The sequence below is a fragment of the Maylandia zebra genome, linkage group LG13, assembly GCF_041146795.1.
Source record: "Maylandia zebra isolate NMK-2024a linkage group LG13, Mzebra_GT3a, whole genome shotgun sequence".
In the NCBI taxonomy this organism is placed as follows: Eukaryota; Metazoa; Chordata; class Actinopteri; order Cichliformes; family Cichlidae; genus Maylandia; species Maylandia zebra.
This window is the reverse complement of record NC_135179.1, coordinates 17,403,846-17,544,271: the sequence shown is the minus strand read 5'-3', so window position 1 is coordinate 17,544,271 and position 140,426 is coordinate 17,403,846. Positions and strand designations below refer to the sequence as shown.

General features: G+C 40.3%; 8 protein-coding genes and 2 long non-coding RNA genes across 27 annotated transcripts; 5 read left to right on the top strand and 5 right to left on the bottom strand.

Moving 5' to 3' along the window:
• Positions 1 to 3,195: 3,195 nt before the first annotated feature.
• On the top strand, positions 3,196 to 39,466 carry mark1 (MAP/microtubule affinity-regulating kinase 1). Of its 4 annotated transcripts, none has more exons than XM_004551707.5 (19): positions 3,196 to 3,589; positions 6,129 to 6,329; positions 14,189 to 14,242; positions 24,398 to 24,446; positions 25,418 to 25,483; positions 25,748 to 25,818; positions 27,161 to 27,217; positions 27,324 to 27,560; positions 28,802 to 28,921; positions 30,895 to 30,994; positions 31,084 to 31,196; positions 31,282 to 31,489; positions 32,159 to 32,340; positions 32,487 to 32,578; positions 33,556 to 33,696; positions 35,136 to 35,387; positions 36,906 to 36,932; positions 37,578 to 37,622; positions 37,726 to 39,466. In XM_004551707.5, exons 1-19 carry the CDS (start codon positions 3,539 to 3,541, stop codon positions 38,069 to 38,071), a joined length of 2,412 nt encoding a protein of 803 aa, XP_004551764.1. In that variant the 5' UTR covers positions 3,196 to 3,538; the 3' UTR covers positions 38,072 to 39,466. The 4 variants fall into 4 exon arrangements, with proteins under 4 accessions (XP_004551764.1, XP_004551765.1, XP_004551766.1 ...); XM_004551709.5 differs by having other exon boundaries at positions 3,199 to 3,589; positions 31,282 to 31,435; XM_004551708.5 differs by lacking the exon at positions 36,906 to 36,932 and having other exon boundaries at positions 3,198 to 3,589.
• An 815-nt stretch (positions 39,467 to 40,281) lies between these two features.
• On the bottom strand, positions 40,282 to 45,684 carry LOC101473814 (leucine-rich glioma-inactivated protein 1). Its single transcript, XM_004551710.4, has 8 exons — positions 44,942 to 45,684; positions 44,659 to 44,730; positions 44,037 to 44,108; positions 43,835 to 43,906; positions 43,007 to 43,078; positions 42,402 to 42,571; positions 42,144 to 42,308; positions 40,282 to 42,012 (listed from the first exon to the last, which is right to left on the bottom strand). The coding sequence occupies exons 1-8, from the start codon at positions 45,136 to 45,138 to the stop codon at positions 41,195 to 41,197; spliced, it is 1,638 nt and encodes a 545-aa protein (XP_004551767.1). The 5' UTR covers positions 45,139 to 45,684; the 3' UTR covers positions 40,282 to 41,194.
• A 5,594-nt stretch (positions 45,685 to 51,278) lies between these two features.
• Positions 51,279 to 53,050, bottom strand: LOC101468877 (free fatty acid receptor 4). The gene is made up of 3 exons (XM_012919202.2): positions 52,511 to 53,050; positions 52,306 to 52,437; positions 51,279 to 51,675 (listed from the first exon to the last, which is right to left on the bottom strand). The coding sequence occupies exons 1-3, from the start codon at positions 53,048 to 53,050 to the stop codon at positions 51,313 to 51,315; spliced, it is 1,035 nt and encodes a 344-aa protein (XP_012774656.2). The 3' UTR covers positions 51,279 to 51,312.
• A 585-nt stretch (positions 53,051 to 53,635) lies between these two features.
• Positions 53,636 to 59,898, bottom strand: LOC101470910 (centrosomal protein of 55 kDa). Of its 10 annotated transcripts, XM_076891656.1 has the most exons (11): positions 59,844 to 59,898; positions 59,576 to 59,641; positions 58,699 to 58,860; positions 58,370 to 58,597; positions 56,934 to 57,005; positions 56,565 to 56,715; positions 56,203 to 56,329; positions 55,614 to 55,800; positions 55,459 to 55,533; positions 55,069 to 55,191; positions 53,636 to 54,349 (listed from the first exon to the last, which is right to left on the bottom strand). In XM_076891656.1, the coding sequence occupies exons 3-11, from the start codon at positions 58,849 to 58,851 to the stop codon at positions 54,158 to 54,160; spliced, it is 1,308 nt and encodes a 435-aa protein (XP_076747771.1). In that variant the 5' UTR covers positions 58,852 to 58,860; positions 59,576 to 59,641; positions 59,844 to 59,898; the 3' UTR covers positions 53,636 to 54,157. The 10 variants fall into 10 exon arrangements, with proteins under 10 accessions (XP_076747771.1, XP_076747774.1, XP_076747772.1 ...); XM_076891659.1 differs by lacking the exon at positions 59,844 to 59,898 and having other exon boundaries at positions 55,459 to 55,518; positions 59,576 to 59,741; XM_076891657.1 differs by lacking the exon at positions 59,844 to 59,898 and having other exon boundaries at positions 59,515 to 59,739.
• A 76-nt stretch (positions 59,899 to 59,974) lies between these two features.
• myofl (myoferlin like) lies at positions 59,975 to 82,043 on the top strand. Its single transcript, XM_012919231.5, has 54 exons — positions 59,975 to 60,167; positions 60,603 to 60,658; positions 60,773 to 60,864; positions 63,711 to 63,819; positions 63,941 to 64,037; positions 65,612 to 65,775; positions 66,093 to 66,221; positions 66,645 to 66,707; positions 66,847 to 66,897; positions 66,993 to 67,023; positions 67,121 to 67,236; positions 67,337 to 67,463; positions 67,553 to 67,656; positions 67,740 to 67,808; positions 67,896 to 67,939; positions 68,018 to 68,100; positions 68,201 to 68,236; positions 68,383 to 68,498; positions 68,591 to 68,704; positions 68,927 to 69,104; positions 69,345 to 69,469; positions 69,555 to 69,664; positions 69,818 to 70,010; positions 70,135 to 70,290; positions 70,382 to 70,513; positions 70,639 to 70,802; positions 72,447 to 72,561; positions 73,044 to 73,146; positions 73,993 to 74,132; positions 74,222 to 74,386; positions 74,569 to 74,656; positions 74,845 to 74,922; positions 75,045 to 75,226; positions 75,363 to 75,521; positions 75,610 to 75,711; positions 75,805 to 75,966; positions 76,065 to 76,230; positions 76,382 to 76,452; positions 76,544 to 76,558; positions 76,654 to 76,752; positions 77,007 to 77,135; positions 78,634 to 78,789; positions 78,913 to 79,004; positions 79,104 to 79,274; positions 79,410 to 79,558; positions 79,705 to 79,847; positions 79,934 to 80,022; positions 80,103 to 80,198; positions 80,301 to 80,442; positions 80,547 to 80,646; positions 80,757 to 80,932; positions 81,031 to 81,140; positions 81,233 to 81,380; positions 81,523 to 82,043. Exons 1-54 carry the CDS (start codon positions 60,080 to 60,082, stop codon positions 81,559 to 81,561), a joined length of 6,132 nt encoding a protein of 2,043 aa, XP_012774685.1. The 5' UTR covers positions 59,975 to 60,079; the 3' UTR covers positions 81,562 to 82,043.
• Positions 82,044 to 83,288: 1,245 nt separating this feature from the next.
• On the top strand, positions 83,289 to 111,583 carry parga (poly (ADP-ribose) glycohydrolase a). Of its 2 annotated transcripts, none has more exons than XM_004551695.6 (18): positions 83,289 to 83,436; positions 84,581 to 84,643; positions 84,786 to 85,454; positions 85,584 to 85,716; positions 87,997 to 88,119; positions 88,244 to 88,324; positions 88,695 to 88,769; positions 93,056 to 93,148; positions 94,380 to 94,534; positions 99,884 to 99,963; positions 100,057 to 100,117; positions 100,579 to 100,654; positions 103,717 to 103,864; positions 107,616 to 107,694; positions 107,787 to 107,895; positions 108,438 to 108,543; positions 109,642 to 109,770; positions 110,368 to 111,583. In XM_004551695.6, the coding sequence occupies exons 2-18, from the start codon at positions 84,627 to 84,629 to the stop codon at positions 110,547 to 110,549; spliced, it is 2,316 nt and encodes a 771-aa protein (XP_004551752.2). In that variant the 5' UTR covers positions 83,289 to 83,436; positions 84,581 to 84,626; the 3' UTR covers positions 110,550 to 111,583. The 2 variants fall into 2 exon arrangements, with proteins under 2 accessions (XP_004551752.2, XP_004551751.2); XM_004551694.6 differs by having other exon boundaries at positions 84,783 to 85,454.
• Positions 111,584 to 113,404: 1,821 nt separating this feature from the next.
• On the top strand, positions 113,405 to 129,625 carry ogdhl (oxoglutarate dehydrogenase L). Of its 3 annotated transcripts, none has more exons than XM_004551692.4 (23): positions 113,405 to 113,539; positions 114,138 to 114,350; positions 114,729 to 114,899; positions 115,733 to 115,835; positions 118,610 to 118,725; positions 118,820 to 118,974; positions 119,518 to 119,664; positions 119,750 to 119,840; positions 119,924 to 120,103; positions 120,433 to 120,561; positions 120,715 to 120,894; positions 120,978 to 121,130; positions 121,742 to 121,844; positions 121,979 to 122,107; positions 122,983 to 123,133; positions 126,644 to 126,771; positions 126,848 to 127,026; positions 127,123 to 127,194; positions 127,772 to 127,897; positions 128,711 to 128,783; positions 128,881 to 129,044; positions 129,134 to 129,288; positions 129,386 to 129,625. In XM_004551692.4, exons 2-23 carry the CDS (start codon positions 114,138 to 114,140, stop codon positions 129,498 to 129,500), a joined length of 3,033 nt encoding a protein of 1,010 aa, XP_004551749.2. In that variant the 5' UTR covers positions 113,405 to 113,539; the 3' UTR covers positions 129,501 to 129,625. The 3 variants fall into 3 exon arrangements, with proteins under 3 accessions (XP_004551749.2, XP_012774736.2, XP_004551750.2); XM_004551693.3 differs by lacking the exon at positions 113,405 to 113,539 and adding an exon at positions 113,649 to 113,768; XM_012919282.3 differs by lacking the exon at positions 127,772 to 127,897.
• Positions 129,626 to 131,053: 1,428 nt separating this feature from the next.
• lg13h10orf53 (linkage group 13 C10orf53 homolog) lies at positions 131,054 to 132,278 on the bottom strand. The gene is made up of 4 exons (XM_004551689.6): positions 132,096 to 132,278; positions 131,827 to 131,981; positions 131,593 to 131,712; positions 131,054 to 131,462 (listed from the first exon to the last, which is right to left on the bottom strand). Exons 2-4 carry the CDS (start codon positions 131,918 to 131,920, stop codon positions 131,398 to 131,400), a joined length of 279 nt encoding a protein of 92 aa, XP_004551746.1. The 5' UTR covers positions 131,921 to 131,981; positions 132,096 to 132,278; the 3' UTR covers positions 131,054 to 131,397.
• Positions 132,279 to 132,653: 375 nt separating this feature from the next.
• Positions 132,654 to 136,656, top strand: LOC112435773 (uncharacterized). Of its 3 annotated transcripts, XR_013101367.1 has the most exons (5): positions 132,654 to 132,745; positions 133,772 to 133,856; positions 134,583 to 134,740; positions 135,167 to 135,224; positions 136,176 to 136,656. It is a non-coding gene; the product is annotated as an uncharacterized LOC112435773 (long non-coding RNA). The 3 variants fall into 3 exon arrangements; XR_013101366.1 differs by lacking the exon at positions 132,654 to 132,745 and having other exon boundaries at positions 133,645 to 133,856; positions 135,170 to 135,224; XR_013101365.1 differs by lacking the exon at positions 132,654 to 132,745 and having other exon boundaries at positions 133,645 to 133,856.
• Positions 136,657 to 138,630: 1,974 nt separating this feature from the next.
• LOC143421694 (uncharacterized) lies at positions 138,631 to 140,035 on the bottom strand. The gene is made up of 2 exons (XR_013101257.1): positions 139,539 to 140,035; positions 138,631 to 139,155 (listed from the first exon to the last, which is right to left on the bottom strand). It is a non-coding gene; the product is annotated as an uncharacterized LOC143421694 (long non-coding RNA).
• Positions 140,036 to 140,426: the final 391 nt, after the last annotated feature.

Here is a 140,426-nt window from a genome sequence, read left to right as displayed (position 1 = left end):
GTAAACTGTTTTCTGTATGGCTTTCAAATAGATAAAGAGTGAGCCAAAATTCCTCCACAATGTGGAGGAATTTTGGCTCACTCTTCTTTACAACATTGCTTCAGTTCATTGAGGTTTGCAGGCATTTGTTATGCACGGCTCTTTTAAGCATTTCAGTTGAGCTGAGGACTTCGGGTCACCGCAGCACATTGATTCTAAACATTATCTTGTAGATTTGTTCTTATGCTTGAGATCATTGTCCTGTTGCCTCAGCCAGTTTTGGCCAAGCTGTTAGACAGATGGCCTCACACTTACAATACAGAGAAGTTCACAGTCGACTCAGTGACTGCAAGGTGGGCAGGTGCTTTATAACTCATATGCCATTTTCGGTTTTCACCAGCAGTGGCGTTGTGCATTATGGTCAAACATCTCCACTTTGGTCTCGTCTGTCCAAAGACATCTTATAGTTTGTTCAGATGCAAATTTGCAAATATAAGCTATGCTGCTATTTTCCTTTTAGAAAGAAGAGGCTTTCTCTTGACAGCTTTTCCAAACAACCCATACTTGTTCAGTATTTGTCGACTTGTTAACATTTAACATGCTAGCCGAGGTCTGTAGAGTCTAAAATGTAGCTCTTGGGTTTTTTGCAGTTGCTTGAATTGTTGCACACTCTGACCTTGAGGAGAATTTCCTGGGATGTCCATTCCTGGTAAGAATGTGGCATTGTGTTTACACACACTTGAATGCTCTGGACCAGCAAACTGCCAAAACTTTTGCTTTTGTGGACACAGTCACACTTGCTGATGATCAATTAATCAAGTGCATTTGGTGAGCAGGATATGACTCCTACTTATTCTCTTAATTCCTATAGAAGCAGTAATATATAACTGTGTTACACATGAAAATCTTGGGGAATAGAACTGCATATACTGAAGGAAAAAAAGTTTAAAACCTCTTGTTGTTGACACAGGACAAGACCTGACACAGGTTGAACCGTGTCAAGTCTACCAGTTTCAATAACCTAGATATTTGGAAGGCCTTTAAGGATTTAAAAAAAAATGCTGTTGATTTTTTTTTTACATCACATAATAGCAGTGCATGAGAGGCACATACTGGGGCGCATGCAAAACTTTATAAAACATCTTCTTTTTTGAAAAGCAGTTCCTGTTATTTCCCACACTTCTGCAGGATGTGTGGCAAACATTTTTACTGACTGGAGAGGCTGCATGGCTTGACTCTCACTGGTGAGACTGAGTCAGGGAAAAGGAGATATGGTAAACTGCCAGTGATGACAGATGCTATTCCACTATCGCTCTTATAATGAGTTTAGCCTCTCTCCCCCTCTTTCTCTGTCTTCCTACTCTTTCCTCTCACCCCCTGTCCTGCAAATACAGTTAGCTGCATGACCATCCGCGATGAATGGCTGTTAACAGCTGCCTCTTTTTTGATAGTTGCCTGTGAGAGCATGTAATTGCATTTGGCCTTGGGTGTACATGCACTCATTAAACCGGTGTCAGTGCCCATTACATTCCTCAGGAGTGCAACTCAGGTAGAATGCAAATCCCAGGCAGGAACGGAGCGTGCTCCCAGGATGTTTCAGCGCAGAGAAGAAAAACACTTTGGAGCTCAGATCAAAAAGAAAACCATGAATTATTATCGGTTTGGGTGTTTTCCTGTTTAAACTCTCCAGGGGAACTGTTCAGTCATTCTGATGAACATAAATACAAATTGAATTCAACACAAATAAAATTCAATAATTGTATCTAAAATAGATCCCAGAATAACCCTGCCAAAAATCTCACTATCAGTAGTAAGAGGATGTGTTCGGCTGAAATAATTGAGCTGGTCCAAGTTGTTAAGGCTCAGAGGGGATAAGATCTGCTATGCTGGGATTGGATCCATGCTGGGATAAGATGCAGAATTCCAAAAATGCCCATCTACATGCCAAGATTCTGTGTTAGACCCATTTGGTTACACTGAACCGCCTTATCTCTTTGCATATTATTTGGATACTGCTAACAAAACACATACATAAATATATTAAAGGCAAAGCATGTTTCAGTGACATTTATCTGAACATTCTAATGTGACTACAGAGGAAGGCGTTTTGAACTGTTATGGAAGTGGCAAACACTAAAACTAACAACCTACAGATTCCTCAAAACCTCCAAAACAGGCTTAATGTTCTCGACGGCTTTCATGTTCTGTATCTATCAGTTATTGTGACACACTGTGTGAGACAAATCATCAATCGTGTAACATCCAGTGAGATGCGATTGTCTGCCTGAATTCCACAATATTACTGCAGAGACAAAGAAGCCACGACATCTCATACAAGAGACTCATTAATGGACTTTAACGCCTGCCGCCCTGCTTATTCCCCAATCACATTATGACATGTTAATGTACTCGGAGGATGAAAGCAAATCAACGAGCAACGGCATGGCGTTTGTTTGGGGTTGCACGAAGGAAATATGAAGGATACTGCAGGCGTATAATGACCCCTAGTGGAAGAACTCTGCACGCACATCTGCGTGCGCACTGTCACAACCACACCCCTAAAAAACAAACAAAAAAAAGGTAAAAGCATGAAAAATTCAAAATATGTCTCTAGGAATCTAAAGATTGTTCATATATTTGCTCTCTGATCACTCAAAAAAAAAATTAAAATAAAAAATAGCTGTTGCAATTTTAGGATTAAGTAGAACAATGACGGGTGCAGTGCTGTAACTCTCCGACAGATGGCAAAGTCTGCTCAGTTCATACCGTGACACGGGCGTTATCCCTAAACTAGGCCTCTCCAACTCATTGTCTTCTTCAAACCCATCATGGAGTAAGCACTAAATTAAAACCCATAGCATAAAATAACAGAAATAAGCCATTTAATTTATATTGTTCCAGCCACATTTGAGCCACTTATTTAGTGAGTCTACCTCAACATCTCTACGATACTGCGTGATAAAATACGTCTGTACAGCCACTGTCAGGTTTTAGGGCATTGTTCAGTAGCAGTGTAGACCTGTTTGGCAGGCAGCACACTCCCTGTAGCTGGATTTGGTCTAAATCTGCCGGTGACTGTTCCAACTGTGCCCTTAACTGCTTTCTGGTGACTTGAATGATGAGCTCTGGAGCAGACAAAGAGAGTGTATGTGCACGAGAGAGAGAGAGAGGGCGAGAGATCCCATCATCCTTCCTGGTGGGAGGTTTGAGATGAGCTGCGCAGACCCGTCCGCTACCGACGCATCTTCCTGGCCTGCCCCCCTCTCTCTCTCTCGCTCTCTCTCTCCCTCCCGCTCGCTCCCTCTCCCAGTCTCTCTCTTTCCTCCTTTTCTGTCTGCCACTAGCCTACCTGAAGGGAAGTGTACAAAGCCGATAAGAAAATCTGGCGTGCCGGCGGGGCCCTGTGTGCGCTATGCTGCGGTAAAAGGGCCGCTATTTGCGGTGTTCACAGGGGATGTAGAGAAGAACAGAGGCGCCGCTCTCCCTCACGGACCGCGCCGTGTCTGCTTTTGCTCTACCCAGCCCGCCGCATCGCTGAGCGGCCTATGAAGCACACAAGATGTCGACCAGAACGCCATTGCCCACAGTGAACGAGCGTGACACCGAGAACGTAAGTGCAGCTGTCCGGAGACACCTGAGCGATACCGGGCGTGGGGACGGAGTGGTAACGACCCGGGGATGTGGTTATTTTGCGCACTGGCCGGTGCAGGTTAATGGCAGCTCTTCGTGAGGCTACAGTGTTGCAGAGTGACTCGACCAATGAGCACAGCAGCTTTTTTTCACCCCCCCTCCCTTCTGATGGGAATGAAAGCATGGAGCGTAGAAATAGCTTAGAATAAAAGTGCGGCCCGGCTGTGACTGCCTCGCTCTCTCTACACAACAAGGCTACCCTGAACAACGCACTGCGTCAGTATTATGCCGCTTTTAATGGCACAAGCGAGGCTTGAATGTTAACACTGAGAATGAGGTGTCTGTGTGGCCTGTGAGAAAATGGTGTTGCTCCACTCGTGCAGCTGGGGGGGGGGTATTTTCTAGTCCACGACGTCAATATATAGGGTGTGTGTGTGTGAGAGGGGGGGATGTTGCCCTACTTTTCAATTGCAAGGCTCGGTAGCATCGCAATGTAACATCCATAACCTATCGGGCCCTGCTGTAGGAGCACGCTCGGTGCTGCTGAGGAGGAGGCAGCGTGTTGTTGTTCAGCGAACCAACACGCAGACAACAGGGCGAAGAACGACTTGAATTAATCACAGGAGATTTCTCATGCGCCGTGTGGAGGAATGTTTATGAACGACCACCCACTCCCAATTATGGCGCGCACATCCACAATAATGTAGCTCTTCAGAGATCAGAACAGATGAGGGCTGCTCCTCTGTGTGTGTGTCTGTGTGTGAGTGTGCTGACAGGCTGTGACATATCTGGGTTCGTCTGATTTTTTTTCTTTCTTTCCTGGAAACAGAAGCCTCCTTTAAGGCTGCAGGCAGTCTTTTTTGTTTTTTTTTAATGGTTGACCTATTCATAGACTTACAGAGAGGGCTTTTATTTTGCCTCTATATTTCTGAGCACGTGTTTGCCCGGGTTGTCATGTTGAGGTGGTTAAAATTCAAGTGAGAAAATGCATTTCCTCTTCAGCAAAGTTGCATAACTTAACAAACCCTATTGTTAACTTTTACATGAAGACATCGGTCCTCTCTCGCTCTCATTGTCCGATACATTACTGAACAATGATCTGCCAGTGTTCAGTAATGCATCAGCTCATAGGAGTGCTAATGTAACTGTCTGTCTAATGCTGCACTCTCAGACACAGACACAGACTTCTGGGTGGCTATTAAAGCACTGCCTCAGCATCACTGGCAGTAGCCAGCCAGCCCAGGCTCCCTCTGTTCGACTCCAGCACGCAGCCCCAGGGCCCACTTGCAGCTGAACTGCATTGCATAACAGCTTATTACTCAGAAAGACAAGTGGCTTTAAGTGCAGCAAAACAGAAGTAGCTCTCTTCTGGCTTTCTTCTTCATCTTTTTTTATTAATGTGTGTGTGTATGTGCACAGGTGTGTTATGCCTCATGTTTGCCCCCCTGAAGACATCATCTCAGTGTCTGGGATCAATGGATGGACAAGTGAAACAAATTTTGTGCATTAATCAATCACAAGAGCCCAGAGTCATTTGCCTGTCCAAATATTCCACTGCTGATTTAGAGAACCTAAGCCAAGTGTGTGTGTGTGTGTGTGTGTGTGTGTGTGTGTGTGTGTGTACACAGTTGTGTGGCTGAAGGTCAAACTGGCCTCATTACAGGTGCGATCTAAAATTGACTTGAAAGGCACTAGTGTGGCATTTACCCGCTGCAAAAACAACACATGCACATTTCTCTGATCTAAAAGAGGCATTACAAACAAAACCATCTGACTTTGTCGGGATTTAATATAAATTTATGCTGTGGAATGTACACATGCATCATAGCACTCCCTCAGTGAGGCTAGCTGAGGTGTTGCGCACACAGCAGGGTGTAGCGTTTCCCCAGTGAAATGGGAGCAGGGGAGCCCGGGTAACCAGACCAAGGCTTTATTCTCTGGCTGGGTGTGGTGCTCAGGAGCAGAGGATCATGGGATCTCTGACCTGGACTGACATTAGCAGCTGTTGTAGAGGAGAGGACCAGAGGAGACTGCATATAGCCTGTGCCAGCATAGTACTTATAGCAAGCTGTTCCTAATTCACCTTCACATGCTGTATCACAGAGACGCTTGTTATTGGTTTTGACTGTGGAACCAGCAACATTGTTATCACAAAATGTGCCTGTGTGTTACACTTTTTTTGCTGGTTTTGTCAAAGACACACAGTCTGAAGTTCAGTTTCTTCTGATATTGACTCTTACACTGTGAATGATAGGGTCATTAGGTTTAAGGCGTTAAAGCACCGAGATTTTGATTCTCCCCCAAATACTTCTGTATAGATCCTCATTGTGAAACCAACTCTGGAATTGGGGCAAAGCTACTCTTTCAAAGTTCAGCTTTAACAGTACTGCATTGCTTCTGTATGTTTTGCCTGTATAGCAAAATGATCAGTTTGGAAATGTGCCACAAAACTACTTAAATAATATTGGTGTCTGTGTAAATCAAAGGATGTTGCTGATCTCCACTTTTTTTCCCTGCAGCACTCTTCGGTGGACGGCTTTGTTGAACCCCAAGCCCCCCCAACAAAGTCCGCGAGTCGTCACAGCCTGCCACGATGCCGCAACTCTTTCACCTCCACAGAGGAGCACCCTCACATTGGCAATTACCGCCTCCTCAAAACCATTGGGAAGGGGAATTTTGCCAAAGTGAAGCTGGCACGACATGTCCTGACTGGACGAGAGGTGCGACAAATTTTTAATCTTTGCTTTATAACGTTTATACTGTGCGTTTTATTTGTGTTATATAATATAGTGATGCACTGATCCAATATTTATATGGGATATTGATCAGCAGCAGTGCATTATTTGCTAAAAGGACAGCTAACAGCAAAGGATCAGCAGTTTAAGGTATTTTAAATCTGCTACACCAACAACTTCTCTGTTTTAAGTAGTTTGTGACTAAGCTGTGCTCACTAAGTTGACTGAAAAGCTCAGTCGGTGATTCTTTCTCTGCAAGACTCTGTGCAGTAGGTTTTTAGTTCATGAGTTGTCATCGACTCAGATTTTTGTTATCATGACCTCCACCTGCCTTTTTTCTTTTTTGTTGCGGTGCATGAACGGTAAAGGTGAGAACGGGAAAAAGGACAAACTACCACAACAATAAACAGATGCTAAGCTGGAATAAAATGAGTAATAATATTATTAGTTATTTAACACAAATTGCTACTGCTGGGTCATTTGAGCTGCAGTCTAATCAGGGACACTCAGACTTCCCTCTCTCAGGCCACCTCCTCCAGCTGTTCTGGGGGGACACCAAGGTGTTCCCAAGTCAGCCAAAATGTGTAATCTCTCCAGCACGTCCTGAAACTGCACCAGGGAATCCTCCCAGTAGGATATGCCCATCCTGGTCAGAAGCCTGAAGCTTCAACCGGCTGCTTTTTTCTCAGAGCAACTGTACTTTGAGTTCCTTCCAAATGACCGAGCTCCTCACCCTGTCTCTAAGGTGAGCCCAGCCACCCTTCATGGAGGAGGCCCATTTCACTTCTATTCACAGTCTCATTTGTTCCATCACCACCCAGAGCTTGTTCCCACAGGTGAAGGCAGGAACGTAGATCAACGGCTCCACTTTCACATTCAGCTCTCTCTTCAACATGACACACCAGTATAGCGTGCACATCCAAGTGGGCACAGTACCAACACCTGTTAATCTCCCGCTCTGCTCACCCTTATTATTGAACAAGACCCCCCCAAGATACTTAAAATCCTCCACTTTTGGCCAGCAACTCATTCCCAATCTAGAGTGGGCACCCTTTTCTGACTGTGACTCATGGTCTTACACTTGAACTATAACTTGGAACCCAGGGCAAGCTGGAGGTCGTTGTATGACGAACCCAACCTATCTGCAAAATGCAGAAACATGATCTAGAAGCCACCAAACTCGACCCCCTCTAACACTTTTAAAGTTTGTGCATAAAAAATGTTGAACAAAATCAAAAGTTAGGATTAAGGAGTCAGCGTTAGCTCCTGGCACAAACTGTTTGTGCTGATATTAATGTCACAGGGGGTTTGAAGCTCTGCAGTCACCGAGTCAGCAAATCTTTGGTAACTTTTACACACCATGTGCATCAGCACTCGGCAACCACGCTCTGTAACTTTAAATGAGCGGTTCCTCAACCCCTTGCAATAGTACCACTCTGAGTTAAATGTTGAATATCTTGGAGGTAAGAAGGTTCATGAACTGACTTGTTCCAACAGTGGTATCCTATTACAATATTACGATCAAATTCAGTGAGCTCTTTGGAACAACCCATTCTTTCATAAATGCTTGTAAAGGCACCTGCGGCGATGGGAAAACACCTGAATTCAAAGATTAAGAAACTCTGTGGCCCTCTGTGGCCGACTCTTTCATTGCTCCATGTTAACAATTAAGACTGCAGTTTTCTTTCATTGTTGGTTGATTTAAGTTCAGATCCCTATTTAGGAGTGTTCTTGTTTTATTCGACCTATTTAAAACATGAATATATTTAATTCACCCTCACAGGAAACCAACAAAGCCATACTGTACTAAATACTCTGAGTGACTTTTTCATTTATAGTTTCAGTACTTAAAAGAAAAATATTTCAGCTTCACGGCTGAATTATTTGCATCTTTTTCAAGTTATGCCTCGCCGCATAGAAACCACAACGTGACAGAATGATGGTATCGCTATTTATTTATCAACTCAAAATGATTATACATGAATTAGTTGATAAGGCATTGATCTACTTGCAGTCAGACCCAGTTTTCGGCCGTGTTCTGGCTGTCAGATGAACGAATTATCTCCTGTCATGACAATGTTGTACTTGACCATGTTAGCTTTCCCAGTGAGGACAACCTCTCGCTCCCTTTCACCCACTCACAGTCATACACTGCTGCCTTGTCAGAGTGATAGATGCCCTGCTTTGATGTGTTGTAATTAAAGCTCCTGTTTCTCTAAGGAGAAAACGATGACCTGCGATCTGCTCACTGTCTTTCACTCAGTAGGACCCGCAGGGCTCACTGACAGCCCCGATCCACCTCGGAGGTCCTTCTCATGTCTGTCTTAGCCACTTGCATCTTTTAATCCTCTGAGTTTTAAAAAGCATCAGGTCATATCGGTATTGAGTGCCCAGGGAATAAATATTCTCTCAGGTCTAACCGGTAACAGTTTGATCTGTTCTGTGTCCTTTAATGCAAGTGTAAAACAGACACATTGAGTGTGCTACCCACTGTTTGCCGAGAAGGTCAGGCGCCACTTTGTGTGCCTGAGAGCCTTTGCTGGCTCATCAGAATGCAAAGACATGGATCAGAGTAAGGGAGAAAACAGGTGGAAAGAACATGACCCACTAAAACGAATGTTATCGTAGCAGGAACCTAGAAAGACACTTACTGACATAGATTTTCCAGATGTGATAAACAGAGGTTTAACTGTGTAGAAAAACAACAAAAGGTCCTGTGAACCAAAAAGGAGGTTGCACAGACTCACTTCCACGTGACAGAGTGTCCTCTGTCTGCCCAAACGAACACGCACGTCAATTCACACGCATGCTGAGCTATACTAATGGTAACATTTGCCTCTACCATACGCCCCTATGAACTTACTCAGCGGACAACATTATTTGTAAACTTAACTGAAATTAAGACGTAGTCCTATAATGTCATGACTTTTCTATATCAGGGGTATTTAATTAAAATTTAAGGAGGTCCAGTTAAAACTCCCTCAAACAAACATTACAGTCCAGTACGTTTTATTTTTAAGTAGCTTAAAAACGTTCAACATTATTTCAACAATGTTTATTATTCTTTTTTTTTTTTTTAATGAACTGGCGTGCAGTCTAATAATATAATAATGACAGAATGTCATTTTCTCGTTTCAAGTAAAATAACTTTTGAATTCAAATGTCTTTAAATAAAGTGCTCAATTTAAAATGTTAAAAAGTGTAGTTTGACTTTCTTCTTTGCTTCGTTTTCTTTAACCACATTTTACGTGTAAACCCATCTCAGCTTTAACCCTCCGTTTCTTTCTGTGTGTTTCCTGTGTGCATAAATTGACCATCACAAAGGAAAAGGCAGCACAGATGAAAAATACCTTTACTGTAAATACGAGAGAGTAAAATAGAAACTGTCCATCAAAATCCACAGTCCACCTATTGGTGACCTGGGATTGATATAATTTATTATTAGTGTGGTTTTATCATACATATAGTGGCAATATTGGGGGAAACCAATCAGATATAGATTGTACATAAAATATACTTGCAGCCAGTGTTGAACCCTGTCTTTTATTGTCCAAGTTTGAAGCCTTGGGTTTGTCGCTTTCTCTGTTGCAGTCTTTGAAAACTGGATGAGAGAGCAGAACTCGTTAGCGAATGTTAGCATTAGCTAGCTTGGTTAACTCATTCTGATAATTGTATTGCACACTCACAAGGTAGACATGCCTATTTCACAGTAAACAGGACAGTAAGTTACAAAATGACCAAATGTTTCTGCAATGAAGAAGATTTGAAACTATCTGTTGAGGCTATAAACTGCTTGCCTGAGGCAAAAACTTAAGTGAGAAGCAGAATTGTTTTCTCAGACTCTTGTATACCATAGATGACTTTTTCTACCACGAAGAGTCACCATCTGGCCATTAGGACTGCTTCACAGACCTGGAGGCTACATCCATCAAGTTTACATATGAGCATGAATGTCATGGTAATTTAATGCTTTTAAGGCATTAGGTTTAGAGTAAATGGTCACTTTCCATTAATTCTGAATTATGTTTACAAATAGTTTTAACGTAAATAACAAATCAATCAAATTATCTGTTGATCTGTTTATCTTTTTCAGTCTATGTTGCAGCTTTCTTGCTGACACATGGAAGGAATTTGACCCTTGTTCTTAGAAGCTCTCAATATCCTCTTAGTCTCCGCAGAGAGCAAATTTACTTGGAGAGCTAAATATAGAAACGAGGAAAACAAAGCACTGAAAATATGGACATACTCATTAGCACTTATATGGCAAGTATGGTATAAACTGTGCTTCTTGTTTTAGAGTGCATAGAAGTGTGTAGAAGCAAATATGCATACAACATTCAGAGCACTTATTTGCATAGATGTGACGTGAAAATAACTTTTGTTGTCGTACATTTCATACATCAGCCCTGCTCCCTGTATTACAGTCATGCCTTTCTTTTCATCGCATATGACCTTATACAATGCTAAAATACTTCCCTTTAGCACACAGATATCATGATTCTGTGGTTTTGATAACAGAGCCTAAAGGGAAATCAGAGTGTAGAGGAAACGCGCAAAGCACTCGAGCACACGAGCGATGCAAAGTTTCCCCTTTGTGTCCTCGCTGTCTAAATATTCACACACGATCACAAGTCCTGCATACTGTGAAGAGCATATGGCCCCTGTGTTACGACTGGGCTGAATAATTAACACTGATGCACAGTGCCCTTCTGTCACTGTGAAACTGAATTATTTACCCTCAAATCCATTAGCGTGAACACACACGCACCCACATGCACACAGAGGCCTTGTGTATGATTTTTGTGCCGTCCACTCATTCATCAAATCTCTGTCTGCTAACAAAAATGAAAATATTTTCCCGGCATCGTGTCGAGGAAATTAAATGAATCTCACTGACTCATGCAAAGGGAATAGTGGAAGTTGATGCAGCAGAGTGACACATGAGGACCGTTCCAACACCTGTAGGCGTACTGTACATCAACAGACACGCAAATACGTGCCTAAACCTGAGCTTCGTCCGTGACAGGAGGAAGCAGAGAGGAAGGGAGTCTGTCTGTGCACCTGCCCACCTAAGAAGGGCTACAAATAGACACCACCTGCATACTGTGTTTTTCTACACATAGTAGGCCTTTCTGCAGTCTTTCACTTTGCTCCATCCTCTCCCTGTTAGACTGTTTCTTGGTGTTATTATCAAGTTTGGCTTCTGGGGTTGTATCAAATTAAATTACAAAACAATTTGTGCCATAGTTCTTAGGGAAAGTGGTTTTAGATGAATAACCTGTATTCTCATCACCATGACTCAGCATCTGCTTGCTGGTTTCCCCCCTTACCAGGCTTACCAACAGCCTGCATCCACTGAAGCATGCTTATTAAGCTCTTATAAGGCCAGAGGCACAGTAATGCTTTAGAAAAAATGTATGTTTTTGTGATATTATTCATCTTTAATGTTATCAGTGTGTCTTCTACAGAGGTTACAATCTTTGTGCTAGAATGTAATTCAGCAGATGAACATAGATGATGACAAAATCTCTTCAAGATCCGCTCCTATGATACTTCTAATGTTAGACATGGTTATGATTGGAGATCATGGTTAAGGCACAGCTCCCTGGGGGTAGAGTGTGGGGGGGGACACATCCTACAATAATGTTGTATAAATCACTTGATTTGAGATGAGTCGTGCAACTCCTATACCCAACAAAATGTTAAAACCTAGGGCTTTGTCACTGTGTGATACATTCACTATATTTCCAGAAGTTATTCACTTCCATAGCCACAGGTGAATAAAATCGCCTGTCTCATGTTTGCAGGCTGCTTCTGCAAACATTTGTGAAAGAATGAATTGCTCTCAGGAGCTCAGTAAATTCCAGCATGGTACCGTGATACGATGCCACCTGTGGAAGAAGTCCAGCCATGAGATGACCTTGCTATTAAAGATAAAGTAGTTTAAGAACTGCACATGGAGATTTTTGTATGAAGAGTTTCAATGGCCCAGCAGCTGCAGCCAAGCTTTCCATCAGAATGCAAAGTTTTGGTGTGGTGTAAAGCATGCCATCACTGGACTCTAGAGCATTGGAAACCTTTTCTCTAGAGTGACAAATCATGCTTGTTCATATGACAATCAAATGGATGAGTTTGTGTTTGGGGGTTCCCAGGAGAATGGTACTGTTCTGACTGCGTTGTGCCAAGTGTTAAGTTTTGGTGGAGATGGAATTATGATGTGGGGTTGTTTCTCGTCCAACATCAGTGTTTGATCTCACAAATGCACTTCTGGAAGAATGATCAAATATTCCCAGAAACACTCCTAAACCTTGTGGAAAATCTTCCCAGAAGAGTTGAAGTTTTTATTGCTGCTAAGGGTGGGCTGAAATCACATTAAACCCTATAAGAATGGCAGACGAGCAAATACGTTTATGCATCTTTAAATTCTCCTGTATTGTTACTTAGTGTAAATCCAAGATACAGATTCTTTTGGTTAAGTCCAAACTGCAGCCATGGACAGCATTCACAGTTATAGCTGGACTCATGCTCTGTCCCCATACGTGTGATATGCTAACTTTGTGCAATGTAATAAAAAGTACGTACATTTACATGCGCCATTTGGTGCAATAAAGTTGGGCAAACAACACAGCGTTCTGTAACCTACTGGTTTATTCGATCAGGAAAGTGGAACTTTGACAGACTAAGTTAATTTTTAACTGCACAGATGTTAATTCGATATTTTTCTGTTTGCTTTATTAATGCATTTTATGAATATATTATCTTAGCACCAAAGCCAACAGCAGCTTCTCCTTTCCAGTTCTGAATTGAGATAACAGCATCCATTCAGTACAAAGTACAGTGCAAAAAGAAGGAACAAACGCATGTTTAAGAGCTTTGATACTGTCAGTTGGTTGAAGAGTCTCAAGAGACATATGGAGGCTGTAAAACGCGTGAAGGATTTCAAATATCAAGTCAGCAAACAGCTACTAGTTTGATCCTTAGACCCCTTTGCTCTCTGTAGTCAGGCTAAGAAAAGATTTTATGGTAATTACCTGTGGTTAGGCTATAAAAACTGTCATTCTAATTTATTTACGCATATAAAAAAAGCTTAGCATAGCACTTTTTTCACACATGCAGCTGTGAACTTTTCTAGACTTGTGTGTGAGCAATCAGCTCAGACATTAAATGGTGTTTAACCTGAGAATTTAGTAGTACAGGATGACTTTATGTGTGCTACAAGGGAGCTAAGGGGTGGGGGGCAACATATCAGTGTATGAAAAACTAAAACTTCTCAAGATAATATAGTGGCTCGCTTTTGACTCTGCAGTATGGCACAGATAGTCAGTGAAAGCTGCTGAGCTCTCAAAGTGAGGAGACTATGTCAGTTTCCTCAAGCACTTTGGGGTGATTATTGAGATGGATGCAAATGACTGCTGACATGGTTGCCAATTGAGAATATTTACCCAAACTTTTCTTGCTCCCTGCTTTAAGTTGCCTTTCTCAGTGTGTAAAGGCTCTTGATTCACAGTATAGTCATAGTCAAGAGGGAATTTGTATTTCTGCTTTGATCTCTGCAAATCAATGCTTCACGTCTTAATGAATTACTGAATAGAGAAGCTTTTAGGTGTGTTCAGGCTGAATGGATGATTCAGCTGTGACATGTTTTGACAAAGTCACCTCACCGCACAATAGTGAAATAATAAGAATTCATTTCAATGAAAGTTTTAACTGCACAAATACAAAACTGGAATTAGCTTTGACATCTTGGTTATCTTTTATTTTTTTCCTGTCTGCATCCCGCTCTCTCTCCCCCCTTCCCTCCCTTTCTTTTACTTCCCCTGTCTTCCTGTCTTTTCTCTCTCTAGGTGGCGGTGAAGATAATAGACAAAACCCAGCTGAATCCAACCAGCCTACAGAAGGTGAGTTTATGTTTTATGACCACATGGTAACATTGATGTCTTGGTTACAGTGTTCGTGGGCTTTTCCGATAGTCTTTCCCGAGTTCTCCCCACTCTGTTCTTTGCTCTTTGAACTCAGGATGTGCTATTTTACATAATGTAATCAGATGTACTCAGGAGAGACCACAGGGCTTGTTTAATCTCCAGCCACAACCTCCTTCACTCCTGACTCTGTTGTTTGTGGTTACGGGCAGCTAAAAATACACTTGCTGTCCGGTTTGTCACTTCCCTTGTCTAGCAGTCATAACCAATTAGAAAAAAGGCTGTGGGACTGTTTCCTGATTACTGACTCCCATTAAACACACGTGGTTATCTTTGTGCTCTTTGTCCATATATTGCATTATTAGCTCTCAAACCAGGCTAATCCAGGTTCATCTTCAAATAGGTCTTTGAATATATGTGAAAAGGGAAGGAGTGCTCAAAAGCTCCTCACTTTCCCTAAATTTCGTCACTCCAGTGGTTTTAAACTTAAGCCAGTCCTCACAAAGAAAGCTATCCAAGTAAATGCACAGACCGGTACACATACAGTCATCATCGCAGATTAGAACATGTGGAAGGAAAGCAAGAGCTGCCAACATCACCTACTGCGAGTCTAAAAATAAATCAGGTGTGCAGCTGACTGACTGGAATTCTTTTCATGATCATGACATTATCGTAGCGCGGCTCACCAGCGCTGCTGCTCTTTTACTTTCCGGTTTTTGTAAAAGATGAAAAAATTACCTAGCAACTGACTGACTCATTTTGATAATGGACAATTATAACAACCACACCTACATAAATGACACTTGATGGTGTCTTTGTAGGCCACCAGGGTGGGAAAATGTTGCCCCCTACAAGCTTCTTAATGACAAAATAATTGCGATTAGCTTCTAAATAGTGCTTCCACCTTATGTTGGTCTGAATGGAGATGAGATGAGTGAACTCGGTGAGTGAGTGAAGGCTGGCCTAATCAAGCAGAGTGTAATCATAAAGGGCTATTGTGAGACCAAATCTGGTTCACTGCCGAAGTCCTTCTTTGGCATCTGTAAAACACGGTGGTTTTTCGCCTATCAGGGCATTTCTAACACGATTATATTCCTGCAATTGTCTTGGATCTTAATGGGATCCGACGGCAATTCTTTAGCCAATCAGTGTGTAGTTGCTGTGAGAGTTTCAAGCTCTCAGTTCCACGCTCATCTAATCTGACCGAGATAATTCTCGTTGTTTGAGCTCTTTTGTGTCGCAGCCTATTGTGTGGTTTCTAATCTGTGCACAAAGTGAGGGTAATGAACATTTTGTTTTGTGCGTATGTGGTGGATTAATATTCTGCATAGAAACTGACTGGGACACTGCCAGATTGGGTCATGAGGAGTTTCATACCGGATGGGTTGGGTTGTCCGCTGTGTAGTGTTGAATGTAGCAGGACAGATGTATCACGTGACCGTGCAGCCCAGTTGATCAATTATTCAGTGGGCTTTCATATGTGAGCTGCAGCACTTATACAGCTTTTTTTAATATATAGGGGATAAAGTGTTTTTAATATTACATCATACAGTACATTGGCGTTTGCATTCACATTAGCAGATGATGTAAAATGTTCTGTATTTGTATCAACTGTAGAGTCTTGTTATGTATCCTTATTTGGAGCATATACACAGTTATATATTTTCACGCCCTCTGCTCCATACTGTAGATTCCCGTAATAGTATACAGATATGCCATCTGCAATGCAGAAGCTCGTCTTGTAATGCAGCAGCCGTCTCCTGGACTGAATCGATCGTCTCATTGACCCAGAGTGTCCTATGCTACCCTTGTAAAAGCTCCATCACGAATACATTAAAGGGAACATGTGCTTTTTATATACAGTTTTCTGCTTGGGCACTCTTTCGACCTTGGACTGATCAAATAATGCCTTGGAAAAACCAAAGAGAAGCAACATTGCAGTCATTTGCTCTGTTTCCTGTTTTTTTGGAGGTTTGTATTGCTGCTGATTATCAATTGAAAGGCTGGAAAAATAATAACAAGTGGGCATCGAGAGTGCAAAAATGAGAAATCACCACTGTGCTATAATATGTAGTGTGGATAATTTAATCTCGCATTTTATCAGAGCTTTTCATAGATCTAATTTTATTTTCAGCCATGGTTTTTGCTTTTAACGATGATGAAAACAAGATTATGGAGATTCTTTTTTTCTATGATGCGTTTGTATTGTGTCGTCTAATAAATCTAGCATTTCCCTTTATGTTTCTGTTCTATTCTCCATTAAAATCCCCCAAGTCACACCCTGGCAGGCTGACGCATTTTCAGTTAGGTTCACATTTGTTTGTTTATTTATTTTTCAGTCCAGTTATAATTAAAATTCAAGAAAACACAGTTAAGGTTTTTTTTTTTAAAAAAAGAACCAAAAAAGAAAACCTTTACAATATTTAAGATTAAAATAAAACAAAACAAACCATGCTCTTACCAAAGTCAGTCATGATATTTAGATTTTTCATTCACTCTTAAATGTTTCCTGGGTGTACAAAATATTCATCCTGGTCACTTTGTTGGGTACACGTTACTAGCGCTTGGCTGGACCCTCTTTTGTCTTCAGAACCATTAATTCTGCTGCTGGAAACATTCCTCAGAGATTTTAGTCTGTATTGACATGATAGCACACATCCAGGATCCATGAATCTCCTGTTCCACCACATCCCAAAGGTGCTCTATTGGATTGAGATCTGGTGACTGTGGAGACCTTTTGAGTACAGTGAACTCACGGTCATGTTCAAGAAATCTGAGCTTTGTGACATGGTGCGTTATCCCACTGGAAACGACCATCAGACCATGGCTACACTGTGGTCATAAAGGGATTGACATTGTCAGCAACAATACTCAGCTATGCTGTGGTGTTTAAATGATGCTCATTTGGTATTAAAGACCCCAAAGTGTGCCAACGAAATATCCCCCACACCATTACACCACCACTGATATGTGGCATTTGTTCATGCTAAATTTGAACTCTAGGTTCTGAACACTGCAGCAGATATCGAGATTCATCAGACCAGGAAACATTTTTCCAATCTTCTAATTGGTGAGCCTGTATAAATTGTACCCTCAGGTTCCTGCTCTTAGCTGACAGGAGTGGAACCTGCTGTGGTCTTCTGCTGTAGCCAGTTCCTTCAAGGTCTGACATGTGCGTTCAGAGATGCTCTTCTGCACAACTTGGTTGTAACGAGTGATTATTTGAATTACTGTTACATTCAGCTCAAGACAGAATGTCGCTTTTCGCCTGTCTTCTGGCCATTTAAAGTCATTTAAATCACCTTTCTTCTTCATTCTTATACTGGGTTTGAATGTCCTAAATGCTCAGAGTTGCTGCCAGTTGATTTAATGATGTCATATTTGCATTAGCGAGCAATGGAATTTGTGTCTACCTAATAAAGTGAGTATATTAAAATAAGCGATTTTGTTGAAGGCACTCTTCAAATTACAAGTCTAGACCTAATTTCACTGTAATGCTTGAGGCTGTTTGGGCTGCTCTATGACCCTTCACCAATGAGTAGATGCAAAATTTAAGCAGCTATACACAAATTCCCCCCTTTCGACATCGGTATCATAGTAGTTTTTGTATTTTTACTACACAGCTGTCTGGACAGCAAATTGATTATCGTGTGATGTAGATTTTCATGGTTAAAATGCTGGTCTGCATAGCTAAGTAAACTATATCTGGAGGCAACACTAAATACGTGGATCGAGAAGGATTGTCCAGTGCATTTAAAAAAAAAAAAACTAATCTGGACTTGATTAGACCTTTTGTACGCAGGGCAAACATGGAGAACATTTGAGCCATTCATGCTGACTCTGTTTCAGTGTGGGTTTGAGATGCCTGATTGGGCCACATTATTCCTACACTCCCTGCCACTCTTTCATGTTAGCCTGTCAAAATGCCACTAATATTTCTTTTTATGGTCTCAGAGGAGCCAGGCTGTGGGCTCACCATCTGGCACTGTAGGCACAACCATCGCCCTGTCAGATCTTTTACTACCACACGCATGCACATACACGCAAACCTGTATGACACACAGAGACATAAGCAGAAGATATTTGGTTTATGCAGAAGGCTCTAGCTGGCAGAATCTCTGGGGATTTTTTTTGTCATTTTTGGCAACATTATGCACACATTTATGCATTAGTGTAGCTAGCATCCTCTCTGATTAGAATTAGCTTTATTTCACATCAAACAGCACTTTAACACTTATTTTCTTAAGCATATCTGTGTGAGCCCACAGTGTCCCGATCACTTGATTTTAAAGAGGGGTTAGCAGAGGCCAAAATGAGTCATGAGGTTACAGCGAACCTCCCCTCTTTTTCTTTATGGCCCATTGGCCCTGATGTGACTTTGAGGTGGTTTCAGCCCCAACAGGAAATGAGGTCAGCTTAGCATCCAAAGCACCTCCTGAGATTCGCCACAGGAAATGCATCACATGTCATCTGTGGTCAGGGTTGTTGACGTTGTCATGGTTTTAGGCATTTTAGCCCTAAAATAGGCCTCTCCGCTAATCCCCTCCGAGCAAACGCTGCGCTCATCCCATCATCCCAGCGCTTTCTCTTTGTAATCTGTAAATAAGAGTTGTTTTCTTTTTCATCGCTTAAAAGACGCCAGTGAAATATGGAAGGTTGCATGATTGGCATGTGGTTCTCTTCTGTTACACATGACATGTAAAAGACTGAAGAGCATGAAGAGGGTAAATTAAACCCCAGAAACACTGGCAGCTTCTCTAGTTATTATTTTTAACATGGCTCAAAGCTGCAGTACCAACCTTTACCCTCACTCTTATATCCGAGTGTGACTGTGTGAGAAACTGCTCCGAACAATACACGGCGACTCTGTTTGTGTATTCTACAAAAAGCTCACTATGGGGTCAAGCTCTTGTAAATGGGTGTTGTTGATGTCTGTCTTGTGCCTGCCATTCTGCATTAGCCAATGAAACGCTGTTGAGCCTATGGGCTAGCGAAGCTTTGGTCTTGTTCAGATGAGCAGAAGGTGATTGGACGGGCAGCACTTGTGTTTGAGGTGAATCATAACACAACTGAAACGCTGGCTAAGATATGCACAGATTTACATGTTTGTGAATATTTTCTGTTCCATAAGACATATTATACAAGCGTTAAAATGAGTTTTGGTGTAAGTAAAGTGTGTTTTGGTTTTGTGGATTATGAATAACGAGTGGCTCATAGTTGCAGAGTGATTGGAAAAAGATGTGTGCCTTTTCTTGTTGGGTTTTAGCACCTTGGGAGTCGAGGATGGGATTGTTTCCTGAATATCAGTGATGCCTGTCTGTTTGTCTTTGTCTCTCACTGTCTTTCTTGGAAAAACAGAAAGCTATGGTTATTTACTGATATGTGGTTTTTTATGTAATATTTGAGCACTTTAAACATGCACGCACGTACCCATTAGAGGGATGAGGGCTTCCAGACTACTCATCCTATCAATAATCTCCATGTTGAATGAGCAGCTGTGCTGCTGTGACTGAAATAGTCCAGCCAGTTCTTGTAAGTGTTCCCAGTCTGATATCTGCTCCTTCTGTATGGGGACTGCTGTAATTAAGGCTAGTTTGGGAGACTGGGTGCCTCTGGGTGGCTGGAAGTAGGTCACTGGCACAGACTACTGAGATTCAACCGCATTGCAAATGATGTGTGCGATGCAAATTTGTTGTTTTTGTAGCTCTTTCTGTAATCCTTGTCTACCTGAAAATCTGCTTTATGCCAGGCTGTGACCCCCCCCCCCCCCCCCCCCCTTCCTGCATCTGTAGATATTATTGATATTAATAGTAGATTGGATCAAAGACCGCTAATTCATTATCTCCTGTCAGCCTGCATGGTGGCTACATCCTTATTGAGCTTATATCGACAGACACAGTGTTTGTTGTTGTCGTTTTCCACTGCCCTTCTCAGATTTGTTCTAATTTTTGTTTCCAAGTGGCTGCACGCGTGCTTCCCATGTGAGGGGCTTTAGGGCAATGACGCAAACGAGAGAGAGAGAAAGAGAGGCGGAACAAGGCAGAGACGGGAAGAGATAAGAGACTGAGATAAAGCACTGCCTCTATAATTCATCACTCATCCAGAATATTACAGATTTTCTGTCTTGACCAATGCATCAGATATTAAAGCACGTGCATGGATGGATGTGTATCGGAGGTTCTAACTTTTTTTGGGGGGGGGTTGTTTTTTATTCTTGTGTAGTGCGGTAGATCTTCTGGTTATTGTGTCAGTGTGTTTCCACTCTAATTGACTTTGTTACCACGGGGGAACCTCTCAGGCCAACATGGCAGTTGATGAGTATGGAGCAAGGTTTGCCATGCAGAAGCCTGCTATTCTGAGGCACTTGGATCAGGAAGATTTTTGTCCCATAACAAATTCAGGCTATAAAATCTGCATGCACACATTCCTTTAAAATGTCAATCTCAAAATAGTTGCATTAATGTATAAACGTGAGTGTATATATCGTACATGTACATCGTACAAGTGAACACCATACACTCAGTCTGTAGGAACTCTATATTTGTGCCTGTTAATATGCTGTAAACTGTTTTCATATTAGTACAGAAATAGATCACACAGATTAGGTACAAAGCCATGAGAGGGATGCTAAAAGTTTTTGCACAGTGAATTTGAAATCAGTCAACATGTGATGGAAGTGCAGACTTTCAGCTTTAATGCAAAGATGTTTAACAAAAATTTCCTATTAACCATTTAATTTTCATACATAGTTGCTCACAAGTATTTGGACAAACTAACATAATTTTAAATATAAGGACTGTTTTTGATAGTTTGATGAAAATCCTTTGCAGTCAGTCACTAAAGATCACCAAACGCTGTTTCCTCCCATGAGATCCTCTGTGAGGGCCCATCACTGCAGCCACATTCATATGCTGCTTGTTTGTGGGTTGATCTGCATTCAGTTTCGCCTTCAGTACCTGAAAACCATGCTCTGTTGAGTTGAGATCACGCGACTGACTTGGGCATTGAAGAATATCCAATTTCTTTGCCTTGAGAAACTCTTAGGTTGTGTGCTGTTAATTCAGTTTTGCAGCATTTGGCGAAATGAGCAGAAATGAGCACACAGAGTATCGCCTTGTGCACTTGTTCAGAATTCATCCTGCTACTTCTATCAGCTGTCACATCATCAGTAAACACCGGCGACCCAACAGTGACCTCCTTCCACTAGCAGCAATACATGTTCACGGCATAACACCGCCTCCACTAGAGGTGGGAACCATACATCCCACGATACGATATTATCACAATACTTAACGCACGATACGATATTATTGCAAGTTTTTTTTAAAATATTTTGCGATATTCAGATTCTGTACATAAAGGTAAACTTTATCAATATTCATTTTATCTAATATCAAAGTCTCGCACTCAGTCTTTCTCTCATTTCAGTCAGTTTTATTGTTGACAAACTGAACGGTTTGTATTACAGTCTAGCCCAGCTTAACTGAATGCAACCATCTGGTACAATTATAGCTATTTTGAACTATGAAATTTATGAAAACTATGCAGCCCATTCAGCAACTGAAGAATTTGAAAGTAAATTAAAACAAAATATCATTTTACATTAAATAAAAAAGTTTTAAACCTATCCCCACTAGTGGATAACCCAAATTGTCACTAGGTGTGAATGTGCGAATGAAAGTGAGTGCGAATGGTTGTCTGTCCCTGTATGTTGGCCCTGCGACAGACTGGCGACCTGTCCAGGGTGTACCCCGCCTCTCGCCCTATGACAGCTGGGATAGGCTCCAGCGCCCCCCGCGACCCTGAAAAAAAAAAAAGGATAAGCGGAAGCGAATGGATGGATGGAAAAAAGTTTTAAACTTAATTAAAATAAAACATGTCTTAAATTAAAATAAGTAAACTGTCATGTTTATTGCTGCCAAAGAAAAAGTTAAACACATTTGGACAGTGAAGGAATGTCAGGATTCTTGCTCAGAAAAAGGATCAACATGCTCTGAAGTCAGAGCACAAAAACCTTTTTTGTAACAAAATATCGATTTCTGCTGTCCCTGTATCGATACATTATTAGCAAAAAAAATATCACGATACTACACAGTATCAATTTTTTCCCCCCACCCCTAGCCTCCACCATGTTAGACAGGTCATGTGGTATGACCTGCCTAAGTCTAACCTGACCTTCTTGTTCTTGAGTGTAGCCAGTGGTTTGCACCTTGTAGATCCTCTACATTTGCATTCATGAAGGCGTCTCTTCATTGTAGACTTTGACAGTTATACATCTGCCTTCTCAGGAGTGTTCTTGATTTGGTTAATTGCTGAGAAGTTGTTCTTCTTAATAATGGAAATCATTCTTTTAGCATCCGGTTTAGTTGTCTTCTGTGGTCTTTCGGGCCTTTTGGTGCTGCTCAGCTGGCCAGTGCATCTCTTTTGGGCCTGATAATTAAAACGGTGAAAAGCTATAAAATGAAATTCAGATATGTCTGTATTACTGTGATCTGTCATGAAACGCCAAAGAAGCTCGCTTACTTAATAGGGATGAAATATAATTACATTTTTTTTGCTATTGTCAATAAATGTCATTAACATGACGATGAAAAGGACATTTTTGAAACTTTATGATGAAGATTTATTTACAAAAAAAATGTCTTGGACTGCTTATTTTGTACTGTTGAGAACATTTAGAGCAGTGGGAGGAGTGTGGGCTTGCCTCTGAATAAACTACAGTGCCCATCTACATTGTAAAGAGGGAAAATGCCACCGAGTGTGCCTTACTGATGTGGTTTTAATATTTTCCGGACAACAACGGAGCTCTGTGGCACTGGGAAACAATCTATGCTAGTCTTCAAACCACACTTGTTTGGGGGAAAAAGTGTTGTTTAGGTTTAAGAAAACTTGAGACTTTTTCTTGCATTATTCGTGTGTGGGCGTGGGTGTGTTTTTTGGATGTTATGAGAGGAAGAAAAGAAAAAGTGAGGCAGGTGAGCAAGTAGAGACAGGGACCCAAAGAAAGAATTAGAGTGAGAGTGAGTACCTGCATGTTGTTGAACCAGACTGTGGCTCAGAGGTCCCACAGAGTCAGGCCTGCTCACACTGGTGTAATAGCTGTGTTTGATGACCTAGAAACATAGACTATCCCGGCACTTATGTAAGACCTAAAAGGCCACTGAAAGAAGTCGAACAAACATGCTCATATAGACACACACACCACAATACAGTATCCATTCTCTTCGTTTAATTTGACACATTCGATAACGACATATTTTTCCTCGTTTTTAGAAAAGACCGTGGATCAAAGCGTCGCTCAGTTTTCACTGAGTCGAAGCCAGCAAATGGCAAAAATCTGTGTTCTGCCTCAGGTGTGAAATCCCAGTCGTGTTGGCGTTGAAATTTAACACTCAAACACAACCTCAGCAGAGCTCTGCTGAGAATCAGCAGAATGTAGACGATTCAACAGCACCTCTAAGTGGCTGCAGAAGCTCGTCTGACATAAACAGCCGTGCCAAGACTGAGTTTTAAATGATTCTGCTTTCTGACTCATCACTCAGATGTTGCACAGGGAGGCTCAGAGAAATTAGATTTTCCTTTAGCCTCCTGTGGCTGGGTAGAAACTTTCTCCCTCTGCAGTAGAGGAACCTTCTTCTACATTTTGTTTTCTACAGTTATGTGACTAAGGCATCAGCATCATTTCTGCATCTTTTTTGCATGCTAAGATGATTACATTAGGCAGCAGATGTCTGACTGGCTCTGAGCCTGTGTACTGCCTCTCTGCAGTGGCTGGCTGTGCGTGCGATGCTGCTGACTGGCTGTTTGGACAACCGATTGGCCGGCTTGCTGGACTGCAGCGTGTCGGTGGAGATGTAATTCTCTACCCTGTCTGTGTAGGGCAGGGTTTAGCACAATGTTGTCGCTGCGCCATGTTGCTTCACACAGTCCAGTTGTCCTGTCATCCTCAGGTTCTCTTATGGTTTCGAAGATCCGTGTAATTTATTGTGGCTGAGTTCCCTTCACTTAACTCCTCTAATCAGTGCTTAATAAGTGCTTTCCCAGCAGAGCCCGAGCTGACACTAAGTGCTCATTGATTGTAATTTCATTTGACATGTTTGTGGGTGCATTAAATGTTCCTGTCTGTCTCTACAGCTCTTCAGGGAAGTCAGAATAATGAAGATTTTGAATCATCCAAATATAGGTAAGCCCAAACAGCAACCTACAAGACCCTCAGTGAGTTTGGATTAGTATTTCCCTGTGAAAGCACACTGTGTAACAAGCGATCCCCATTAAGTTACTGCCTTATCCATGAAAACATCTCACACTTTGATAAGATTGTACTTTCCTTCTGCAAATTATTCTTTTACTTAGAATACTGTCCAAAACTCATGATCCACACCTCATTTTTTTCTTTTCTTCTTAGCTCGTCTTGAGCAATAGTTCTCTAGGCTTTCTTAAGGTCTTTTAAAGTTTTTCTTGGAACATTGGCTGCAGGGAAATCTCCTCCATGCCATGCAATATCACCTGGAAAGTGTCTGATTGAAGCAAAGGTTTTCATTCGTCAGCGTGACAGTGATCCCCAAAACACTGCCAAATACAGTAAAAGCATACCTGGAATAGAAAAACACACAAAGGAACACTATCAGTCATGTTGGCCTCCCCAGAGTCTGGGTGAAAAAGCAGAGTGGGATCAACTTGAGAGTAAACAGAATAAGAGGCCGCCAACATCCAAAGAAGAGCTTTAAATGTCCATCAAGATGTCTTGAGAACTATTCCTGACAACTACTTAAACTACAGTTCAGGCTGTGTTAAAGAATGAAGGTAGTCATACCAAATATTGACTTTTAGGCTCCTTAGAGTTGCAGAAACTCTGTTTTGTCTTATCTACTGTGTGTTTGAACTTGTTTAAATAAATCGCAGAACCTGCTTCCCATTTTCCTAGAAAAATATAAAGAAATGATCACATCTTGATCTGACTGTACAAAAGTACAAGCATAGTTAGCAAATGGTTTAATGCCACTTTGTACCATGCTGGCACCATTCAGACTCTGTTAAGAGTTTTATTGCATTAGGATAGACCAGACCAGCAAGCTCAGCTTACACCAAATCACAACCTTCAATTAGCTTTTGATTTACTTCATCTCTGCCTCCTTTCCCCACTTTCTCCTGCAGTGAAATTGTTTGAGGTGATTGAAACAGAGAAGACTCTTTATTTGGTGATGGAGTATGCCAGTGGTGGTAAGTGAAGCATTAATTCATGTCCACCAAACAGGTGACATTTTGTTAATTTTTCTGAGTGTCACTCTGTTGTGTTAGTTTAACTCTAAAATTCATTGCAAAAATGCTTATTTACAAATCTGTCACTCCAGCTAGTCACCATTTCAAATTAAATATTAAACATGTTATTTGTTGGGTTACCTCAAAGCAAGCATTAGTACATGGTTATTGATGTGATTTTTATCAATATACTTATTGATAATTATATATTTCTTCTTTCTACAGGTGAAGTGTTTGACTATCTAGTGGCTCACGGCAGAATGAAGGAGAAGGAGGCCAGAGCCAAGTTCAGACAGGTGAGTCATCAGTATCGCAGCGCTCACGCCTCTGTCGTCATTCCCTTACTGTTTTTTGAGAGAAGACTGCATGCACCAAGATCAAGCTTTATCACTGACTGCAGAGGAAAGAGGGAACAACTTCCTTTTAGATGCTGCTCTGACATCTAGTGGTGCTGCAGGAGCAATAAGGCATCTACAGTAGTTTGTGAATTTACTAGTTTCCTTTCATGCTTGGCCTGAAAGTGAACAGAATTCAATTTTATTTTTATTCTTTTTCCTTCGGTGTAACGTCGACAGGGTCAAAATCCAGATGTGTTCATTTATGTCTGAGTGCATGCAGGTTTGTGGCCTCTTTTAAATAATAGCTTGATTAAAGATCATGTGCAAATACTAATAAAATGTTTTGCTTGCATGAAAGCTCTCTTTGTTTGTTTGTCTCACGTTTTGAGATAAACAATGTCACTGCAAGAATCTTATACAATATCCAGCCTTCTATTTTTCTTAACTGCTAATTCAAATATTAATTTCACTGGAGGGTCTGAAGCCTTTTCCAGCTGGCATAGCATGAGAGGCGAGGTGCACCTGATCAGGTAGCTAGTCTTTTGCAGTTATATTCACATCTGTGGCTAATTTAAGGGGTTTCCACACCTGTGGAAATCGAACTCTGATTCTGGTTAATTTTCCCCTTTCGTGCAGTTAGTTTGTGCAGGTGTGATCAGACAAAACAACCGCACCGTGACAACTGGGGGGAGGTGGTCTGGAACGGTTCATTTATGGTGTGAACGTAATCCAACCCCGATCTGAACCAACTACCCTGGTGTATGTTACAAGTTTAAGTTAAAAAACAAAAATCCCGTAGAAACGTATTTTTGTTTTGTTTTTTATTCTAACTGCAGGAAGATACTATAGATGTGCAAAGGTCTGCATGGGCTAGCAACTAACTGAAATGAATGTAAATTCAGTTTTCTCACCCAACACCTTCTTCCTGTATATACCTTTGTTGCTCCCGCCCCAGCCAATGAGTGCGCTGAATGTTCTCACGTGGTTTGTTGTGATGCGTTTTGGTTCACTTGGATTTCACTTGGATTTTTGTCTGTGTGAAACCAAACCAAACCCTGGGATGAAGCTGCTAGTTTACAAACTCATCAACTGATTCAGAGTAAACAAGCTATCGGTGTGAAAGCGCCCTTAGAATCACCAGCTAGTCCTACGAAAACAGTTTGTGAACAAACACCGGTTTGATTAATCAATAAAGAAAAGGCTGCAGTTTGTGTGCATTTCTATGTAATGTACATGATATTGTACATGTATTTAACTGTCATGATGCCTGTTTTGTTTTTTGTTTTTTTTAATATTTCAGATTGTGTCTGCAGTGCAGTATTGTCACCAGAGGAGGATAGTACACAGAGATCTAAAGGTGAAAGTTTGTGAGACAATTTCTCCTCACGATTATCCACATCAGTCACTTCCTGTCGGTGTTGACAGTCCACGGTGTGCTTTGCCTCTTTTTCTCTTCACTGCAGGCAGAGAACCTGTTGTTAGATGCAGATATGAACATCAAGATAGCTGATTTCGGCTTCAGCAATGAGTTCACTGTGGGCAGCAAACTGGATACTTTCTGTGGCTCTCCGCCATACGCTGCTCCCGAACTCTTCCAGGGGAAGAAGTACGATGGTCCAGAGGTGGATGTCTGGAGTCTAGGGGTTATCCTCTACACACTGGTCAGCGGCTCACTGCCCTTTGATGGACAGAACCTAAAGGTGGGCAGCTGTTTTGTTTGTTTGTTTGTTTGTTCTAAGTAGTTCATATTGACTCAGGAACTACTTGGAAATTTTAATGTTGCAACTGGTGATAAGCTTGGAAAAGTTTTTTCTCTGTGAGCACTTTCCACCTCTGGCTGTCCACATGTCGATAAAGTGCTCTGTGTGTTTCAGATAAAATGCTTATGTAATCATCTGATCTTAAGATCATATTGCACTTGGGTCTTGCAGATATTCTCAGTTGTGTGCATTCAGACAATAGAAAACACTGATACAGTGTACATAAAGGGAGGAGTTATTTTTCTACCAGGTTTCATCATGGTTAGTACAACTGTGGTGTTGCTCTTGAGTTGAGTTACAAATTCCTTTATTAATTGTCCACATCACAGTTGAGAGTGAGGAAAAGCTTTTTGAGAGACAAGTCGTATAGAAAGAAGAAAAAACAGAAACCAACAGTAAAACTACAAATGCAAATCTTTTCCTCTGAACTTCAGCGCATTTTATTAAAAAATATTTATTGTCCAAATAATTAAGATAAGAGAGATAAGAGATAAGATAACCTTTATTAGTCCCACACGTGGGAAATTTGTTTTGTCACAGCAGCATTATAGCTGAACACATTATAGCTGAACCGTAACAGTGTTAGTAATTAGATCTTTTATTCATCAGTTTGAATACTTCTGTTTGAGTATGAAATAGCTTGAACTCCAAAAGCCTGATTACCGTAAATGAAGTTGGGCAAAAAAAAAAATCTGAGCCATTCTGACAGACTTATGATGTTCACACGAGGTGGTTACTTCAACCATAAAAAATTAAAGGTGGAATTTACTGTGTATTGTGTGTAATGAGACATGCGCATGAATTCATGTTCCTTTAATAAAGCAACAGTTTGGACTAAATTTAGTCAGATTCACTAATGTTCACAGCAGGGCTGAATGACCTGCAGTGTTATAGGCGCATTGATCAATATCTTTACAGCCACAAGTACAGCATGTGAACACAGCCAGCCAAAACGGAGCCATAGGAGAATAAATATTTGACTGGCATTCACCACTTGACTCTAAATAGCTACTGAGTGCACACTTGATGAGTAAATAAGCAACATTATAGAGCGATTGTGTTGTTTACGCTGGGGTCTGCTCCTTTCAAATGGCTTACATGGGAAAAATGATGCTGTTCCTTTTATTGTTAAACTTTGTTGCTAAATTCTCCTCCTGTCTGTCTGCAACTTTGGTGTGCAGGAGCTGAGAGAGAGAGTCCTGCGAGGAAAGTACCGTATTCCCTTCTACATGTCCACAGACTGTGAAAACCTGCTAAAGAAACTGCTCGTGCTCAATCCCGTGAAACGAGGCAGTTTGGAGGTAATACCTGTGTTTGCATTGATGCAGCTTAACAGTTATTTCCTCTCCAGCAAGTAGTCAAAAAGACAGTCGTAACCATGTGGAGTGATATTGTTTTAATGTCATGGAAGCAGGTAATTGCCACTGTTGGTTGGTGGAAAACAAAAGAATGGTTTTAATTTTATAGCCTGTCAGAGGAATGATATTCTTCAAAGAGTGGACTTAAAATTTGATTTCACTACAGCCTTCATCAACAGAAAAACTAAATGGAATGGAAATAATCCTTAATTTTGTGTGCAAAATCCTTATACGATGTGCATTCATTATTATGAGCGTGTGTTGGGCAAGTTACTTTGAAAAAGTAATTAATTATAGTTACTAATTACTACTTCAAAAAAGTAACTGAGTTACAATATTCTAAAAGTAATTAATTAATTGAAAAGTAACTATTGCGTTACTTTAAAAAAGCGTTTAACCCTCTGGGGTCCAGGGTATAATTGGCCATTTTTAACTACTTTTGATTTTCCCTCCACATTTTACCTTTAAAAACTATTTACTTTGTCTTGTTTGGTATCATTCTTTTCAGCACAACCTCACCTGTCTGAATTTCATTTTGACATACTGTATTAACACAATTGATTTAAAATCAGACAAAAAACATAAAATCTGAGTAGAAAAAGTTATTTTTACTGTAACAACCACAAACATGTTTAATGAATCATATTTCATAACTTTAAATGCAAATATAAATTGTCAATTTTAAAATCCTATGCACAAGTTTTGCAAACAAAGTTATTTGCATCCATTTACCTTTTACCTTGATTTTTTTAAATAACCATTTCAAACTATTTACATAACAATCAGCTGTTCTGCATTCAATAAGATGCCACAAATTATTTGTGCCACTCCAAAACAATAATTTCTGTCCACTATAAAGGAAAACATCACAGCCTGATACCTGCAGGCCTGACAGCAGCAGGTGTATCACTCCTGTTTCTACCTGGAGACAGCAGTCGCCTCATTGTTCTGACACACAACACAAAACTATCCACAACACTACACGCTAACTACACAAGACAACACATTAACTACACACTCCAAACACGCTAAACGTCACAAATCTCTCACATATCAAAACTCGCTCTCTCTTTTTCTGCTCTCTCTCTCTCTCTCTCTCTCTCGCCGTCACTCCTAACTTCCCCTGTTTTTTTGGGGGTTTTTTTGCTCATAAGCAGAGAGTGCTTGCTGCGCTGTCCTTAGGCAGTAAACGCGACTAAGCTATTGAGGAAAAAACCAGAGTCATTTTTATCATGACTCTGGTTTTACGTAGCCTATCAACACAATTTATAAACTGGTATATTTCACCTTGTTGCTTTGTCTTTAAGTGGTCATGTGATTGGCTTACCACGACTACTTTATTCTTCCTCAGTCAAACAGCAGCTCTCATGCAATTGTTTTGCCCCCTGAGCTCCAGGTGTTGTCCTAGACAGCGATTGTGATTATCATCCGCGGGAGCGCGCGCAGCTGCTTAAAGCTGTAGCGCCCAGATTACTTACGTAAACAGCTACTTCCGTGCAACTGATATAAGATGCGGTAAGCTGAACACAGCTTCAACCTTCTGTTTGTTGGAAAATAGTAACGGACCACATTTCCTTGTTAGTAACTGTAACGGCGTTGTAACGATAGGAAAGTAATTAGTTAGATTACTCCTTACTGAAAAAAGTAATGCCATTACTTGTAACGGCGTTATTCCCATCACTGATTATGAGTTTTTCTCCTTTGCAAATAGTGTTTGGACACTCATTGTTTACAGGTCAATATCATCCCTGCATTCAGACCCAGGCTCAATAGTAAAGATTTCTCCAGTAATAATAACAATTGATCGCCATGTTGTCAGACTTTCGTCAAATTCCTGTTGCGTGTTGCATAACTGATTAATTACGAGCCGTTAAAGAAGATATGCATGATTTTTAATTGCCTTCTTTCTTTGTCAGCAAATCATGAAAGACCACTGGATGAATGTAGGTCACGAGGAGGAGGAGCTTAAACCTTACATCGAGCCTGAGGCGGACTTCAGTGATTCATCTAGAATAGGTGTGTGTTTGTGTTTGTGTTGATCTCATTCTTTGTCATTTAAAATTCTGGGATTCTCGCCGCTAATGTTAACTGACTCCATCACTCAGAGCTCATGGTGACGATGGGCTTCCCTAAAGATGAGATCACCGATTCCCTGCAGAATCAAAAATATGACGAAGTCATGGCCACTTACCTGCTCCTGGGAAGAAAAGCCCCGGAGGTGAGTTTGTTTGACTTGCGACTCATTGATCGCCTACATCACCTCTGCAGTGAGTCATGTGACCACATCCGCCTTCACGTTGCAGTTCGAAGGGAGCGAGCCTCTGGCTAACAGCATCCTGGGTCAGCGACAGCGGCCGACCAGTGACATCAACAACAGCTCCAGCATTTCTCCCGCCCATCCCAAGGTCACGCGCAGCATCTCGACCAATCAGAAGCAGCGCCGCTACAGTGATCATGGTGGGGATGATGATGATGGTGGTGGTGGTGGTGGTGGTGTCGTAGAGAAGCCAAGTAAAGTAACCTCATCCTTCCCGGCTCAGAGAGTGCTGCGTGTTGTGTAGAGGGAAGTTACTCTCAGTCACTGATGATTGGCCGAATGAGTGTACACTGCTGAATAGACCTCAATAAGCTTTACAACAGAAACATTTTCCCACCGTTGACACTAATTTAGGAACTTTCCATTCCTTGTGCTCTCAGATTTATTTATGGTGGGGGAAAAAAGTCTTTAAAACCTCGACAGACTAACTTGTTTGCTTAATGTGGTCTAATTTTCCTAAACAGTGAACCAACGCTTAAATTTCAAAATCAGTGACTCAGCCTGCACACTGCACTGGTTGTGTAGCAGCTTCCTCCTAAGTCTTGTGGGGCCATTGTGTTTGGCGCCATCTTCTGGCTTGCTGCTTTCCTGCAGCTCCCTCAGGAGCAGCACCTCAAAGCATGTGGAGGGAACAGCTCTGCTTGATATGTGCTCACCTTGGCTTCTGTATCTGTATAACTCGATGCTGCCTCTGAAAGATTCGACGATGTATAAATCCTGGCTTGGATTGGCTTTGCTTGATACTGTCCTCGTCTGTTCTTTTTCTCCTGAAAGCTTAAATGTTGGAGGTGTAGAAATAACGACGCGCTTGGTTAAACATAAGTAAGTCCAATCCCGTTTGTTTGTGTGTGCGTCTCTCCTAGTGGGTCCGTCTGTGCCGCCGGCGGTATCGTATACAAAGCGTGGCCAGGCTTTGAGCGTGGAAAGTGACCACAGGGAGGAGTGGGACGGAGCGCGCCGGCTAGAGCTCAGCACTTCAAAAGGAGACGTTCCTGCCTCACCCCTGGGGGTGCAGGAGAGGAAGAAAACCACAAGTGCTGTGGGGGTGAGGAAGTGGGCACTGTACACTGCGTACTCCTGAATAAACAACTTTTGACAGAGCCGTGTTTAATACTCAAGAAAACGTTTTGTCCTTTTTATATGATTCACAGTAATTTTAAGTAAATTTTTGTTGTCTCTCTGCACAAGCAGACCAACGGGTCTATGACTCGCAGGAACACATACGTGTGTGAGCGATCCTCCACTGACCGCTATTCAGCTATTCCCAATGGCAAAGACAGCAGGTACGTGCTAACATTTAGATCAATCTACAGATCAGTTTTCACACCTGTAGTACTTTGCTCTGTTTTGTGTTGGTTTCTTCACATACACTTAAAGATACAAGTGAACTAAAATGCATCACTAGAAACCACATGAGAACACTGAGTTTGCTTATTGGTTGGAAGTGCCTGGGGCACAGCAACAAAACTAATAACAGGATGGAAGAGTTGTGATCTGGGCTGGCAAGCAGTGGGTTCATTTTATGCTTAGTTGCTACATTTTGTGCACTCTGCTGCTTCCCAGAATGCAAGGCTTACCTGGCTACAGGAAGGCATGTAGCCCAAAGTTGCAGTGCACACCTGGTAGCTAGCTCAGCTTAAAGGTTTTCTTTCTCTCTTTATCCATCCATCTGACACACACTGAACAGCACCTCCTGTGGGTCTACAACAGGGGTGGGCAACTCCAGGCCTCGAGGGCCGGTGTCCCTGCAGGTTTTAGATGTGTCCTTGAACCAACACAGCTGATTTAAATGGCTAAATTAGCTTCTGAACATGTCCTGAAGTTCTCCAGAGGCCTGGTAACCAACTAGTTATCAGGTGTGTTGACCCAAGGTGAGATCTAAAACCTGCAGGACACCAGCCCTCGAGGCATGGAATTGCCCACCCCTGGTCTACAAGAAGGCACGCCAATGTCTTCTCTTTGGGTGTCACCTGACTGGGCTCCATGGGCTAGGGCTAAGGCTCGGCCACCAGCCGCCCTCCCTCGACAAGGAGCAAAACAAACCAGAGTTTGATTTCAAGCGGGGCAGGTGTGAAAACACCGTGCATGCATGTTTTTCCATGCTTATGAGCATCACTATTCCTGTTTTTATTTTATTTTATTTTATTTTTTTTATGAAAGCCACAAATGAGAAACTTGTGGTTTCACATTTCTGAATATGCTGTTTAAATAATATGAATTGAACATTTTATCTTTATCTGTACTCTGCTTCGGTCTCCAGTTTAACCGAGGTGTCAGGGAGTACCCCGTCGACTGCAATGAGCTCCACACGACCTCGTCACACCAAGTCTATGTCATCATCAGGGCATCCTTCAAAGAGCACACTGCCCCCCATCGATGACAACACAGAGCTTAAAGCCAGGTGAGCAGCCGAGTAGGTGATGGAGATTACAATGGTGTATTTTTTTTAAGTTAAATGTCAACATGATGATTTAAAATCTCAGATTTATTTTCAAACTTTACAATTAAAAAGGAAGAAAATAAATCTCCATAGTAGGGCTGCAAAGATTCAAGTAACTTAAATAACTCAATTTTAAAAGAAACTTTCAGTGCTTTGTTTAATCCATGACTGTATGGCGCTCAGTCGTCACCATCTAACCAGTTTAACGTGGGGCCGGAATCAGTCTGCACACACAGCTGTTATCGTGTTATGGTGAGCTCAGGTGGAGTGAAATAAAACGTTTTTCTAGCATCCAAAACCCGCTCGTTCTTATAATCAACTTTAAAACCTTTACTGGGAAGAAGCTGATAGCACTCGTTAACCAAACTATGTGTTCATCAAGCGCCATTGTGAAGAAAAGAGAACTTTGCTCCCATCCACCACCGTTTCTTTTACACAGCATGAATTCTACAGAGGTTAAAATAAAAGCACGTGTGTAGAAAGTGAGATGAACAGATGAACTTTTAAAGTCTGGCGCGATGTTTAACTTAGCCAGCTTGCTGTAGGATGACGGCAGTTGTCCTACTTTTCATTGGAGTGATACCTGTGACTCTGAAGGGGGCAAAGACCATATTTAGTTTAAGGCTTTAGGAACATAATTTTCTGGGTTACTTAATATAGAATATAACACTCACAGATACACATGGACATCGTGAACACACACCAGATCTACCTCATTCAGGAGATTTGGTACTATCACCCCCCCCCCCCCCCTTTTTTTTTTTTTTGACTCGCATTTGACATAATGTTCTTTTAAAAATTGTATTTAATATGGCACATAAATGATTATTTTTTCTTAAACACATGCAAAACGTTGCAATTTCTAATCAATGGAATAACTGATAGAGTACTTGATTACTGAAATAATAATCAATAGCTGTACGTATGTCCAAACAATGGTAAGAATTGGTATATGCCTTGATAGCTGTGGCTCAAAAATAATCATGAAACAAAAATAATCATTATGTTTATTTTCACAGATCATCATGCAGGTGCTCCTCAACATTTAACAATGAGAATCACAATGTTGAGCAAATGTCCTTGGGTCATCACTTCAGAAACAAATTACAAACATCTGTTGGAACAGATCATGTGATTGCACCTTAGTTAATTTTTTTTTTATATTCATTGCTTTGATTTCACTCAGCAAATGGAACAATTAAATGTACGGTCTGTGTCTTTAAAAGCAGTCTGATGGTCACAAACTGCTGTTTTACCCTGCACGCTCACACAGTCGTTCAGATTCAGCAGTGGCGTTAAAAATGTACTTTTCATCGAGAAATACCATAACTTCATTCTAAAATACAAACAGAAATGTGCCAGATGTTCATCTCCTCCAACGCGTTTTTCTTATTCTGCAGCTCGTCTCCACGCGGCCCCTCCACCTCTCCGTCTGCACACAGTATTAGCACCCCAGAGAAGAACCGTTTCCCCCGTGGTACCACCAGTCGCAGCACTTTTCACGGAGCCCAGCTCAGAGACCGCCGCAGCGCCACCTACAACGGACCTCCAGCTTCACCCACATTGTCTCATGATACGGGGGCTCTCGCTCAACAACGCAGGGGCACCTCTACAGGGATCATTAGCAAGATCACCTCCAAGTTTGTCCGCAGGTCAGTGCTTTGTACCTTAGAGTCGTTGCACCCAGCAGTTATTGTACCACCGTGGTCTCAAACTCAGAGCTACATGTTAAACAAATATTTGACTGAGAACAGCTCAACGCTTTCAAAACTGCAGGATGTAAAGCCATACTTTACTAATTTATACTTCCTTTGTGCTAAGGTGCTTTTATTATTGAAGGGAAATGCAGGTTCTACAGGGAGAAACATTCATGTGCTCCTGGTGTAGTCCCATTTCCAGATCAGGAAGTCGTTCTTCCTGCTTTGTTTTGTTCAAACTTACAGTACTGTGCAAAAGTCATGAGCCACCGCTCGTTTCTTCTTATTTTGCTTGGATAATGGAAGACAAGTGCAGTGATTTACTTAAATGTGCAAACATACATGGAAATAACATCTGGTTTGACCACTTTTATTTTTTCAACACAACCTCTGTCTTGTAATTTCTTTAAGTAATCTTGAGGAATATTTCTCCAGGCTTCCTAAAGGACATTCAGAGCTCTTCTTTGGGTGTTAGCTGCTTTTTTTTTCCTGCCATGTAGAAATAATGTTTGGTTTGATGCTCTGAGGTGGCAAATCCACGACTGAATCTGTGTTTTGTTTTCTATTCAAGTAGTATTCTTTAGCTGTGTGTTTGGGATCATTGTACCACTGAAAAATGAAGTCCCTGCCAACCAGACATTTTTCAGATGCTGTTGCATGCAAATTATTCTATTTTTGACAGGATCCCAAACCCCACTGGCTGAAATGCAGCCCTAAACCACAACAGGAGACTCCAGCATGTTTTACAGAAGACTGTAGACACTCTCTCCTGCCATCCTTTATACTTATTGATGGCAATTTATACCAAAACGCTCCTTGAAAACAAATTCTAAAGAAATGAGCAGTAACTCAAGATTTTTGCACAGTACTGTACATTAATTATCTAAATCAGAAAGTCACTTTTCTTTCTAGTCTGACACCAAATTAATATACAGTTATTTTTTAAATAGATTACAAGGCAGTTCAGAAAAGGACTTGAGTTTCCTTCCATGCTAGCAGCTCTGTAAGGCTATACTTGGTAAAAACATGCTAACAGGCTCACATTAACAATACCAGGTGTTAGCTTTATCATGGTCACTGTGTAAGTTTAACAAAATAAAAAGTACAGCTGAGGTGAGGTGAATTATGTTGCAGGTATCAGTCATTGGACAAATTATTAGATGCATTCAAATCTCGATACACAACAAAAATCATCCCTGGACATACTGTGTGTCTCTGTGTAAAAGTTACTGAAGTGATTAAAGGAGTTGCGACGTTTGTTCGGATTCCTTTATGCGAACTTTCCAGGTATAAAAATGAAGGAAGCGTCACGCTCTCTGCCTGTTTACTATAAATGCTGCATAGTTTCCCCAGTCCTCTGTGAATATCACACATCCACACTGCCACCCCTCGTCATCCATACAGCAGTTAGCACCTTCACGCTGGTCCATCTGGTGGAGGCTCACAGCTTTCTCTCCTTTTCTCCCCGCCTAGAGCTCTGTCTTTCAGGTCGACCCAGAGGTAGGAGAACATAACGCTTGCTGCACTTGTCACCCCCGTCCGAAATAAACCAAACCTCTTTGTGCCCACTATGACCTTGGCCCGTGTTTCCTTAACCCCTTGCGTACTTGCCCACTACACCACGTCCTTGCCTACTGACACCCTTTGTTATGCAGTATTTCCCTCCCTTGTGTCCACTGCCTCTTAAACAAACCTCACGGCTCACCAGCTTCTTCTGTACTAAGCCACCAGATATCTGCTTCTCAAGTTGCTAGCTTTCCTCTCCTTATTCTCCCCCATCCTTTGGCTGAGCTTAACAGAAAAGACCAGGCAAAAATCCAGAGGCCGAATGGACTGTCTAGAAACGCTTTTCCGCTCTTTGCAGATCAGTGGGGATTAAGGAAAGGTAGCGTATTGGAGATGGGATGATGCATTTGGTTAATGTGAGCTATAATAGAATGACCCTCAAAACAAAGACCGTCACAGTCACCTCATTGTGTGCTGAACCCTGATACCCAGGAGTGTGGATTCTTTCCTGGCATGATGCCTGACACCCCCTCTGTGTCCAGTCATGATGGGGGTGGTGTTTAGTAGTGAGTCGGGGCGGGGCTGCATGTGTTGATATGATCCCAAGGGAATAACGAGTCTGTTCCTGGTTTATTTCAGGGTACCTAGTGAGGGAGAGGCCAGTGCCAGGACAGAAACACCAAGGTAAGAATTTGTGAGATGTCAAGTTCACAGAGAACGTGAAACCCACCTCTGCCTACTTCCCCTGTCCCCGCTCTCACTCTCTCCCTGATGGTTTCTTGCTCAGGAGTGCGTCTGGTGACACTAAGGAGGACGGCAGTCGGGATTCAAAGCCTCGCTCCCTGCGTTTCACCTGGAGCATGAAGACCACCTCCTCCATGGAGCCCTCGGAGATGATGAGGGAGATCAGAAAAGTCCTGGACGCCAACAGCTGCGACTACGAGCAGCGCGAGCGCTTCCTGCTTTTCTGTGTCCACGGCGACGCTCGCCAGGACAATCTGGTCCAGTGGGAGATGGAGGTGTGCAAGCTGCCCCGCCTTTCGCTCAACGGCGTGCGCTTCAAGAGGATATCGGGCACGTCCATCGCCTTTAAGAACATCGCCTGCAAAATTGCCAACGAGCTCAAACTGTGACAGCAGATGGAGCCCCAGTCAGTCTTTTCTCTGGTCGCAGTCTCATCTCATCACTGGATTAGTGTCGACTCGCAGGACAAAATTCAGCACTGACGGTCCTCGCCATGCAGTATCAGGGTGGACTCGGCTGGTAAACGTGCAATACTGGCCACGAATGTACTGTACAGGGTAGTGGATCAGAGAGATATTGCAAAGTTTAACGTCTGTGACGGAGAGATAGCAAAAAAGAAAACATTAAAAAAAAAAAACAGCTAACCCAGCTTTTTTTTTCTCCTTCCGTCCGGCCCTCTGTCTCTCTCTTTCTCGCTCTCATCGGCCCGCTGCTCCACGTCAGAAGACGCATTTATGTAACACATGCAGTATGCAACTGAAGATGACCATCCTGCAATAATGTTTTCAGTCTTCTTTTTCTAAACGCCTACTACAAGATCTACTCTCCTCGCTGAATAACCATTAAACCTACCATATGCTAAACTAGCCGCTTTTCCACCTGTGTTAAGTCAGTATATAGATCAGGCTGGAGCCCATATGTAAAAAGAGAATTGTACTGTATGCATAACATCTGCAGGTACTGTATTGTACTGTATATTAATTTAGCGTTCTGTACAGACTTTTATTGTTAATACTGTCTTTTTTTTTTCATGGGATTTGAGTTCTTTCCTAATATAATTGATGTCTCTTGGAGCATTAATCTTTCACTCTGTTTTTTTTTCTCTTCTCTTTTTTTTCTTTTTTTTTAAGAGCCACCATATGGAAATAGTGTTTTCAATTTTATTTAAAAAGCACTAAATTATTTTGTGGAAAATTGAGGGATTTGTTCCCTTGCCTTTTATGTTATATTTTTTTGCCTATGGAAAAAAACACTAAGTTGCACCACATAGACTTGAGTAGTAAGTTCAGTTAAAACTGAAATTGTGTTCACTTTATTTTCTCTCGGCAGTAGGTTGGTGATTTGGGGGTCCTGCTGCAATTGCACAACTTTTCCAGGGTGATGTGTATGAACATGAGAGTATGCACCTGTATTTCTTTGATGTTAGTTTGGTAGTCCTCAATTGCGAAGAAAAAAAAAAACAGCAGGGTTTAAATTGGTTTACTTTAGAAAGCGCCTGACAGGATGATACATGACGTGTTGATCGCCACGACGAGGCATTTTATTTTTTCTTTGATGGAGCCTTTCTAAAGAGCCTGATTTAGTCCTGCCACCAGTGTGATTGTGCAGGTACTTGTGTATCTCCTTGCTTGTGTGTTAATTTTCTTTCTTTCATTTTTTTTTTTTTTTTTTTTTAATTTCAGCGGATTTTATTGTATTTATTCCATTACATTGTAATGTGCTGCTTTGTAGATTTGAGGCGTGCACTTTGTTGGAGAAAATAAAAAGGATTTTATTTGTTTGTATTTATTTTACTCCTATTTTTTTCATATCTGACATAATTACACACCCAGGGTTCAGGACAGTTTGCCTCATTTAGCTTAAGGAAGTACAGTGCTGTGCAACAGTCTCGAGTCACCACTGATTTCTTTACATCCAAGGAGCCAGATGTTCTTCAAATTTTTTTTAAGTAGTCTTGAGCAGTAGTTCTCCTGGCTTTCTGAAGGTCCCTCGCCATCCTTATTTGGACACTGAAACCACAGAGCCTATGAACGATGTCAAAGATCACAGTTTGACAGGCATAAAATAGTATTTGTGTACAAATAAGATGTTTCCCAAACAGTTATTGCTTGAAAAATGACTTTCAAAAGGCCTTGAAAAATTCTAAGACATGTGGAGGACAAAAGAAATGGAAGGCATACATTTTTTTAACCAATTAACAGTATCTGAGTGTGATGTCATTAAGCAACAGAAAAAGAAATCCAGCAAAGACCCGACACAGGACCAAAGAGATTCAAATGGCCCTTCAGTTGATCCATTTGCTCTTAACTGAAGCTTGATCAGAGGTCTCAGTGGAAGGATGGCTGTGAGAAAGCCATTCTTAGGGAAGGGTGAAGTGTGCCAAATTACAGAAGAACTGGACTGAAAATCTGAACCACTTTTGATGTATAATCAGTTCCATGTATGTTTGAATAAATTGCCCTTTCCTATCAAAATATAAAGAAATGAGGATTGGCTCAAGACTTTTGCACAGTACTTTAGATATGCTGTTGTGTTTTTGGCTTTAAGTATGTCACACTGAAGACATATCATGCTACACAGCACTAGCAGGGAACTCCGATGAAATGTTAAGCTTTATTGACTCTAAATTGCATGATATCAATCCTAATTATGACACAGTCAGTCACATTAGTCAAAGGTAAAGCATTATGACAAATGTCCTCCTTCATTTCAGTGCCCAAAAATGGTTGAAAATACCTTCAATAGTTCCCAGTTGTGAACAGCTGTATTTTCAATACTTTAAACATTATGCAAACTATTACAATAAAAGCATAAGCTGCAAGGATATACAAGTAGACTCTAACCTTTGATATTTTCCAAATCAAAGGCATCATTTCAAATCATTCTCCAACAATTATCTAATAATAATCTGTCGCGGTCGTTGGTAAACTCTTAAAAACTCTTAAAAGCTTCATTTACAAATGGAAAGACAGGAAAAATGTAAACATTTCATTTTGGCAGATTTCTTCAGTTAAACATGTTAATAGGTTAAAAAGTACAATTTCATTTGTTTCTGTAGATAAATATATGACATTAGAAATGTATAAACATTGAGTGACACAAAAGGCTGAACACACATTAAAAATTAAAAAGTTACTGGCCAGTGTTAGATGTATTAGTGAACATAGATCTGCATTTATTGGGATGGGACGGCCCGTGTAAGGCCCTGGTCATGCATTAATGACTTGACAACATATGCGATCTAATCCTAACTTGAGGTGCATGCACTGGACTCAAAATGCATCTCGGTCATATGCTTGGTTGAGATGCATACATTTATCCTTTAATCTACTGTGCACTAATTTAACTAGAAGAGTTTGAAAATCAGTAGGAGTAATGGCTGCTGTTCTCAAGTTAGGATCAACGCTTTCTGAGTTGTTCAGCACTGCATCTGCTGCAACAGCCTGCTGTCTAGACAAAAAAAAATCACAAAATTCACCCACCAACCAATCTGCAACAGAAGAAAAATTAGCTCAGTTGCTCAGATCGATGATCCGGTGCTCATAGATCTGAGTTTTCCCTTTGAAACTGGAGGCCAGCAGGAATTGACGGTTGTCTATGGAAACTGGAGAGAAGGCCCTCGGTGCCTGTATGTTCAGCTCCTGAAATCGAACAAATTCGCCCTTCTTGGCATCCCAGCGGTAAACCTGGGTGAAAGAGTAATCGCTGCCAAGGATGGCGTATTGCCAGTTTCCCACAGCGAAGGGCTGGAATACCATGGAGCCACGAGAAGGCATGGTCTGCAATTCCCTAAAGAGGGCCCCGTCCCAGCGCATCACTTTGGAGTCACCAATGAAGCGCGTCAGGCAGATATACAGGTCATTTTTGACCTGGAAATGTTTCACAGCGTAAACATCCTCCATCTCTGGGATGTCGGTGCGCCTGTCAAACATCTTGGTGCCTTTGTTCCACTGGTAGATGACGGGCCTCTGGGAGCTGCTGGACAGGATCAGGTGAGGCTTGGAGGAGATCTCCATGTACTCCACATCGGTGTCCCGATACCACTGGTGGAGGGACTGATGCCAGTAGAAGCCATTGCCGTTCCACTTGTAAATGGTGGTGGACCCGGCCTTGGAGCTGTCCGCTATGACGAAGAAGAATTCGCCATCGATGCGGAACGTCTCAACGTCGTTTGGTTTGCGGATTCGCAGGATGTCGATGCCTTGGAGCTTGATGAATTTGTTAGCGGACGTGTCACGCTTGTAGATGTGCGAGCCACCAAACAGCTGAGCCACAATGATAAAAAGCTGGTTGTCAATGACCAGGGGTTTGCAGACCACCGTGGATGTACCTGGTGAAGCAGAAGACAGGATAAAAAGTAAATATCTTCACCTCCAATAATTATCGCCATTGAGAGGTTTGAATCACCCCTCCTTTCAAACTTGCACAGCCCTTTCCCAAAAAAATGCGTCTTTCACTTACTCTCAATAAAATCAAAGTTTCTGAAGACCATCTCCACGTGATCCCACTCTAGAAAGCTGCACTTCCCACTGAAGGGCTGAGCGAACACAACGTACTGGTCATTCCCAAAAGAAAATGCTTCCACTGATATGGAGTTAAAATCCATGGACTGGTAGGATTCAAACTCTGCAAGTGAAACAAAAAACACCCACTTGAAATAACTTTTTTTTTAATCCAGTGAAACTTTGAGAGAAAACAACTGTATTTATTGTACTCCACCTGTGGTGATGCAGTCGAATGACTGTGGCAGGAGGTCGTTGATCTTTTTGTCGAGCTGCGAGGCCGGGCCTTTACAGTAAATCTGATCCACGGTGGCATTGGTGCTGTATATCCACTCCACCAGCCATTTGAGCTTGCAGTCACAGGTGAACTGGTTCCCCCTCAAGTCTCTAAAGGGAAAACACCACCAAACTAAACTCCGCATGCTGTATTAAATGCATTCAGAAAGGCCTCTGCTTTATGAATGCATTTAATTCCCAAAAGCTGGAGTTACTGAAGTGTGACTACTGTTAGCTTTGCTCTGTGGCCCTCACAGCTTCAATCTTTGCCCTCATTATCATCAAGGGGGACTATAAAGGAGAACCGGACATCTTCAGTGGGTGATAGATTGCAAACTTATCTCTTTCCTCACTGCTGCATGCAATTTTAATAGTGTTAAAAGCACCAGCTGCCCACACATTTTTCGAGCCTCGGCTGAAGTGGAATAATGATACAGTGTTCTATATATAGAAGGCTGCACAGAAAACTCATTTATCTCAGTGGCACGCATGTAAATTGAAACGCAATGAATCTCTTTGTTAGGCAAAGGTAAAATTCATACTTACACTTTTGTCAAGGCCTCGAGACCCTTGAACAAATCTTTGGGCAGCGTCTCAAGATTATTGTAGGCCAGACTCCTGAAAATAGATTAAAAAAATTGTGCTTAGTTTCTGGTTTCCACATTGATTATATGTGCATGCACACACCATCTCAAACTATTAAATAATAATCTGTTTATGCAGTATTTCTGTATGTACACAGATATCTGTTAAGAAGCTTGGGGCACATATTGCCACCCTGGAGAGTACAGCAGGAACATTGCTTATTGTGGGTTTGAGGAAACATTAAGCTATTTTTAGCACTGCCTCCTCAGCCATTTTATGGCTTTCTCTGCTACAATGAAGACGGTGGAAAAAAGGCTTTTTCCTGTTGAGAAGACTTGGGTAGTATTTTATAAGTTTCTTTAGAGCCTTATCTTAAATATTATTGCATCAATAAAAGAAAATCTCAGAGCGTTTTTAACTTATAATGTACTTTCACAAATCTGTAATGAAAGAATATTATACTTTCATTTACAGTGGACATTGACGGTGGCGGGATTTGCTTCGTAATCATATTCATAACAGCTGCACAATGTTGGGAGAAGTGTCTATGTGGCAATACAAGTTGCGCAATAAAAACTGTCAGCGTTTTACTGGAACAGTGCTTGTCTGCACCTGCACATAGATTACAATGTCTGATGCAAATGAGAGAAAGCTTCTCTTGTTCTCCCTCTTAAAGCAGGTCACCAGTGATTAGATTTTTAAATTAAATAGGTCACAAAATTAAATCCCCGTGCAACTGTAGTGTTTGCTTCTTTAATACCTCTAGTAAAAAAAAGAAAAAGTACTTACAGGTGTACTAAGGTTTTCAGTCCACGAAAAGCATGCGCTGATATCGAATTGATTTGGTTGTTTTCAATGAATCTGAAAAAGTTGTTGGATAAAATGCAGGAGACGGGAGATAATGTCAGGCAAATGCAACAAAACAATCACAAAATCAAAAACAAAAAAACAAAAAACCAACTTGAAGGATAATTTTGTACCAACTACTCACAGATATTCTAGGTGAGGAAGACCAATGAATGCATCCTCATTTATAGATTCCAGGTTGTTGGCTGTGAAGAGGCTGCATGGAGAAATCTCAAGTTAATATTTTTACTATTCAGGGTCAGCGAGTGGATAATAAAAATACATCTTGCCTAATAGAAAACCATTGTTGCTAACTGTAAACCACATACTTTTAAGACACGGATCTGTGCTCTCTGAGGATTCCTGCAGGCCTGCATGTCTGTTTTTAGACACACAGTGTCTCTGTCAGTACTCCACCCAATGAGGAAATGAATTCCCTCATCAAAAGAAGGAATTACCCGTAAATTACTGGATTCACATTATTATACACAGAGACATTTTAATGCAAGGCTTGGAAGAAAGCCTAGCAGAGAGATTTAAAATCACCATGCCATGAAAAGGGATGCAGGAAAACCACGTTTTCAGCAAATGATTTTTTGGGTTTAAGGCTTCTCCAACCTAATCAATAGCCACAGCAACACCCGTTCTATCATAATGTGTAGCATCATTGAAGGGGGAAATGTCTTGAACATTAAACATGGCGTTGATCAGCTCACAGAGTGCAAGAAAAGCAAGAAAAAAGTAAAAACTCCTAAGAGATTTCTCACAGGAGATGCAGAGCGGGCGTGAGGATGAAGCTCTCTTTCGGAATTTCAGTGAATTCAGACTTGACAAATGATCTGTGGGGGGGAAAACACGACACACACACGCATACTGTTTAGGCTTACAGCACAGACTGACGATCACTTATTGCAGTCTGTTCCTTGGATATGCAATTATTATGCAGCATTGGCGGAAAAATCCACGTCTTAACCAGCAGGTAGAGCTAAGCATGTTGCGTTCATCGCTGCAGTGGGTTTTTATTTCAAAACGATATTAAATAGAACTTACAAAGATGTGATTTCTCGGGGAAAGCTGCGAGGGATGAGTCCTGCGCTTTCGCACAGCGCGTTATCTTTGGAACATGTACACACTAAGGGACAGCGAGGCGGCTTGGGTCTCCTGCTGTCCACTAGAAGTATAACTGACGCCACCACAAGTAAGCCGAGCCAGAGCGATCTGCTGGGTATCTTGTGTGTATGTTCCATCCTTGAGATCCGCAGCGGGCACAACTTGCGCGTCGAACAGCCCTACACATGAACCAGGGTCTCCGCTGTGGTTCCTCTCCCACCGCTGCTGCAGCCGCTTCTGCCTGGAGGCCACGCGAATGTCCGCTCTTGTTTATCTCCGTGCGCCACCGCCGCTCTGGAGGTGATAAAACCGGGCGACCCGTGCGCCCACAGCGCCGTAATTACACCGAACCTCCAGACGAAAAGAAATCTAAACCCTCCGAGACAAAAGCAATAATAATAAATATATAATGTGACGCTTGCTGTGGAGTCTTGAAGCTCAGGAATATTCCAGCTGGCTCGGTGACAAACGCGGTGTGAGGGCAGGTGGGGATCCCAACGGGAGCAGACGGAGCATCTTCATCCAAAACCACGCCTATGATTTCAGCAAACGCCACTCTCTTCGTGTCAGGGTCTTGGAGGATTCCGCCCAATGGGCAACGGAATTGTGCAATTTTTTTCGTGAATCAGCGGGAGAAGAAGAAGCTCTGACATGAGCCAGCGGACTGTCGTCTGTGGCGCAGACGCACACGAGCGTTCTATGCGGGAAGCGGATGGGAAACCCGCTGACAATTAATTGTGATTATGGAAATGTAGCTGCAACATTTGGCTCAAAACCAGATGTTGACTGTCAAAACGCTGCCGTTACAAATCACGGGTTCTTTGGTGCCGATAAAGTCACCGAAACTTTGTGCTTTCTTAAATATTCCCATATTTGTAAAATGTTGTGGGTATATTTCCTGGTTTGCACTCGGTTTCCATGACGACTGGAGGATGCAAAGTATTTCTGACCTGTGGTGGAGGGGTGTGGGGAAACCCTCCTGTCACTCTGACATCTGTTCTGCCTCAGTACCATCCCCCTCATCCTCTTAAACAAAGGGCAGGTTAAACGGTCTCTAAAATACACTCGTCTCTTTTCATGCTTTAATACTGCTGCAAGCCACCACCTTCACAGTTTTATTGCAGTTTTTTCTTAATCTTCTATGCCAGACACTTGCTTGTTCAGGAGGGTGCTCTTGGAGCCCTATAAGGCTGTCATCATCTCATTTCTTACTTCTGATTAATATGTTTACTCACTGTGGCTGTCAGGCCTGCATGCTTCTGACCCATCTTGGTACAAATATGCACAGGCCTTTTGAAAAGTGCACAAATACTCACATGATTACAATACTTGATATCCTGCGCATGTTTACAGTGATATTACTAATGCAAGAGAATTAGAGGAGCGTGATCCTCCTCTGGGAGGTTTGAAAAATGAAGCTGGGAAGAATGAAGCTATTAGGCTGCTTCTAAGAAGTATCAGCAGCTGCTGGACCAGGGAGAGAACAGTGGATATTATTGTGTGTGCTGCAAGATGTTGTGTAGTGTCTGTGCTTCATAAATGTCACCATTCATCACCAGAGTAGGACACAGACTTTCCAGTAACAATATGACCACAGTCAGTCAAGTGTTTCTCACTTTTTAATATGTATTTGGAGTTTCCTGTAATAAACACTGATCACTGACTACATTAGACTACTGTGTAATATTTTGTAGATTTCCCCTTTTTCACCCAAATAGCCCCTCTCCTAAGTCAGGGCGTTGACACAGGACCTCTGTGGGTGTTGTGTGGTTTAGGGGTGGAGTCTCAGTGGATCAGCCCTGTTCTGGCACATCCCCCAGATGCTCTTGCATTGAGATCTGAGGAGTTTGGAAGCTGGGGTGGCTTTTGTTGTGTTATTTGAGCCATGCCATAACAGTTATAGCAGTGTGACATCATCCTGATGGGAGATGCTGTTTTTTTGTGCACTGGTATGAAGGGCTGGAACAATGTTTACATGGGTGGTAAGTGTCACTGTAGCATGATGAATCCAAGGACTCAAGCAGAATAATGCCCGTGTAACAAATTATTCAGTGTTACTAACTTCACCTTTCAGTGCTTTTTAAAATATTGTTATTGATCATTGTTTGGGCCTGTATTAGCTTGTGACCTGACTTATCTGCCCCTTTACCTAAAGATGCATGAATAAAATTATATTATTTGTGGATATGTTCAATCTTCACCCAATGGCTGTGGGTAAAATAGAGCCATTCTGTCTGGCAGTCTACACAAATGAGCTGAACTCCCCACTAGAGGGAAATGCTGAGCAAGGTAGATATGTTTAGTTGTCAGGTGGACTCACTAGCTTCATAAAATTCTTTCTCTAAGATTTACACCTTAAGGGGAAGAGAGCATCATCCACAGGGAGCTTTTCTACATGACTATCAAGATTTTAAATTGCTAGAGGCTCTCCCGCTCTGATCTTGAGCAAACTGAGTGAATGCACTTGTTTTGCAGGTCTGCCATCTTGTCAGCCCACAGAGTAGGCATACCTACTATATGAAAATATAGCATAAAACCTCAATTATATGAAAAATGTAAACAAATAAAGCTCAAAATTATGTTTTGATGAACGATGAAATTACATCTTAGGATCCTTTCCTGTCCATCAGTGATTAAATGATGAAGAAGTAGAAGATGCTAATTATTGTTATGATCAGAGGTGGGACCAAGTCATTGTTTTGCAAGTCTCAAGTAAGTCTCAAGTCTTTATCCTCAAGTCTCAAGTCAAGTCTCAAGTAATGTCAGGCAAGTCAGAGTCGAGTCTCAAGTCACTGGTGTAAAAGTCCGAGTCAAGTCACAAGTCTGAAACTTTGAATTTCAAGTCCTTTCGAGTCATTCAAAAAAACGAAAAAAAGCATGTTGCAGTTATATGCTAAATGTAGATATTAGACCATGTAATTTTTAAATCTGTGTTTTTCTCAACACATGACAAAATAGTGAACTTAGAAAATATACACAAATTGTGAAATTGCACCTCTTTAAAATGCAGCTCAATTAAACCTAGCTCCAAGAATAATTTTCACCGACAGTTCTGAGATAAGCTGCATGTTATTCTTGGATGTGGTTGTAGGACCGGCTTTAAAATCGCATGACAAAAATATCATACACATTAAAAAAAAAACTGTATCACCAACGTAGCCTGGACAACATTTGCTAGTTAGATGAAGTCAGCTATCTCATCGTAGCATATTTATATGCATATTTATAATCATACGGTTCTTGGAGTGAGTGCATACACTCATGAAGTTTAGTAACTTCAGGTCACTGCAACAAGCCCAGGTACAGTTTACCGACGGATGGGTGCAGGACCTTGAAACGCACCGAGTAGAACGAAAGACCATCGTACGTATCATAAGTTTACCAGTCTCACAAATCGTCGTCATAAATACACATTCGTTAACCGTTTATTAATAGGACCTTTGAGCTCAATGGTAATTAATTAGTAGTGGAAATAATTTCTGGTAGCATCACAGAAATGTAGCAGTGACAACAATACTGTATGCTGTAATCGTACTGGACAATTAGTGATACAAAAACCCTGTTTTATCCTGTGAATAAAAGTATATGTTTTTGTCAATGTACCATAATAACAGAAGCGAAACGCAATATTGTGCCAGGACAATTCACTATTTATGCACAATAAATAAAGGAGCATAGCGCGACAATTTCTGTTCAGCGCCAGACTTGCTTGTAACCTATATCACCAATTATTTTATGAAAAATGACGTATTAACTACTAAAAAACACTGACCTTTGTGTAAATGCTTGGAGCAGACTAACCTGTGAGCTGGAGTGTTCTGGGACGTTATATTTGGTCTTTGAATGGCTGCAATCCAGGCCATCCGTCGCGTCTTTGTTACTTCGGAAACATGGCTCGAACAATTTCTCTTCAACGACGTAATCTGATAACAACCGATCTCTTTACTCGTCGGCTTCCCGTGGCTGTCATGTGACCGGCTATTGCAGTTAATAATACAACAGCTTCTTGACATTTTTGTGTTTCTTTTTATCGCTGTATAACTGATTTCAATTGAAAGTCTGTGTGCGCTAGTACCTCTTGCCACGAGTTCCCAGAATCCTTTGCGGTTCTACCCGTGAATGACGTCACATTTTCAATCTCTATATAATATGCATGTTAAATTTTATATTTGGGGTAAAATATCAAGTCTTTTCAAGTAAACCGGTTCAAGTCCAATTCAAGTCCCAAGTCATTGGTGTAAAAGTCCAAGTCAAGTCACAAGTCTTAGAACATTTTTTCAAGTCAAGTCTAAAGTCATAAAATTAATGACTCGAGTCTGACTCGAGTCCAAGTCATGTGACTCGAGTCCACACCTCTGGTTATGATGATATGATTATGAAAGTGTACACTGTGCCAAAAACACCCCGTAAAGCTTTTACAAGCAGCTGCTGCTCAAGAACTGCCCATCCAAGGCCTCCCTGCTGTTAAACTTACGCTGCCACCATAAGAGCGCGAAAAGACAATTAAAATCACGATTTACGAGATCTGCAAAAATATTTATATTCAGTAAACAAAAGCAGAGGAATAAATAACATTTGATTCCCTAGAAAAAAGCTAGATAAATATAACTGTTTATTTCTTTTAGACAGAACAGTCAGACCATAGCTGTCTGCAGCAGTTTGCTCAGCCTTGGATGCAGAAACCAAACAAATGTTTTGTGGACAAATCACAGCTGACATGAAGCTTGACATCCTGATCTGTTTCAGTCTGGCTTTAACAACATCATCTATGTGGTGCATCAGCTTACCAGAACAGTTTGCATGTCATTTGATTTGGACTCTGTCTGGCACATGAGCATTTCCTTAACAAACATCTTTCCTCCACCCTATACTATTCAGTTTGGGTTTTTTTACTATTTAGAGTGAATAGATAAAGAATGGTGTCAGAGCCTGTTGTAAGAGAGAAAGACAAAAACAATCTCTTCCATCCATTAAGTTTCTCCATAAGATATTGTGTAAAATGACAAATACAGTATATTAATTATGTATTTTTTGAATTATAAATTTGTGCAGTTAATAAAAATTCCACTACTTGAAATATGTGTGTAATGGTTTAAAAGAAAGATTCCTCAGTTTAATCCTGGGAAGGAGGCACAAATTCTTTTGTGGTTGCATCAGGATGGGCATGTGGTGTAAAAGATGGTCATTAGAGTTTACAAGAATTGATTTCATACTGTGCAGTTCAAAGAAAGGTTCCAGTCTTTCATATAGAACAAGTGAATCAGTCATTTGGGAAACAGCTAAAGGGTTATGATGCTGTTACAACCTTTGAGACAACAGCATAAAAAAGTCAGAAATGCAGTGAAACACCAGGTGGACAACTCAGGAGGATAAGAAATAAGTTGGTCAAACAATATGCAAAACCTTTTGGCAGTATTTGAGCCAAAAGCACAACAGACAGACAGACAGACAGACAGACAGACAGATAGATAGATAGATAGATAGATAGATAGATAGATAGATAGATAGATAGATAGATAGATAGATAGATAGATAGATAGATAGATAGATAGATAGATAGATAGATAGATAGATAGATAGATAGATAGATAGATAGATAGATAGCCCTCAATAACCTTTTGGAAACACTGCTTTTGACACTAATGCAGAATCCTGTAAGTGTTGCATTCACACTCTTTGTCTTATATACGGTATGTTGTACATCAAAAGCCACCAGACATACATGCTTTGCACTATTTCAGGAATGTCAAACTTAATGTCCGGTGTCCAAATTTGGCCTGGCAAAGACTCTAATCTGGCCCACTGGAAGGCTTTAAAAATGTTGTAAAATTTTGTAAAAATAATCAAGCTTTATAGCCTAATGAAAAAGACCTCCACCACAGCCATTCATACTACAGTAAAGTAATGAACAAATATATGAACAATTAAGGAACTGACAAAATCCCTGTTTTTTCACTACTATAGAAAAAAAACCTGTTCTGTTTTATATTTACTAGACAATCTGAACAACAAGCTACTAGAACGTTTTCTGTAATTTTGTACATTTATTTCTTCTAATTTCTTACCATGTCATGCTGACAGATTCATTTAATACAGCAGCATTTCTTAGTCATGTAGGAAAATAAGACATATGGTTGAAATTGCACTTCTTTTTCTTATATTAAGATATCTCAAATGTGTATTTAGACTTCTTTACACAGAGAGAAAGAAGAGTTTCACTGGTGTGGCCCACTAAAGGTGAAAGTGGGCTGTATGTGGCCCCGCAATGTAACCTGCTCTATTTGACATGATTATGGATGTATTCCCAGTGTTCACCCACTGGTGGGTCTTTTTCTCACTGGAAACACAACTGAGCCACAGCAGCGTTTGCGCCAGCTGTTCTTGAACTGGCAGACCGAGTAGAGGATGGGATTGAGCGCTGAATTTGCCAGAGTGAACGTCACCACCCGGAAGAACATGGTGGAAGAGACATATATGTGACCCTGTATGTTGTGGGCCAATATGACGAAGAAGATAATGAAAATAGGGCTCCACATGACTAAGAAGGAAAGCATCAAGACCAGCATAGTACGGAACAGCTTCATATCCTGGCAGGAGATGTAGTAGTGAGGAGAGTCTCCATTGGGTTGCTGACGGTCTCTGGGTCGGAGCCTTAACCTGCAATTTTTAGCAATCTGGAACAGAAATACAATATTTGATACAATGCAAACACCTGTGGTTACAGAGACATGATGAAACCATTTACACACCCTGATTGAGCTGTATATGGATTTACACATGAAGCATGGAAACAGTTTTATTTGTCTCATCCATAAAGTCTACTGAGCGCTAAAATCAATTTGCAGCTGGTCACCATGTTCTTCTGTTCTCTGTGTCACACTCATGGATACATTGGCATAACTGGTTGCCCAGTTTAGTGTTAACAGTTGATAGCGGAGAGCACTGAACGTACACACAAAGGTAATAATTAGTAAGCGCACATTTTTCCCCCCACGGGGACAGAGAAATGTCTAAGAAATCAGGATATCCATGCATTAATTCAAGGAAGAATGCTTATTTAATTAATAATATAAGTATAATGACAGCTGGAAAAAGAAACTGAAGTGGCCAAAAACATTTTTCGTTTAAAAATTAAGTTAACTCATGTATATTTCTGTCTTCATGTAAGAAACTTGTAAATTGAGAAAACGGTAAATTCAGAGCTGGATTTTTATAATTTGTGTTAGAAGCATAAAAACAGACAACAGCTGATCTGTCCTTCTCCTCGCTGCCTGCCATCTTTAGCAAAGACAGCATTAACCCACCTGCAATATTTTGCTGTAACTAACCAGAATGATGAGTCCTGGGAGAAGGAAGCTCAGGGCAGTGAAGACTACGTTCCACACAATCTCCCCTGCTGGGTCAGGCCACTTGAGAGTACAGATGTGACCGTGTTCCTGCGGAGATAATAACAAACATAGGCATAGCTCTATTGTAGAAATATTTCCTCTTTTTTAAATTCATCCATACCAGCTTTGGGAAATCCACTTCCATCACAGTGAAGAACAGACTGAGGGGGAGGGAGGTGAGTGCAGAGAAAGCCCAGATGAAGACGAGGGTCACAGTCACCATCCTGGGAGCCAGACTTGGCACAGTCTGCAGCCAGAGAATAGCCTGGACTCTCTCCACACTGATCGTGGCCAAGGTTGTGATGGTGACACAGCCACTCATACAGATGACATAGAGCAATGTGTGGCAGGCTGCATACCCCAGCTCCCAGGACACGGTCCAACGCACTGTCACAATCAGCGGGATCATGCTGACGAACAGCAGATCAGCCACGAACAAGTTGAGCGTCAGGATGGTCTTATTGGCAAGCAGCCTGCGTCCACAGGTTACCAGGACTGCAGCTCCTGCATTTGCAGCTACAGAGACCAGAAAGACTGCACTGATAGCTGCGGTTTCCATTATAGTGGTAGCAACCTGATTTGAGTGGTGCAGCTCAGAGAAGAAAGAAAAAAAAGTCAAGTTTCTCAAGTGAAGGGAATGAATGTGAAGGTCTGTATCCATGCAGGCTGAAAAGGTACTAAATGTGAAATGCACACACTGCTCACTCCTGCAGACAAACAGAAAAATGAATGTTGACAGATGCTGATAAGAAGTAAAAGGGAGGAGAAAGGGTGGAGACTAGACTTTCTGATGCTGTTTGCTCTGCAATGCTTAAAAGGAAGTCTTTGCATTTTCACTTTAAGTGATGACGTGATGATGTGCTTACTCACATTTGGACATAAAAACATGAATTTGGTTTGTTGTTTACCTAATAAATAACATATCGTTTTTAGCTTTAAACTATTTTTTGATAAATTTCTAAAATATGTGTTTTCTTGTTTTTAATGACAAGTAGTCTGAGAAATTTGTTAAGTGCTGCACTTTGGAAATATTTCTAAATTGATTTTATTTTGCTCTTTTCACTGCCTTCTGTTTTAAGCACATAGTTTACATGTAATAAAATGTGCTATAGAAATAAACCTACCACTGCCGTTTGCTAAAACACTTCCTGCTAAAAAGCAACAACACTCAAAACATCAAATAGTTGCTTGTATATTTGTATATATCAGTTGAAACCAAAAATAATTTGAGTGCATCAAAAAAAGATCAATATCAGTAGATTTATTACATGGAGCACAGTCTCGACAGAGTATTTAAACCAAACTTCAAACAATTTTCCAGCTAATAGTGTTTATTTTGTACACAAACATGCAAGGTGTTATTCCTCTGCAATCCCTCCGCATCCAGCACAGCTGGTGTGCTAGTCCAGTCCAGATAATACAAGGCCAGTTTAGAGAGACAATCTGTAAATACTATAGAATGAAGACAAGATGTAGCCCTTTACATAGTGCATTTATTGCTAATTACAGATTTCAAGCAGCTGCAACAGTATGCTGCCAAGAGCTGTAAGCAGCTGCAGCTGCCTGGCTGTGCTGGATGAAGCAGAGATTGCTCCAAACTCAGTTACATTTCTGGGGAAATCTTTGCTGTTATGTTTAATCAAAGTTTTGAGGATTCGTTTCAAACACAGCTTAAGCAACTTGTCACATTAATTTATCAAAATAACTTTAATTTAACAACCAATCCATCTTAAAGAAGATCCATCATTAAAGAGCTTCCAGGCTCAGCTCAGTTTAGACAGATTTCTAGATGGTTCATCAGTTCTCGGTGGTGACTGACTGGATACTCGGCCTGGCAGACGGGACACTCCAGGAAGCTTTCATTCATCAAGTTGCTGTGAGGCGAGGACGTCAGGCTGGGTCTGGAGAACTGGGACAGGGGAGGGTTCGTTTCCCCTGAGCTCTGATCCGGCTTCTCTCTCTAACATAAACAACAACATCCATCAGTTACACTTTAGTCCTGGGATTAAAAAAAACTAACAAAAAAAAAAGAAAACTGCTAAATTTATTCCAAAGTAAATCTTAAAGCTACACTATTTTTTACAATAACAGAGTAGGCTGAGTATGAAAGGTGCTGCTTTTTACTTGATTTTACAACTTGAATTCGTTTTGAATGTTTGCTTTAACTGTGGTTCGTGCAGAAAATTATCAATGGAAGAAATTACAGCAGCAGACACGCAAAGTGAGGAAACATCTGGTGTGCTCAGGTGAACAAAAGGCAGTAAGTACTGAATATTCAGTGACCAGGCAAATAAAAACACAGCTCCAAATGAAAATTAATGTTGCCTGCAACACTGAATTTGTTAAAAAAGGAAAACAAAATACTGGCAGCTGCTAGAGCTACCCCTCAGCCTCCTAGTAGACAAACCTATGGTATCAATTTGAAACTCCTAGGTCATTTCCTTCTTAAGTTATTACAAGATTTTAAGAAAACTTGACCTCTGATCTTGAGGTCGAGATTACAAAATCCTGTGTTGCCTTGTTCATGAGTTATCATGTTCAGAAACGTTGACGTCCACACCATGATGGGGTGGGCACTCTTTATCCTTTAAAGGCTGAGGGGTAAAAACTCTATTAATGCAGCTTTAAGTTTGATCACAGATCAATCTTATCATCCTCTGATTAGATACTGACGCCAACCTTTAACTGCTTTGCCACATGGCCTTTTCCTTTTTGCAATGCCTTCAGAACTTTGACCATTTGCTTCTTTAAATAAGAGCAATTCTGCCTCTCATCCTCAAGGTCTTGTGAAGAAATCTGGATCTAAAATGTAAAAAATTGTCACTGCGATGAACTGAATGAATAACACTATAATAAAAGAGATAATGTGTGGCTGTAGAAGGCAGGCACAGACAAAACAGAGCACACTGTGTTTGCATACTGCAACCTTTTTATCTCCAAAAGACTTATTAAAAAACACAAACTGGCCATCCTCTGTGCATTGTCATTAATCTGCGCCATCATTAACAATGGGTAAATCAGCAACACGAAACTGCGAAAACTAACAGAAAGTAAATGTGCCTGTCATACCTGTCGCTCTAGGTCTGCAATCTTTTCCTGGTCTGCATGGTGACGATTTAACATAAACCTCTGAAAGAGATTCGCCTGATTGGAGAGTAATTTTTCTGTGATTTCATTGGCTCTTTCTTCCCTCATGTGAGCACATTAAGATTTTTACTTTTTACCTGCAGCTCAGAGTTTCCCGACCTTCTTCTCTCATCATCCAGCACGCCCTGGAGGACTTCTCTCACATCTCTCTGTTGTTGCTCTTCATCCTCAGGGCAATTCTGCACTTCCTGTGTGCTTCTGCTCAACCTTTCAGCTTGCAGCTGCTGTTTGAGCTCCTCCACTTCCCTTTCTCTTTCCTTGCACCTACAGATCATTTTTGCCTGTCAAATAGCTAACCACCAACTTAAATGGAAACATATAATCATTACAGCCATTCTCAAACTTCAGACTGCTAACCATTTTAAAGTATAAAGATAACCTGTCTGCTTTTGTTTTTGGTATCAAAAAAGGCAGAAAAGAAAATTAAGAATTCCGTTTTAAATCACGTAGTTCTTAAAGTTAATCCATTTTTAATGGATTATTTAATTGGAATTATAAAATAAGCAAAACTACTGGCAATTATAAAATATATTTTCAAATATATTTCAATGTAAAAAGTAACTCCTGGTAGCCCACCTGCAATACAGGTACAGTCCACCAGAGGGCTGCAGTCCACACTTTGTCTATTACTGATCTATTTTTTATGCCTTGATTTTTCAAACATACCAATTTTGGGTGATCATCAGATTTTGGTGGGTCACTTCAACTCGTTCCCTCAGTACCTCCAGTTCATCCTTGGCTTTCTGGAGGAGTCTTTCATAATGCTCCTGCATCTGGCTTATTTTCTCTTTCTCTACAATAAGAAAAAGAAATCAAAAATTAAAAGCAGAAGTGGGAAACAAAAGCATGTCTACTCAGATGTGTGCCATGTGGCATTAAAAAAAGATAAATGAAGCACATGAGGACACATTCTGTTACAGTGGGCTACTATTGGACAATCTTGATATTTTAAAAACTTGTTGTGACAGACTGCTGCCCCTTGTCGCCCCAGTGGTGAGTGTCCACTGCCCACTATCCTCTTGGCTCACCGTCTGAATGGTCCTCATTGTGCTGCTGTGAACGGGCCTGATTGGCTTCATTCAGCTGCTTCTCCAGCCATAACATTCTGGCCAGAATCGCCCTCACATAGGCCTCTCTCTGCTGGTCATACTCCAGCCACTGCTTGTTTTTTTCCAAGGCCTCAGGGCATTGAATGAAATAATGAGAAGCACATAAAAGAAAAGACAGAAACAGATCTTTGCCAGAAAGATGTCTCCAAACCACAAACACTTAGTACGACATGTATACTGTAGCCTGACTTGTAAGTAAAAACGGACTAAAAGAAGATTAAGGGGAAGGATAGGAGTGGATAGAAAAACACAGGGGGCATTTCCCAGCTGTGCCAAGAAAACACTTACATCTCTGAGATGAATTTGGACCTCTGCCACAGCTTCATTACTCGTGGAAACCTGTTCATCAGCTGTGGAGTCCTACCAGAGAGACCAGAAAGACACAAAACAATACTGCACATTTGAAAATGAGCAATTCATATTAACAGTCTCTTAGTTGCTACGATAAAAAACAAAAGCTAGCTGGCAGGCAGAACAGTTCAAAAAAGATCCATAACATCTCTATGATGACTATCATGGCTCTCAGTATCCTAATGGTAGTGAGACTGAAAAATACCTGCTGCTATCTAGTGGTATAACTGGGGCAAGAGGGGCTTAATTAGCTAAACAGATGCTGGAAAGTCTAAGAGTAATGTGAGCAGTGTGAAGGAAATAATCACATTCACATGACTGCATCTGAAGCAGGACAGCTGCAAATTTAACAAGCAATTAAAAATGCTCCACACAACATCGAGACCTTTTCTTGTTTGCTAGATTATAACAGAGAGACTGACAAACATTCATGCTAGAATCGCCAATCAAGGCCCAGCTACTGGATTCAAATCCAGGACCTTCTTAGTCTAAGGTGATGGTACTAACCATTCTGCTTCCACTATTTTCAGACAGCTTTCTTCCACCAGTAAACCAGTGCAGAAAAATGTTGCTCCCATTGCACCTACAGTGGACACGTCTGTCCACAACAGTCACCAGCTAGTGGCATGCAGTGGAACTATCTCAATGACACACTGGTCTATAAACAACACTCCACTGAGCCAGAATTCCTACTCGAAGGACTCTCTATAGGAAGCTGGCCAGTATGACCCACTAAGCTTCATCCTGTTGACCAGTTGGGCAAAAATTGGGCAAAACTGTTTTAGGCCCCCTGGATGATACCAAGGTGCTTAGAAGATGATTTGATGTTGTTGGCGAGAGGGACAATTTAGTGACAGACATCCAAACACAAGATACTCAGTTTTGTCAGGATAAAGGAGGAGGACATTTGAAGATTTATTTATTAATGGTAGTAAAGCATTCATAGAGGTAGGAGAAGCTGTTGAGCATCCAGACTGCTAAACTAAAGGTCTGAGATAAAACTTACTCAGCTAATACAACTTCCCAAATACAAAGCTTCAGAGAAAGAGACAGACACTGATGCCTGCCTTTCCAAATGAATACAAAAGTCATGACTGACATTTAAGGGGAGCTGTGTTGGAAAACCCAGCAGTGACCCCTTGTGGGAAAGGAATTATTTGCATTGACATCACTGGCTGTCCCCTGTAGTAGCAGGGCAAAAAACCTGGCAAGCAATTAAGCATGCCTAACATGCTCCAGACCTTTTTCTGTGCTTTAACCAGACAATGCTATATGGTCTATAGATTTGAAGAGAAAGATGTACTGGGTTAAACAGAACTGTTTGTTTTTACTGCTTCCGACATTATAAACTCTAATTTGAAAATCTGCTATACCTGCTTCCCTGTAACTTTTTTCTCGACATACTGACACCTTGTTGAGATGACCTCAAGCTTCTCCTCGATTTCCTCAATCTCTCTGGAGTAACGGGATATGCTACTCACTGCATCCACTGGTCTCTTTTCTTTTTCACACAGCTGCTCAGAGGGTGAAGCAGTTTTCTCATGTTTCGTCCTAAATTCCCGGGTACACTCGAGCCTGATGGCTTCAAGAGAGAGGAATCTCTGCATGGAGACACAACAAAACATCTTTTAAATATTGGCAGGATGTATTGATACAAAAAAATTGTAAAAATAATTAGACTTAGCAGTGTGAGCATGATTACCTCTACAAGCTTATTATGCTGCGACTGCTGATGGGTCAGTTCAGCCAGGGTCCTTTTCAGGTAGGCATTCTCTTTCCTGAGGCTGCTGACAACCATGGCAAGCTCTGAGTTGAGCTTTTTCTTGAGAGAGCGCTTGTATTTAGATGCTGCCATCCCTGTTACCTGCTCACAAGTATCACAGGAGCAATGCATCTTAGAACATAACATATGAAACATCAACAATACAAGCAGGATTACATTACCTAATATTCACGAGCAAAGACAACTTCACCAAAGTTTGATTTCTGAGCAGTAATTTTATAATTAGTTTGTAATGTATCGCATTGCAGCTAGTTGCTTTTGACTTTGAAACCTAGTGTATTTTTAAATATATATACATATATTTTTTTTCTTATTCTTTATTTTATTTAAAGGTGTCTCTAAATTTATTAGCAACGCACCTACATCCCACTACATGTAAGACAAATTGAATTAAATAAATCTGGCATCAGCAAAGTGCTACCCCCCCCACACACACACACGTTAAAATATATTTTTGTGTCTATCGCTAGTTAACAAGCTAACAGTTAACATGCTAACAAAATCGCTCATACTTAAGAGTTAAACTGGATACCGAATATTGGTCTCTCATATCTATAAAATAACATTAATGATGTAAAAAACCGCTTATAACCGCCATAATCTATAAGGTTTTTGCTAGACAGAATTAAAGCTACTTTAGCTAGCTAGCCAACGTTAAATAGCTAGTGTTACCATTTAGCTAACGTTATTATAACAGTATTGAAATATGACTGCTCATTTTAAAATAAATCTTACTTTCTTAAGGTATTGTTTTACCAAATCTGCTGCAACACCTACTGGGTTTATATTTTGTTACCTAAAGATGGTGTTGACTGTCAAATTGTGAAGTTGGATGATTATGGCAACCTTTCTTCATCGCCCACTAGCGTGAAAACGGAGAAGAGGAGGAGCTCAGCGGATAAAACTGGTGTTAAATAATAACAATATTGCCTTTCTATATGAATGTTTTTGCAGCTTATTAACTTTTAGATTTAACATAAAAGTGTGTGGCTTTACTTAATAGAAGAAACGTTACTTTAAGCAAGTATTTTAAAAAAATTGACTGCAGGGGAAGATGGCAGTACTTAGGCATCACCACAGAGTGGCGCTGCAGCACAGGATGAGGGTCTCTTTTTGGTGCTCCGTACAGTAAAGCCGCTTCAGGCTGCTGGTGGCTGCTGTGACTCATAAGGTGATTGGTACCGCCCCTCTCCTCCTCTGCTTTAAACTTTGTCTCAGTTCCTCCTATGATGGCACCTTCTCTCTCAGAGGAATATAAAGCTTTTCTTTGAGTGTTTTTTTTTTTTGGACTTCTATCAACATGCTGCGGGTCATAGTTGAATCCGCCAGCGGGATACCCAAAAAGAAACTTGGCAACCCAGATCCAATAGCTTCGGTGATCTTTAGAGGTGAGAAAATTCTTCAGGATAACTATTACCTTAACTCTTCCTGCTGTATGCTGTGCCACTTCTTTTCTAGGAGAAACTGAGCATCCATACAGTGTTTCACTTTCTGTCAGGTTAACATCTTTTGGTTGTAATCACTTAAACGTTTATTGCAGCTGAATATTTTGGCTGTGACTCAAAAAAACAAAGATGCATCCTTATAAGGTCAGAATAACCCACGGCTCCCAAAGGAGAAGGCTTGCATTGTTATTGTAATAAAAACTCCCTCAGGATTGTAAAATTGTTTGTGCAGCAATTATTTTTAGTTGAAAAATAAGTCTGGCGTTGGTTTGAGACTTTTATGTGTCGCTCTTGTTCACTGTTAAACTTCAAAATGCTTGGGAGGAAGATATTTTAAAAAAGGAATATAAATCATTGCTTTGTCATTTTTTCTTACAGGTGAAAAGAAGAAAACCAAAGCAGTTGATAATGAGCTCAATCCAGTTTGGAATGAAGTAAGTGTAAACTGAAAGTTAACTTTAATGTTTGGGTGTGATGTTGATGTGTATGTTGTCAACATGACTCCCTGCTGGTGGTTGATTCCAAATGCCCCTTATTTGTAATTACAGGTGTTTGAATTTAATTTGAAAGGCAGCCCTCTGGATGCATCTTCATTCATCAACGTGGTTGTAAAAGACTACGAAACAATCGGAAAAGACAAGTATGTGCACGGAGGGCAATGGGTGGAAAAATGATCACATTTGCATGTTGATTTAGTCATGAATGTGTGTCTGTTTTAAAGTGATGGCAGCCTTAGTTGTCTTAAACCAGACTGGTGTGTGGCACTGAATCAGTACTTAACCCATCATAACAAAGTCTCTGAGTCAGCAAGTTCATTTGAGTGCAGCTAGTCATTACAGATATACATGTGTTTTATGGCTCTGGTAATAACTTAAAGGGAAAACCTCATCCCAACTCAGTGGTTTTTCCTTTTGACATGTAATTATAATCAGTGTAGCAGAGTTTCATGGTAGCTGTGCACCGATGACCAACATTATAACTCCCAGCGTGTGGCTGAAAACAGTTATTATGATCTTTTCCCGAGGAGCAAAGCAGCATGTTGAAACTTCACTGGTATGTTTAACTCCAGGACTGACTCGTCCATGTTAAGACTTGCTATGGTGAACAATGGTGATCCAGCATTTAAAAAAATATTACCTTAAAAGGGAAAAAAATTGTTCCTTTTCACTATTCTTTCTTGAAACTCAAACTGTTGCTTATTAGTCACTTTAATAATCCTCATTAATGTGTTTGACCGATATGCACAAAACACAGAGAGTCTGGGTTCTTTTGTTTTTAAAAAGTGGAGACAAGAAAGGAGACCAAGTAATAACATTTCCATTGAGTCACTGCAGTGACTGATTGTACACAGTATAAATTCCCCTGAGGCAGGCAAAAGGGGTGTGGGGGTGGGTGGGGGTAGTGGGTGAAGACTGTCTGCCTTAGCTACACAAGCACTTTATGCTTTTCCAAAGCTGCATGAGAGGGGAAGCTTGTGCTGGCTTGTCATCGGCACGTTTGTCATTATTAACAGACAGTAAAGCCAAAAATCAGGAAACTTGTTTTTTTGTTTTTTTTTTAACCAACCGTTACCCCCATCTAAAATCCATAATAGGAAAGAGAAGGAGTGTGATTCAGGGAACCGAAGAGGGATGTCTAATCTGTACTGCAGTTAAAAGAAGGCAAATCCAGCTGCTCAACTTGCAGTTTTGAGACCTAGTTTCCTTTGGGACATTTTATTTTGGTATTTCCTCAGCTGTCTTTAAAAGCCATACATTAGTAGTGGAAAATACCTGTGTATACCAAAAAATGGTTAGACATTTTAAAGTAAAAATCCTCTCTTTAGTAGAGCAGCTACAAATATTTGACACTAGAATTTAAAGTTTTCTTTCGCAGTAGAAGTTATGTATACTCATTATCCTTATACTGTGTTTTCCTTGCACAGTGTGCCAGGGGCAGTAATTTACCATCCCAGATTCTTTCCACAGATGACACTTTCTGCCAAGAACAAGTTTTCTAAGCTCTGTGGAGTCTCAACTAATCCCACATCTGTTGAGAACCACAGAGAAAATTGTGAAAGCAACTCATGAAAGCGACCATTCTCATGTTCTTTACTTACTATAAGACTGTTCTCCCACCTCTTTGGCTCTGCATTTGTTCATTGTTAAACTGGGCATAGAGCACATGCCTGTGGTACATGTTAATGGTTTCCATCTTTATGGGTTTTCCTCATAAACTAGTTCCACTGCTGTATGCAAATCTCCCTTTTAACAAAATGAGTAAAGTGACATCAGAGGAAAACTTACTCTGGAATTAATCTTTGAGTTCAACTTGAGTTACAGTCATTTGGTAAATGAACCTAAATAGTGGTTTCTACTCTAACTTAGCATTCAGCTCTTTGTACTATAAAGCCACATTCGCCCTGTTATAGTCCTTAAATTTATGGCTCAAAGGAACCCAGCATATCAGATGCAACAACACTGCTGCCATTCAACAAGCTACTAATAACGGAAATATAGTTACTCCCAAAGGACAAACAGAAACAAAAAGACACAGAATTCCCAACTAGAAACAAACAAAAGAGGAAGAAGACCATGAGCCAACCACATCAGCCACACAGCGGGGCATTGGATTCAGGCTTCTCCCCTAAACTAGGTCTGGAAAACTAGACTAACATAAACCAAAGCTAAAAACACTGAGAACTCCCAACTTTAACTATACTTAATAATCAAAGCTAAGAAAACAATAGAAAGATAAAGCTAGTGAAAAGGTCAAAGACACCAGTTGCCAACCATCATGCTGTACTTATGGTACTGTATTTTGTTACCCTGTATTTATACACGTGTAATGATAACAAAGTTCAATCCTAATCCCACCTTCTCTGGGTTTATATTTGTGCAGGAAGCCGTCAACAACCAATCAGCATTAGGAATAGATCAGATAAGTGAGAGAACAGGTTAATGGGGTTGACAAGATAAACACAACACCCTGATGTCACAAGCGCAGATATGCTCACTCTCCAATGGACCAGCTGAGGGCATCTCAGTCTTGCCCAAGATTGCTTTGACATGCAAACTACAGGGATTGAACTACAAACCTTTCCACTGGTAGACAAACCGCTCAACCTTCTGAGCCACAGCTGCGCCCATGCGCCCATGCTATGATTTATAAAAATGCCCGGTGTGTTGCAAGCTATTGTCATTATTACATATATTACATAATTTCCTTTTAATAAAGTAACAATGTCGGTGTTGTTGCTTGATTTGTTATATTTATATGAAGAAGTGAAACTGAGAAGTGGAAACTTTTAGGTATCCACAGCAACGAGCAATTACAGTCACAAACAGTGAGTCCAGTTCCTGCCTGTGGTAATTCTTCAGCACAAATTGTGGAAGCAAAGCATCCCTAGCATCCTTAGTTTTATCGATTGGAAAGAGGTTGATGGTTTCCTTGATTGCCGTATGACTTGAGTGAATGTGAATGGAAATGAATGTGATTGCTTTTCAGATTTATTGGTTCTGCAAGAATCTCACTGAAAGACTTGGCCAGTGGTCATGCGAAATCCCTCCCATCCAAGAACATACCACTTGTCAATGAGAAGCAGCAGTCTTTTGGGGTGAATACCTTTAATTAATAGCGTGATCCTACTTATTGTGCAGTTGTTTTTGTGAAATGCAATACAGCTGGACAGATTTACATCGTGATGGGTGGTAATTAAGAATGTATTCTTTTTTTAGGCAGTCATTAATTTGCTCATTGGGTATGAGTCACCTATCAATGCCACTTCAAACCTAAATGATCAAACTGATGGAGACATATCTCATTTGGATGCTGGTAAGAAGACTAAAATCTATCTATCTATCTATCTATCTATCTATCTATCTATCTATCTATCTATCTATCTATCTATCTATCTATCTATCTATCTATCTATCTATCTATCTATCTATCTATCTATCTATCTATCTATCTATCTATCTATCTATCTATCTATCTATCTATCTATCTATCTATCTATCTATCTATCTATCTATCTATCTATCTATGCAAAGTTACATTCCATGAATAGTTGCATTCATTGTACACCAAGATGTTATACTGAGGATGGGAAAGCTGGATCCTTGAGTCTTCTCCAGACAATCCCAGAGATTCTAAATGGGGCTAAGGTCTGGACTCTGTGGTAGCTAAAACCAAGTGTGAAAATAATGTCTCGTGCTTCCTAGGTATGGTGCGTGAATGGCTTCACCTTCACTACCCATCACTTTGGAAAATGCTAAATCTGGATTCATCATACCACATGACTGTTTATCATTGCAACAAAGTTCATGTTCACTAGGAAACTGAAGAACATCCCACTCCGACTAGCCTTGATGATGCATGTCTGTGTAGGTTCTCAGTCATCAAGGTTATGGTAGTCAAAGGAGCTTGAAAAGTTTTAGGCCATGGTTGACCAGGTCAACTAACACACAGAGAGGGTGGCTTATGACACCGAAGATTACCCACCAACAATGTAGTCTTGAGATCCCTTTCCTGGTGCCTCAACTCCCACTGACATCTTGCATTCGATGACATCAGTAGGTCACATAATACGGTGAGGCAAGGGTACGCAATGGCGTCACCCAAAACCGCTGGTGATAATGACGCAACATTTTTCTTCATACCTTGGCTCATGAGATGATTAATAGTGGGTCAGCAACCCTCTTAAGGGACAACTCCCACTAGGGTTTAAATAACCTGAACTCTCCACCGTGTGGTTTTAGAACTGAAGAAACTTCTCAGATAAGAGGTGAAACGTCTTTAAAAACTTTTTAAAAATCCAGTCGCCTTCTTTTCAGGCTCCTTAGACCTCACTGATGCATGGTTTTCTTAAAGCTGCACAGAAGTTTAGTCCCAATCCCTTGTGTTCTCGTTGCATTGAATGCGTGAAAATGCTCCAGAAATCACTGTTAAAAACAACCGTGCGTTCTACTGATGATTTTTCACACTCTGATATCACTAAACATTTAAGTGATCTATGGTCACAATCATTCAAGATTTATTTCTGACCACATTTCTTCCTCAAAAATGATAATTCACCATGATCCTTGTAGGTTTTAATGACATGTTGGACAGTGTGTAACACAGTTTTAGTTGTTTCAGCAATCTCCTTAGTTCTTTTATCTACTTGATGCCATTAGGTCAAATGACCTATCTGAAAATGAGCAACATCTTTTCCACAGTTATGGGATATGTCTTAAAACATGGTTGTTTAAGAAAAAAAGGAGCTGTTCACTGCATCGGGTTAAATAACCAGTTGCACGCCGAGACATATTAGTCACCACAGGACTGAAGCTTAGCATGAGTAGAATAATAATGAATATGAATGACTATGAATTTCATGTTTTTCTTTCTGATTTTGCACCAAAAAGGGAGTGATGAGGGTGATGAGGGAGAAGCAGACACAGATGGGGGAGGTCAGGGTGGAGGCTCAGGAGCTCCCACTTTACCAGGCCACCCTGGGAAATCCAGACAATCTATCCGTCTGAGGCGTAAGAGGCACAGAGCCCTGGCCAATAAGCCTCAGGACTTCCAGGTATTGTTTGACTTGCAATTATTTTTAATCTACGCCTAGATAATGACAAATATCACTCTAAGAAGGAAATGTTATTGTTAATCACATAAATGACAGAAAGTTTCACCAGTACTGCTTAACACGTAAGCCAGTGCCAGGGAATAGACAAACAGGAAACAGACATGCCAACAACTTTTCTGGTTCTGCTTCAGTTTCTCTGGGACAATATTGTTGATCCACAGTTTTCCAATATTTAATTGAGCTGGATTGTACTTTAAAAGTTGGCAGAAAAAGTAAAGTAGCCCAAATAAATAAAAAAATGTTACCTTTTCAAACAGATCCGTGTTCGGGTTGTCGAGGGTAGACAGCTGCCTGGCAACAACATCAAGCCTGTGGTTAAAGTGAGTGTATGTGGACAGACCCACAGGACGAGAATTAGGAGAGGGAACAGCCCGTTCTTTGATGAGGTAATGAATCTATGGCCACGCAAAGATACTCAACTCGTCCAGAAATGACTCTTGAGAAGTTTGTTACTGATTGCATACTTTTGCTTTTGACCTTGCTTGTCTATTTTTAACCTCCCTTTGTCTACTTTCCTTGCCACTTCTGTGAGCTTTAATAACCTCCTGTGATATTTCTCTCTTTATCAGCAGCTTTAGAGTCGCCTTCTGTAGATACTGAAGGAGTCCTTTCAGCTTTCTCTTGCAGTATAACTAATCCCTCTCATTTGCATTTGCATTTACCTCATCTCAGCTTTTGCCAGAATGTACAGTTAGAATCTCAGCTAAAAGCAAATGTAAGTTGTGTGATTTGCCACAAAAAGTTATATTAGCGTGCTTCTGGCATAGAAATATACTGTGCACACACAGTTGTCTCTCTCTCTTCTCCAGATGTTTTTCTACAATCTTAACATGCTACCGTCAGAACTGTTTGATGAGAGCATCAACATTCGGGTATGCAGATAAGTTATATTAAAATGTAATACTGTTTTTTGTTTGTTGTTTTGTTTTTACAGAAAATTAGTATATTGTACCATCTGTTATGCGATTTTACAATCAAATCATTTCTCCATCTCATATCTTTTCTCCATAGGTCTATGACTCCTTCTCCCTCAGATCTGACAGTCTAATTGGAGAGTTCAAGGTGTGTCAAAAATGCTTTTAAATACTAAACTTTGCATTCGTCGTTTCACAGTTCAAGGATGAATTAGTAGTCTGACATTTTTCTTTCCTATCCAGCTTGATGTTGGCTACATCTACGACGAACCTAGTGAGTATTTTGGTATTGTATGCACGTCTTGGGAAAGTTCCCTTTCTATACACTGCAGGTAGATGTTTGAACATGTTGAATATGACACCATATCCAGGTCACGCCATAATGAGGAAATGGCTCCTCCTCAGTGATCTTGATGATTCGAGCTTGGGGCCTAGAGGCTACCTGAAAGTCAGCATAATTGTTGTGGCTACTGGAGATGAACCATCGGTAAGAGTAGCTTCTTCCTCAAAATCAAAACACCTTTCTCTTAATGCAGTGTTAATAACATAAAGATCTCTTCTGCTCTGCTCTTGCTTCTTGCGTACAGACTGAGAAGAGAGAGTCAAATGAGGAGCAAGATGACATAGAGAACAATCTTTTGGTGCCAGCTGGAGTCACGATGCGATCAGCCACGCTGAACCTTAAAGTCTATCGTGCTGAGGATATGCCACAGAGTAAGTGGTGTACCGGGTATTAAATTTCTGCAGCTCTCATGGGCTGATGCATTGAAATCCGTTTAAGAAGCTTCTGTTTTATGTTGCAGTGGATGATGCCTTTGTTCAGACAGTAAAACAGGTATTTGGAGGGGATGGAGACAGGAAAAACTTGGTGGATCCATATTTGGAAGTCAGCTTTGCTGGGAAGAAGGTATTTCATGTTAGATTAAAGTTTTTAAAAATTTCCCTCAATGTAATTATAGTTCATTTAACATTATTATTTTGTCTTTTTAGGCTTCTACCAAAATAATTGAGAAAAATGCGAATCCAGAGTTTAACCAATTCATCAGTCTTCAAGTAAAGGTAATAAAGATGCATATTAAAAAGAAGCTTTGATTCAAAATTGAATGAGACTTTAATCTCCATCATAAATAACCTCTGCCTCTGTAGTTTCCCTCCATGTGCGAATGCATCAAGTTGACTATGTATGACTGGTAAGCACTGACATTCATTCACAGACATGGGTAACAATAACACGACCACTATCTGACATGTATATATATTCTTTGCAGGGATCGTCTAACCAAGGATGATGCCATAGGAACAGCATTTTTGAATCTAAGCAAGATATCTTCCTCTGGCGGAGAGATTGAAGGTAATCATACAGTATTGTTTATATTTTGTCACTCACTGGTTTATGTCCATGTTGTGATATGAAATGTAATACCGCTTTTTTTTTTATTCATTCAAAACAGAAACACAGGCTGAAAATTCCAACACAGTCACCGAATGTATGTACTAAATGATTTATCTTCTTTTATGTAAAAAAAGACTCTAAGTTTCTAAGAGCTTAACTCACTCCTTCTCTTTATGTATCTAACCTTACCTGTAAATCCTGGTGGATTTTTGTTTTTTCTGTGTGTTACCGTGAGCACAGCTGCATCAGAAGTTGGTTTTCTCCCAGCCTTTGGGCCTTGCTACGTCAACCTGTATGGCAGCCCGAGAGAGTACTCAGGTCTGCCTGACCCATACGATGAACTCAACCATGGAAAGGTAGCACCAACCAGAACTTCTGCATGATATTTCACTCTCATTGGTATTCATTTTATTTCATATTCATGTTTTTGCATTTTCAACTCTTTCAGGGAGAAGGGGTCGCATACAGGGGGAGGGTCCTTGTTCAACTGTCCACTCAGCTGGATGGAAAGACTGATAAAAATGTGGATGACATCTCAAGTGATGACATCTTGGTCGCACAGGTACTCACGCCGCTCACCGTAACCCTGTCATGCTGTATTTACTCCAGTAAACTGCAAGGTGCCTTTAAACTGATGGTGTGAACATCCCTAAGCAGAAACAAAAACCAGCAGTTTGTTTTCATTTACGTAATCTAAATGTGGTCCTGAACAGGGATAGAATACCTCTAACCAACAGTGTGGAATTAAATTATAACACTCCCACATCTTTTTAATTGGTTGCAGAAATACCAGCGGAGGAGGAAGTATTCCCTGTGCGCAGTTTTCCACAGTGCATGCATGCTCCAAGAGCCTGGTGAACCAATCCAGTTTGAGGTCAGCATCGGTAATTATGGGAACAAGCTGGATTCCACCTGCAAGCCGCTGGCGTCCACCACCCAGTACAGCTTTGCTGTTTTTGATGGTACTTAGTTGTTTTTTAAGCTTGTTTATGGACTATGACGTAGTTTTGATATTTTCGTGACATTAAGGGAATTTAGGTAGGCATGTGTTTTTTTTTTTAATTGTTATTTAAGTCAAATATATATGACTAAATTACTTAAACTGTCAACCTCACTGTAAGTGTTTGGAATACTGAGTCATAAACTCCTAATGTGTGTGTAAAATAAATAATAAAACAGCACATTTACTGTGTATGGTGCAGGTAATCACTACTATTACCTACCCTGGGCTGACACTAAGCCTGTTGTGATTCTCACTTCGTACTGGGAGGACATCAGCTACCGCCTGTACTCTGTTAATATTCTCCTCTTCATTGCTGAGAGGCTGGTGAGAATAGCACACAGACATAATATTTCATAATATTTCTGCTGCTCATTAATCTCTCCCCTTTACGCTTTGTGATTTGTTTTAGGAGTCTCACCTTATTTCTTTTAAAACAGCCATCTTAACCAAAATTCCTGAGACACACCTTGCTGAAATTTGGCTTAAACTCATCAACTGCCTGATTGAGGACCTTAGCAAGTAAGACGAGACCAGGCAGATCCTACACTAGTCCTTTCAGTTGCATGAAGTAGTGGTTTGATGTAGATTATTGTTAGACAGCTGTGTTTTTTTCTGTTAGGACAGATTTGTAGGTGGCTGTTAAAGCTAAATAATCTGATGTGCGTGTGACAGTTTGCAGCTTCCAGTTCTGGAGGAACAGCAAAACATTACAGAACTGGATCTCCAAATAAAAAGCCTGCGTGATGCCGCTGTGGAAAGTATCAGGCAGATGGCCACTCGGGTGAGAGAAGAAGCCACAGACGTCAAGGCGACTGTTGGTGAAATTGAAAACTGGTTGGACAGACTCAAGCAGCTGGCAGAGGAGGTGAGAAAATGTTTCCTCTGCTAAAGAATGTCCAGGGCGTCATTGTTATCAAAAGTACAATGTAGTGCAGCTCTAAAACAGGATCGAAACTTTGTGTAATTGAAATGTTTCATGTCTCCTTCAGCCTCAGAACAGCATGCCAGATGTGATCATATGGATGTTGAGAGGAGAGAAGCGTGTGGCTTATGCCCGAGTCCCAGCCAACCAGATCCTGTACTCTAACTTCAGTGACGAGGCCTGTGGCAAACATTGTGGAAAGACTCGGACCGTCTTCATGCAGGTAATGCAAAAGTCATAAATGTTTCTTTAACAACTTGCAATAATTCAGGTTTTACAGTATATTTTGTATGCCATTTAATTCTTGTATTCAGTATCCCATGGACAAAGAAAAAGGTCTGAAGATCCCAGTTCAGCTGAGGATCAACATGTGGCTCGGTCTCTCTGCACAAGAGAAAAAATTCAATACTTTCTCAGAGGGAAACTTCAGTGTGTACGCTGAAATGGTACAGTATCTATGCAAAACATTTGTTTCTGAAGAAATAAATACAAACATTTGTGACTGCTTACTTTAGAGGGCATTGTATAAACTATGGCTTGAATACACTGTTGCTTTTTTCCCCCTCTGTAGTATGAGAACCAGGCTCAGGTGTTTGGCAAATGGGGTACCACTGGCTTGGTTGGACGTCATAAGTTCTCCGATGTAACTGGAAAGGTGAAGCTCAAGCAGGAACGCTTTCTGCCGCCACGTGGATGGGAATGGGAGGGAGACTGGTTTGTTGATCCTGAGCGATGGTGAGTAATCATACAAGTACACGCACACTCGCAGCCCTTTCAATCAACTGCGTACATCCTGTTGCAGTGCACTTGGACATACTATCCTACTATCCTGTTTATACTTCAGTATCTTTTATGGAAAGGTTAAAACTCAGCAAGCTGTGTGTTCTTGTGTGTGTTCTGTAAGGGATGTAAGAATGTCATCGAGGCTAAGAACCACACATTATTATCCTGTCTATAACAAAAACAAAATGCATATAAGTAAAAAAAAAAGGAATTTCCAGCTACTCCCTTATTTTTTACACTAGTTGCCGTTTCTGAAGCAACCCCAAAAGGGATTAGTTTCACCTCCTAGGATCAAAACTAGGGAGCTTTCACTTGATAGTTGAATGGTTGAGCCAGTACACTATGGAGCTAAAACTGCATGTAATCAAAGTGAAAACATCACTTGTTTGTTTGATCTTAATTTCCTGTTTCAATCAGAAAGCAGATAAGTTTGGGGCCTGGACTGGACTCATTTTGGCAGTTGTGGCTAAAAGTGGGTCGCATGGTGCTCAAAATGTCACGCTCCACTTGATGTTATAAATCAACACTTGCAGTCACGCCCAGATGTGAACTTCAGATTTATGTTTTTCTGTCTACAGATATGTCTGTCTACTTTTAACTTGCTGTTCAGTTGTCTTAACCAAAACCCAAAACCACTTTCTAACAAAGTCTTCTAAGTACTCACGTGTCATACCGCTGGTAGTTTCGGTCCGCTTTTAGACCTCTGCATTCAAATGTCCCCAGCAGGTTCCTGAGGTCATGTGATCAGGGCCTGATGACTGTCTGTCATACAAGCTACAGAGCTTTTGTACCTGAGCTCTGTGGACTCAGTGGTCTCTTTAAAACGAAGAAAAAAAACATCATCTATTAAACTTTAATGTTCTTGCACTTTTTGTTTTGAAGCTCTTTGTGATATCGATCTTAAGAGGTGCTATATGAATAAAATTTTACTTACTTACTTAATTAACAGAGAAAGAATTTCCAAGAATTGCTCTCAGTCTTTGCACAGGAGAAAATAGTGATATGAGACAAATTATTAGAAACAATCTCTGCCCAGTGTTTTTTTTAATAGGTTAAATACCACATTTTCACTTACATATACAAACTCTCTCTTTCTCTCTGTTTCTTTATTAACTATTTTTTAATATATAATTCTTTGTTTTCCATCTGGCCTTCTCTCCTGCTTTTCCTCAGAATCCGATTACCAGGTTTTTTGCATGGCTAATGTTATTTTTGCACAGTTTCCTCTGAGAAGCTGTTTATTCCTGCTTTTGATTGTTGTTGTCGGTGGGTCAAATTGTCAGGTACAATCCCTTGTGTGCGCTCAAATGACTGAGGGTACCAGCCAACGCTAGGAACCAAATTATCATCACAATTACAGGAAATGAACAGGAATTTGGCATCAGCCAACATTTTGGTTTCTTCTCCTTCCCTCCCTTTGTGCCTTCTGACTCTAAAGTGCTTACAGCCTCATACTGAAGTTTGAGTAAATAGCCTTAGCTATCTGAAGCCTGCTTTCCTGATCTCTTCTGATCTGTTTATTGTGGACCTACATAACTTTTGCCTGAGTCAGACAGCCTCTTATTAACCTTAGTGCTATGGTGGTGTTTTCTAAAGTCTGTTGACAGAAGCAGATGCAGGCCACACAGAGTTCACAGATGAGGTTTTTGAGAATGAAACACGGTTTCCTGGTGGTGAGTGGAAACCTGCTGCAGAGCCCTACACAGACGTGGTATGCTATACTGGTCTTACCCACAGACATATAAAACACACGTTTAGCTTTTAAAGCCCTATCTGAAATATGTGGGTGAAGATAGCACGACAAAGCCTGTTTATGCATACTTGTTTCCAATGTTATCAGTTTCTACTTTACTACTGTGTACTTGTGACAGGTTGATTTCTTTGTGGTTGCATTGGCGTGATTTTTGCTGTCTTTCTGGCACCATTTGTAGTTTTTAGTAGGCCTGCTAGTAATGATAATGACACCACATTGAGTATTTGGGCTGCATAAGAGCCCAAAAACCTCAAAGCTGCTGCAGACGTCTATCACCCAAGTCTGAGTTTTTGAGTAGTTCCCATGAGTATCCGAACACATAGCTGTTAAAAACTTTACAGAATTAGAGACCGACTGGTATAGAATATGAAGCATTAATAAAATCAATTGGGCTTTTTAAGTTTCTGTATCATTTAATAAAAACTTTTTATTTTGTGTAGAATGGTGAAAAGGTTCAGAGCCCAGGGGACTTTGAGTGTCCACCTGGATGGACCTGGGAGGATGACTGGAGCTTCGATAGCAACAGAGCTGTCGATGAGAGAGGTAACATGAACATTAAAACTGAAACACAACCCATCAGTAAACAGAAAATAAATAAATAAGTATATAAATAAAATAAACCTATAGAAGAGACATCAAAAACAATAGGAGTGGACAGAAACGCACCGGCCAGCACAGACCACCGAAGACAAATGAAGTGTTGGAACTCTTTCCATGGTTAAGAAAAGCAATAATCTCTAAGTCCTAAGCGTTTCACCTTTTCTTTTAACCATGGTGGAGCCATGTTATGACATGGGTATGTATGGCCGCCTGGTGGAACTGGGTCCCTGGTGTTTATTGATGATGTACCAAGAGTTTCGCAAGGCAAAGAAATGTGATATTCTTCAATGACCAAGTCAATCACCTGATCTCATCCCAGCAGAGCACTCCTTTCAGGTATTAAACACAAAACTGAAGGCAGAGAGAGACCCACAAACAAGCAGCAGCTGCTGGTAGCTGCAGTAAAGGCCTGACAAAGCATCTCAAAGAGGAAACGTCATTTGGTGATGTTTATGGATTCTAGATTTCAGACAATCAATCAGAAGCAATCCTTATATTTAAAATGATGTTAGTTTGTGCAATCACTTTCAGCCTGTAAATACGGGGGACTGTTTGAAAATGTCTATAATTCCTAAAACGTTAATACTACTTTATTTAATCTCTTAAAGCCTGCACTTTAATTACATATTGACTGTTTTTCTAAACTCTTCTGTGGTATATATGGGCAAAATGTCATAATTTGTCTTTGTTTAACAAGTTATGGGCCTAACAATGTACATCCTCTCTTCCTACTACTGTCATCTTGCAAATAAGGAAGAGTCTAACTATATATGTATTTTTTGACACTAGGTTGGGAATATGGGGTCACCATTCCCCCTGATGATAAACCAAAGTCCTGGGCTCCAGCAGAGAAGATGTACCATGTCCACCGCAGGAAGAGACTCATGAGAAAAAGAAGGAAGATATCTGAGAAAACTGCTATTGCTGAGGTGAGGAAGACACAGATTAGGAAAAGACTAGATTCAGCACACAGGTATAATCTCATTGCGGGATTTTTTGGCTTTTGTTCCTTCTTTAGAGACGAGGATCGGGGGAAGGTTGGGAATACTCTTCCCTGATTGGCTGGAAGTTCCACAGGAAAGAGCGCTCCTCTGACACGTTCCGCCGCCGACGTTGGAGGAGAAAGATGGTCCCATCAGACTGCATTGGGGCCTCTGCCATCTTCAGACTGGAAGGAGCTTTAGTAGGTCTAGTTTAAGCACCCTGAGTAAAACTGCTTAATATAAATCTCTATTCTATACCCATTTCTGTCAGATGTAAAATCGATTTTATTTGGGTTGTTGTGCTGTGTTGCTTTAAATTTTCTTAAAGTTTGCTCCAATATTTAGAAAAGTCTCCTGTTAAGCTCCTTTGTTTTGTTAACAGGGGGTCGATGTTGATGAGAAGGCCGGTAAAACGGGTGCAGCCAAAGTTTTTGGTGCCAACACACCCACTGTTTCCTGCCACTTTAACCGTAAGTAGCTGAATCAGATAAAATAAATTCCTGTTTGTTGCTGATTAAAGGCAGAGGTTTTCTTTGAACTACATCCCGACTGACTGCTCTTAGTGTGACACTACACTGATATCCCAAATCCAAATACATATAACTGCCTGGATAAACTGGAGTTATCCAGTTTTACTAAAAATAATTCCCCCCCCCAGGATCTTACATCTACCACCTGAGAGTCTATGTCTATCAGGCAAGAAATCTCTGTGCCATGGACAAAGACAGCTTCTCGGGTAAGAGCAAAATCTTGTGATAGGCACACAAAGTGTAAATCCATTAAGAAGCAATAAATAAAATCAACTCCTGAGGTACAATTTTGGAAAGTATGGTAATAAGAGTATTCTGGATTCTCTAGATCCCTATGCTCATGTGTCATTTCTGCATGTGAGCAAGACCACAGAAGTCATAAAGACCACGCTGAATCCCACATGGGATCAGACTCTCATTTTTGATGACATTGAAATCTACGGAGACCCACAGACCATCGCCTGCAACCCTCCCGATGTAGTCTTGGAGCTGTATGACAAAGATCAAGTGGTAGGTTCAGTGTTTAATCTGCTTAACTTCTGATCAAACTACATAATCGTACACACACAACTGTGTCCTAGAAAAGCACATTTTGGGCTCTAATCGACATAATATGGGTTTATTAAGTCTGTACTATATTCATTAGGGTAAAGATGAGGCCATGGGCCGCTGCACATGCCCCCCTGTGGTTAAACTGAACCCCAGTGGGGCTGTCAGTCCTAAACTGCTGTGGTTCCCAGTCACCAAAAAAGGTCGCAGTGCTGGAGAGGCATTGCTAGCTGCTGAGCTCATATTGAAGGACAAGGTACAGAAAGCACCAAAATTAAGTGATTCAATTGTAATTTAACATTAGGAAGTTTTATAAATGAGGTCCCTCTGTTCTTGTCTTCCAGGTTAATGATGGAGATTTTCCATTGGTGCCTCCTCGGCGGGGGGAGAATCTCTACATGGTTCCTCAGGGAATCAGGCCAGTTGTGCAGCTCACTGCGATTGAGGTATATCTTTAAATTGTTCAAGCCCTCTTGTGTGATACTCTCCTTATCTGCCCTGCTAGGTTTTGCAATATGAATATTTGTTTTTGCTTGTAGGTCTTGACTTGGGGGTTGAGGAACATGAAGACATATCAGTTGGCCACAGTATCCTCCCCAAGTTTGATAGTTGAATGTGGTGGTGAGACCGTTCAAACTGCTGTGATTAAGAACTTCAAAAAGAACCCCAACTTTCCTGGATCAGTGCTGCTACTCAAAGTGGTAATAACCCCAAGTCTTCCTTGAAGGAATAACACACCTTCAGATATATAAACTTTAGATATTTCCTTATTTGGCCTGTCTTCTCACTGTTCACTTAGCTTCTTCCCAAAGATGAGATGTACGCCCCTCCCATCGTGCTCAAGGTGATCGACCACAGACCTTTTGGTAGGAAGCCTGTCGTGGGACAGTGCACAATTGACTGTCTGGAGGAGTTCCGCTGTGACCCGTATCGTCTTAACAATGAAACCTGCATGTCTGCTAGAGGTATCCACAGACACAGAAGTCTCACATGCATATTTAGCTTCATAAGATAAGTGTCTGTTATATATATATATATATATATATATATATATATATATATATATATATATATATATATATATATATATATACATATTTTGCATTACCTTTGCAGTGGCAATGATAGCTGCTGCCCAAGGAGATGTTGTCATAGACGTGGAGGGGAGACCCATCATAAAAACAGAGGTAAATAAAATGTCACATAAACAAAACAACAGAAAAATCTAAAAAATTATATTTTTTTAATGAAAAGTATTCTTTGCTCCCATCTTTATAGCTTCAAGAAGAAAAGGTCAGAATTCTCTTGTCACACGTTGTCGACCAATGGATATCATCATCTATTTTAAAAATGCCAAATGTATTGATATTTGTTTTTGCGTTGTGTAGGAGGAGGAGGCAGTAGACTGGTGGAGTAAGTTTTATGCCTCCACTGGGGAGCAGGAAAAGTGTGGACCTTACCTGAAAAAGGGATATGACAAATTGCAGGTGATGTGTTTTACACTCGGTGGAAAAAAGAAAAGATCTAATCTGATCTAATTTGTGATGGGTTTACAACCTGCATCTAAATTACTGTGACAGACAGGCTTGTGATCTGAAAGCACTTAAGATTTTGCAGTCATTTTCTGTTAAATAAAACCAGCATGAGTGTTCTGTGAAGCCCCACAGCTAAGTGATAGACCAGTTTTTAATCCACTCGCTGTAACAAACAGTGAATTGTAATGCTTTTTGTGTTTTTGTAGGTATACAATTGTGAATTAGAAGAGGTTAAAGAGTTCCACAGGCTGACTGATTTCTGCAGCACTTTCAAACTTCAGAGAGGAAAGAGTGAAGATGAAGAAGATGATCCCTCAGTGGTGGGAGAGTTCAAGGTAAAGAAGTGTGAAATTTTGTAAAATTAGTACACAGTAGGGGTGGGTTTTGATTATCGCTTTATCGATTAAAATCGATTCTGGCTTGGATAACGTGATATCGATTCATTAAAATCCTGAATTGATTTTTAAATAGAAATTTATTTTGCCCGAAACGCCAGAATTTCTACAACCACCAAACAGCTAAAACAGTAAATGAGAGCAGGTACACGGATTCTGCACAAAGATGTAAACACAAAACGCGGACCCAACGCATCCGAATCAGTGAAATGTCGCCTTTCTCACCCGACTGCACGTTCGTGGACACGCCGTTGGGGCTTAAAGCCGACAGCTCGCTGATTTTGAAGCGTCGGCGGGCGCTTTGTGTTTACGTCCTCTTTGTGCTAGATTCTGAAGCTGCAGGTTTTATCTCTCTCCAAACAATATTGACTGAACCAGCAGCCAAGGACGATCCAAACTACGCTTCACATTTCGCTTCACATAAACATCGTCAGGAATTTCCTCTGACTTTTGCTGTTTTGCTTCCACCACGATAAAATCACACTTCATGTACAGCTCTCTCTCTCTCTCTCTCTCTCTCTCTCTCTCTCTCTCATTTCTGCTGTTCAATACTGAACAAATTGAAACTTTTTAAAATTATTCAAAATTGCAAAATGCTTAGCTGTGTCTCTAATCAAACCTCTGTAACTTTGCTCTGCTTCACTTCGTTTTTGACTGCACAATATTTTTAAGGTCATCTGCTATAAAATCCCAGGCTAGGAAAATCTTCATGTTTTTCTGTGTTTTATCCTGAGTTACTTTGACACAAAGGCATCTGCTGTGATGCTTACACCTTTAAAAAGACTCACAAGTGTCAGCTTTCTTTTTATAGGTATAAAAATATAGATATGTACTGATAAGTGGTCAGAATTATAATATTTCTGACTGTCTGAGGCAAAATTTCCCCGATTCAAAACTAATCGAATCGTGGATCGAATCAGTATGGGACCTTGTGAATCAGAATCAAACTGATTCTAGAAATCAGTGACGATACCCAGCCCTAGTACACAGCCATTTTCAATACTCCTTTTGTAACATCTAGTGGACAATTTAGGAATTGCAGTTAAACTAAAACAATAATTTAAGGTGGAACCGATGGTGGCTCCACTAAGATTAACAGGTTTGCCTGAAACAATAAGTGATCCCTGGCCAAAGAAGCCTAAAGAGGCTATAACTATACTAGTGAGGAAATAAGTAAGTCCATAAGTCCCAGCCTGATTCTTCTTCAGTGGTGCCTCGGTAGCTAAGATAGAATTGGAAGGGTTTATCCTTTAAAGCTGTAGAAAAGTAAAAATTAAACAGAATTTTTTTTTTTTTAAATGCTTTTGACCTGCTAAAAATGTGTGAATTGAGCTTCCCTAAATCATTTCTTCAACAACCCTGATATCTTTGTGATGCCATTGGAGAAACCTGCAATTTTAATTTAACTAACAATGCTTTTCTGTTTGGTGGTGTACAGGGCTCATTCAAGATTTACCCACTGCCTGATGACCCAGGCGTGCCAGCGCCACCTCGCCAGTTCAGAGAGCTTCCTGAGAGTGGACCACAGGAGTGCCTGATCAGAATATATGTGGTGTCCTGTACTGACCTGCAGCCTAAGGATACAAACGGCATGGTGCGTCTCATACATGAAGCTGCAGCTGATAAGTCATGTTGCTTTAATCCTGTGCACAGCTTATCACAATTGTGAAAAAGATGAATACTTTCAACATTATTTATTTATCCATTCTCCGTTCAGTGCGACCCGTACATTAAGATTATGCTGGGGAGGAAAACAGTGGATGATAGAGATAACTACAAACCTAACACCCTCAATCCTGTGTTTGGAAGGTGAGATGCTGTTGAGATGTGTTGTTTTTAAAAAATTTTTTTTTTGATATTTAATTATTTTACAGTGAAAACTCAAGCATTTCAAATACTTTTCTCCAGGATGTTTGAGCTATCCTGCTTCCTGCCTCAAGACAAGGATCTGAAGATTTCTGTGTATGACTATGACCTCCTGAGCAGAGATGAAAAAGTGGGTGAGACAGTCATCGATTTGGAAAACAGGCTTCTCTCTCGTTTCAGGCCTAGCTGTGGCCTGCCACAGACTTACTGTGTGTAAGTATGTACTTTAAGTGCACTTCAGTTGTTTATTTTCTTAAGTCTACAATTTTGTAGCTCTGCTTTGTTTGTATCCAGTCATTTTGATCAAAAGAGATGTTACACATCAACATCGATTCGAATGTCTTGCAGATCTGGGATCAATCAGTGGAGAGATCAGCTGAAGCCTTCTCAGATACTCCAAAATCTGGCTAAAGTGCGGGGCGTCCCTAATCCACGCTTTGAGGGTGATGGAAGCTCATTGTCTTTCGCAGGAAGAGAATACCACCTGCAGGAATTTGGTATAGCCATTCTTGAAAGTCCTGTTATCATAGCACATATTGAGTGTGCTGTCTCTATTGTTGTTTTAATTGTGTCCTGTTTGTTTTTTGCCTTGCTACTTTGGAGGCTTTCTCAGTGATATTAACACTGACTGCATTCTTTGCAGAGGGCAACACTGTACAACAACACCAGCACTTGGGCCCGGCCAGAGAAAGGCTGGCGCTGCATGTCCTCAGAGACCAGGGATTGGTACAAGAGCATGTAGAGACCAGGACCCTATTCAGCTCCCACCAACCAAATCTATCACAGGTTAACACTCATGCACTCAATGCATTGTGATTTGAGCAACTTAGTTATGTGCTGTGCTTTGTTTAACCCTTTTCTCAAAAATCTAGGGACGAATTCAGATGTGGGTAGACATTTTCCCCAAGAGGCTCGGTTTGCCCGGGCCTCCGTGTGAAATCACTCCACGCAAAGCTAAGAAGTAAGAAACTCTTTACAAAATAATCATATATCTTAACGTAATGCACCAAGGGGTGAAATATAATTGCATACTTGAAACAGGTACTTCTTGCGAGCTGTCATTTGGAACACAAGTGATGTCACTCTGGATGAACGAAGCATCACTGGAGAAAACATGAGCGACATCTACGTTAAAGGGTATATTAAATGTCCCGTCTCTCACTTTAATCCTTTATTTGTACTCTGCACTTGTACTGTGATCAACAAGAAGGCGACATATTGCTTTTGTTTGTTCTTTAGATGGATGCCAGGAATGGAGGACAACAAGCAGAAGACTGATGTCCACTACAGATCTCTGGATGGAGATGGAAATTTCAACTGGAGGTTCATCTTTGGCTTTGACTACCTACCTGCAGAGCAGCTGTGTGTTGTCTCTAGAAAGGTGTGCAAAGTCATGGATGAGCAACAAAACCCCAATTTATTTCTTGCTAATAATGTAACCAGTTATAATTTGAATAAATGAAATAATTTTTTATCTTTATACAGGAGCATTTTTGGAATTTGGACAAAACTGAATTTAGGATTCCTCCTAAATTGATCATCCAGATATGGGATAATGACAAATTCTCCCTGGATGACTACTTAGGTGAAACAGTATTCCAAATTTTGAAGGAAATGCCTTAAAAAGAGCCAAATGCTATAACATATGCTCTGCAGCTTTGTCACAGAAAGACTTGTACATATTTTATGTTGCAGGGTCAATTGAGCTGGACTTACTGAATCTCATCCCTCCTGCAAAGACCCCAGAAAAGTGCAGCCTCAAGATGCTGCAAGGAATGATGGCATCACAGCCCACCTCACTCTTCTCCCAGAAGTCTGTGCGAGGCTGGTGGCCATGTGCAATTGAGCAGGGTGGAAAACCTGTACTTGGTGTATGTTCATGTCTCCAGCACACTTATTTGTCATATTTTTTAAATGTGTGTTTTTTTGTGGGATCCTGTTTAAGGCCTTGTTTTTAAAAAATTTGCAGGGAAAAGTTGAGATGACACTGGAAATAGTGGACGAGAAGGAGATGGAGGAAAGGCCAGCCGGGAAAGGCAGAGAAGAGCCCAACATAAATCCCAGACTGGAACCACCCAAGTAAAAATATGTCTCTCCAAAGAAAAATTAATAACTGTTTTACATTAATATACTTCATTTAAAAATAATTGTGTATCTCTATTCTCTAACAGCCGCCCTGACACTTCGTTCTTCTGGTTTACAAATCCTTGCAAGACCATGAAGTTCATAGTGTGGCGCAGATTCAAGTGGATTTTCATTTTAGGAGTTCTTCTCCTGCTTGTACTCTTGTTCCTTGGGATCCTTTTCTACTCCCTCCCCGTAAGTTCACTCATTTTGTTGATAATGAAGTCAAGTTTGTTATGTCCATCAGAACCCTTAAAGTATTTTGTCTAAAACACTTTGGATATTTGGATACTGAATTTAATTCAGCATTTAAAAAGACCATTTTTTCTCTCTGCAGAATTATATCTCCATGAAGATTGTCAAGCCTTTCTCTTAAGAAGCACTGTAGAGAAGCTCTGTACCTACCTGCAGCACAACCTACAGACCTGCTTGCTGTTACCATCCCATGGAAATAAGCAATAACTGTCTCTGCTGATGCCTTAGAAATCTGACACTAAGCATTTCCCTGTCACAGTGACTGCTATTAATTTTGTATTTTTTCACTCTCAGTATTATTTTGTACCTCATGTATATTAAATCAAATTTGTTTCACTGACTGTTAAATGAAAAAAAGCAACAGAAATGACATTTTAATAAATCATAGGGATCTATCTATCTATCTATCTATCTATCTATCTATCTATCTATCTATCTATCTATCTATCTATCTATCTATCTATAGATAGATCGATAGATAGATAGATACATAGCCAGATATCCATATCTTCATACATAGTTTGTATGAAAATCATGATAACATCAAGTATTCTGTGTAAACATGTTTGAACGCCAGTCAGTAAAATGTCATTATGAATTCAATTTTGGTTCATAATTTTCACACAACACCTGAGTGTTTAAATTTTAAGTGAGATGCCTAAATAAATATATAATTTTTTTCTATTAATAAAATAATATTTTGTTTGCAGCAGTAAAATTCATAAATACAGTATGTAGGTTTTCAAGGTTTTTTATATTTTTGATTTTATAATTTCCCATGAGCCCCCACAGGCTGGTTGTTGGAGCTATAAAAAACAAACAAACAAAAAGCTGGAATCACCCTGAGAGTACTTTGCTGTGGTCTGTTGGTTGAGCAAGAGAGCTGTTGGCACCAGCCGTCCGAATAATCTGATCAGAGAGGCTGGCTCTGAGTGTAATGGTCCAAGCAATGGGGAATTTTCCTTTTTTTCTGTCTCTCCTCTCAGGTTGAGTTGTAGACTGGATGTTCGTGATAGGCCTCCCTGCTGATAGAGTCTCAGTTTTCCTGGTCTTCAGCCGTTGCACAAATTTTTATTTCCTCATCACTGTGGCAGTTATAACCAGCTTGTGCACACAAAATTTGTGTGACAGAGAACCATTTGACAGCCTTAATAACATTTGCTCTGGTAAAATGATGAAAAAATGTACTTCATCAAACTTCCAGCTCCAAAACTTTAAGTTTTAGCTTGAAGAAACAGCATTGTGCATGCTTCTTTTCAGTTAGGAAAAGGTCTGCAGCTTCTGCATTGCTCTCTGACTTTTTACTCATGTTTGGGTTCAAATATCACAATGACAGCACAAATTATGTTCTTTGAAATCACAAACTGACAAATGGATAAACAGCCAACTTTTTATTCTTGGTCAAAACAGAGTTACTACTACTTCAATACTAATCTGAAGTAAGGGTTTAAAACCCTTAGGGTCCAGGGTCAAGAATCACCCCAGTAAAGACTCCATTTGGACCCATTAGACTTTGGAAAATGTGAAGCAGGGCATAAATTTGAGCATAGTTGGCACATATTTTATTATATTTTTTGTATATGTTTCAGCTTTTCCAACTGATAAAGACTTCGTCTGTGGCCATTCATGCAACATCTTTTTTTTCTGCTATATCTACTATAGAAATAAAGATGAAAAAAATCTGCAAATTAACAAATATTATTTTATATTGTTTAATTGTACGTTTAATTGTTTTATAATACAGGAAGGCCTGTGCAATGTAATTTTACACATTTATTTCTTATAGTTAAATCCTCACATTGTCACATTGACATATTTCTTTCATTTACCATCTTAGCATTACGTGTATTTACACCGGTCCAGCAGGTGGCGGCAATGCACTTGTAAGTTGGTGTGCTATCCGCCCTTAAAAGCCACAAGAAGAAGAAGAAGCATCTCGAAGTGAATGTGGAGAAAAATAGTTTATATTTAAAAGCCTCGAACAAGGAACAAGCTTGTAAGTTACGCTTCTTTATTTGAATGACGACCGCACTGTTAGCTTATATAGGTTAATCCGAGCTACAGTAATCGAGGCTAACCTTCAGCATTTATAGCCAATCAAAGCTAAGTTAGCTAAAGATGCTGTGTTTTTGCAGTGCGCTCAGGGTAGTAAGATAAAGAAAAATCTGTCGTTTTAGCGTGAAAGTGACGTGTCAAATGAAGAAAATATGCTTGGCCAGCTCGTCGTAGCTTTGTTGGAGCTGTCAGCTGTGCGTTTTTTTCGCGGTGTGCCGTCTTTGTCTGTAATTAATGCACATATATACAGGTAAAATGAACTGAATCTGTAACTTACTGTGAACATCTACCTACGACCATCTTCGCTGAAGTCTCAGAATGTAATAAGTGGACCAAAACACCTATTTAGGTCTTACTGTAGCTTCCAAACGGCACTAGGAATAAACAAAGTTTGTATTTCACTGTATTAGAAGTCCAGTTATACATACCAAGACCCGTGTATTTCTATTGTTTCTATGTTGTTGCTTACGAAGGCTGAATGTCATGTTTATTTCTGGTTTGTAAGGATTTCTTTGAACAGTTCTTTTAACTACTGTACAACATAAATCTGTAATCGCTTTAAAATACAAGAATTGGGTGCAAAAAATGAAGTGAATTTGGTTTTTTTTCTAATCCACACCTGATCAAAAGTATATATACAAACTCAAATATATAAACACCCTTATTATTTTTTGGTTAGCTATTGATTTGAGATGAAGTTGAAGTATATGGAGATACTCCTCCAGTCCATGACGTTGTCAATGTGGACGTTGTCAATGTGGACGTTGATGCTGGCGTTCGAGTAGTCGACACTTCACGGGAGGCTTAGCCTTTGTAGTTCCAGGGTTATCACTGAACAACATCCTTACCAATTCCTCTCTAAAACTTTGGGTATATTTCCAGACGCTGGAAAACACACAGCCGCATAACTTGTACTTATGTACAGTTGTTTGAAGTAATTATCTTGCTGCACAATCATGCCACCCTGGAAAACTTCAAAGAAACCATTAAAAGCCTCAAATTACCCTGACATGCCAATGATGAGTGTATATAAACTGCCTTTTCTTACTGTGCCAGCATATTTACTTTCTTTCTCTCTAATACAGCTGGTTCTGATTAGTCTTGTATGACGTGTTAAACGTGGATGAAGTTATGGATTCTCAAACGAGGTAAAGTATCCAAGTTAACAGTTTGCTTGGTCTTGCATGATTAATTTCCAATGTACTGCTAATTAAAGAAGATATTGATGGAAAATGTGTGATTATGATAAAAGTATATTTTATGTTTTATTTTCTTTCTTTTTTGCAGCAGTTTAAATGCTGAGGTTAATCAAGAGGATGTAAAGAATGATGCTCCAAAAACTAACCTCACAGATGAAAGTGATGAACTCTGTTTTGAACCACAAACGTCTGACGCTACAGGATACAGTGCACAAACAGAGAACACGCATGATGATGTGTCTTCCCAGAATTTGATGGACTGTAGGTCTGCAGGTGACACGGATGAAGCTGTGCTCACGTGCAGCAAAAGTAACACAGCTCCAACACAGTGTTCTAATGGGCAGAAATCTAAGAGGCCCAGTTCACCAGGTCCTCACCCCTCTAAGACAACCTGTGTTGCTGCACACACTACCAATACAAAACTCCATCCCTGTCTTAGTTTTAGTTCCAAAAACCCAGTGTGTACCCCCATTGATGTGGAGATGCTCAGTCCTGATAGTCCAGTCTGTAAAACCATGTTCAACAACTCTGCAGACCAGGATTGTGATGGAGGTTTTTGTGCAGAGCGCTCTGCCTTTGCAAAGGCTCAGGTAATGGAATCTCAGCAGACTATCAAAGACTCTGATCCAGGAAGTTCAACCAAAGAAAGAGAACATCTTCCTGCAATCGGATCCGAGGATGCTGAAATAGCAGACCACAGTGGGTCATCTAATATGAGCCAGGACTTAATTGAAAGCCAGCCAGATGCAATTTTGCAAAGGTCCTTGGAAAGATTTTCACTACAACTTTTTTTTTTTTTTTTTTTTTTTGTGCCCTAATGCCATTATATTCATAATGTCCTTTAGTTAATCTGCTGTCTGCTTACCTGTTCTGCCTTTTTTCTGTATAGTGTTTCATGGCCATCACATAACATTGAGACAAAATGGCAGGGGACGCCCATAGATGAGCTGAACAGACTACCCCAGTGTGCCCCTCCTCTGTCCCACCTGAAATCAGCACCTCATCACACTGTCACAGTCAGGGTGAGTCAACAGCCACTTCTTCTTTTGTGGATCTTTGTATTTGCTAATACAGATATGTTCATGATGACCTGCTGAAGTTCAAACTAAGCATCAGAATGGGAAGAAAGGTTATTTAAGTGAATTTGAACGTGTCATGAATGTTGATGGCTGCTCTGTGTATTTCAGGCTATGGGGAATTAAAAAAAATGTTTTCCATCCAACATGCTTGAATATTTGTAATTCAAAAGTATTACTTTGGGAAAAAAAAGACTCCTAAAGAAATAAAGCAATTTATTTAAATCACATTGCTGACTACCGAGCCTTGTTAACCTATGAGGCAGATTTTGTTTAACTCACCATAATTATCTGTTCAAATGTTATTCTAATAAAGGATGATGCAGAAGCTGATAGTAAACTAAGGTTGTTATTGCAAAAGGAATCTGCATTTCTTTGTTTGGCTGTAAGCCTATTAGTGTGTGTCATCCCCTCACCGATACCTGGGAGTCTCTCGAGAGCAGGTTTAGGACAGATGTGCACAGAGCATAGCAGCACCAGCTGTTTCAGGTGAACCAGGGGAATGTCTTCCTTTGTTACTGTCTCACTCTTTCAGTCTTTTAATACTTATGCTTATCTATTGGGATTTTCCTACACAGGCATCTCTGGGTTTTACAGAGAATAATGTGAAAAAGAGAAAATATTCAGTGAATGGCGGTTCTCTGGCTAATAAGGGCATGTCAGAGTTAAATGCCCAGAGATCTTCAGTCTCATAGGAAGCCAACAGTAACTCACATAACCGGTTGTTACAGGCAAAGTATGCAGAAGAGCAGCTCTGAATGCACAACATGTTGAACCATGAAGCAGACGGGTTACGGCAGCAACAGACCACACTAAGTGCAACTCCTGTCAGCTAAGAACAAGAAACTGAGGCTACAGTTAACATGGGCTCACTAAAATGATCCAGTAGAAGATTGGAAAGACTTTGCCTGGTCTGATGAGTGTTGATTTGTACTGTGACATTCTGATGGTAGATTCAGAAGTTGAATTAAACTGCATAAAAACCTGGCTCCATCCTTCCTTGCATTAACTGTCCAGGCTGGTGGTGGTTGTAATAGTCTATGGGATATTTTCTAGGCACACTTTGGTACCAACTGAGGATTGTTTCAACATGACAGCCTACCTGAGTGTTGTTGCTGACTGAGTTTATCTATCTCTGAATGATCCCAGTGCACAGGCTATCATCTTTCTGTTTCCAGCAGGATAATGCATCATGCATCAATGTGTCATAAAGCTCAGATAATCTCAAACTGATTTCTTGAACATCACAATGAGTTCATTGTACTCAAATGACCTCCACAGTCACCAGATCTCAGTTCAACAGAGCACCTTTGGGACGTGGTGGAACAGGAGATTTGGATCGTGGCTGTACAGCCGACAAATCCGCAGCAACTGTGTGATGCTATTATATCAACATGGACCACAATGTTTGAGGAATATTTCCAGCACCTTGTTGAATCAATGCTACAGTAATTAAAGCAACTCAGAAGGCAAAAGGAGGTCCAACTCAGTACTAGCAAGGTGTACCTAATAAAGTGTCTGGTGAGTGTGTATCATCGCTTGATGAAATGTGTTTATATAAGAGAAAAGAAGACTGGGAGGATTGGCAAAGATGATGTAAAGAATGGCTCTTGAGATGCAGACAGGGTGAATGAGAATGAGAGAGACAGTGCTGGGCCGAGTGAAGCCGTCCTCCATGATCCCCTGAGGGGCACTTGTCAGTAGCAGTCCTATCAGACTATCCTCCACTGCTTGTCCCACAGGGACATAGTCAGTGCTGCTTTACTGCTACAACTTGCTCTTACCATCACCAAACACTGCCACAAAAACTAGATGCTGCCAATCACTAAATTCCAAGAATGAAAATGTATTTGTAATTAATTTTTTAATTAGATCTAATGTGTACACTGAAAACTGGTTGTCTTTTAGTTCATTACGCATCAAAGAAATGTATGACTTGAAAATATGTAATGCTTGTATTATTATTTTCTATGCGTTTACCTTTAGTGTGAGGCAATTAAAATGCCTTATACAAGATAAGCTTTTATAGAAATTTTAGTTTATTCTTTAATTTTTTACACTATCTACCAAGCCGTGCTCTAACTTTCAGGGGCTTTTAAAATAAACCAAAAGGCATTCTTTTAATGAGCAAAGGGAAAACGGTTAATTTCATCATAATTTCTCTAAAAACAACAGTAACCTGTAAAGAACATGTTTTCCTCTTGCATTTTTATTTCCCTGTTACAGACAGATCTCCTCAGGGAGGGAGAAGTCCCTGTCCCATACCCTACCAAGTTCAAGGATGCATGGGATGATTTGTCAGTGAAGATGCCCTGCTCTGAGAAGAATCTGTTTCCTATGGAGACCGAGGTATAATAGTTGTATAGCATCCCTCCATCCAGACATGCCATTTCAGTACAATAAAGTTAGTTACTGCAAGAACATTGATGTAAGAAAAGTTTGTATTTATTTATTTATTTTTTATGTTGTGTAGGATGGAAATGGCGTCCAAAGTCGATGGGACCTGATCCGCACTGCTTTGCAGAGGGGGTTCAAAAGTTGTCTGGATGTGAGGGTAAGAGATCAGAGACACTGGTTAGTCAAACCTAAAATATGGAAACCAAGCAGTTGAAACCCTGAAACACTTACACTCCTGTAAACTGTTTCAAAAAGCAGAAAAAATTTGTGTTGCCAGAGTTGCCAAACAAATGACCACAGTAGGCTTTTAAGTGTTTTACATAATATTGAAGAATTTCTGAGCATATTTGTTTCCAATTATATTGTGAAAGCAATGGCAAAGATACAAATCGTATTCCGTAAGCAACCACATGGTGGCAGAGTTTGCATCAGTTGTATTTTACACCATTTATAAAACCAGATTTGTACTTTTGTGCGCAAATGTTACATTTTCAGTCTGACTTCTAACTTCTCATTCTTCTCTTCAGGATGCAATCCTTAGGTATAACACAGCCCATGCAAAGAAATGGGACTTCACTGCCCTGAACCTTCTTTGTACAGAGGTACGATGTTCAGTATACGACTGTTACCTGATGTTTATGGGCCTGTCTTGTACAAAAGAAAAGGCATAATATTAGCACAACTTCCTAATGGACTACTGAAAATGTTTTAATTCCAACAACTTGTCCTGTACAGACATGTTTGCTGAATATAGCAGAAATAAGAATCCTTTTATAAGATCTTTACCATGAAAAAAAAACTCATAAAGATTTATTTGAATCTGATTGAGCCTTGTTGACTTGTAAGTCCCAGCAAAATTTAAGTCACCATGATTATCTGGTTAAATGTTAGTCTAATGAAGAATGAATCTAAAGCTGATAGTAAAGTAAAGTTGTTATCGCAAAGGGAATCTGCTTGTCTTTGTTTGACTGTAAGCCCATTAGTGTGTGTCATCCCCTCACGGTACCTGTGAGTCTCCCGGGAGCACATTTAGGACAGATGAGCACAGAGCATAGCAGCACCAGATGTTTCAGGTGAACCAGGGGAATGTCTTCTTTTTTATTGTCTTCCTCTTTATCCTTTTAAACACTTCTTATCCTCTTTCCAGACAGTTAGGGGCTATAATTGCACTCGTGTTATGAGGATAACATTTTTAGATATGGGACAATGATTTCTTGTCATTCAATTTTACAAGATAACTTTTTAAAGTGTCAGCCCTTTTACAGAGTTTCTCTCCTTAGAGATTGTAGATAAAGTATGATCTTTATTACTTATTATGTCTACTGCACAGGCTGAAACTTTATATTTTAACTACACCAGCACCCAAAAGAGCCTAAAGATAGATGGCAAAGCAAATTCAATTTGAAGCCTAATTTTATAGCTACTTTTAGCATTTAGAAGCATTTGTTTTATTCCTAAATTCTTCCTGGGTATATCAATTAGGAACAGAATCGTTATAACAATGCAGTGTTCAGAATTAAGTGAGTGCTTGTGATATCTGGCACAGTCCAGCCAAATTGTTATTTAAACCTAATGCTTGTTCCCTCTCATCGTGGATTACTCAGCTAAATTTAGCCCATTCAGAATTGTTTTTTTCCTTCTCTCTGAGATATTTTCTTAGTAAGTCAGAAAGCTTGGCAGATCAATAGCTGTCTAAGCCTTTTTATAGCTTAATCCAATTTAATTAAAAGCCCCCATTAAGTCTGTAAGGATGCTAAGTAAGGCCAGGCAGTAAGTTGGTCTTCCCGGAAGCAATTTCATCAGCAACTCCAACTGCCTGCTCGCTGTCGTGACCACAGCAATTCCCCCACTTTTGTCATTTTTATGTTCCAAAGACATTTTATAAAGGCAAGCGGCGCTCACTAGAGAAGGACAAACCAGTGTTTAAATGACACAGTAGAAACCAGAATTTGATTACATAAGCCAGAGGTCCCCAACCCTTTTTGCGCCACGGACCGGTTTATCTCTGACAATATTTTCACAGACCGGCCTTTAAGGTGTCGTGGATAAATACAACAAAATAAAACCAGTGCTGGTACCCAAAACAAGGAGGATTTATTCATAAGACACGGGAAAAGACCCAGGGAAACAGAGTTAACGATAAAAACGTTTAAAGAATAATAAAAACCCTGAAAACCATAAATTTCACACCCGAGCCTCAACTCTCGTAGCCCGGTACCAAATGACTCACGGACTGGTTCCAGCCCGATACCAAACGACTCGGGTACGTGGCCTGGTTGTTGGGGACCGCTGACATAAGCAACAGTTAGCCAAGTGATGAATCCACCCACTAAATATTCTTGAATAGAAAGACGTAGGCACAGCACACCTGCTGGCTGTGACTGGTATCAAGCATTCAGACCTTCATGACAACACTTAAGCAGAAATGATTAACAGCTGTCTTTCTACGGCAGACCTGTTTCATGCAAAGCGATTTATTTGTTATGCACACTCTAATGTCGTGAAGAAACAAACGGTCAGCCATTCTATAACAGTGGCCAAACCAGCTGATTGATATAACAGTTTTCAGTGTCATATTTGTTTTTTGTGGTCATTACGAATGCTAACCACTGAACTTCTAAGCCAATACAACCTAATTAAATGTGGTGCAACATCTTGTATCACTGAGGTAAAATAGTGAAGGGATACGTGGCCCCTGGGCCTGTGACTGACAGTCCGCTCAGCATGTAATAGCCATTAGGTAAAAAAAAAAAAAAAAAAAAGAGGTTTCCAAATTAGGGCTTGTCTGTAAATTGTCTTAGTGTTTCTCCTCTGCCGAATGAAACTGTCACTGTGTCATTTTCTGACGAATGTCTGAGGGCTAAGCACAAACCCAGTCCGGGAGTACAGTACAGCTGATGTTTCAGTACACAAACATATATATAGCAGCAAGACAACAAGGCTGTTCCTCTCATTTTTGTGCGCTGTTGCTTGCTTGTTTGCTTCCGTCTCTCTCACTGTTAACAATGTCTTGAAATGTAGGGTTTGACACTAAATGTATTGGGGAAACACCCTTAGAAGAACTGTAAATTAAATAGTCAAATCAAGAGTTGTGAAGGTTGAGCTGCCAGAAAATTAAAATGACTTGTAAAGACTAGAATGTATGGAAGATCAATGTCTAATCGATCACTATGCTATGAAGCACTAAATCCTGACTGCCCTGATGAAACTTGGTCTGTCATATTTATGGATGTGAAATGTATAGTTTGTGTGTCCACCCTAACCTTGTGGTGAGCTGCTCTAGCTGTGGAAAAGGGGGGGGGGGGTTGTCTTTCTGCCCTCATCCTGCCGCATCACCAGCTACCATCTATTAGTCCCACAGGAGCGCTTTATGATGTCTGCCAGCTCATTACTCCTGACAGCATTTAGTCAGACCTGCTCTGCAGCCATATAAATGCCCCTGGCCAAATCAACCACCAAAGACTTCCTGTGGAAAATCAAGCCACCCTGCCACTCTCTCCACAATTGGTCATTTGCATTTGCTCCCAGAAGATCCATTTAATCAGCACAAGCTCCCCTGCTTACCTTGATAGAATAAGGCATGTGATTGATGACAGTGACATTCGAAGCCAAAACACTCATAAATGATTGCGTTGTAAATCTGGGGCGTATGATGGAATAACTGGGTGTTTATTTTAGGGGGAATTGCAGATGGATGCTGAGGTAAGCTTCAAGCTGAAGTATGGATGCCTCAGCTGTGGCGAGCTCATTCCTAGATTGATGGTAGTTTCTTTGGAAAAGGGTTCTGTGTAGTGAACGCCTCTGCAGCATTTCTGTTTCTGTGGTTTTTTTTCACTGTTGAAGTTTAAGTATTATTGATATCTGAGTAGTGGGAGTTCATCCTATAACAACAATAAACTGAAACTTGAGTTTTTATTGTTGGATATGAGAGAAAATTGCGTAGATATTGCTTACTGTTGTACGTTTATGACCTCTGACTTGCTGTAAAGCTGTTTTTAGACCATGTCAAGTTAATCAAACAGTTGGCTCATCCTCAGATTTTCAGTTACATCCTGGGTCCTGGGCTTAAGAAAACAATACTAAACCTTAAAAAATGGCACGTTTAAAATTGAGGGAAAATGAACAACAAATGCACAAAACAAGGAATAATTTATGGCTCTTTTTTAATTGCATGAAACCCGTGCATCATTTCTTTTGTTAATATTCAATGAGGAAAGCAATGCGTGGAAAATTTATTTTATTTTATTTATAAAATTTAACACACATCAACAATGTGTGACATATGTGGGTTTAGGTTAATTTGAGCCTTAATTAGCCCTATGCATGAATTCGCATGTGTATGGTTGTCTGTCCTTGTTAGCTCTGTGACAGACTGGCGACCGGGCTACGATGTATCCTGTGTCTCACACTTGGGCAGTTGTGATAAGCTCCAGCCCCTTGGACACTGAACTAGATAAGGGGAAGAAAATGGATGGATTGATGTTAAAACTCATATTTATTACATGAATGAGTTGTTCCAGTATATTTGTTGAAAGTGCAACAAATGAAGACGTAGCTTCTTAGCTTGTACTTATACATAAAAAAGACAGATTTTGTTTTTTGTTTGGACAAAAACAAGTCAAAATCATGCTCAAGTCAATGAGCAGAAAATGTAAAGCACAAAAACAAGCACTGGTTTGATTCTTAAATAAATAACAAAAAGTTAGGTTTTTTTTCTCCATTTGTTAAGAGAAATCTGTGGTGTGACAAAACAATATGTCAACTTACATATAATCAGTCACTCTGACTGCTGGCTCCGAGTAACTGACTGCCTAAGTAGGCAGTCAGCTCGACACATATCTCATTTAACAATACTTAAGCTTACATGTATTTTTTTTTGTCTTTTCAGTGTCTTGAACATTGTGAGGTACAGCAACTGTTTGATACCGTACTACCTGCTATGGTTGATCTTGCACTTAAAGCTCCTCGGCTGTGCACAATGGTAGGTTTTGGTTGTTGTCTGTATTTATACCAAATTATTTATTTTAAGGGCTTTGGAAATGTGTAAAGGTCAGGCATTACTAATGAAAGTAGCAGTGTTTAAGGTATGCAGGAAGACGAATAAAAGTGTGGTAAGTTAGCAGGACGGGTTAGATGGTGCATCAACTTATGAGTTACAACTCGCAGCTAATGAATCCAACTCTTTGGTCCATATCAGGAACTGCTTCATTAGAAAAGAGGACTGGGAGAGGAGAGGTCCATGTTCTGCCATCCATTTCATGTGCTATGCTTTTGCACTTAGGAAACTCCACTTACTTTTTGTGAATTCGGTGCACTAAGTTGGGACTTCTGAATTTTAAAATGCAGTCTATCGCTTTAGATTTCCACAAGTATTCCTGTTCCAAGCAAGACACATTGGTAGTGTGGGTTTGAAATCGGCCGCTTTGAACCCCAGAAGGCCTTTTTGCAGTTCACATTACATGGAGATCCATGTCAGAGTTCTTTTAAATGTCATGTCCATTTGTCCTTGTTTCCCTCTTCTGTCATCAATTTTAGCTATCTGAGAATTACAGGATTGGTATTTTTGTAATCACGTTATCTATTTCAGTCTTCAGTATAATTTAATAAAGAGAATTCAGCTCCCACTGCGGGATAGGGGAATCCCTCTAGTTCCTGTTTACGTTGAGAGCCAGGGGCAGAGGTTTAAGTATTATCCACTTTAACTAGAGGATGGAGTTTCTGTTACAAATTCCATTTTAAAGGGCATTATTTGCAGATATTGAATAATGAAGCTTTCTGACTCTCTCAGCTGTGTTTGGCAGTATTAAGCGTCAAGCCTAATATTTATATGTGCGTTATTAGAGCTGGTATTGATCTGCTAACTGGGCAGCCTTGGGAGGCTCTTTAGCCTTAATCAGTGAAGATGGATGGGCCCTGTGTGCCTGACTGAACAAACCTGGGGGAGAGCAAGAGAACTGGGACCTTAATTGCTACCACCCATTTAGCTAATGGAACTCTCAGTGTTTGCTAGATTGCTAAACTAATTATCTATCCTCATTAGCTCTTTAGCCTACACCACTAAACCCATATTACTTTGTCTGTTTTTTTCTGCATCTGTCTTTGTTACTGTAATCCCTTCTCTTACTTTTTGCTTTGTCACTGTAGCATTGGCATTGTATCATCAAATCACTGATTGGATTTTTTGATTTTTCTGTTTTTTTCTCTATTTACAGCCAATTCCTTTACTTAAGTCAAGGATGAATCAGTCTCTGACCCTTTCTCAGGAGCAAATAGCCTGTCTTTTGGCCAACGCCTTCTTCTGCACATTCCCTCGACGCAACTCCCGCAAGTCCGAGTATGGCAATTATCCTGAGATCAACTTCTACAGGTGAAAGCACACAAAACAAAAGAAATCACCAGCAGCCTGCTGTTATTAGTATTTTATACAAAAAAAGGTTTTCCCCTTTAGTGCCCACAATGTTGCTTTGTAAGCCTTTATTTAGAGCAGGACAGAGGACGTCTAAGGTGATTGAACCCTGTTGCTGTTCTACCCTATAACTGAGGATCAAATCCGTCCCTCAGTATCTATAATACATATCAGTAATAGGTTTTTTCTTATAAATTTCAGCTATCTGCCTCAGTGTGATTGTTTTGAGCGACTCTGTTTTTAATGATCCTACCATTCAAATTAAACTAACATCCATCAGGGGGCACTACTGCCTTGAAAACCCTTAATAGATGAATTGTTTTGTTTTTACTTACTTTCTGTTCATATTGTTTCTTGCACATTCAGTGTCGAAATTTACCTTGGCTGCAGTGGTTGGAAAAACAATGAACTGATTTCTGTATGAATGGAGCCACGGTTTGTCATTTGTTTTTAGTTGTTATATTGCAGTTTGTGGTGTAACTGCAAATATCATGTTATCGATTTGAGGATGGGGCTGTGGGCTGAGGATCTTTCTCCATGTTATACCCCATGCGTGGGAGGGAGATCCCAGTAGGAGTGTTAAATTGGAGTTCTTTCTTACAACCTACTCAAAACCAGTGGTGTGTTAAGAAAGCATGGGTTAGCTAATGGAAACAAATTGTTATAATAGACTGTTTTAAAGTGAACACTTGTCTGCTTGTCTGTGTGTCACTGGCTTCTCATAACTTGAAGTGTCACTTTATTTGTTCTAAAAAAAAAGGAAGTCATGCAACTTTATAGCCTAAACGTATAACAATGATGTGCTGTTGTGCTTTTGCTCCGAACATAACAGGTGTGAAGTGTAGGTGACAGCTGACATTGTAAAGATATAGCAGGTTAAAGTAAACTGCCAGTCTAAATATCTTACTTTCTTACTTACTTTCTTTTTAAGATCTACCTAAATGGAGAGAACGTAATTTTCCACCTTAAAAGAATAAAAACTATTTTTTAAAACGAATTCGGCTTAATGACCGATGATTTTATGTCACAGTGAAGCATCCCTCATCCATAATTCACATGATTCTCTATTCCTTCCTATTGCACTCAATGATCGCCTAATAGGCTTTCAACCAAATTTTGTTTCTCATTTTATGAGCAGTAACCTGTGAATTGTGATGGATCTCTACCTGGATGAGCTACTACGCCATTGATCTGGTTTATCCTATTACAGATGTGGTTACATTTATCTAAGTCACGTCTTCTGTTTATAGTGGCTGTTGTTTTTCCGGAAGTGTATTTAGAAGTTTATCTGAATTGAAAATGATTTTTACTGTTGTGTTTTCCTGCCCAATGTTTTGTTTTGAGTATTGGTAACAAGAAAGAAGAATTTATGTGAAACAGGACAAGAACTGTGGATGACATATGAATTATGACACAAAGCAAAGTTTTGTGTATAACAGAACATAAGAAACTATTACAAAAAGCAAAACTTGTCTGAGTGTGAAAAGTTATGACATGATGACTATGAACAGGTAGCTAATTGAATCGGATAGGCATTTTTTCCAAGTATTTTTCCCCCATTTGATAGTGGCTAGAAAGTTGACATATTGTTTATAGGTGAGAATGGCTGGTATAATTAGATTTTATTACATGCTTTGCAACTTCATGTTTGGACAGTAAGTGCCTCTGTATATCCTGAACACTGTCCAGACAATACCTCAACTCAATTTTCCCCTATTTCCATGAGGCCCTTCTCCTCATTAGTGACATTTGCAATACCTTAGGGTTGTTGCCTGACACACTGAAGGCGTTGGTTCGGTAATACCTTATAATGAGTTCCCATATTCTTTGCAGAACATGAACATTTAGTGCTATGAATTTTGACATTCTCTGCTATCTACATGGGCTCTAATTGCTGGTCATTTTCAGATGGAACAAATAAATTTTTCAGTTTATTGTATACGCTGCCTCTTGCTTTATTGATATACTGCTGCCAAATATCAACATTTGTATTCATTTTAGGCGTTTAATGGATTCCCGCTCCAGTTTGACTCACCAGAGTGACTAGTTCATCGCTCGTCATGGTGGTGTTTGTCAAAATAAATTGGAAAATAAATGAACTTGCTGTGGAGAAAAAGAAATTCAAAGGTGGAAAATGGATATTATTAAAATGGAATAATCTTAGCATAACACACAAAATCTGCCCACAAACAACTCTTTCATGTTCAGGAGTTGAACAATCAAAATGGGCACACAGGTACATCTTTGACCCCTGATGGTTCTTATCTGTATCTGATACCATGATGCCATGACATTGCCTAGCAACTAGCTGCTAACAGGTTAAAATGACCCATTGGTAACATTTATGTGTAGACTGTGAAACAATGTAGAAGTGCCTTAAAGCCTCCATTCGATCTGAAAGCCACCAGATGGCGATAGCTGTAGTTGAGAAAAAAAAAAGACTTCTGGTCCTGTAGAAGTCTACGAAAGAGCGGCTTTCTGATCTGACCTTTGTAAACACTGTTGATCTGAGTTTATGGCCTCAGTCACTCATTTTTTGATCATATTGAATAAAAATTCATTTGAATTTGTAAATCTTCATTATATTATGTTTTAAAACTGGAGGCTTATCTGTGCTATGAAAACACATGTTTACTGGCTAATAGACTGTTAATCACAAGTCATTATCCAATGAGTGTGCGTTTTCACAGTCAGACGCAAGGCAATAGCAGAAACACTCAATTTCATCTTTCAGTCGAATTCCATTTGGTTTTTTTTATATAAGGCTAAATTACCACAACAGTCACCTGAAGGTGCTTTATATTGCCAGGTAAACCCCCATAATAATACAGGGAAAACTGCAAACAGTCAGACCATTCCCTATGAGCAAGCACTTGGCGACAGTGGGGGGAGAAAAACAGCCATCTGGTTCGACCAGTTGAGGGTGAATGAAGAGAAAATGTGGAAGAGAGCCAGAGATCTTCAAAACAGGACTTCAGCAACCATGGGCTGAATCCACCTTTTATACTGTCTATATATTTATTCCCTTTATCACCTTATAAAAGCACAATATGATTTGAATTCAGGCAATAACATCTCATTCATATCAATATAACTTGATTTATGCATCTTAGACTATATAGACAAAGTACTGGTCACCTACACATCACATCTACAGGAGCTGCTTGACAGTGGAAACTTATGCCATGAAGCTTCTGCCGCACAGTTTTTGTACTAATGTCAGTGCCAGCGGAGGTTTGCACTGTAGTTACTGAGTCAGCAGAGTGTTGGGAACCACTTTGCGCCCCAGCACTTGGTGATCCCACTCTGTAGCTTTACATAGTCTCCTGCTATCTGCATGAATTCCTAAATATTTCTTGTTGTTATAGTATTATACAGCAAATAACTCCCTCCTCTAGTTCAGAGTATTATGCATCTGCTCTGTCTTTAAGGTTCGATAGAATTATTTTACAAATCCTGTCATCCTACTAATTATCTTTGATTTGGTCCATATAACCTTCAGCTGCCTTATTTTATCTAAACCATAATTGCACTTTCAGTGTCATCTGTTTGAGGGCACGATATCTGTGTCTGTAATGATGTAAGTATTGATTTTAGTTGCAGCGTTGGCTGTTTCAGACCACTTGGGTCTGCCTTCACTGTCAGTATTTCTGCCTAGAGCAAAATACAGGAAAGGCCAAGAGAGGGGGAAAAAAGTCTTTGTGTTTCTGAGGAAACGAGACGAGACAACCGCTGCAGTCTAAAATGGGTCCTGGATCGTTACACGCCCTCCCCTTCTCGCAGTAATTGAGGGAGTGTCCGTCACTTAGCTTATCGGTTACACTAACGCTCTGTCTTGGGCAAACAGAGCAGCAAGCAATCTGCTGATTGCTGTTTTGGCAGAACTGTCGAGATTTGTCCTCTGTTAAGTGATGGATAGATTCAAGGAAGAGGATAGAAAGCAGAAGACTTGTCATTTTATGGCTTGTCTTTTCCTGGGTTTGAGAAGAAAATGACATAGGGAATTCCAATAACAGTTTGGTCAACAATGAAGGCTCATTAGTAAGAAATAAATACCCGTTTTTGTTTTTAAGTCATTGTGAGATGGTCTACCTTGTTTGCAAGAAAATAGCTGAACAGGTTATGGCAAAACTGTCAGAAATATTGTCTCCATATGCACTTTATGCAGTAGGTACGGTTATAGACGACAAGAACCAACTAATTACTGTCCTTAAATGAAAATTGCTGCAGTATATTTTGTAACAAAATCCTTCATAATTAGTAGTCCTTCTTTCTCAAGTGCGGTATAATTTGTGGCTATACTGTAAATCCCACTGTAATTTACTTGTTTCACTTACACTTTCTCATAGTAATGTTGTCCTCCAGGATACATTATGCCAAATTAACACTGACTAAAGGAACTGATGGGGTGAAGGGGTTCACAGAGGATGAGTAAGGTGCTGTGTAAGAAAATAGTGTAGAGAAAACCAAAACTGACATGAAAAAATTATCTTAAATAAATAGCTTTTTTTTCTTTACTCACAGTAAGGCTTTTAGCAAATTACCTTTTCATTTAATTTGTTCCCTCTGTTTTTATTTCTTTACCGGTCTGAGCAGAAAGTGGTGGGAGGGAGAGATGCTGAACTATGGTTAGTCATCAGCTTAGGTCGCTTTTAATGGAGGGAGTGTACTAGAATGGGGGTGATTTAAGCTTTCCATCCAATGCTCTCTCCATCCCTCCACCCTAGTTTAATAGTAACTGAAAAACTGAAACGGGGCCTCAGGCAGTGCCGTTGTATGAAGGATGAGGGTAGATGGGAGAGACATCATGCCAGTTTGAAAGCGTGACTTCACTCATGTTCCTGTTGTGCAGTGAGCTTTAGATAATAAATGAGTGAAACATTAATGCCTCTCATCTTCTAAAATGTAACACATTATTTAATGTCAAAAATACAGGTGCTATTATAAAGTTTTGGAACTTGCCCCATAAAAATCTAAAATTAGACCTGAATTAGATTTGGCTTCATGTTCCATCGTAGATATTCTGGAAAGGTTATGCTTTCAGCATTGCTGTGGAAGTGTTGCTGTGATGACTTGCACTTCTACATCCCCTCCCGTTGGTCTACTGGATAGTTGGATGGATAGCACAATGCCAAGTGTCACCATTCAATTTGTTTGACTGTTTATATGCCTGAACGGCATACAGACACTACTTTGAAGGGGAGACACTGTACATTTTACTCTTTTTTTCAGAAGTTGTATAAACCTTTTCATGTAGTGTTTTAAATTAAGTGTTTTTTAACTCAGACATGCATTTTCTTTTGGTTTCAGGTTGTTTGAAGGTCCTTCACCAAGAAAAATTGAGAAATTGAAAACTCTGCTGTGTTACTTCAGGAGAGTTACACAGACTAGTAAGCAATGAAAATAACTAACATAATGTTGTAGAAGTTGTTGCGCTTCCCTGTCTTTCAGTTGAATAACCTTTTGTCTGCTTTATTTTTAAGCACCCAAGGGTCTTGTTACATTTACAAGACAAACACTAAACAATCCACCAGACTGGGAAAGGTAATAATTACTTCTCTGGTTCCTTATGAACATAATAAACTAATGAAGTGCATTTAAAATAAATTATCTTGCGATTCATGGCATACTCTGTCCAAAACAAATAGTATATTCTGCATTCTGTGAAGGCATATAATTGTTGTAGGGGAGTAATTGTTATTTTAACAGGAAGTAAAACCCTGAAATTCTATCAAAGTTTCACTAAATCTTTCCTGAATAACTCTGAAGTGTGTTGATTTTGTCTGAGTGGGATAGTGACCATCAACTCCTCATAGCTTCTTTGGTGCTCATGTGCACAGATAATTGCCATTATATAAATTCCTACAATGAAAGTAGTAGTAGGACAGTGTTTTTAAAGGGTGGATTTGAAAGAGTAAAGGGCCCCAATGTGGATGAGAAGTCCACATGAATGTTGAAGTGTTTGTAATCGTTGGTTTTTTTTTCTCCCCTTTTTTTTTGTCCAGCTCTCAGACTCAGCTGACACGCCTGCATATCACTTGTGAAGGGACAATTGAGGAACATGGATATGGAATGCTCCAGGTAGGAATGTTTTACCACACACTAAGCACACAGTTTTACCTCTGACTTCAGTAATTAAATACTTTCATGTCATCCATGTCTTGTTAAAAATATCCAAAGCACTTCTTAACAGCATCTTTTCTCTTTTAATGTGAGAATTTTAATTTTAAATACAAATAGTATTCTGCAGTTTTTTACTGTGGTTACACCTAATGAGTATGATTCTGTCAATCAGTCTATTTTTCTTGCTTAAAAAGTAAAAATATGACCTTCAGCTTTAAACCAGTTGTATGATTTTTGTGCATATCAATGCAAGTTATTGAATCTCTGTCTGCAGTGACTCACCCCATCTTCTTACCCCCCTTGTTGTTTCTGTGTAGCTGCCGCATTTATTTTACTCTAGTTGACAGCTGATGTATACACATGAGTAGCTCCGAGTGGCAAGGGTGGAGGAGAGGACCCTGGAGTGGGGGATGAGGGAGAAGGAGGCACACAGAGACAAAGATGACGTCGGGGATCCATCTCACTGGGGTGACCCAGTGAGCTTGGAGTCCTGTAGGTGGATTGATGGCTACCTCAGCAGGCTGGATATTGGTTGTGTGTTGAGTTTTGATAGGGCAGAGCGAGCTGTCATCCTGTCGGGAGGTGAGATTGAAGGGTGGGGGGTGAGGTTAGGGGTAAACCAGTGAAGGTGAGGAGTTGAGTGGCTGGTTAGAAAACATACACAAACCCACTGTCACACAGATTGACGTAGCTGTGGGCCACTGAGCAGAACCTTCACCCCTGACAAGCTGTTTAAATATCCGCATTGTGATTTGAATGGGATGTTCTCTTATGCGTGCCACAAAAACAAGATCTGGTCTTTCAAGGCATGAAGCTCAAGCACCACACTGAAAATACTTCCCCAAAGAAGCATGAGTCCTAGAAATAAGCACAAACATATCGGTTATTGGTATGGATTTATCTTATTTCAACAAATCCCTGGGCTGTTTTTTAAAATTTTATTTCTTGGACTCTATTCAGTGTAGATCTTGAACTTTGTGGGTAACAGAGAGGATTTTGAAATGTGGAAAATGTCATTAATATCAGTCCAGACTAGGGATGGGTATCGTTTAGGTTTTATCCGATACCGGTGCCAAATCGGTACTTTTGAAACGGTGCCGGTGCTCAAACGGTGCTCAAACCGGTGCTTAAAGAATGGAAAAAACACAAACTTTGTCCTAAACCTCTCATGTTTAACTGTTTTCCACTTTTTCTTTGGTCATTTTAGCCTTTTTAGCCAGGGTGAAGGGAGTATCTGCCATCAAACAAGAGGACAGCCGCATGTAGCTATGATGATGTTTGCTAGTTCACCTTACATGCATTAATGTAATAACGTGGTTAGCCTACTCAACGTAAATTAGCTACTCACGCAGAGAAGAACGGCTGCTGCTGCCACCGTCATCCGTCATCATTTCTGCTACACTGGCAGGGCTAGGGGCCAGGACTCTCCTCTTCGTGTTTTTGGGGGATGTTGCATAACAGGTAACCCACCCGCAGTAGATGTGCTCGGTGTGAGGTCTCGCAGCAAGCTATCAAATACGGCGCATTTCTGGGCTTTTAAAAAAAACGCTATGCGTCACCAGGTGTTTCATCGGATTTCAGGTGTTACCTCCTTTGACAGTATCACAGTATCAGCTTAAAGCACTTGTTGCTGCTGAGTTTGCATATTTTGCTGTGAAGTACAGCCAGACTTTGACCGCTTCGCCTTGGACATTTTTAATCTGTAGCTCTGCTCTAACAGAACGTACGTACCTGGGCCCGCCTACTATCCTCGGAAACGTAAAATGATTGGCTAGAATCTAAAGTGTATCACAGATCAGGGAAAAAAAAGCACCGAAATAATGTGCGCTGCTTTTCGGTCTGGTTACTACCGTTTATGTCAGAACCGGTACCCATCCCTAGTCCAGACTGTTATTTTGGTCATTTCATATCATTATATATGTATTTTTTTTAGCTGGATTGGGTTGAAGTTTTTTAAGACTGAAAAACATGGTCATGTGACTGCAAAAGAAGCCTGACTCATCACCACTCCACCACCGTGCTTGACATGGTTTGAGGTGTTTCTGCTGAGAAGCTGTGTTGGTTTCATCAAACATCTCCAAAGGACATTGTTCAAGAAGTCTTGGTGTTTGTTCAGATCCAACTTGGCAAACCTACACTGTGCTGCCATGTTCTTTGCAGAGAGAGAGAAGAGGGTTTCCCTTGGCAACCCTTCCATACTATTGTCTTTTTCTAATTGTATTGTCATGAACTTTCATTTTTAACATGGTAGCTGAGGCCTGTAGAATCAGAGCTGTAGCACTTTTCTTTTCTTTACCTGACTGTATATTGATTCTCAGGGTTTGTGACTTTAGATTGTGACACTAGGAGTTGGTGTCAAATTGGTTTGGTTGTAGTTTTTGACATAACTCAAATATGTTGTTCAGTCTTAAAAATTTCAGATGGACAAGTCCTTTACTTTTAGTAAGTTATAAAAGATGCAACTGGATAAAATGCAGATAAAGTTGGCAGACTGCTGAACAGCAATGACCTTTTATTGGCCGGTTCCTTTTTCTCTTTGTTGAATAAACACTGAATAGATAATGAATAGTGAGGCCTCTTAGAAAATGAAAACTCAGACATGTGGGAAATCTGCACACATTCATGCACTGTAGATTTGAAGTACATCTTTAGACTTCATGGGTTGTGTTCTGTTACAATTTCCTGATTGGATTATTTCCATGCAGGAAGGATCATTGCGATGATCTTTATAGATTTATCTGATATAAATGGCCACAGTGGACAAAAGGATAGATAATGAGACACTAATTGAAGTATTTGTTTAAATAACAGGAGTGACAGTGACAGAATTTCACAAATTCTCTCATTTATACTGATAGGTCAAAGGGCAGTATGTCATACCGTACATGTCATGTCATGCAACAAACCAAATAGAAATCTGTATTTTTTTAAATAAATGTTAATTTCAAGTTTGAGGCCAAACAAATGTCCTTCTTTTTTTCTTTTCTTTTTCTTTTTTTTTTTTTTTTGTATTTCACTAGGCGGACTTTGCCAACAGGTTTGTAGGTGGTGGAGTCACAGGACATGGACTGGTCCAAGAAGAAATCAGGTTCCTTATCAACCCTGAACTCATTATCTCTCGCCTCTTTACTGAAGCTCTTGAATACAATGAATGCCTCATCATCACAGGTGTGTAGTTTCTTTCTTTTTCTCACACAAACATATGTATTTTTAAGTCTTGAGGCTTTGATTTGTATGACATTTTTACTGGGAACTTGATCACTGCAATCTATTTTTTTTTTTTTTTTTAGTTAAAGAAAAAGTGATTTCATGTTTTGGGGTTGTTTTCAGATGGATAAGAAGGTTGTCTCCCTGCTCTTTCTGCCTGGGGAATGGGTCCTGACTTTTGTTTGTGCTTACAGTATGTGCTGAAAAGTTTTCTTGGAGTCACTGAGCAGGACGCTGTAAGAGTCACCATGTGGGGACTTTGTCGTCCTCCAGGGGATCTCCATGCTCACCTGGGCAACAACAATGAGAGCCTGATGAGCATGATCCTCCGGAGAGTCCATTTATTAGTTAGAACCTCTGATTCAGAAGGAACAGTGTGGTTTCAACCTGGTTGTCAAACACTGGAAAAGGTCTTGATCATCTCAAGGGAGTTTGACTAACGGTTTTCCCTGGGATGTCCTGTGGGATGTTTTTCAGGAGTATTGTGTATTTGGACTCTTGTTTTGGGCTATAGCTAAGTGAAAGCATGCTATGCATTGCTGCCACTTAGTTGGGCTTGTTTGTGGTGGGGTTTGGGCTCTGCCAGGTCTGCCCTTTGTCACTGGTTGTCTTCATAACTTTCATGGGTAGAATTTTGAGGCATAGCCAAATAGCGGCTTGTCTCTAGCTTGAGGGCCTCAGAATCACCTCTTTGCTTTTTGTGAATGAGGTGTTTTTTTTAATTCAATGACTAATGGCCTCCTGGTCATACTGGACTGGTTTGCAACTGAATGTGATATGGTGGGAATGAAATTGGCAAGTCAATTTTGAGATAGTAGTTGTTGGCTGGAAATGGGTGGAGGGCTCACTCAGTGCTCACTCCACTTGCTGTCTCGAGTAGAGGAGCTGTGCAGCGTTCGGTACAGTGTGATCTGTGGTGGTGGTGAAGAGACGGCAAAGCTATCAATTTACTGGTTGATCTACATCCCTACTCTAATAATTCAGTAGCTTTAGCTAGTGACTGAAAGAGTAATTTTGTGGACATAAGTGGGGGAAGTGAGCTTCTTCCGAAAGGGCTCTCCTATAAAGATAGGATGAGGAGTCATTTAGGAGGGGCTCAGTATTGAGCTGCTATAGTACCTTTACATATCAAAGGACATGGTCGAGGTGGTTTAGACATCTGACTAAGATACTTACAGGCACCTTCTACAGGTATCGCCTACCAGGAGAGGATGTGGCGGAGTCAGGACGTGCTTGAGAACTTACATCTGTTGGTTGGCTGTTGGTGTCCCCCTTCTATACCGCCTTTCAGAGCTTGAGGAGGTGGTTAGGGAGAGGAAAATCTAGAGTACTGATCCTGCAACATAGAAATATTGTCATAAAATGGATGGATAGATGGATAGATAGATTTATTGATTGTGTAATAATACTTGAGTATCAATGCAAGCTGTCCCCTTATGTAATGTACATGTACTGGATTATTTCAAGTAGAAAGTAAACACTATTACAAAACATATAGAACCACTAGACACTGATATATGGTGTAACCAGACTATAAATACTCTACATTTAATTTATCTTCATGCCATGGGGTATATAGGCTATTATTTGGCAATTATTCCTTGGTATTGTGTTGGCTTTCCTCTTTCTCCAATAGAAACTAGACACATCTATGTATCTCCCATGCCTTTCTAGTATTACATTTTGGTTCAAACCGGTGTTTCGTCCATCACTGAGTTATTTTCTCCTGTTCATTGAGCTCTTTGTGTTTATTGGGCTCCATTTATTTTTGCCCTCATACTTCCTTCCAGTCCGAAGGTAAATCCATTGCATTGATTCAGATGGGACTGCTTGGTTATCCTTCATTTCTCCCAAGCAGAATTGCTCTATTTTTCAACCTCCAACTCAGTGTTTCGGTTATTCTTTCCTCTCATTTGCCTCCCTCTTGCAATTCTGGTCATCCTACCTTTTCTTTTTTTCTTTTCCATGCCTCACATCTCGACAGTGTCAACAGAAAGAAGTATGTGCAGATTAAGATATGCAGACGTGTGGAAAAAATATAAACACTTACTTTGTTTTACTGTTTTGATGCTTTTATTTCATAAAATGATCATTTTGAGACATTATGCTGTTTGATAAATTCATCTTTTTGGCATGAGAATATATCTTTTTGACTTAAATCGCTCAAAAATGCCTGCTATTGATTGATTCTGTTTTTTTGTAACGTGACACAAATCTGAAAAAAATTAAAATACATTTGCATTGTCGGATGTCCCTCGGCATACTTTATATGCTTGTTATTTTGGTCGGTTGAAAAGTAGAAAAAACAAATAGGATGACGTTCATGCTGCTGGACCACTTTACCAAAGAAACACACACAATGGAAAAAAAAAAAACGAACTCTGTCAGCAAGCCAATCGTTGTCTGTTTTTATGTGGCGCCATGTTGTCTTCCTTGAAATTCCTATCTCTCCCCAGTGACCTTCAGGTGGTTAGTCACTGTCCCCCTCTTTCCCTCCCCTCATAGTGCTTCCCTCCCTCTTCCATCCTCCTCCTCTCCACTTAACTTTATTACATTTGGACAGAAAAGAATTTATAGCCCAACTAAGGTCATTGCTGCACTAATGGAATGGGCCAGTTATGCCATAGATTCATTAAAATCTTCAGTATTCCTTGCACGAATGCTGTGTTTCCTCTTAAAGTCCCATTTCTCTTGCTAGACTCTTTTCTCTTTTGTCGAGTTGATCATATTTCTTCATCTTTAGCGATGCCCTAGCACAAGTCTTCAAGTGCATCTGGAACTTTAATGTCAGAGTACTTGTAAAACAAAACTCAAGTCTAAGTTTGAATGCCCACTGGCGTTTTACACCGGAAGACAAGGTCTGCGATGCAATCTCCTGATGGACGTCAGCATAGCGGGATGCCATTATGGGCGGTTGCCAGACTGAAGTGGCTCAAGGTGAATAGAGAGGAGGAAGAATTTTGGTGGACACAGTGATATGGGCAGCCTGTTCTTTGACGTTAGGAGTCGCTGGTGTTGTGGAAAGCACTTTAATTGCAGTGCTGGACCTGCAGTGGCACAGTATCCTTTAAAGCAACTGCTCCTTTTGTTTGCACAGCCAGTGCCTTACTAGAAAACGCAATTTCTGTGGAAACCAAAAAAGTTTTATATGTAATGCAGAAAAAAATGTACATTAAAAATTTTTTATTAAATATTTGCAAAATTATCCATAATTGCTGGTTTTTGTTCTAGTGGCTTCTGCCCATTAACTTAAGAAACACTTTCTCATACTCTGCTCATACAACTTTAGTTCACATGTTTAACTTCTACTCTTCAACAAAGTGTAATATAACCACATCATTCCTAATGTATGGAGCCTTTAAGGGGCAGCCTTTTCAGAAAGAAGCATAGGTGTATTATTCTAACCCTTAGGACATAACCCTAGGTGTTACAAAGGACTCAATCTCTTAAAAACACGGGTGTGTCAGTAATTAATTTTTGCTTGTTCTGTTCTTACATTTTCTCCCAGTTGTAGCTCAAAGCTTTTCATTTAAAACCCCATAGCAGATTACTTATTAAATCAGTGTGCTTTATTCGTGACAATTCAATATAAGCTGATACTCTGTATGCTCATGTGGAGCATAGAAAGCGCTAAATTTGATTTTAGAACCTGCTGTGTGCTTTGACTGCTGAGCAATGAGTAATATTGTATTTCCCTTGTCTTATACTGCAGGAGCTGAACAATACAGTAAATACTCTGGCTATGCTGAGAGTTACAAATGGGTGGGTATCCACAAAGACGAGACACCCAGGTAATTTTTTCTCTCCCCTCCATAGGATTATTTTTGTGTTTGTTGGTACTTGTGCTGATATTTTAAATGTAAAATCTTTCTTTCATTCCCAGGGATGACTGGCAGAGAAGATGTACAGAGATTGTGGCCATTGATGCTCTTAAATACAGGCACTTCCTGGAACAGTTTCTGCCCGAGAAGATGACCAGAGAACTCAACAAGGTGAGGGAAGATTTAGTTCAGCGGTTCTTTTTCCAAACATGTTTGTGAAAGGTGGCAAGAAACCTATAAAGTGCTGCTCTAATTTGTAGTACCTTTTTAAAGGTGTCAGTGCGATGGTGCCGAACACGGCCGATGTTATATTGTTTTTGATAAAATGTTCACTACCATGAGCTTTGACATTTTGTCTGGTACAGCTGCTAAAATCTAAGTGATATGTAAAACCGCTTAACTGCTAAATACTACATATCTCTCAATAGTATTACTCCCAATTTACTGCAGTTTTTTTCTTCACATGACTAAGAAAAATATATATTATGCACTTTTTTAACTGACTTTTTTCTCTTCTCAGTCGAGTAAATGCTTTATTGCATATTTTTATATTTGCTTATGGTTCAGCCTGAGGGTTAACACTTGCCCCCACATTATACATTAATGTGATTTTAATTAATTTTAATAGACTCTGAGAGATCATAGAAAAGACTGTACTGTTTGTTTGTCTTCCCCACTCTTACATCCTTCTCCCTCTTTTGTTTTCGTTCCAGGCATACTGCGGATTCCATCGAAATAATGCCAACAGGAAGCACCTCTCTGCAGTGGCCACAGGCAACTGGGGCTGCGGAGCTTTTGGCGGAGACACACGGCTCAAAGGTATAATTGGATGATTTATGGCAACAAAATCTATAAACTAGGCTAGCATCTGTGTCACATTTCTTACGTTAAAAATTTAAGGCTGGATTCCCAAGACTGCAGTGAATATCAGTAGCTCAAACTTGATCACGGCATCTCCCAGTCAGTAGAGCCCCTGCTGAAGGACTTTCAGCATTTATGTAGCTAATGGTGTACGACAATTTCCAAGATGCTGTTTCTCTCAAGCCTCTCTAGTCAATTAGAAGCTCTCCCAGGGTGTCACTCTCCTGTCCCTTTTCAGTCTTTTATAGATCATCTGACACATTTATGTTTTCCATTAAATGGGCGATTGATTACAGAGAAAGACGACCATAAATCCAGCTGATGCTGGTCTCAGTTTGCTTACACAACATCAGTCTTCATAAGCAGGGAGACCCTTACTGTTGTTTTTTGGCCAATTGTGTGTTGGATGTGCAGAGTTTTCTGTATGCCTAAATTCATGGCGCATGTACCCTGTTTTTGCTGTGCACATCAGTGCTTTAAGGCTGTGCTTCTGGACTGTTGGATTTAAAACTGAAGCTGCTAATTTCCTCTGCAGCATGCTATGAATAGATCCCCTGGACTTCACATAGTCCCCGAGGATGATATTAGCTTCCGGGGGGCCCCGCCCATTAGCTCCAGTGTTAGCATAGTTGGTATTTTTGGAAGCTAATAACTGTATTTTACATGAAAGTCCAGGAGCTGACTTGAGATGTGGTATTTACATAACACTAGTCGGGTATTTTGAAGTAAAGATTACAGAGCTTTTGCAAATGATGTCATTAATCTGAACTGTATAACCATTCTGTTAAATATTTAAAAATCATGAAACCTAATTTGCAGGAGCTCAGAGACTGAATGCTGTTTACGAGGCTATTCTACCAACACTGGATTATTTACTCCACTAATACAAATTGCCACTCATGTTCTTTTATGCCACAGGCTGTACGTTATCTGGCTTATTGACCAATTATTTAGTCTGTCATGCTTTTCAGCGCTCAATTACACCTTTATAGTTTTATATTCTGGAATGTTGTCGCCTGAATTTTCGTCTTGAAATTCGCCTTCTCTCTTTTTCAGCGCTGATTCAATTCATGGCAGCAGCAGAGGCTGGGCGAGATGTGGCGTATTTCACATTTGGAGATGCTCAGCTGATGAAAGATGTTCATGAAATGCACGCTTTCCTCACCGAGAGTCGGGTCACCGTTGGTAAGATTCACACAAAAGACGTTTGTGGCTAAGCTGTGGTCACTCAGTAGAATTATTAGAAACAGGAACTTTTTGCTTTTGTACCTCAAGGGAGGTTTTCCTTCTTGGTGTCATTACAGTACTGTGTGTATAAATAACAGCACACACTCCATGGGTATGTTAAAGTACTCTACCATATGGGCCATCTCCCCGCTCCTCAGCCCATCCATTCAGCCTGAGCCGCAGAGTGGATTACTGCCTAAACTGGCCCCGGCCTCTTCCCTCTCCCTCTCTTCATTTTTCTTCTGTTGACATTTATTGAAGCCTTTCAGAGAAATTCCCCTCTAGCCATCCATTTCCTAAAGTGGAGCTACGGGGGGGGGGGGGTTGCAGTATGCGAGTGCGTATGTGCGCTTGCTTTATAAATGAGCCCGAGTACACCTTCATTTTTTTTTTCTTACCTGCTTGAGTGTCTGTTTCTCTCGTTCACGATTCGTTTGTGCTTTTGGTCCTATTCTCTTAAATCCCGTCTTCCTTACATGTTTCTTGACCGCGTCCCTTTTGTCTCTCCTCCACCTCTCTTCCCCTCTCTCCACCACCCTTTTTTTACCCTCACAGGGCAGCTGTACGACCTTTTAAACCAGTACTTCAACGAGGTGTGCAAGAATTGTCACACGACACGACCTGACGTCAGCCTCTACAGATTCATCTATGAGACAGTCTCTTCCCCAGCAGCCTCCGACACCTTGAACACTGCTAAGGATTCTGGGATGTCTCCTGTGACTTCAGACTCTCATTAACAGGAAAATAACTGTAACCTAATCTTACCTCCCTTCTCCTTTCACACTTTGTAAAAGAGGCAGTGTGCCCTTAGTATTGTGGTTACGGTCACTTGTTTTCCCTCCCTCTCTCTCTCACACACACACACACACACACACACACACACACACACACACACACACACTTTAAGTTTGTGATCCCAACATGCAAGCTATCAAAACACATTTCTGCCTTTCTCACTGGTGGTATTATAGGAATCTCATAGTACGGCACCAAATGTGGTGACTTTTTTCAGAGACTTATAGCAATAGTAAATCCTGGTTGCTGTTCTTTCTTTAGTCCAGATGTAATGTGGAGGGTTTGGTTTTTTTGTTTTTATTTTACACACTAAATACAAATATGCCCAAATATTCATCATATGCATGGTTGTGAACAAATTTCACCATTGATAATCCAGGACATGATAATCCTCCGTGGTTATCGTGTCTTGTATTGTGTTTGCTACACTTTCTGGATGAGTTGTGTTCTCTACTTACTGTACCCGGGCTATGGTGAGGTGCCTGAATGAGATGCCATTCTGTAGTCTATGCATGGGTAACATTTATTTATCAAATATTCTACAAATATATGCTGCTCTTTTATATCCTGTCTGATACCGAAGTGTAACATACATATTGTCCTTAAGGCATATTTTACTATGGATCACAACAATCAAAATGATCACTAGTAATGTAAATCATCTCAAATTAAACATACAGGAAATTTAAGCTCACAGTCTAGACGTTTCATTTTACTCTGAACAACTTCATTTGCTACATACAGGGGGATTGAATAAAGTTAAAATGGCACGAACAATATTTTTGTTATATGTTTTTACACAACATTTATTTTGGGGATCACGTTTTCTATTATTTACTGTGTTTTCTGATTGGCAGTGTGGATTCTATTTAATGGGTTTGGTTACATTAAAGCCTGTGAGTATTGCATAGAACTGTAATTTAGGCTTTTAGGTTGTACGTTTTATTATAATTTCTTAATAAAAGTATGACATGTATTTCTCTGCTCTGCGTTGCGTTTCCCTGCTCAAATAAACACGGTTCACTGAATAAAGTGATCGCCACAATGTGAAATTTAGGCGCAATGATTGAACCGAAAATTCTTTAAAGAGGTCGTTCTGTAGTGTAACATTATGTAGTTTCTATACATCAGGGTAATGTAATTATCCATCAAAAATAACAGATTTTGCTGCAATCTCGGGGCTTCGTCCAGTTTGGAACAGTGTCTTGGCACTGCACTTCACTGTCACTTAATTTCATGAAATCATACATTATTTAATCATCTGATTGATTTTTGTGATAGCACGTGTACCTAGGGCTTTCAGAAAAATTAAATTCCGCCTTCAAACATGCTGTATTAGATGAATTAGGGCTCCTAAATAACCTCATGACGTGGACTTCCATAAATGGTGTGTAGGCTTGGCTGGGGTAAGTGGATTACACATTATCTGCTTCTTCTGCTCTTTGTACTGAGGCCTGCATTGACCAAACAAGCTGCGGACTCACGCATAAAGTTAATTTGGTTAAGCAGATCTAACTGTCGATGTGAGCGTGGGTTACCTGGATGTGAACATTATTCAGGTTGCTGGTGCCTGCTGGATTTAATCAAACCACACTAAACATTGACTGAATTTGGCAGGCTGATCCTGCAAATGAATAACCTTAGTCAACAGAAATGATGATATAGTAAGACTGTTTTGTTTTCTTCTCTTTTCCCTTTTTTAATTCATCTTTATATATCACTAGAAATGGGTGTTTATGGAATATTCACTCCTTTCTGATTTTCACCACTGCAGACACAGACAGCCGCTCCGGTTTTGCCCAGTGTAGTGATGTAATCATTCTAAACGGGAAGTTATTTAACATCGAGCTTGTAATGTTACCCAGCGGCACAGGTCGTTTCATCAATGAACATTAATAATAACGTGCCAAAAAGCAACTGGTCTTCACTCCATCTCCGTCAGGCGGCAAAGTCACTGCAACAAAATGGCATTTCAGTTCATAATTGCCTGACCCTGCAAAGTCCGGGTCACCTGCAGAGCAGCAGCAAACTCAAATGTTAAGCAAATGCAAATAATAGAAAAAAGGAAAAAACTCTCAGGAGACACTGAGCCTTATTGCTGGCTGAGAATTATTGATACATTGTTATATGAAGTGTGTTAAGAAACAGACATTTTCGTGTCATTAAAAGGAGCTTAAAACAAGAAAACGGGGATGCTGTGATTAGCGATGCTCTGATATTTAGACCTACCCTGTTCTGTCTGCTTGATCCTCTTGCGACTAGTGCTCACTCCATTATCCCCCTTTCAGTGGTGTGTTTGTCATGATTGATAATACTGTTCCTTCTGTGGCAGCAAGTATGAAAGATGAAAATCCAGATGAGGACGAGAGCGGGGTTAGAAATGGGGAAGGAAAGAGGGTGGAGGGAGGGCCAATTATTTTATTGTTTAACCCACTCAAGGTAGAAGCCCATCAATCTGAAAGCCCTTGATCAAATGACTCGTGTTCAGCCTTTATAAAAGTTTAATTGGTTTATGTAATTAACACTGACATATGTGTGATGCATCTTAGAAAGAAAAATTACTTGGGTGGATGTTAACCGTGTGCCTGAAGTGACAGGATTGAGGAAAGTTCTCTGATTATAAAATTGAGTTCACAGCACAAACACAAGAACTAATAGGGTTGCTATATATGTGCTATATATGTTTATTTGATTACATCTATTTGTTTTTAATGATCTTTTTTAAATCCTCTGTATGAACAGATATTTTAGGTCGCTACCTAGGTACCTTTGGGTGCAGCAAGTTGCCTCTGTGCGGAGAAGCGTCACCTGACACCGAGGGGGCGTGCCGAGCAGCTGCTCTTGTCCTCGGATCTGTGTCACCTTCATTGATACCTGTCCCACTTGCACCTCTCGGCGATGACAGTAAAGCCAAAGAACAGTGCAGTCTAAGGTAAAGGCACTTTATAGAAATAAAAGGCAGGTGACATTTTAACCCTGTATATTTTTGTTCCGTGTTGCGCTTGAGCAGTATCAGGGACGAGCGGAGATTATGAGGATTTATTTTGGTGAGGGATTAGAGGTCCGAAAGTGGAACAGTCGCAGAATGAAATATAAAATGTTTTGATACTGATGCCTGCGATGTTGAGTGAAGGAAACAAAAAAGATCATGCAGGAAAAAGGTGAGGAAGAATGTAGCAGTCGGTCACATACTGCCGCACTTAGTGGAGCGTCATACGGGCTGTTCGCGTTTTGCAGCTGCACACGTTCTACGCAGAAACGGACTGTTCCTTCAGGCTGATCTTAGTGAAACTCAGTGCAAACTGTTAAAGCCACCCTGTGTTGCAAACACAGTCCCTTTAGGTGTGATTTGCGCTTTTCCCAAACACAGATGAGTATCACTCTAGCTGGGATTTTTTACAAAAATGTCCCATTCCGTTTGCGGTAAAAAAAAAAAATCATCTCTGTTCACATTCCTGCGTGGTATGTCTGTCTTAACCTTTAGTGTTAACCTTAGGGTTTGTTTTTTTTGGTTTTTTTTTTTTTTTTAGATGAGTCAGTTTCGGGTATTAGCTGGTGTGCTGAAAGGTGGAGGGAGCCCCTTCCTTCGATGGCGTGCAGGAGGGCTGACCTGGCGCTGCTGGGCTCATCCAAAGAGAGGCTGCTCCTCTAGGACTGATCCTCTTCCAGCAGTGGTCAGCAACTCCAGCTATGTGGAGGAGATGTATTTGGCATGGCTGGATGACCATAAAAACGTCCACGAGGTAACAATGTGTAGCATAAACTGCATCTTAAGTTACACAGAAAAAGGTCGGTTGAATATACCTTTCCATAAATGAAAATTTAAAGAGAAAACTATGACACCTAGAGAATTTCTGCAGAAGTTACTCAAATTGCAAGCTGGTGCCAGTGCTGGTCCTGAAATACAGCTGAATATCCCTGACCTTACTAAGGTTTTTCTTGTTAAATTATGTTATTCTTAGTTCAGCTGCCTGGGGCATCTGATGTAGTTGCGTTGTCCTGGATTCTCATCCAGCTTTTCCCTATTCTGTCACCCGTGTCCAAGCATTCACTAGTCACTGAATAATCATGTTACATATACCAGCGTTCCTTTGATGGATCTGTCTGTCTCTCTGCTGTAGTCTTGGGACAGTTTCTTCCGTAACATCCAGGCCTCCGGTCCATCTGGCGAGGCGGATGAGAGACGGCCCTCTGCTCTGCTGCAGGGCCGAGTGTTGTCCCACTCACTAGACGTGGCAGAGAAAGTGGTGGAGGACCACCTGGCTGTGCACACCCTCATTAGAGCTTACCAGGTAGGCCACACTCACCTGGCACAGCTGTGAGGATAACACACACACACACACACACACACACACACACACACACACACACACACACACACACACACAGATAGATATACAGACATTTAATTTTGATGTGATGCTGATTTATGATATAATTAAGTCACATCTCATAGCTATCCATTTAAATCTTAAGGCAGTGTCTGTGTATGGAATTAAGATGTCATCCATCTCGAGCTGCAACTGACTATTTGCATCTCTGACGAGTATGTGAAAAATACATCAAACAGACTCCGCTTGGACTTGGAGAAGCAGATGCAATTGGCAAAGAAAGCTGTTTGTGCGTGTCCTTGTATTAAAAGGAATATACAACTTGTTTGTCACTGCACGAGGTTATGCAAATTGCAAGATTAACTCCAACCTACTTACCCTGACTGCTTTTTGAAAATGGAAAAATCAAAGAGACTACTCAAACAAAGCAGGTGGTAACATTTCCACTCGCCCTCTAATTAATTCAAGGAACTATCCAAGGGATTTATTAAATTCAGTCTTTTGGCAAAGGCGTCATTTTTATTCCCAGCTTGTTGCAGTCCTGGTGGAAATGTTTATGTCTGCGTGTGTACACAGACATAAAAGCTCTCCCAGGAGTATCTTTTCTCTGAAAGGTTGACCTATAACTGAGTGTTAGCTTATTCTCCAGCTGTTCATACTCAGTTTGATGATGGAAACCAAATTGCTTATTATTTTTTTCTGCCTGTCAGATTCTCTCATTTAGTTTTTTTTAAATCTAATTCTCTATCTTTTCTTCACCCCCACTGCACATTTCCATCTGTCTCTCTGTTTAGATCCGTGGTCACCATGTTGCTCAGTTAGACCCTTTAGGAATCCTGGATGCTGACCTCGACTCTTTCGTTCCGTCCGACCTGATCACCACTATTGATAAATTAGGTGAGATGCTTTCTTTTAGTCATTTGAGTCATGTCTGATTTAGGCTTTGAAGAGGAAGTTGTATGGGACTCCTTGTTTTAGACCCCGTCTGATGGAATATATATGGATTTAACCCTGAGGCTGTATATATGCTGATGAGTATCCTACTATAGAAATCTTCCCTTGTATTTAACTCTAAAGATGCTTCCCATGTTTTAGGATTTCAGTCTCAAAAGCTTAATCTTGCCTTGCTTATGGTGACAAGATTGTATTTGTCTGTTTCTTGGACCGTATTTCAACATTTTTGTATTTTTTACAGTAGATACATGTACAGCTTCACTTACATTAAAGATCAAGGGTTATATAACTGATCACACTGATGAGTGGATGTGGTTTTTCAGTACAAAGCACCTATCAAGTCTGTATACTGGTTGGTCAGCCTGATGCTGTCATTAATCTCAGGCTGAGCTCTTGTCATTCTCCATTTCATTTAGCGAACTGAGGGTCGGAGGATGTGGGATGGCCACAGAAAGCGATCGAAGTCTACAGGAATAGATAGTAAGGAGGAGAGAGAGCGAGTGAGAGGGAGGAAAAGAGAGACGTTGTTTCTGTTGGCTGGTGTTATCAGTGATCAGTGAGAGTCATGACATAGCATCGCATTATGTATGATCACCAGGGCTATAGTTCCCTAATGAAAGCTAATGACAGCCTCCATGGCCCCTTATTTGGTCAGCTGATTGTACACAAGTCTATTCTTGGCCCCCTTTGTCTTTGCTGTGTTCCTAATATGATTTGCACCTGTCTCCTCTTATGTTTGCCAGTAATCTTGAGCTTGACCAGCCCTCTCAGGTGGGTTTTGTTACCACAGAACCTTATTGTACCTGTATGTGGGGGCACTACATCCATGGGCCCTTCTACATTACTATCTATAAATTAATAGTGTATTATTGTTTATTTTCTAATCAATTTTTTTGGAAGTCTTTGCCATCAAACCAATCATCTCAGATGAAACTTCTGAAGTTTGTCAGTTAATTCTTAGCAAGCCATGCTGGAGGGGGCTCTGCAATCTCATTTAGACCAGCTAATCATTATTTTCATTAGTAATTAATCATTTGCTTATTATATTTTGATAGATCAATTAATCATTTCATTTATAAAATGTGAAAAATGGGCACTACAATTCCCCATAGGCTGATAGGATGTCTTTAGATTGCTTGTTTTGACTGACTAGCAGTCCTAAACCCAAGCATATTTAATTAGCATTAGCATGACTTAGATACAATTAGAAAATCATTACTAATGCATTAATGTGCTTGAATGGTTGATAATTGGATTTAACAATAAATGATTGTATAGTTTTTCAGTTTGTTTTAATTGTTGAATAATTCATTACCATGACTACGTCATAAGCTGTAATATATACACCTAACTGAGATATGCGCCACATACCTTCTTGCTCAGTCGTTCCATCTAACATCCTTTGTTTGCCTCTTTTCAATCACAGTTACAATATTTTAGAGGAGTAGTAGTTTCTTCCTTTAATGTATCAACCATTGTTGCAATTACTTTTTTCAATCACGGTGGAGATCCTGTTCCCCTTCACCTTAACCCGTTGAAACTTCTGCCCTGAACTGAAACCAGTGCCTGTCTTGCTTCTTTTAATGACTACACCAGCTGAGTAGTGATACATTGAGATGTAAGATAAACATTCACCTGAAAAGACAGAGATTATAAAAGGAGGTGAAAAAAATACACAGGAATAGGGTAAGCCTTTCTGTGTGAAGTTTGCATCTTCTCCCCATGTATGTGTGGGTTTTCTCTGGGCACTCCTGCATGAATGTTTTTCTGTCTCTATGTGTTAGCCCTGCAACAGATTATAAATCTGTCCAGGGTGTACCCAGAGTTTTGCCATGTAACGATTGGGATAATAGGCTTCAGTACCCCCAAAGCCCCCCCCCCACCCTGAATTGGATAGGCGGAAAACAGATGGATGGATGGTTTTTTGGTCTTTACCTTACTCACACCGTGAGACACAAAACCTTTGGGTGTTGCACATCCAGCATAAAAATCTGCCAAATAATACATGCAGAGCTACCTGCTGTGGCAACCCCTTGTGAATAAGTGATAGCTGAAAGTAGCTCACATTGCTCACACAAGATCATCTTTTCTGTTTCTTTCTTTGTCTTCTGAGTTGTTTATGTATTTACAGCTTTCACATATGTACATGCAACTTCACACACACATATACATTCAATCTTTAACTTTAGTATAAGAGTACCTCGTAAATATTAAAACTTAAATATTGTCATTTTTTTCACATTTAAAAACAAAGAAAAAAAGACTGTTTTTTTTTTTTAATTCAACTAGTCTCACCACAGCAACAAGATAAATTTATGGAATCAGACACTTTAAATATGTATTTGTATAGTTTTTTTGGGTCGCTTTACTACGATTTCTTCTTACATAATATTAAAAAATTGGGAGGACTTTAATTCTTCCAATAAACTGAAAATTGATCTGAAAATTGATCAATACTCAATTGCCAGGTCATTGATTATTCCTTTCTTAATCCCTGTTGAAAACCATTATAGGGTATAGGCCTTTGTCTGCAGTGACGTGGGACACAAATTGTAATAGATTCATTTGATTAAATGAAACCAACTTAAATCTTAATTTTGGGTGGAAAGTATTTTGTTTAAGCTTGGAGTATGCGCTCAAAGTGAGTCAGTAAATTATATCTTGTGCCTTTCTTAAGAGTCTTAATTAGATATTTGTTTCATGTGGTTTTGTTTTAGGTTTATATGGTCTTGATGAGTCTGACTTGGATAGAAGTTTCCAGCTGCCCCACACCACCTTCATCGGTGGACAAGAGACTACCCTTCCACTTAGAGAAATCATACGCAGACTAGAGGTATTTGTACATACGTGTCTCCGATGAACAGGAGAAGCTGTCGTGCTGTTTCCTTTCTGTGCATTTCTTTTACTTTGCAACTTTTTGCTTTCAGGCATCCTACTGCAGTCACATAGGGGTTGAATTTATGTTCATTAATAATGTGAACCAGTGTCAGTGGATTCGTCAGAAGTTCGAGACTCCGGGAATCATGCAGTTCACTAGTGCTGAGAAGAGAACCCTGCTAGCGCGCCTGATCAGATCCACACGGTCAGCAGTGAATAAACAAATTCACACTGTGGTGACAGCGCAATACCTCACCTTTAGTTATAGCTCGCAACACTGACTCACATAACATAAACAAAATAGGAAGTTAACACACCCTATTCTTCATGTGAGCTCATTTTTATCCTTAATAAATTAGCTCATAAGTCACTGCAGGGTCCTTAAAATGATCTCGCTAGGGTGAATATATGTCTTATTGTATCCTTGCTTGTTTTATTCTGTTGTCACTGTCCTGTTCTGATGACAAACACACACACACACACACACACACACACACACACACACACACACACACACACACACACACACACACACACACGTAGTGAGATGCATTTTCTAAATGCTTGAGTACAAGGTGTTTAAGGCATCATGGTATTATTCTAAAAATAAATTACTGTAATGGAGCATATGCTATCATCAGTCAGAACCAGTATATTTTGTATAACCAGCTGTTCACAGCTACCTGTTAGTAGCACAAGCATCTGTGGTCCATATATGGGATCTGTTAAGATCTGTTATTGTGTCTAGGTTTGAGGACTTCCTGGCGAGAAAGTGGTCATCGGAGAAACGTTTTGGTTTGGAAGGCTGCGAAGTTCTCATTCCTGCTCTTAAAACCATCATTGACAAGTCAAGCGCAGCAGGGATCGACAGCGTAATCATGGGGATGCCACATCGGTAATGTGCATTTCCTATTTCTTACATCAGTCTTTTTTAAAGTCTTTTCCTTCTGTTTATATATATTTATAAACTGTACTTTCAGGGGTCGACTGAACGTCTTGGCTAATGTGATCCGTAAGGACCTGGATCAGATCTTTTGTCAGTTTGACCCCAAATTAGAGGCTGCTGATGAGGTGATATGTGGAAAACTCTCAGAGAAAATAAGTCTGGACTTACAGCTGATGCTTTATTCAGTCTCCATTTTTTATGCATGTAGGGTTCGGGTGATGTCAAATACCACCTGGGGATGTACCACGAGAGGATTAACCGTGAGACTGACAAGAACATCACGCTGTCACTCGTGGCAAACCCCTCGCACCTCGAGGCAGTGGATCCAGTGGTTCAGGGAAAGACCAAAGCAGAGCAGTTCTACAGAGGAGACACTCAAGGAAAGAAGGTAACCCTTATTGTACCGGATACAGCATTGTGCGACAGTGTTCAGCCACCCTTTATTTCTTCATACTAGTAAACCCCTGTGCTATGTGTGGGTCTTCATTTGAGACATAGAGCCCGTGAGTGACATCTCTACAGTATATACAAATATTTTATACAAATCCCACAGTCTCAATTATATTTGTATATTTAAACATTCAATACCCCCACATAGCACAGAGGTTTATTAGTATAAAGAAATGACGCGTAGCTCAAGACTTTTGCACAATACTTTTACTGTCTAAAAAAATGATAGCAAAATGCTTCCTTTAAGCCTATAATGTGATTTTTAAGGTGATGTCTATTTTGATGCACGGCGATGCTGCTTTTGCGGGACAAGGAGTTGTTTATGAGACGTTCCATTTGAGTGAACTCCCCTCTTATACCACAAATGGTACAATCCATGTGGTGGTCAACAACCAGGTATTGGAACTTTGGCATCACTTAAGTACAATCCCACTTATTAAAAAATATCTGGAAAATAATTTGTCTGTCTCCTGTTGTCTGTGTGTTAAATTGTATTACATAAAATGAAGCAAAATTAGTGTACCAATTTTGGCATGTGGTTGTTGTCAGATTGGCTTCACTACAGATCCTCGAGTGGCCCGCTCATCTCCTTACCCCACTGACGTGGCTCGGGTTGTCAATGCGCCCATCTTCCATGTGAATGCGGACGATCCCGAGGCTGTCATGTATGTGTGCCGCGTAGCTGCAGAGTGGAGGGCCACATTCAACAAGGATGTCGTCATTGACCTGGTCAGCCGCAGCCGAGTCTAAATAGATTAACAGCTTCTTACGTATGTGTAGCAGTTTTATTTTTAAAGTGTCTGTTTTTGCAGGTTTGTTACAGACGTTTTGGCCATAATGAAATGGATGAGCCCATGTTCACCCAGCCGCTGATGTACAAACAGATCCATCGGCAGGAGCATGTGCTGAAAAAGTACTCTGAAAAACTCATTGCTGAGGGAGTGGTGACACTGCAGGAATTTGAGGTTTGTGATCTAGTAGTGTTTTCTCTTGTTAAATATACTGTATATTGCTGCTGCTACTGTATGCAGTTTTATTTGGTATATCACCATCTGCTGGGCTATGTGCATTAAATCACACTTAGATATTACCCTAGCCTTCAACTAAATATGTTATGCTAGCACAGCTGTATTTGAGTTTCAATTTACTGCCTCACTTCAGTCATCTAGCCTCACAATCCCTCACATAGAGTATATATTGCCCAGTGAAGTTAAAGTATGCGGTTCTGTCGCCATTCAGTGCAATTGCAGAGGTTTTTCATCCACAACAGAAACTTTGACCATAACATCCATTCTGATTTTTTTTTTTTAATATCACATGGCAGAGTAATACTACAGCTCCTTCCTTCTGGCTTTTGATGGACACTGCTTTCTGTTGTGAGGCCTGCTATTTGGACTCACACTCCATTTATAATATATAGCAAAGGCACGAATGCTTCTGGAGACTTTTCCCCTCTATCTCTCTATATTACTGCTGCACACTGTTTAGGCTAGTCAGCTGAAGGTCTGTGATTAAAGCACACTTTAGTTAGCATTAGGGAAATTGTAGCATTTATTATTACAAAATGTATTTGCAGGAAGAAGTTTCAAAATATGACAAAATATGTGAGGAGGCATACACCAGCTCTAAAGATGAAAAGATCTTACACATTCGGCACTGGCTCGACTCCCCTTGGCCAGGTAAATTATCCACTTAGAAACAAAAAGTGAGTTAACCATGAAAATTATAGTTAGTTTTTAAGTTAATGTTTTATTTACTGTTTTTGTGAGTAATTTCTGTTTCCCCGATGGAGTGATTGTGTTGCTTTCTGCAGATTTTTTCACAGCGCAGGGAGAGCCCAAGAGCATGAGCTGCCTCCCTACAGGACTGGACGAGGAGGTTCTGCAGCACATTGGGCAGATAGCCAGCTCAGTGCCTCTGGAAGGTTTTAACATCCACCCTGGTGAGTCTGGTTGCTTTATGCCAGAGAACAAAGCAGTGAGACAGAGGATCAGTCATAGTAGTGGTGGTAGCAGTAACATTGATATACTGTGGAATATATATGCACAGTGACAGGGCCAAGTTTTGAAACCTCTGTAAGCCACTGTGCCATGTCCTGCATGGTTGAGGTAAACCTAGTAAAGCAATTGCTTTTCAAATTGTTGTTAATAGACAAAACAAAGAACCAGTGATACAGTTTAATGGTAAAAAAAATCAGCTTGTTTTTGTACTGTTTATTTAAATTAATAAAGGGATTTAAATAATTTGTAAAGCCTTACACCCTGTTGTTATTTACATTTTACAAAGTATTGGAGATTTTGGAAAGGTGGTCATAAACACTTGTGAGTGTAATGTTTTTAAATTACACAAATCTACATAACACATCCTTTCCAAAATTCAGAACTGGAAAGCTCATGTAACAAAAAAGCTAAAGAATTATTGAGACTGTAACATTTTTAAAAAAATTCTATTTACAGCACAGTCCATCCATTTAATACCATTCATATTTGTTTTATCCAAGTTAGTGGCTGGCAGGCCGGAGCCTCTTTTACCTGCCATAAGGTGAGAGCCGACATATGCTATAGACACGTCGCCAGTCTGTTGTAGGGCTAACACAAAAAAGAAACATTTACACCTGTGGCCAACTTAAGAATCTCCAATGGATTGTGCGATTAACATGTAAACCCCACACAAAAAAGCCCCAGTTAGCCTCAAATTCCGGACCTTTCTGCTGCGAGGTGACAGTGTTAACCATCACACCGCTCTTCCATCCACACAACACAATATTTTTAGTCATATGTGTCTTTTGCCTGTGTGTTTGTGTGTTCGGTTCTACAGGTGTGTCCCGTATCCTGCGTGGTCGAGCTGACCTAGTGAAGAGTCGTCAGATGGACTGGGCTCTAGGAGAGTACATAGCCTTTGGCTCCCTCCTGAAAGATGGCATACATGTACGACTGAGCGGGCAAGATGTTGAACGAGGAACCTTTAGGTGAGCCTGTGAGGAGTCACTCCCAGAAAGTTGATTCTATTTATCTGAATGTAGCATTTTCAGTGGGAGGAAAAACACGTGCTGAAAAAGTACTTTGAAAAACTCACTGCTGAGGGAGTGACTGAAAATGCTACATCAGGATGAACAGAATGAACTTTCTGGGATTTCCTTACCTGGTTGATTGAGCATGCATTATCAAGATGTAAAAAGTCACTGTCTGAATTTTTTAAATTGTCACATTTGTCTTGGGAGGAGCTCACCATGCTGCAAAGGTCTGTTACAGAGCTCTGCGCAATTGTGCAAAAGACGTTTAGGTATATTAACTTTTGCTATATAGATTTTTGTAGATGGGTAGTCCTCATAAACACAACTGTCCTCTAACTAAATTAGCTTGCATGCTTAATTAAGAAGAATAAGGAGCACCGTTCATTATTTTGAACGTCTTCATTTTTTAGATATAGTTCTTGAATTGTTAAAGTGTACTACATATCTTTAAAGATCCATCATATTTCATTGTCAACATTTCTAAGTAGTGTTAAAGGGTAAATGGCACTCTCTGACAGATAGTAAATTAAGTAAGCAGGGGTGTGGGAAGAGTGGCATAGCGAGTTTGCCAGACAAAAGACGTCAGTGCAGTCTCCTGGGAACGCTGAAGCCCACATGGTGTTGTCATGGTATAGAGGGAACGAGTGACACATGAACAAAACCAGCCTCCCTTGCTCTGTGCCTGTCTCGTCTGTCCCCTATCATTTCTCTACCAGCTCATCTTCACTGACACTCCCCATCTCAGTTTACAGCGACATACATCACGCTAAATAACCAGAGGCTACAGGGCTTTTTCTTTTTGCTTCGCATTTACCAATGACATCTATGTCTCCCACCCCGATGTCCCCTTCAGCAATGCAATTCACCTAGTTGGGAAAAAATTACCCCAGTCAAATGTTGGATCCACTCTTAGCTATGTATCACCTGTTAATCCCCGATCAGTTTTTTGTATTTGCTCTCCTACCTGTAATTTACCTCACAGCTTTTTTCTTCCTCTTACCTACACTGTTTTTTGTTTTGTTTTTTATCCCCCACTAGTCTGGTTCCTTTCATAGTGTTTAGGAGCTGAGCATATTGGCATGTTACAGTTGAGTGGGCCTGCTTGCGTTTCTGTGATGTACGTAACAGCGTGGACTAATAGATTCAGTCGTTGTGTTTGGATAGGTTGCATGCGCTTCAGCGTGCGCCCCTTTCCCTGACTAATGGGGCCCCCTGGCAGAGGAACTGTGTGTGTTTTTGTGAGTGTGTGTGAAAATAAAGTGAATAAATGTAGGCATGCTGTTTATGAGGCAATTAAGAGAGAGCTCTCTTAAAAGTTTTTTTTTCCCTTTGTGGATTGGGTGCAAACAAATTGTGAAAAATGAAATGTGAAATTATGTGTGCTACCTTAATTAATACAATAGATGCTGTTGTTATTTCATAAGCATATTTCTTGAAGAGAAAATGTATCTTCTCCAAATGTAGATTAAGGATCAAGCAAGACAATTATGCAGTACATTTGGAGCCCTCATTAGCCCATAATTATGGACAGTACTATGTAAAAGATTACTATCATGATAATCTAGTCTTCATGGAGGAACTATATTGCATTCGGCACAATGATTTGGGTTATTTCCTGCAGTTATTCTGCCTTAATATTACATAACATCCATCACTCTGTGTGTGTGTGTGTGTGTGTGTGTGTGTGTGTGTGTGTGTGTGTGTGTGTGTGTGTGTGTGTGTGTGTGTGTGTGTGTGTGTGTGTGTGTGTGTGTGTGTGTAGATGTCATGAAAGTGATCTTAAAGGGGTCTAAGTGACTGTCTGAGCGTGCTGGATTTGAAGGATGATTCCTTAGTGGGACTGAGCGGACTGGCAAAACTTGTTAAGATTTGGGTCTTTGCTCACATCCACTCTTGTTGAGCTTCATACTGACAGAAGATCGCTAGAGAGGAAAGTGCCTTTATGAGCTAGGAACACAGGCTTCAATGCTTGCAGTGCATCTCCTGGATTAAAGACCTTTGAACATTTCCTTGGAAGAGTGCTGTTTTCACCACAATCACTAAAGACAGCATAAACTTACTGGCACTACCTGCTATTAGCAGTTGGGCTCCCTTGAACCTCTTTTGGTCTTCAGAACAGCCTTAATTCTTCATGTTATAGGTTCAACAGAGTGCTGGAAATATTCCTTGCAGATTTTGAGCCATATTGACATGATGGAGTCACACATTTATTGCAGATCTGGTCACCGTGGAGTAATTCTCAGTTGGTTCTAAGGACCCTTAAAGTGTACCCCCCAAAAATATCCCCCACACCATTACACCACCATCAGCAACAGCCTGAACTGTTGATACAAGGCAGGGTGGAACCATGCTTCTTTATGCCAGTTTCTGACCCTGCCATCCAAATGTTACAGTAGAAATTATAACTCATCAGACCCAGCAACATTTTCCAGTCTTCTATTGTCCAGTGTTGGTGAGTCCGTGTAGGAGAGAACCTCAGTTTCCTGTTCTTAGCTGGCGGGAGTGCCACTTGGTGTGTTCTTCTGCTGCTGTATGTGTTTTGAATTCAGAGATGCTCTTCTGCATACCATAGATTGTACCAAGTGGTTATTTGATAAGTTGCCCTTATCTCCCTATCAGCTTGAAGGAGCCTGGCCATCCTCCTCTGACCTCTGGCATCAACAAGACGTTTTCACCCTTAGAACGTCTTTTCCTCTCACTGGATACTTTCTCTCTTTTCTATCATTTTCTGTAAAACCAAGGGGTGATTTGTGGGAAAATCCCAGCAGATCAGCGTCGATTTGAAATACTCAGATTAACCTATCTGGCACCGAAAACCCTGTTCAAGGTCATTTAAATCACATTTCTATATGTTCTTGCAAATTGTCATTTAATTTTCATTCTTCCTTTTGTAGATACTAAACAAGTTAATAATTTTGCTTTACAGATAAAAGCAATATTAATCACCAATTAAAAATATATGTTACTATTACTTTTTAAAAAAATATATATGGGCCTCTTAAATTGATGCATTAATTTTAGCAGTGTGAGATACTCAGTTAGAAAAAACATTGTTTCATTAATTTATTATTTAAATGTAAATGTTTTTATGTTTCACACAGAAGTGCCTAACTCGGTACAGCAGTGGTGTTTTTAGTCAAGCTGGCGGCATGGATCTGTTTTCTGTATTTATTTACTTTTTTGTTAGTCTCTCACTCCCTTTGGTCCTGAGTAAAAATCCCCATAACTGCTAAATGGGTGACTTTTCCTTATAATTAATAATGTTAGCATGCTAAACTAAGGGAAACAAGGTGAACACTGTAATGCTATCATTCTAAAAACTAGCCCAGCTTGTTAGCATGTTGATTTAAGTCTTTAACTGAAAGCACAGCTGGTGAATGGACTGCTTCAGAGGGTGTCTTCTAATCTTGTTTTCTGTTTGAGTCCTTACCGTCCTGGCTCAGTTTCACATCTTCTGTTTTGTAGTCACCGTCATCATGTTCTACATGACCAAGAGGTTGACAAATGTATCTGTGTTCCCATGAACCACCTGTGGGAGAACCAGGCATCTTACACTGTCTGCAACAGCTCCTTATCAGAGTATGGAGTTGTAGGTAAGACTAGACTAAGCAGCTGAATATCATGCTGAGGATATTTGGTTGTTCTGAATAATCATGTCTATGACTTCAGGTTTTGAGCTTGGCTTTGCCATGGCTAACCCAAATGCTTTGATCCTCTGGGAGGCCCAGTTTGGAGACTTTCACAATACAGCCCAGTGTATCATTGACCAGTTTATTAGCTCAGGACAGGCCAAGTGGGTTCGCAATAATGGCATTGTCCTACTGCTGCCACATGGAATGGAAGGAATGGTGAGATCATGTTAGAATTTGGACACTGCTGGGTTATTTGTCACAATTCATCATGTATTTTGTGCGTATTTATTGTTTGTCTTGATTTGTCCTTAGGGTCCAGAGCATTCATCAGCTCGGCCTGAACGCTTCCTGCAAATGACCAAAGATGATCCAGATCACATCCCTGTATGTTCACATGCAGTAGGAGTGGTTTCCTCTTCTTAATGCCATGATTTATTTCAGATCATTTCTAGTCTATCATTTATTTCTCTGAACATTGCACTGCGATTAGCATTCTTTACCTTCCTGCTTTACTGGCTGTGCTGACATCATAGCTACTTAGGTGATTGCTTAAGTGATGATTGCCCATTTCTGTAGAGTTGAAAAGTCTCTTCATCATGGCCTCTAAGTGTTGGTATTCAGCAGCAGTTCAGGTCCCCAGTGACCAGTTGCTGCGAGGGAACATAAAAGAGGGAACATAGCGGAGGCTGTATCAGCAGAAGCTTACCAGATTCATCTTCAGATGGGGTTATTGATTGAACTATTAGTGAGGATTAACATTCACTGTCCTCTGTGTACTGTACTTGTGTGTGTGTGTGTGTGTGTGTATGCAGGGGAGAGATACAGTGCACTCACGCAATTATGTGCTCTATCTTCTGCCCACTTATGAGAAGTGGCATTGTCGCCAGAAGATAGAACTACAATTTCTTTTTTCAAAGTCATTACCTTTAGAGTTAATATCATTTATTTAACTTCCATGAAGGAATTCACCGGAGACTTTGATGTCCAGCAGCTGTATGAATGTAACTGGATTGTGGTCAACTGCTCCACTCCTGCTAACTACTGTCACGTGCTCAGGCGACAGATTTTGCTGCCATTCAGAAAACCGGTAAAGTGTGACATCACCATTACTACAGTATGGTTTCTTTATGTCTCACTTAGGTTGCTTTTGTGCTTGTCATATAGTACTTTAAATAAAAAAAAAAAAGATCAGATCAGAGCTTTCAAATCACACATCACGTATAAACCACTTTTTTCTCTGACGATAAATCGAGAGCACACCTGATATTTCCTGCAGAATATTTTGTTTTCTTTGGGTCATTTTTGTTACACGACTGAAATCAAAATCGTAGTTGGGAAAGTGTGAGATGTGATGTTTCTATTATAAGAGGCTCAGTTTGGCGATATTCATAATTCGGTCTATATGTTCCTGCACTTAAAAAAAAGAAAGTAGAATTAGCTCAGCTCTAAAGTTTCAAAGTGTAAAGCATTTGTCTTTTCTTTTTTCTATATGCTCTTTTTTGTCTCACAGTTTTCAGGCACAGTGAATGTCTTAACTGATCCCCTGTTGTACATAAATGCGATGCTTTGCGAAGCGTGAGAAAATTAGTTCCAGAGCAAATTAGGGAGGAAGCCTACAGGGGATAATATTGTTGGTTTTTTATGGAAAAACTTCGAAGTTCTGGACTTGGTCGACCGAGCACAAAGGGTTTTATTTATTTGATTGTTAAAGAATTGTTTTGTTTTCCCAGTGCTGATGTTGCGTGCTATATGTTGGTAATAAATTAGCGTGAAAAAAGAGATAAAAACTTTTTTCCTCTGGAGTTTTTTCAGCGCACACAATGAAGATACGGCTGACAGGATAAATCTGTTGTTTGTCAGTGACGGAAACTTTTTCCCTTTTCTTCTCCCCTTCAAACAGCTGATCATTTTCACTCCTAAATCTCTGCTCAGGCATCCGGACGCAAGGTCAGGTTTTGATGACCTTGCCAAAGGTAGAGCTTTACCTTTAAGCGTGACATAACTTTTAATGTTTTATGTGTGTATTTATTTGCATTTATTACTAATGTTCAATATGCATTATGTTTGCAGGCACTAAATTTAAGAGACTGATTCCTGATGAGGGCCCTGCAAGTCAAAGCCCAGGCCAAGTAAAGAGGGTTATCTTCTGTGCAGGCAAAGTCTACTATGAACTAGCTAAGGAGAGGAAGCAGCAAAATTTGGACAGAGATGTTGCCATAATCAGGCTTGAACAGGTTTTTAGTTCTTCTTCTCTGATTTTAAAATGAGACTGACACTGTGTGGTCATTTCTTCATGGGTCATTTTTTGGTCTCCAACTCTCAGATCTCTCCTTTCCCGTTTGACCTGGTCAGTGAAGAGGTGGAGAAATACGGCAACGCTGAGCTCATCTGGTGTCAGGAGGAGCACAAGAACATGGGTTACTATGATTATGTCCGACCACGCTTCCTCACAGTGGTTGCCAACAAGAAACCCATTTGGTAAGAATGTTTATTTATCATCTCACTTCTAGTTAGAGAACTAGCCAAAGCATTTGAGCTCTTGTTGCAGGTGATAAACCTTACGTGTTTGTTTCAGGTATGTGGGACGAGATCCTGCGGCTGCACCGGCGACAGGAAACAAATCTACTCACCTCAATGAGCTGAGGAAGTTTATGGACACTGCTTTCAACATGAGCTCCTTCCAAGACTGAAACTTGTAAAGGAGAAGGTCATTTCATTGTTTTGATGTGGCTTAGTCTTAGGTTGAGGGTCATTAAAAACCTATCTCTACACAATTGTTTAAGAATAAAAAGTTCCTTATGAACATTAAGCATAAGCACTAAGCCACAGAATGGTCAATCCTGCATCTTCTGTTGTGTGGTAGAGTGTAGTACACCAGTATTGTTCACACAGCCACGCAGAACTGTGACAATCATTATTGGAGTGGTTTCACTACTTCAAATATTCTTTTGCTGTTATGCTGAATACTGCTAAATAACTATTTTGATATTTATTTTGATTGTAGCTATGAAACACACCCAAAACACCCCAGAGGTACACTTTAACAATAACTATGAATCGCATGTCACAGGTATGAAAACTGTGCTGAAACTTAACACATCAGTAGATTTTATAGCCTGTTATTGTTTGGCTACCTTAGCTGTTTGTGAAGGAGTGTGTATTTATTGTCACACATCACTTCACCAGGAGACATGAGCCAGCTGGCACAGAGACTTGCAGCCATGTTTTCTACTTAGGACATAAGGCTCAGCTTTTTCTTCTGAAGCGCTGGGACACGCACACACATAAACAAAGAACAGCCTTGGATGCTCAGAGAGCAATATTGATGCATGGTTGTCACATTAAAATCCCCAGATATCAAACACAAATGATATTAGAAAAGCTCCTTAAAATTGTACTTCTTGTCTAGCTGCGCTGTAGTTTACCTTTCCAACGTGGAGCTGGGAGATTTAACCAGTAATGCAGAAACATAGTTTTGCATATTTAGTGATTTAAAAGAGGTTTATACATGACTGTTTAGTAAATAGGGAAAGAGCCACATATTCATGTGGGAGCTGAAATATGTGCTCAACATGATATAACTGCACCTACAGGGAATAATTTGAATATGCAATAAATATGTTTTAATAAATGAATGACCTGGCATACATACAACAGTTTGAACTGATGAGTAAAGTTACAGGTCATCTGTTAATCTATGATAGGTTGAAATAGGATTTTGCTCACTGACACAAATGATTTAATGATCCTGGAGCTATTTTGTAATTGTTTTCAGATTTTGTGTGTCCTTAATTTTCTATTAATTCCATAAATGTGTCTTTAAAAATATGTGGGCTGTCCTGTCATGTGAACCAAATATAGATGAACGCAATATCAAGCAGTGGCATGGAGGTTTTAATTAAAATGTAGGCTTTATCTCACTGAAACTCTGCCTATCTTAGTGATTGAAATTCTTATGCAAATCTGTAATTAAAGAAATTACAATGGAATTTCGATCGAAGCCACAAAATTCTAATGGATTATGGCCATAAGCCCAAAATGCACAGACTCATGCTTTCATATTCTGACCTTACCATTAGAAATTGAGACTCATAAGACCAGGCAACTTTTTCCAATCTTCTGTTTATCAATGTTGGTGAGCCCGTTTGAACTGTAGCCTCATTTTCCTGTTCCTAGCTGAAAAAAGTGGCACCTGGTACGTTCTTATGCAGCTGTAGCCCATCTACAGCTTTAATGCTTTAAATGTTGTGCATTCAGAGGCCCTTTTCTGCATACCTCAGTTGTAATGGCTGGTTATTCGAGTTAGAGTAATCTTCCTATCAAATCGAAGCAGGCTGGCCGTTCTCCTCAGACCTCTAGAATTGACAAAATATTTTCACCCAGATAAATATTAGTCACTGAATATTATGTCTTTTCCAGAGCATTCTCTGTAAATGTAAAGATAGTTGTGCAGGAAAATCTCACATAACAAGAAGTTAAACATGTGAACCTAATAAATTGACTGGTGTTTATAAATGAATCCATACAGTGGTGTAATTGCATAATATGTACAGTTTTTAATTGCATTTTTTAAATATGGGTTTATTTTCAGTAAGCACTCTCCACTGCAGCAACAGCCTCTCTGCAAACAGGGTCCAGTTTTCCATCTCCGCCTTTGGGGAAAAACAAAAACCAAAAGGTTTTCAGACTGAGTGACGTCATCACGACCTATCACTTTAAGTTGATTTGTAGCTCCACGTTAATCCCACAAACCTTACATGTATCCCAGTCAACCAAACTTACCAAACTCCAGATCCTTTATGTTACAGGTGAAAACGACCTCCCCGCTGACCACGAGCTCCACAATATTCCACTCGCGTGTTTCTTCCAAAACGCACAGGTGCCCGCGCGCTCTCAGAGCGGCTGCAGACATATTGGATCGGTCATTAAAACAAAACAAAAGTTTTATAACATGGACGAAGGCAGATGACAAGCATGACATGCATGAATCTCAATAAAGCTGGATATGAGACAGACCCTGGAGACCCTGGAGGCGGAAGGTCCTGTGTTGTATTACTCCGCTGGATTTATAAGGTCCGTAGCAAAGTGTGACCCGCGCATTTGCTGGCATTGTTTGTTGTGTGTCACCTGGGTAACTGATTCAATATGCATCGATTGCTGGCATGGTTAGCCTATGTGGGCAGATCAAAGAAAGAGAAGCAATCTATAACCATCGGTTTCTGCGCCACCGCAGACTCACTGCTGATCAGTGTTTATTACAAATGTTCACACCAAGACATACATACTTTTCAAAGAAATTAGCCTGTTATTGATCTGGGCTGATTTTTCTTTAGTTTTGCTTTTTGCTGCTGTCCTTCTCACTGCTGATATCAAGAGATATTACCTATAACCCAATCAGGTTGCACAGGTCAACACGTTCTCACTCCCAACTCCTCAAACGTGTGACGCATGGTCAGGCTCCCTCTGCTTCACTTATGGACGCGCAGGGTACCCCCCTCGCGTCGAGAATTGACGTGAAGGGTCCTCCGATTGAAGAGATTGCCGCGGAAGTGCCTGTTGTCGGCATATTTAGACATTTTCCAAATCACAGTGTAGTGACGTATACAGAACACAATAAATTATATAATGTAAACAACTACCTGAAAAACAGGTAGAACGATACTTTTGTATCGTTTATTGCATTTATGGAGGGAGTGATGTATGCTGGGTAATGGCACAGCTAGCTACTGGGTGACTTTATTCACCCGCTTCGGCTGTTATCAGTCCATACAATGGGCGTTATTAGCACAAATCAGTCCCATAGATATGGGCCATCTCCTGCTGGATTTTTCAGAAGGTTGTTCTCATCCATCCAGATGGAGGATCACTAACAGGAGCGTGGGAAGACTCCAGAATCCACTCTGGCTGTAATCCGGTGGATATGCAGTGTGTACAGGTAAGACCATTTAAATGGACAGCATTTATAGAATGACTGTTAAAAGTCAGCGAGTGTCAGTAATGTTAACGTGGTTATCTTAGTAATACACCGAGTGCTAATATAACAGCTTTAAGATGCATTTGTAGATATTATTACGTGTTTTACCGTCTTTATGGTGCTAGCTTAAACGTTAGCTTATATTGGAGTAAAGCTGTTACTGTTTAAACGATGTTAGCACAGAAATATTAGCTTCTGTCATGACTGATGAAGTTACTAGTTAATAAAGTTTTCAGTAAAGTGATTAATCGCAGCCACAGATTGACAGCAAATATCTCGATTAGCTTCAGTGCATCTATAATAAATATGTGCAAGTTTCAGTGCTTCGTTTAAACTGTATGATACTTATACTGACCCAGGGTCAGTGTAAAATACAATCCTAGCTGTGTGAACAAAGCCACTGTAAATTTAATCCTGCATGACAAACCTCAGGATGCAGGTTATTATTACTCTTTCCTGCTGGCACACCTGTCACACCTGAGAGTCAGCTAGAAACTTACAGTGACGTGGACGTCATGCAAAGACTGCCAGACTCTGTAATACTGCAAAGGATCAGTGACTCTCTGTGTGCTGAACATCTAGGATTGAGTCAGGCTGCATTGACTGTGGGACTTTAATGTGTTAAAAGCAGGTTGAAGACGGCTCAGAAACATTTGAAGATTAAAATTTAGCATTATGGCTTCTGGTGGTTTGTAAAGCCTCTACTCAGCTGTATTTTTGTTACTAATTTATGTTTGTTGTTGTTTAACACAGATTTCAGAAGAGCAAATATGCTTAATAGTTTAACTAGATTTCATTTGTCAGTGTGGGACTGCTGAGTCACCTGAAGAACTCATTTCATTCATTTTCCACATGATGTTCATTTACAGAAATGTTTCACAGGAACTGATTTCTCCCAAAGGGTGAACTAGTGTGTTTCCATAGATTACCTCTGTATGAATGTACTTCTTAAATGAAGGCAAGTGTTTGTCCTTTTTTGTTCCTCAGGTACAGTACGTGATATCAAGGGCAGGCGGTCAACACTGGGGGTAGACAAGAAGCAGACGTACTTCCAAGAGGGAGCTGCAGTGAGGTCAGAATCTGAAACAGCTCAGGTTTATATTTTAGAGGTTATAAAAAATCAAAATGTATTTATAAAGAAACCTTTAAATAATAGTCATAATTATGATTATTATAAGAAATATCAAACATTTAAGTGGATTTTCTGTTACACATATTGTGTTAGCCCTGCAATAAACTGGCAGCCTGTCTTTGTCCTGTATCAGCTGGGATAGGCTTCATCCTCCTGCAACCCTGAATTGGATACATTGTATTCCAATTATCTAATCTGATCATTTACAAACTCAAGGTATCTAATCAAAATGTAAGTAATAATTATAAAATGGGAAAGCAGAAATAAGTGTGACATAAATGTAAATGTGTGAGCTGACATAGAGGACAGCTACATGTAGTCTGAAAAACCTTTGTTGTCAAGTTTGCAGGTCTATCAGCACGAGACATTCTTACATAGAAGAGACTGTTAAAGTCTCTAACTCAGTGAAGCATTATTGGTCCCGACTGTTTGGATAAATATAGTAAGTTGATGTATGTGCATTTATTGACACATTTTCTTAAGTGCTTATCCAGTTCAGGATCACAGTGGAGCTGCAGCTGGATATGTTCACTAAATAAACCTTACAAAAGTTAACAATAAACCTGCATCCATGTATGTTGTTGTCCACAGGATGAGAAAATCAAACTGGAAGACTGTGGAACATGTTAATAAATGTTTGTGTGTTTATGCCTGTGTCTTTCACAGGAGGCGCTGGAAGGTTTCCCTAATAGTTCCTGGTGAATCAAAGCAGAACCATAAAGGTTGCTGGACTGCATGATGGCCTTACCCCTGAGCAGTCATCCTGTTAAAGGAGGAACCACTTATAAACTGTTTTCAAAGTAGCTGAGCAGATTTAATCTCAAGTAAGTGATTAACTGTTTGTTCGTTTGTTCTGCCACTTAAAGAGCATTTAAGGACGTCTTTCGAGTGTCCAGTTGAATTAATTCTACTGGCTCTCATGGTCATTTGTTATTATAGACATATTTTTCATGTTCATCCAGCTATTTAGTAAATTCTATCTATTTAGTAATATCCGTCAGCTATAAAATGTAATATAAATATAAAAATATCTAAATATCTCCTGTCCTTTATGTTTTAATGATGTAAGTCTGTTATCGTGTTACATTAGCATTCCTCACATATCAATGAGATGCTGTACAGTACAATCCTACTGACGCAGCAGAGGGATAACGACGGCTATTCAACATCGTTACACGACACATTCAAGCTGCATGATGCAGACAAAGTGACTAAATCATCTTTTTTGTGGTTTATTGTCTTCAAACCAGCAGACAAAGCCGATTGCAGAAGATGTCAGAGAAGAACTTCAGGCCGTGTACTGAAAAGGTATTTTTTTCTTGTTATCAAAAGACATTTGGAGTGGCAGCTTCTACAACTGGTTGTGCTAAAGTAAAGCTTACAGTCTAAGAAATCACAGTGTTGATATTCAGCCCAAAGAGAAAAGCTCCCTTGTTTGAATTTATTTACAATCATAGTTTTTTATAAATTCTGACTGTAAACAGCTTTTACAGCTTTGATATTGTTTGACACTCGATATCAGGTGATAGGGTTTAATTTAAAGGTTTCTGTGTCCCAATGAGCCATTTACACTGACCAGTATCAGTTTAACTGTAACACATTCATTATTTAGATTCAACAAAGAAATAACTGAATGTAAAAAATGGCAGCCCTCAGGCCAGGTTTATAGAGATATATGCATGCATTATGAAATTTATGTATCCCAGATAATTGTTATTCATCTAGTCATGGCAGACCTACCTCTTCCTCCCAAGTTAACTGCAACCCAAAAGAACTAGTGGGGCTATTTACACACTCACAACCAGTGTGGGGTAAAAAGAGCCACCAAAAAGCTGTCAGCCACAGATGTGCTAGAAGAGTTAGAAACTCTACTTATGGAGAAACTTTCTAAGTCTAACAGAGGACAGGTACTCCTGCCCAAATAACATGATATAACCCCACATACAGCCCAGCCATAAAATGAACCAAGTCATTTAGTTAAAGACAGCATGGGACCAAATGCATGTAACCAGCCTGCATCAACCTGACATTTCTTCCTCCTGAATTAAATGAATGAATGGATGAAAGTTAAATGACTACAAACGTAAAGCCACTAGTTCCCACACTGGAGCTCCCTGACACTGTGTGTTAACCGTATTTAGCTTGTATCAACAGTTGTAACAGGCTAAGCCACCTGAGACACTGCATTGAATGATTGTTCCTGTCTTAATGATTTCAGCTGACTGGTTTCAGCTCAGATGTTCTGCTTTTTCCTTTCAGTAGATCAAAGCAGCTCGTGCTCCTTCTGCTTCCAATTTAGAAGAAGAAGGCGAAGGCTTCAGCGAAGTGGCGTTCATGGTCTCAGTGAACAGTCACGGTCACACACTGCATGTGGTTTTAAAAGCAACATGTCTGTTCACCACAACAATGGAGATGTGTAATATTAGTGCAGCTACGGTTTGTTTTTGAACATCAGTTCTGTTTTCTACTTTGATCACTTAGACCAAAAAATTGTTGTTTTCAGATTCTTTCTTTTAAATCTATAAAGCACCTGCTCATTTTTTATTACAATTAGTTTCACATAAATGTTAGTGTTTCCTTTATGATCTTTTAATGCTTACACTACACTGTACATGTCTACATTAGAGACATTTCTGTTTCCTGTTTCTGTTGACTCAGAGTTGTGAAATGTTCTTTTATTTGATGCACAATATGAAGTTCATAATTTTCTTACAAATAAAACTCTAATGACAAACATGAACAGCTGTGCTTATTTCTGAGACATGAGTTTTGAATGTGTTGATATTTAGACAGTGTGCATCTGTCTGCTGAAACTGTAATGGTGAACCTGAGGTGATGGTCAACAGAAGGCAAATATATATCAATATAAAACAATATTGAAGTAATGTCTTTACCCTCTGCAGCATGTGGACGCTGTGCACGCAATCACCTTATTCACTGTAGTAAACATGCACCGCTAGCTCAGACTGACTGTCTCCATGGTTACATCGTATATTATTAGCTATGTAAACAGCTTCCAAAGATACCGCCATAGCTCTCTGCAGCTGTAACACTTAAACACTTTTCAAATCGTTTCATGTTTTTGATAGTTATGAAGACAGAATATGTTTTTAAGGTCATGCTAGGTGGTTGCTATGGTGGTTGCTGTGGACTTGGCTGGACCGCGTCCGATTCCTGTTATTAGCTGTCCGCCATAGGAAGGCTGCGTTCCATTTACAAGTAGTGACAGTCTGCCGCAACTCGAACTCAAACCCCGCTTTGTTCTTTAATTATAGGCCTTTTATAGCCGTTCATGACACGCACACACACACATAAAGCACTTTGCCTCACCATGAGAATGCAAGTTTACCTAACCTAACCTTAAAGTATCTGATATAGGATAGAAAAATGAAGCAACCAGAGATTTAATGATGAAGACTCTGGGTTCTGTAGTTCACGTTTTACAGTCCTGAATGACTCTTTGCATATGATTTATTGAAGAGGAGTTTAGAATGCACTTTACATTTAGACTGTTGCTGTTTCATTTTTTACATTGTTGCCGTGTTATGTCATGAATAAGATTCACCTGCTGGGGGTTTGATGGATCAGCTGGACAATACAGTCAAAGACAGACTTCATTCATCATATGCAAGAATCCTAGTTGGATTTTTGTTGTCACTCATGTTTTTGAACCAAATATTGAAAACAATTCTGACAGACTGGATACCTGGTCAGGGTGTACATTACCTTGTACTCAAGCATCCCAGGACAGAGCCCTGCCCCACCATGAGCCTGGGTGGATACGTGGTTATTAATATAAAAGGACCAATACTGAATATGAATATTTCATGAAAATTGAATTATAATACAAATTAGTAATAAGGGTTTCTCTGCGCCCTTCTCCACCCCATACTCAAAGAGCTGCGAGCAGAGAGGGTGACAGGAGAGGATGGCACTGAAGAGAAGATGCTTGGTTTCTGGAGTCTCCTGGTCCTGTCAGTATTAGTAGGATGCATCTGCTGTGTCTTCTCGTGGATGCTCACCTACCTTGACTCGTTCCAGCCTGGTATGGATTTCCCAACACTGCGGACAGTGGCCCACGTCAGAGACGTTTAATATTGATTACATATGTCTGAATTGCTAACCCTAACCCTAACCCTAGCTCAACAGACCACAATGCCCTGGACTGTCAGTATTATTACATGCTGTGAACATAAGTACCTTTGATCACAGTTTATGTTGTAAAAGACAAGGAATATTGGAAAGAAAGATCAACATTGTGATATTATTTCTTCCAAACTGACCAGAAACATGCTTTTCATACTCTCACAGCAAAGGATCAGACTCACTGTGCATGACAGCTCGGGCCAATGATGTCTGTTAGATTGTCAGTTGTTTAGTGCTTCTGTACAGTTAGGGTCACCGTCTCTATTTCAGAATAATTAATATGCGGAAAACACTAAAAGTTGATTGTCTTCCAGTATGATTCTTCATAACTCCTGCTTTGAAATACTGAACTTTAAAATTTACCTGACGAAAGATCATTTACAGTGGCACTCTGTCAGGATCATTCTGACTGTAAGATCACTGTATTAATCTGAATCCTTCTGAAATGTGCTGTGAATGAATGCTGATGCAACTCACTGTGGGAAAACTGTTAATAAAATGAATCTGTGACACATGCAACACATTCACAGAGGAAGAGGACACAAAGGGAGGAGACGCAGAGGCTGTGTTAAAGTCAGAAATCCAAATCTTTATTAAAAAACAGGCGGCGGTAACAAACAGGAAGACAAGCAGTCCATCAAACAGTCTACAGGGTCAAACATACAGAGAATTCAAACAGCAGTAAAAAATAACTGGACACTGAAAAACTTAAAGCAATGTGTGACGCAATAAAAGGAAGCAGCGCAGTATATTCACTGAATTATCATCAATTACAAAAGAGAAAAACAACGATTTCTAAGGATTATTTTCTTAAATGCAGTTAGAGTGTGGCTGGTAAAGATGGAAACATACAGAATGTAAACTGTGTGAGTTTGGTGAACTTTGTTTGTTAATTTGGGTTGAACCCAGGGCTGTATAGGCGTTGGCTGAATAGCAGTGGTGTTCACCTTGGGGTGTCGGTCAGAACACACAGGACGCACAGATAAAGGTTATACAGTCTTTACTGTGATTCCTCAGCTTAACAGCACAGTACAGCAACACAGTAATGCAACCGCAGGCTTACAGAGTGGTGAGGGGTGTGGGTGTGTGTGGTCTGTGAACAGAACATATACAGAATACTGAATGTAATAAACATCTAAGTCATGAATTATGATGCATTAGCGTTCTTCGAATCTAACCAGAACTACAAATGGGAATTCCTATATGAACATCTACATGCACGAGTTTCACACACTACTCCCAAACCCTTACAGTACATGACATTGATTGCCAATACACCCAACAACAATATATCACAAACACCAAATCGTTTAGCTTACAGCCAGCAGGTATGTAGCATAACAGGTAGCATTAGTAGCATGAACTAGCCACATAGCGAACAGGTCGATACACATTGCACTTCTACATCCACTAAATGTCTAATTGGCATAAAAGACTAAAACTGTCCTTTTCAGGCATGGCTCCACGTCTACTCACAGTTCTTTAGCGACGCACACAACTCACACCGTGTGTAGACATCCCCTGCAGAGTCAGTCTGCCAGGCGGCTCTTGCTATGTGTTAGCTCCAACTCTGATCACTGGAACATGTGCTCAATAGTCCAACTGTGCTCTCTCGCCACAAGGGCCCCCCCCCACACAGCTGACAGCCTTTCCAACATAGCCGCCCCCCAATTTGCGGTGCAAATTGGCCCCATGGAAAGGCTGTTTATACAGACGAGGGCTCCCCCACCTGGTCATCCTCATCCTTGATCGCCGGAAGCACAATCAGACGTACTATAGGCCGGGTGTATGTTTTGTCACGTATCTTCACCTCCGCTGTTCTGGTGTGGCCATCAGAACCAGTAAGAATCTTCGTCACTCTCCCAATCTGCCATGATGCTCTGGGTAGCTGTGGATCCACCAGCAGAACAACCGCTCCCTCTGTTATGTCCTCCATGGGTCTCTGCCACTTCATGCGAGTTTGGAGATTAGGCAAATAGTGTCTGATGAAAAATGACCAGAATCTGTCCACCAGGATTTGCGAATGTCTCCATCTTCGCCTCCCTAGCGCTTCTTCTTCGGGATACACTACCTGAGGTAGGGAGCTGTCAGGCCGCCCGATGAGCAAGTAGTTAGGGGTCACTGGATCGATGTCAGCCACATCAGCAGAAACATAACCTAGGGGTTTGGCATTCAGGATACCCTCGATTTCTGTAAGAAGGGTCCTGAGTACTTCCTCACTCACTGTTTGAGAGCCAACAGAGGTGTATAAGGCGTTTTTGATAGAGCGGATTTCTCTTTCCCAAGTGCCTCCAAAGTGGGGTGCTGCAGGTGGATTGAAGCGGAAACGAACCTGCTGCTTAGCCAGTTTCTGCTGGAGGTCCG

What these genes read in the sequence shown, in the direction of transcription:
- parga (XM_004551694.6), top strand. An exon ending in ATGGATATGGAATGCTCCAG is followed by an intron (nt 100,655 to 103,716) that starts GTAGGAATGTTT and finishes GTATTTCACTAG; the next exon opens with GCGGACTTTGCCAACAGGTT. An exon ending in TGACCAGAGAACTCAACAAG is followed by an intron (nt 107,896 to 108,437) that starts GTGAGGGAAGAT and finishes TTTTCGTTCCAG; the next exon opens with GCATACTGCGGATTCCATCG.
- ogdhl (XM_004551692.4), top strand. Translation starts at nt 114,138, where the DNA reads ATGAGTCAGTTTCGGGTATTAGCTGGTGTGCTGAAAGGTGGAGGGAGC. An exon ending in GAGACACTCAAGGAAAGAAG is followed by an intron (nt 120,104 to 120,432) that starts GTAACCCTTATT and finishes GTGATTTTTAAG; the next exon opens with GTGATGTCTATTTTGATGCA. An exon ending in TGCTGCCATTCAGAAAACCG is followed by an intron (nt 127,898 to 128,710) that starts GTAAAGTGTGAC and finishes CCCTTCAAACAG; the next exon opens with CTGATCATTTTCACTCCTAA.
- LOC101468877 (XM_012919202.2), bottom strand. Translation starts at nt 53,050, where the DNA reads ATGGATACAGACCTTCACATTCATTCCCTTCACTTGAGAAACTTGACT. An exon ending in AAGTGGATTTCCCAAAGCTG is followed by an intron (nt 52,438 to 52,510) that starts GTATGGATGAAT and finishes TTATCTCCGCAG; the next exon opens with GAACACGGTCACATCTGTAC. An exon ending in GTTACAGCAAAATATTGCAG is followed by an intron (nt 51,676 to 52,305) that starts GTGGGTTAATGC and finishes TTTCTGTTCCAG; the next exon opens with ATTGCTAAAAATTGCAGGTT.
- LOC101470910 (XM_076891656.1), bottom strand. Translation starts at nt 58,851, where the DNA reads ATGGCAGCATCTAAATACAAGCGCTCTCTCAAGAAAAAGCTCAACTCA. An exon ending in AAAAAGTTACAGGGAAGCAG is followed by an intron (nt 57,006 to 58,369) that starts GTATAGCAGATT and finishes TCTCTCTGGTAG; the next exon opens with GACTCCACAGCTGATGAACA. An exon ending in CAATGAGGACCATTCAGACG is followed by an intron (nt 56,330 to 56,564) that starts GTGAGCCAAGAG and finishes TTCTTATTGTAG; the next exon opens with AGAAAGAGAAAATAAGCCAG.
- mark1 (XM_004551707.5), top strand. Translation starts at nt 3,539, where the DNA reads ATGTCGACCAGAACGCCATTGCCCACAGTGAACGAGCGTGACACCGAG. An exon ending in TGGGAAGAAAAGCCCCGGAG is followed by an intron (nt 31,197 to 31,281) that starts GTGAGTTTGTTT and finishes TTCACGTTGCAG; the next exon opens with TTCGAAGGGAGCGAGCCTCT. An exon ending in AACACAGAGCTTAAAGCCAG is followed by an intron (nt 33,697 to 35,135) that starts GTGAGCAGCCGA and finishes CTTATTCTGCAG; the next exon opens with CTCGTCTCCACGCGGCCCCT.
- myofl (XM_012919231.5), top strand. Translation starts at nt 60,080, where the DNA reads ATGCTGCGGGTCATAGTTGAATCCGCCAGCGGGATACCCAAAAAGAAA. An exon ending in AAGTTGACTATGTATGACTG is followed by an intron (nt 67,940 to 68,017) that starts GTAAGCACTGAC and finishes TATTCTTTGCAG; the next exon opens with GGATCGTCTAACCAAGGATG. An exon ending in TGTGTGTTGTCTCTAGAAAG is followed by an intron (nt 80,443 to 80,546) that starts GTGTGCAAAGTC and finishes ATCTTTATACAG; the next exon opens with GAGCATTTTTGGAATTTGGA.
- lg13h10orf53 (XM_004551689.6), bottom strand. Translation starts at nt 131,920, where the DNA reads ATGCCAGCAAATGCGCGGGTCACACTTTGCTACGGACCTTATAAATCC. An exon ending in CCGCCTCCAGGGTCTCCAGG is followed by an intron (nt 131,713 to 131,826) that starts GTCTGTCTCATA and finishes ATATGTCTGCAG; the next exon opens with CCGCTCTGAGAGCGCGCGGG. An exon ending in CATAAAGGATCTGGAGTTTG is followed by an intron (nt 131,463 to 131,592) that starts GTAAGTTTGGTT and finishes TTTTCCCCAAAG; the next exon opens with GCGGAGATGGAAAACTGGAC.
- LOC101473814 (XM_004551710.4), bottom strand. Translation starts at nt 45,138, where the DNA reads ATGGAACATACACACAAGATACCCAGCAGATCGCTCTGGCTCGGCTTA. An exon ending in ACGCCCGCTCTGCATCTCCT is followed by an intron (nt 44,109 to 44,658) that starts GTGAGAAATCTC and finishes TTCTCCATGCAG; the next exon opens with CCTCTTCACAGCCAACAACC. An exon ending in ATTCGACTGCATCACCACAG is followed by an intron (nt 42,309 to 42,401) that starts GTGGAGTACAAT and finishes TTTCACTTGCAG; the next exon opens with AGTTTGAATCCTACCAGTCC.